This window comes from Thamnophis elegans, chromosome 16 (genome assembly GCF_009769535.1).
Source record: "Thamnophis elegans isolate rThaEle1 chromosome 16, rThaEle1.pri, whole genome shotgun sequence".
Taxonomy (NCBI): Eukaryota; Metazoa; Chordata; class Lepidosauria; order Squamata; family Colubridae; genus Thamnophis; species Thamnophis elegans.
In genome coordinates, this window is record NC_045556.1 from 39,590,262 (window position 1) to 39,730,832 (window position 140,571).

General features: G+C 47.9%; 4 protein-coding genes and 1 non-coding gene across 7 annotated transcripts; 4 read left to right on the forward strand and 1 right to left on the reverse strand.

Annotated features, from left to right (window-relative positions):
• The first annotated feature begins 2,613 nt into the window (after positions 1 to 2,613).
• Positions 2,614 to 45,557, forward strand: NUP214 (nucleoporin 214). 3 transcript variants are annotated; one of them, XM_032232728.1, is made up of 36 exons: positions 2,614 to 2,766; positions 6,789 to 6,984; positions 7,091 to 7,242; positions 7,805 to 7,994; positions 8,614 to 8,684; positions 9,651 to 9,714; positions 9,958 to 10,061; positions 10,347 to 10,453; positions 11,153 to 11,219; positions 11,802 to 11,928; positions 12,588 to 12,749; positions 13,018 to 13,429; positions 14,285 to 14,442; positions 14,795 to 14,886; positions 15,722 to 15,811; positions 16,947 to 17,096; positions 17,886 to 18,044; positions 18,660 to 18,763; positions 19,632 to 19,814; positions 20,475 to 20,560; positions 21,099 to 21,182; positions 21,859 to 22,110; positions 23,448 to 23,603; positions 23,919 to 24,027; positions 26,929 to 26,992; positions 27,480 to 27,579; positions 30,649 to 30,748; positions 31,743 to 31,807; positions 31,910 to 33,634; positions 35,615 to 35,685; positions 36,809 to 36,962; positions 38,093 to 38,242; positions 41,714 to 41,885; positions 42,595 to 42,734; positions 43,342 to 43,366; positions 45,312 to 45,557. In XM_032232728.1, exons 1-36 carry the CDS (start codon positions 2,725 to 2,727, stop codon positions 45,343 to 45,345), a joined length of 6,117 nt encoding a protein of 2,038 aa, XP_032088619.1. In that variant the 5' UTR covers positions 2,614 to 2,724; the 3' UTR covers positions 45,346 to 45,557. The 3 variants fall into 3 exon arrangements, with proteins under 3 accessions (XP_032088619.1, XP_032088620.1, XP_032088621.1); XM_032232729.1 differs by having other exon boundaries at positions 14,798 to 14,886; XM_032232730.1 differs by lacking the exon at positions 38,093 to 38,242.
• Positions 45,558 to 55,078: 9,521 nt separating this feature from the next.
• Positions 55,079 to 65,224, reverse strand: FAM78A (family with sequence similarity 78 member A). The gene is made up of 2 exons (XM_032233694.1): positions 64,737 to 65,224; positions 55,079 to 55,659 (listed from the first exon to the last, which is right to left on the reverse strand). The coding sequence occupies exons 1-2, from the start codon at positions 65,072 to 65,074 to the stop codon at positions 55,131 to 55,133; spliced, it is 867 nt and encodes a 288-aa protein (XP_032089585.1). The 5' UTR covers positions 65,075 to 65,224; the 3' UTR covers positions 55,079 to 55,130.
• A 276-nt stretch (positions 65,225 to 65,500) lies between these two features.
• Positions 65,501 to 79,993, forward strand: PLPP7 (phospholipid phosphatase 7 (inactive)). Its single transcript, XM_032233695.1, has 3 exons — positions 65,501 to 65,607; positions 73,689 to 74,155; positions 77,771 to 79,993. The coding sequence occupies exons 2-3, from the start codon at positions 73,702 to 73,704 to the stop codon at positions 78,133 to 78,135; spliced, it is 819 nt and encodes a 272-aa protein (XP_032089586.1). The 5' UTR covers positions 65,501 to 65,607; positions 73,689 to 73,701; the 3' UTR covers positions 78,136 to 79,993.
• Positions 79,994 to 87,159: 7,166 nt separating this feature from the next.
• PRRC2B (proline rich coiled-coil 2B) lies at positions 87,160 to 130,047 on the forward strand. The gene is given in 34 exon segments (XM_032233256.1): positions 87,160 to 87,506; positions 95,452 to 95,619; positions 96,332 to 96,509; positions 99,348 to 99,450; positions 99,754 to 99,826; positions 100,486 to 100,629; positions 101,950 to 102,191; positions 102,810 to 102,931; positions 104,212 to 104,354; positions 105,493 to 105,583; positions 106,539 to 106,725; positions 107,627 to 107,939; positions 108,839 to 109,023; positions 110,151 to 110,352; positions 110,931 to 111,144; positions 112,134 to 112,584; positions 112,586 to 112,643; positions 112,646 to 114,213; positions 115,114 to 115,261; positions 115,620 to 115,765; positions 116,767 to 116,908; positions 117,902 to 117,984; positions 119,304 to 119,492; positions 120,288 to 120,482; positions 121,356 to 121,442; positions 122,383 to 122,484; positions 122,816 to 123,008; positions 123,834 to 123,931; positions 124,374 to 124,501; positions 124,858 to 125,083; positions 125,417 to 125,599; positions 126,303 to 126,394; positions 127,690 to 127,771; positions 128,315 to 130,047. Coding segments are annotated over 33 exon segments (6,621 nt in total). The 5' UTR covers positions 87,160 to 87,506; positions 95,452 to 95,504; the 3' UTR covers positions 128,453 to 130,047.
• LOC116519726 lies at positions 123,621 to 123,707 on the forward strand. The gene has a single exon (XR_004256676.1). It is a non-coding gene; the product is annotated as a small nucleolar RNA SNORD62 (small nucleolar RNA).
• Positions 130,048 to 140,571: the final 10,524 nt, after the last annotated feature.

Sequence of the window (140,571 nt, forward strand, 5' to 3'; positions counted from 1 at the left end):
ATACAAAATAATTTGCCATTTACTTCTATTGTCTTTCTTTTTAACCTCCCAGTCTAACCATTCAGCCCGGGGGTCTCTTGGTCATCTCCCATTCAAATGCTAACCAGCTTCAGCCCAGCTTAGCTTTCCAAGGTCCCTCCGCAGAAGATGGTTACAGGCGCCCCCTGCTGGCTTTCAACCCGAATGAACTAATACAATTCATAGATTCACAGTAAATAAATCAGATTCTGAGGCATATATCATGGACACCAATGGAAAATACCATAGAATAGAACAGCAGAGTTGGAAGGGACCTTGTAGGTCATCTAGTCCAGCCCCCTCCCACCCAAGCAGGAGACCCTACACCATTTCTGACAGAGAGCAGTCCAGTCTCTTCTTGAAGGCCTCCAGTGGGGGAGCTCCCACAACTTCCGAAGGCAACTTCTCTTCCGTAGGTTAATTGTTCTCAGGAAATTTCTTGTGTGTACGAGGATTTGTGCCACCTGCTAAAATCAGGATGGTGGCTCTATTCACACAACATGGGATTACAGGCAATTTGTGTCCTTCACTTGACACACGCTCTGAAGTCACACATTGTGCAAAGCCACAAAACTATTATTTGGGTTTGGCTTCCTGGTTAGTGTGAACCCAGGAGGCTGCAAACCAAGGCTTAGGAGGGCTCAGTGTGCCAGGTCAATCCACCCAATGGTGGTTTATTCAACCAACAGGGGTTAATCAAATCTTGGCTTAGCAAGACGGGCGAAACTAAGGGACCTGGGCTCTGAGGAACATTTGTCTTCCAGGATGTCTTCAAAGGCAGCTGTTGAGGGGTGCGCAGAATGTGTAAGAAGTTAGCACCCAACCCTCTCTTAGAAAAAATGAAATGTTTTAGGAAATATTAAAAAGGCAGAATATTATATTTCCCTGGATGAGAAAAGAAGAAACGTGTTAAAGACAAAGAAGATCCCTGCCCACCCCCCACCCCCCGCCCTTCAGAAGACGACAGGCTTTAGACTTCTCAGGATACAGGAAAAGTTTATTTGGCAGCCAGGTTCAGAAAGCCAGCGAAAATGGCTTAGCATCGCAAGCTCTGAACCACCTTCATCATCATCATCGAAGCAGGCGTTCTCCTACGTTCTCAAAGGCAGCGTCACACGGAAACACCCTTACTCATTTCCTATTGGTTCCCTTGAGGAGAGAAGCCTCATAAAGGGGACGAGGGCCTGACTTCTCCTTTTGTTACAGGTATGGACCACCTGTCATTAACGAACTTTATCTGACCCTTGTGGTTTGGACTTTTGACATGGGGACGTTGGCTGGAACATCTTGTGGTTAGAGGCTGATGACGTCTCTTTTAAGCAAGCTTCTAACTATCTTTTTTTATGCCAAGTCTTCATTCTTATATTTTTAATCCAAAATATTTTTAATATTTTGTTGTACTTTACCCCCACCTTTGTCAATGGGCCATTAAGGCCTAAGCCAGTCTATTCTACATAACGAACATCTGCCTCCTTCAGGCAGAACCATAAATAGCAACAGCTGAAGCACACTTGGGATTCAAAAGAAAGGCAGCCCCCAAAGTTACTTAGACCCCCCGCCCCCCCCCTCCCGCCCCTTGAACCACCAATCAGAGTGCATTTCTTGCACAGGGACCGGAAGCTCTGGGGTGGGGCCCAGAGAGCGCATAAAAGGCACTCTCGGCATCTCTTCTCTTCCCCCCACCCCCAGCATCTCAAACCACGTGGTTCTGTCCACCATTAAACCATAGGATTCCCATAGCACCTCGCCCCCCCCACCCCCCAATATCACCTCCCATGAGCACATATAGTGGCTGCCTTGCCACAACTACTTTTAAAACCAATTCCAGCAAGACCCTTGGCAGCTATGGATGGAGAAACGCAAGCAGCCACCCGAATTGGGTTGATCCTTGGGGAAGTAACAGATGAACAGAGTTGGAAGGGACCTTGCAGGTCATCTAGTCCAACCCCCCATGGCCAAGCAGGAGACCCTACATCTGCCTCTACCAAGGATCGAACTCGCAACCTCCTGATGGTGAGGCAAGTGCCCCACCTTGAGGCTCTCCTCTGCAGAGATCCCCTTTTATTGTAAAAATCTTTTTTCCCCCATGAGCTACTGTATTTAGATGCTATCTCAAAGGGGTTAATAGCAGTAGACTTATATACCGCTTCATAGGGCTTTCAGGCCTCTCTAAGCGGTTTACAGAGAGTCAGCATATTGCCCCCAACAATCTGGGCCCTCATTTTACCCACCTCGGAAGGATGGAAGGCTGAGTCAACCCTGAGCCGGTGGGATTTGAACAGCTGAACTGCTGATCTAGCAGTAGCCTGCAGTGCTGCATTTAACCACTGCGCCACCTTGGCTCTTATTAACCTTGGGTTAATAAATTATCCCGGAAGTCGGAGAGTCTGCATGACTCTATTTCCCACATCTATGTCCTCATTGCTTTTGTTTTCATCTACTTAGCACCAGCCATAGAGTTGACCGACCGTAAGAGGACCGAAACCGGAAGAGTGTCATTTTTTTCCCTTCCCTCCCTACAGAACCAAGCGTCGGAGACTTCCGGGGGGGGGGTTCCAAGCCGGAAGCCGCTCCTACAGCGTCGCCGGAAAAGGAAGCGCCCGCGAGTCCGTTCGTTTTCTCCTACCCCCGTGGTTGAAAAAGCGGGGAATGTGAGAGCGGGCGGCGCGTGTCCAGGCTGCCGGTGGCGGCGGCGGCGGCGGCGAGATGGGCGACGACATGGACGTGATCCCCGAGCGGGAGATGAAGGTGAGGCCGGGCTTAGGAGGCCGCGGGAGGGGCTGGAGGGGAGGGGCAGGAAGAGACGGAGAAGGATTTTTAGTCCCCCCCCCCTCCAGGGTCCATTACGTCCTTTTGGGGGGGGGGGGCTTTTTTAAGTGAGGAGGGGGAGTCGCCCCTCTCCTCCTCCTCCTCTCCCCCCCCCGCCCCATTATCCCTTTACAGTCTTCCTGCACAACAACCCCGCCAGGTAGGCCAGGCAGGATAAGGATCTCATGTCATTATTATATATGGTACTATTATATTATATATTGCATTGCATCATGTTATATTATGCTATACTATTATATATTATTATATACTATGCAATATATTATATATTATTATGATACATATTATATTATGTTACATTTATTTTATATTATTGTATTATACTGTATTATATTATATTGTGCTATGTTATGTATTATATGTATTATATTATTATGTCATTGAATTACGTTAATATTTTACATATTATATACTGCACATTTTCCTTTTATTTTACTCCATTTTACTTTATTTAATTTTAATGTATTATTTAGTAAATTTGTGTGCTGCTCCTCTCGCTATCTGGAGTGGCTTCGGGAGCTTTCCAAGCTGGGTCCCCAATGGGGGCCTTTGGAGAGAGCCCTCCCCCCAATTAAAGATAAAACAAAGGAATTATCCCGATTCAGGTAACTTAAAAGTTTTCCAAGCCAAGACGTTGGATTTACTGCTGCCCCCATCCCACTGTCAAAAGAATTGTCCTGACTTTGGTTACCTAAAGCAGATAAACCAACAGTTACTTTTTTAACAGTTAGAACATAGAACCATACGGCTGGGAGGGATTCTATTCTCATTCAGCTCAGTCAGTGCAGAATAATAGGGTTGGAAGGGACCTTGGAGGTCTTCTAGTCCAACCCTCTGCTCAGGTAGGAGACCTTATATACCGTATATACTCGAGTATAAGCCGACCCGAATATAAGCCGAGGCACCTAATTTTACCCCAAAAAGCTGGAAAAGTTATTGACTCGAGTATAAGCCTAGGGTGGGAAATGCAGCAGCTACGGTAAATTTCAAAAATAAAAAATCAGTGTTATTTGAAACTCAAAGTTATGTTTATTCAAGGGACCCGCTTAATTAAAGTGTTCTATAATATCAGTATGACTTATAATACTGCAAGTCTGCAATATTAAAATACTTGTATAGGGGATCCCCGGGATCCCCCGAAGAGATCAAATCACAACCAGTATGCCACCTTCTTGGTATATTGTTTTTATTTTCACTGAGTTTTTAAAAATGAGCATTATTTCATCCTTTTTTTCTTTATGTTTGATTGGTATCTGCAATTTGTGTTAATTCTGTTCATACATATAATATAAATGAAAAACCCAGCTCTCTTAAAAAATATTTTAAGTTCTTTCTGGTGCTCCCTTTTAGAATTGGCCAACTAATATTTCTGTTCGCCCAACTAATGTCAGGCAGAGTTAACTGAAAAAGTAATTTTTCATGAAAGGACATTTTCCTAGGATTTTAATTGTTCTTACTGTCAGATTTCTCGTTATTTCCAGCTTGAGTCTCCTTCTGACAAGTTTCCATTGCTTCTTGTCCTGTCCTCAGGTGCTATTGCTGCCGCCGCCTCCTCCTCCTCCAACAGCACCAGCACATTTGCTGCCCAGCGCTACGGATGAGGTGAAGCCGCCAAAGCTCCCGCTGGCGCCCCCGCAGCGTTGGGCGGATATCCGGCAGTGCTGTTGGAGGAGGAGGAGGCGAACCAGCCTGCCATCGCCGGCCACCGCTAGCCCCGCCGCTCTTCCCACCCCCTTCCAAGCCCCACAGTCCAGCGGATGGAGCAGCGAAGCCCCGGGGGTCTGTAGAGATTGTCAGTCATCCAGGTCACGGTTGTCCTAAAGGTGCTTTTTCAGGCAACAACTGGGCTTTCTTGGGTTTTTTTTGGGAAGACGTTTCATCCAAGAAGCTTCTTCAGCTCTGCCACTATCCTACTTCCCCACTATCCTGTCAGAGCTGAATGGTGAGAAACGAAACGTCTCCAAAGAAAAAAACAATAAAGTCCAGTTGCCTCCTGAAAAAGCACCCTTGGGTTGATCAGTGATATTGAGAGACACGCTGCATTTACCTTTAATTTTCTTTCTTCTAGCCTTCTGAAGCGGGCAAACAACTCAAGAGAAACTTTTGCAAATTCATACAAGTCCGAATTTACATCATAAAGCATTGTTCTTCCACGTCGATGAAGTTTAACTCTGGCAATTGCCTTATAATATATTACTTTCTCCGGTCTTATTGTTTTTGCTGGGGGGGACGGGGGACGAGTGTTTAACAACGCCACCCGATAATCATTTTTTATTGTGCCCCACCCCTCCCCTACAAAGCGAGTCTGCGCGGCCGGTGGAGACAGCCGACCTCCTTCCTAATCAGGAAAAGTCAGGCGCGTCGAAACTTCGGTAGCTCTCCGCGCTTCCTGCCATGCTCCGAGCCGCGGCTCCTCTCTTCGCGGCCTCCGACGCACCGAGAGCGGGAGCCCTCCAGCCGCCCAGGCCCAGCCCCTGAGGCGGTCGCCCGCTGCGATAGCGAACAAGTGCAACCTCTTCCTTCGGCTGGACTGGGCTGAAGCCGCCGCCGCCGCCGTCGCGCGCTGCTGCTCTTCCTGCCTCCGCGCTTGCAGCGGTAACGGGCGGCGGGGTTGGTGGAAAAGGCGGAGGCGGCGGCGGAGGCGAAGGGAGGGAGGCGGGGAGAAAAGAATGGCAGCAGCCGAGGAACCCGGAGCGGCACCAGCAACAGGGAGCAGCAAGGCCGGCGAAGGGGAGCCGGCGTCGTCTTTCCAGAGCCGCCTGTGGAGGAGCCTGCAGCTGGGGGGCAAAGGCAAAGGCAGCAGCAAAGCGGGAGCCGAACGCCGCAGTGCGGACACCTCGTCGTCGCTTCCGTGGAGTCGCGCCGCGGAGCAGCCGGCCAAGGCGGACTTGTTAGCAGGGGGCGTCGTCGTCGGTTCCAGGTGGGGCGGCTTGAGGCGTCGAAAACACGTGCTGGACCGCGTCTTCTCGTCCTCTCAGCCCAACTTGTGCTGCTCCTCGGCAGAGCCCCTGGAGGGCGTGAGCGCCGAGGCCGGCTCTGCTCTGCGCCGCCTACGCGAGCATCTCCTTCACCACCCTCAGGGCAAAGGGGGACAGCAGCAACAGCAGCACGGCCGGGGGGCTGACGACCCGCCCGCCTCTCCTTCCTCGACCTCTTCGGCGGCTGCCCCCAAAAAGGAACGGGTAGTAGGCGGAGATGGAGCCCTCAAAGCCAAGGCGCGGGAGAAGCCTCCGCAGCCGCCCCGACTCGGAGCTCACCTGTCCCATCAGAAGAGCTCTTCTCTGCCCGGCAACTGGAATCCCCTCTCCAAGGGATCCCCGTGCAGAAAATGCGGGGAGCAGCAGCGAAGCCCCGGGGCTTCGCTGCTCCATCCGCTGGACTGTGGGGCTTGGAAGGGGTCGGGAAGAGCGGCGGGGCTAGCGGTGGCCGGCGATGGCAGGCTGGTTCGCCTCCTCCTCCTCCAACAGGCAACAGCACTGCCGGATCCAGTTGTAGACTCGAGTATAAGCCGAGGCGGCTTTTTTCAGCCCAAAAAGTGGGCTGAAAAACTCGGCTTATACTCGAGTATATACGGTACTGTTCCGGACAAATGCCTGTCCAATCTTTTAAAGGCCTCCATTGATGGAACACCCACAACATAGGCAGGGAAGCCATTCCACCAATTAAGTCTTCTAACTGTCAGGGAATTCCTCCTCAGTTCTAAGTTGCTTCTCTCCTTGATTCGTTTCCATCCGTTGCTTCTTGTCCTGAGGCCCTCGGGTCCTTTGGACAACCTTCTCTTCTTTGTGGTAGCCCCTCAGACATTGGGAGCCTGCTATCGTCCTCCTAGTCCTTTTCTTCATTAGACAGAGTTAAAAGTTCAGATGTTTTTTTCTTAAGGGGTCTCATGCGGCCCCTTGAATGTTTCTAATAGAGCTTCTAACACGGTGTTTTCCTGACAGGATTTTCAATTCCGGGCCCTGAAGAAAATTCGGATCTTCGAAGCCCCTGAGGATCTGCCCAAAGAACGTGGCAACCTGCTGGTTGTGTCCAACAAATATGGGCTGACCTTCACCGGTTGCGCAGCCGGACTGCAGATCTTTCAGACGAAAAACCTGCTTATGCAGATTCAGGCTGGAGATTCTCCTAATAAAATAGGTTAGTTTGATAGCGGGTTCTCCCTTCTGTTTAGCTGCTTTTTTGGGTTGTTTGACGGAATTGGTGTCATTGAGTGTCAACTTTTCCTTTCATTACGTTTCCCCAGTAGAGAATATCCAGGGTCTTTTTGTCCCGACAAAGTTTTGGGTGCATCACTTGGCGCTCAGCTGTGATAACCTCACTCTGTCAGTTTGCATGGCCTCGAATGAAGTTGGCTCTTTCATTGGCTTTTTCGACGTCCGCACCTTTGTGAATCAGGTGAGCTGATTCCTCTGCATAGTTTGAACAGCAACATTTTATGTATGCTTTGATCTTTTGTGCCTGGCATTAATCTGGTCAACTTCTGGTCTTCTCATTCCTTCTCTCCTTTCGTACGAACTTCTCCTAAAATTGCCAAAGCTTTTGTCAATTTCATATGTCAAGCCTAGATGGGGAGGTCTTTCTATCCATTTATCCATGTCTGTCCATCTCTCTCTTTCTCTCTCTTTCTCTTTCTCTCTCTCCTCTCTCTCCTCTCTCTTTTTCTCTCTCTCCTTTCTCTTTCTCTCCCTCTCCCTCTCCCTCCCCCCATCCATAGAGGGACGTGGTGGCTCAGGGGCTAAGAGAGAGGTCTTCGGACAGCATTGGCTCTTTGGTTTTCAAACAGATATGAGCACTGCCCCCTAGTGTCGGGAACAACTAGCACCTATGTGCGAGGGTAACCTTTACCTTTATCCACGTCTCTCTACCTCCATACATCAATGTGTAGCATCTACCTATTTGTCTGTCTCTGTCCATCCATCCATCCTTATTAAATGCTCGTTTGATCTCTTTCCAACAGGCGAAACAGCAAAAACGACCGTTCGCTTATCAAAAGATGGGAGGCGCTTTGGTCAACGACCTTAAGTGGAATCCAGTGAATGCCACAATGTTAGCTGTCTGTCTGTCCGATGGGAGCGTCTCCGTCCTGCAGGTGATGGAAACCGTAAAGGTGTACGCCACGCTTCCTGCTTCAGTGGCCGTCACATCTGGTGGGTCTCATGGTTTCATCCCCTCATTCAAACCTGGTTTCCTCCTTTTTCGTTTTTAATTTCTTACTTATTGACGTGTGCTTATTTATTCATATATTTATCAATTACTCAAGGCAGTGAACATACCTCCTCTTTCCTCACATTTTCTCTACAACAACTTGGTCAGGTGGGGGGCGCTCAGAGAGAGGAGGGGGGGGATTGGGCCCAAAGTCACCCAGCTGACTTTCATGCCTAAGGCGGGACTAGAACTCACTTTCATGCCTAAGGTGGGCGGGACTAGAACTCACTTTCCTCTATTTCCTCTATTTCCTCTATTTTCTAGCCTGGTGCAACTAAACTGTTGAAGAACAAACTCATGATCCTGGTTTACAAGGCCAGCATGCTAACTACTAAGCCATGTTGGACTATATAGCTTCTATCTTCTCAGTCTGACATGTTGCTAGCTTCATTATCTGACAAACTACACCTCAAGTGTCCTTGATTGGCACAAGGCTGGGGTGCAAAAATTGGCCTGATTACTCTCAACAACTGTTTCTTCTATTGGGGTTTGTAAGCCAGGTTGGTGCAGTAATTAATGTGTCAGTTTTTAAGGCTTGTTTACAAAAATCTTTTTCCCCAGTGTGTTGGAGTCCTAAAGGGAAACAGCTGGCAGTAGGCAAGCAGAATGGCACAGTGGTCCAGTATCTGCCGGTAAGTCTTAATTTTGGCTTATTTCCGGTCCACAATCTTTTTTAAAAAAATATTTTTATTCATAAACATTTTGAATTTGGTGTATTGTCAGGGTATACCATTAAAAAAATAAAAAAAAGAACCAGAGAAAAGACTGTCATAAATATTAACACATGTACTACTACTACTACTACTACTACTACTACTACTACTACTACTACTACTATATTAACACATGTACTAATAACAATAATAATGTAACTAATTTTAACAGAGAATCTTTTTATATTAGCTTATTTTGTTAACTATATGGACATGATTGTAATTGTAAACCTTTATTTTTAATACATACATTCATAGTCTTTCTTCCTCTAATTTCTACCTCTTATCTTTAACCACTCGTAAAATATATTCCATATCAAGTAATATTCTTCTTTATCTTTTATTTTTAATTTTAGTCTGTCTATTTCAGTGCAATCTAAAATTATTTGAATTACATCCTCATCTGGCGGGGTATTCTAATTTTTTGAGTATTTTGCAAATGTAATCCTTGCTGCTGTCTGTATATGCAAAACTAATTATATGGTCCCTTTGTTATAATCCTATTATTATAATGGTATTATGCCCAACTGATATATTTCTGGTTTCAAGTCTATATTCTGTTTAATTATCTTTTCCAACCAGCTACTTATTTTTCCCAATATTTTCTTGCTTTGCTACAAGTCCACCATATATGATAGTAAGTACCTGGGCTCAGATGGCATTTCCAGCATCTCTTCCTAATTTATGAGGACCTGGATGGAGTTTTCCAGCGTAGTTATCTTAGTTTTATGGATTCTTCAAATCACCCAGGTGTGGCTCAAAATCCAGAATAGGGATGAATTTGCAGAATAATTAACTTAGCTCTGTGTGATTTAGAACCTCACTGAAGTGCTGCACCAACAGACAAAAATATGGTCTAACTGTGTTTTTTCTTCAATTTTTCAGAACCTGCAGGAAAAGAAAACAATTCCTTGCCCTCCATTCTACGTGGCAGATAATCCTGTCAAAGGTATGAATTTAGTGATATTTCGGGAGGAACACCTGGTCAGCCTTCTTTCTGGTTTCGCTGCAAGTTTCTAATAGTTAAATTAGGCCAGGTGAACCTGACATGGCTTGGAAAGCACAGCGCTTGGTTTGCAGAAAATGTTAGTGAAGTTTAAAAATCCAAAGAAAAAAGCTGATACAGATAGTCTGTAGCTAATCACCTTCAACGATAAGGAGAGAAATAATCCTTTTTATTGTTCTTTTCCAGTCCTGGATGTGTTGTGGATTGGCACTTACGTCTTCACCATCATTTACGCCGCAGCCGACGGCAACTTAGAAACTTCTCCCGAAGTGGTTATGGCCTTGTTGCCGGTATGTATCCACCAGGGAATATGTGCCACACCGGGGGTGGGGGGTGGGGTGTTCCACACAATTTTACCACCGGTTTCCGCACACCGGAAATGTGAGTGTGCTTGCCCGCGTGTGTGGCTTGCCCGCACCCACACGGCTTAGAAAACGGCTACATAGGATGGCATAGCGCCGGGGCCTACTTGCCACTGCCAGTTCACCGGAACTGGTCCGAATGGCACCACTGGTGCCACACCTTGCTTTAAAAAACAAAAGTTGACAAACGAAGCTGTTCTGTTCTGCATTCAGAAAAAAGAAGAGAAGAGGCCTGAGCTCTTTGTAAACTTTATGGAGCCTTGTTATGGCAGTTGCACCGAGAGGCTCCATCACTACTTCCTTAACTTCGTTGAAGACTGGTAAGTACCAACAGAAGATCCTATTTGTAGCTCAAGGTGGAACTGAGGAAGCCTTGGCACCCTCTCAACCTTTCTTGCAGGCGCTTCATGACCCAGCCAGGTCACATCACCAGTGCTGGTGTGGCTCCCTGGTTATATAGAGTAGCTCTGAGCTGGGTTGTCTTCTTGCAGATCTTGCAGACTAGGGTACATCACCCATGGTTAGAAGCCTCTTGGCACTGATGATGTCGCCTAGTTGGGTCATGAAACGTCTGGCAGAAAACAGCCAAGCTCATAGAGCGCCAATAACCCTACGGACTGATACAGTCGTATAGAATTAACCCCAGGCAGAGATGTTTCTCAGGGGTAATGAACTGGATAAGCAAAGCAAAGCAAGGTTTTGCCATGGGTTTAAACCAAAATGGTTTCTCGTTTTAGTATTTCAACAAGCTGCCTAGGCCCTAGTCAACTGCAGATCACAAATAACAACAAGACACACCCATCGATCCTCAGCCACAATTCCTTGCGAGCCGAATCAACATGATTAGCTCCGTCTCAGTTCCTTTTCGTATTTTTCAACAATGTCCTATGTTCGTGTTGGCTGATCAGATCCCTCAAGGCTGCTCTTTCCCCAGGAAACCTCAGTGGGAACTTAATTTGTTCTTCGCACAAAGATTTTCCTTGAATGTTCACAGCTGTTTTATTTTATTTCCTTCCCAGGGATCTGGTCTTATTAGCTTCTGCCGCTTCCACCGAAGTCAGCATCCTGTCAAGACAAGGGGATCAGGTAATTCTCTTCCCAAACTCGGGCAGAGTAGATCTCTTTGTAAGAAAGGGGGGGGGGGAGGGAGTCACATTTTGGATTCTTATGATAGAAAAATGCCGGGGGCAAAAACCCAGCCATATATGTCCAGCCTTCTAGCACTTCCGGTTTGGTTTGATCCGTGCCTCTTGTTGTGGCCCTCCAGCAGAGGTTGGGGAGGGAGATGGGCCAGTCCTGGAGTCTGGGGAAGGCTCTGAGGAGGGCTCTGTGTCAGAGGCAGAGAAAGGACCAGAGCCATATGCCAGTTATCAGCTGCCTTTGGAGTCGGAGATCAGTGGGGCAGAGGAGCAGCTGGAGCCTGTTCCCAGTGTGCCCATGCGCAGAGTGGCCAGACTAAGGGAAGAGCTACAGAACAGGTGTTGACAGGAAGGCCACAGGTGGATGGTGAATGGCCCCTCCCCAGAGCGAACAAAAGAGGAGCGAAGGGGGAGTGGAGTTTGCAGGAGACAGAATCAGTTCGCCCTGCGTGCCACAGTTCCACCCTCATGGGCTCGGGGGGGCTGTTTGCCAACCACCTTTTGGAAACCGAATTGACTTTCTTTGCAGACCAACTGGGAGCTGTGGGTGTTGGAGGACTCCAGCCGCGCAGAGCTTCCCGTGACAGATAAAAGCGACGATTCCTTGCCTGTCGGAGTCGCCGTTGATTACAGCAACAACACACCCATCACTATTAGTAAGCGTGAGGAATATTCGTTTGATCTGAGAAGGGGCGAAAGTTCCATATGACATCGTCTAATCTGCCAAGACTGTCATTAAATTTGTATGCCGCCCAACTCTACCAAGCAGCTCTGGGTGGTATAAATAACTCAGTAAAACACTAGCAAGGGTACTTAGACTTATATATTGCTTTTCAGCCCTCTCTAAGCGGTTTACAGAGTCATCCTGTTGCCCCCCCCCCAAAAAAAAAAACAACAATCTGGGTCTTCATTTTACCCACCTCAGAAGAATGGAAGGCCAAGTCAACGTTGAGCTGGTCAGGATTCAACCTCTAGCAATTGGCAGTTAGCCTGCAATACGGCATTCTAAGGAAGGGAGAGGAGAGGAGGGAGGGAAAGAAGGAAGGAAGATAGATGAGAGGAGGGATGGAGGAAGAAAGATGGGAGGAAGGAAGGATGATGAGAGGAGGGAGGGAAGGAGGAAGGAATATCCCTTATATACCGCTTTACAGTGCTTTCCAGCCCTCTTGTAAGTGGTTTACAAAGTCAGCCCATTGCCCCCCAACAATCTGGGTCCTCGTTTTACCGGCTGTGCTACTTAAAGTTCCTGGATTTTATGAGAGAGGGTTTTTTTGCCTTAGAGTGAACGTGTTGCATTTCGGTATGATTCTCCCAGGTGAAGATAAAACTTTGGATCCTGCTCCGGTCTTGATGTTGTTATCCACAGACGGGGTTTTATGCCCCTTTTACATGGTCAATCAAAACCCCGGCGTCCGATCTCTCCTGGTGGCCCCCGAACCTCTCTCTGCAGAAGGGGAGAGGGGAGCGAAAACCACAGGTAGGCATTTGGGGCCTGGCCAGGGGATTTCCTTGGGGTTGTGAGTTGTGTTGGTCTCCCTAAGAGGTAGCCGAGGCGTTGAGAAGGGCTTGTGGCTTTCCAAGGGAGCCTCCTTCAAATGAAATACCAGAACTTAAAATCGGTGCGTTTATGATTTGCGTTAAGGACCGCGGCCAAAATAAGTTGCAAAATCAGGCACAGTCGCTGGACTCACTTAGCCGAGCTCTCCTCGTATTACTTGTGCTAATGGCCAATCTCTCTTTCCCAGGCGCCACGGCTCCTTCGGCTGCTCCCAAGAGCGACGCTCCCCCAGCCCCTCCAGCCCCAGGTCCCCCCTTAGTCCCAAGCAGTGGGGCCACCCCCTTCTCTTTTACAAGCCCCCCGCTCAAGGCCCCTGGCCCGGCTCCCAGTCCTTCTCTGCCTTATCCGTTCCCATCGGAGGCCCCAACAGCGGCTCCTGGGCCCAGCACCAGCAAGGCCTCCGAGTTCCCTTCTCCCGCCGCCCCGAAAGCACCGCAAGCTCCCATCGCCCCGTCTGGCCTCGTCCCGGTTTCCGCTCCATCTTTCTCCTTTGGGTCGGTGAGCTTCAAGAGCCGTGTCGACGGACCCGTTCCTCCCACGGCGACTAAGCCCAGCTTTGCGCCAGCGGTATCCTCCGTCAAGGTCAACCTCAACGAAAAGTACGTCTGCTCTTCGTTTTTGTCTGCTCTGGTGGAGGCTTGCTTATTTATTTATTTATTTATTAGACTTATATACCGCTTCATAGGGCTTTCAGCCCTCTCTAAGTGGTTTAGAGATTTTTTAGCAAATTGAGTCAGCATATCGCCCCCACAGTCTGGGTCCTCATTTCACCCACCTCGGAAGGATGGAAGGCTGAGTCGATCTTGAGCCGGTGAGATTTGAACTGCTGAACTGCAGATAACAGTCAGCTGAAGTGGCCTGCAGTACTGCACGCTAACCACTGTGCCACCTCGGCTCCTCCTTGGCTTCCCAAGAGCCTGAAGCCAAGTCCTTCTCCTGGCAAAAATCCCTTTTATTTATTGGCTCTGGATTCTGCTCCCTTCACCTCCCGCAAAGTCTTTCGAGGGGGGATTCACGGTCACAGACCTTAGCTGGCTGGGAGAGCTGCAATGTTTTTTTATCTTTCACTTTGATTTTCACGGCGGATGACATGCCAGGACGGTCACACCGTGTTCAATATACTTATATGTAAATAATAACAATATTTTAAAAGAAAATTTTTTTAAAAAAGAACCCAGTCCACTAACCACTTTAATTGGCACTTTGAGACGGGTTGGCTTTGGATCAGTTGTGGGAACGTAATGATTCTAGGCTGCGTCCCCGCTTGGCTCCACCTCCGACTATGCCAAGACCCAGGCCCTAGTCTGAAGATGTCCCATGCTTGGTTCCTAGCACCTCTTCATTTTATAAGCCAGCCAGGTTGATAAATGCCGAGGGACCGGTCTGTCCTCCTAATTGAGGAATTCTAGGCGGTGTGTCTTTGCCGGTTTTCATTTTGAGTTTTTCCTCTTCAGGTTCGCTGCTGCCGCCGAGTCTGCTGCCCCTTCCGTCAACGCCAGCCAAGTGCCCTTCCTCTTTCCCCTGGCTGCAAAATCTACCCCTGCAGGAGTCCTAGGCCTGGCCACGCCTCCTCCTGCCCCCATCAAGGCTTCTACCCCAGTGACTTCAGCAAGTACGGTTCGGTCTTTCCCTCCCTCCCCTTCCTTCCCTGTGGTGGTTGGGGCATTTGAGTGCAAGCTGTTGCGGTGGGGACCTTCCCTGTGCCCCCCCCCCCCCCGCTCTGTTCCTCTCAAGTGACCCACTGGTGCAGTCGGTCCTCGATATATGACAGTAATTGAGCCCGGAATGACGGACGGACATCATGGCAGCTGTTCAGCTGGCCACCCTAATTTTGCTCTTCTCGGAGTGGGCTTTCCCCTCGTTTGATCTTTTAGGGCTTTTAAGTCGTAACCGACCGTTAGCAGCAGTTGTGCAAGTGTGTTTGTGTCCCCCCCCCCCCCCTCTTTTGGTGTTCTTGCTTCCAGCAGCGCGTCTACCACAAAGCGCTCCCGCAGCTTCGGGCCTTCAGAAAGCGGCCAAGATATCACCAGTGGCTGCAAAATTGAGCCCTTCGCAGGTAAGAAGGAATTCGATCGCTTTTCTGTGAATTGAGCTGTTCTGTATTGCAAATTAATAACCCAAATTTCTATGTAGGAAGAGAGGGTGGATGCCAGTGAAAGGCAACACCTGTGGGTATTTATGGCACTGCCGGACTGACAGCCGATGCGCCCGTCTTTATTTTGGCCGTGGAAGGATGTTAAATTCATGTGGCTTTCATTGCCTTTCCCAGCCGGCATCAGGGCCAACAACGTGCCTACAATGTCTTCCCTCAACCCGTTGAGGGTTTTCTTTTCTTTTTCTTTTTTAAAAATACTTTATTGTTAAAAATAAAAGTTGGACATGGTGCAACCATCCTGGCGTTATCTCCACCATACAAAACTAAAGTATAACATGAGTATATCTTATGCATTCCGCATACGTTACTTTCTGAGGCTCTTTCTCTTATGCAGCTCTGGGCTATGCCGTCTCTTATCTGGCTTTTCTGTAAAGCTACACTAAGAGAATCTTGCCGCTCTGAAAGTACAAATCTCCCACCGTCCCTTTCACAGCCTGAGAAACTAGAGAGGGCCTCTTCTGAGCCTCTTTCTCTACGCATTAGGCAGCTCTGGGCTATGCCTATGTCTCTTATCTGATCATTCCCTAGATAGCATTCCTTCCACCCCTCAAGGCCTTTCCCACACACTATCACACCCCTTGAAGGTGGAACAAGTGTCGGTCATTATCTCTGCACGGGCTCTAAATGGAAGGACACCGTTCCGAAAATCGGATGCGCCTCAGCTCTCTTCATCTCTTCAGTCGTTCGTTCCTCTTGATTCCTTGTCTGATGGCTGATTTCACGTTGCACCTTCCAGGGTCGGCAGCAGCCTTCCGGTGTTGGGGTGGAGAAGCAGCCCTGCCAGTGGAAAGAGACGGATCCTGTCATCGTCGGGATAAGAGAAGAGGTAAATCACCTTTGCACCTGTGGATTCTCCCTGACGTTTTCATAAGAGGCTGTTAGGAAGATAGTTTTGCATGCAAGGTTTGTGCTGGCTGTCGCTGTTTCCTCATTACCTGCCGTGAAGAATTGCAGGTAATCAGGTGCAGAGAGAGGGGGAAACGCCTCAACTGGTGGTCCGCAGAAAAACTATCTGCATTTTTTATATTGGACTAAATCAGGGGTCCTCCAACGGTGGCCCCTGGGACGGATACGTGCAATGGACGCTTGTGTGGCTGCAGAGAGTCTCCCCCTTCGGGGTCTTTTTGTGGAGGTCGGAGGGGGGGGGGCAGAAATTCTGACTTGGGGTCTGCTTCAGCCTCCTGGTGCGGGGCTTTGGGAGGGAAGAGCCGGTGGGCCTCGTTCCAGTGGGACGGCATCATGGCCTGGAACTGGCTGACCATCTCAGCCCGCTAAGCCTCCAGGCGCCAGTGCCTTGCACTCCCGCAGGTCTTCCCTCTGCTTGGAAAGCCTATGCTCCTAGTCCTCAGTGAGGTGCTTCTGCTGAGCCTCCTTCTCGGCCGGATCCAATTTGAACCGAGCTGTTTTGCCAACTCTTTCTCCTGGGGGCTGCTTAGCTCCAGCAACTCCTTCCTCTTGGGGCCCTAAGGAGCCCAGTGGGGAGGGGTGAGTAAAGGCTGGCGAGGCGCCCCTCAACATGAGTGACATTGAGTTCGCCACACCCACCCAGTCACATGACCACCTAGCCACGCCCACCCAGCCGGTCATTAGGCAGATCGTATTAGTGGTCTGCGGGATTTAAAATTATGAATTCAGTGGTCCCTGAAGTCCGAAAGGTTGGGGACCCCTGGATTTATAATATAAGGCACCGGTCCCCAACCCTAGGGGGTCATGCCCCACAACAAGCCGTGCAAGCAACGGGCCGGCAAGGACACACACACAGCTCAACCTGCGCAAGCGAGGAGGAGGAGGAGGAGGAATTCAATGGAGTAGAAAAGCAGATTTTTAACGTGTTACTCCGGGAAAAGTCCTGTTGAGCGTCTCTTTTCACCTCCCTCTTGTCATTCTCTGGAACTATTTATTCTCCAATATCTACCCCCCCCCTCTACCCCCCCCCCCCGGGGCCTGGCTTGATTCCGCAGATCGCCCATTTCCAGAAAGAGTTGGAGGAACTGAAGGCTCGGACGGCCAAGGCCTCGTTTCAGGTGGGCAGTGAGGAGGAGAAGAAGCAGCTACGCATGGAAGCCACCGACCTGCACACTTTCCTGCTGGAAATCAAAGAGACCACAGAGGTGAGGAGGAGGAGGCGGTGGAGTTGCCGGGTGCCAAAAGTGGCACAGATTTGGGGAAAACAATTGGAATAGAGCTGGAAGGGGTCTCGGAGGTCTTCTAGTCCAACCCCTTGCTCAAGCAGGAGGCCCTTTACCATCTGAGACAATTGGCTGTCCAGTCTCTTCTTGAAAGCCTCCAGGGATGAAGCACCTGCAACGTCTGGTGGAAAGTTTCTCCTTAATTCCAGATTGCTTCTCTCTCCTTGGTTACTTTTCCCACCTGTTGCTTCTTGTCCTTCCCTCAGGTGGTTTGGAGAATAGCTTGCCCCCCCCCCCTCCTCTCTGTGTCAGCCCCTGAGATGCTGCTGTCATGTCCTCCCTGATCCTCCTCCTCCTCCTCTCTGGACTAGCCAAATCCAAATCCTGCAGTTAATTAATAATCTAAAATAATTAATAAAACCAAGAGCAGATTATTTGTTAGATTCAGGCATTTATTTATTTTTCCTTTATTATTTTTAATGTATTCTATTTTAATATTGGTATCCTGCCTTTACTATTTGTACAAATAATTCAAGGCAGCGAACTTATACAACACAACACAGCTTCCTCCTATTTTCCCCGCACAACCACCACCCTGTGAGGTGGGGTTGGACTGAGAGAAGGGACTGGGCCAAAGTCACCAAGCCGGCTTTCATGGCCAAGGCGGAACTAGAACTCACCAGCCCCTTGTCACTAAATATATGGTGGTAAGACTAGGACAACCTGTAACGAATTGCCTGTCTGTCTCTTTCTCTCACCTGCCTCTCGCAGTCCCTTCATGGAGACATCAGCCTCCTGAAGACCAACCTGTTGGAAGGCTTTGCAGGGGTGGAGGAAGCCCAGGAGAAGGACGAGCAAGCTCACAACTCAGAGTACTTGCACCTGCTTTACAAGAAGCCCTTGGACCCCAAGAGCGAAGGGCAGCTTCAGGTAGGAGCAGAGAGCATCTCTCGGGTCCAGGGTGCCTTCAGGAAGCTCCCCAAGCAGACCAGGAGAAGTCCTCTTCTGCGGTGGTCGTCATCTGCCCGCTGGACTGTTGAGGGAAGCTGGCTGAGGTTCAGGAAGTGGGATCCAGCGTCAAAAACTAGTTGCTAACCGTAGCCCTGTGTGGAGGAGGAGTTCATTTTGCAGTGTGGGAGAGCGCCAAGGATTGAGCTGGGAAGGGAGGAGGAGAGCAGAGGAAGAGGAGGAGGAAGGAGAAGGAGGAGAGGAAGGGAAGGGTGAGGAAGAGGAAGGCAGAGAAGAGGAAAAGGGAGAGGAGAGAGAAAAAGGAAGAGAGGAGAGAGGGAAGGAGAGAGGGAAAGAAGGAAGGAAAAGGGGAGAGGAGACCCAAAGAAATGCACCACCAGGGTTCAGATCCAGATGGACTGTTGGCTCCAGTGCATCCAGATGAGCGTCTCCCGGAGAGGCCAGGCCCAGCCATCCCAGAGAGCTGAGGGCCCAACCTTCCCTTCGGGTAGCTTGGCATAACCCCCCACCCCACCCCTGGAAGAACGTTCCCCTGTGGACGTTTTGAGCTGAAGGTGGAAACTTTCTCCCGGGCAGGAAATCCGTCGCTTGCATCAGTACGTGAAGTTTGCTGTCCAAGACGTGAACGACGTTCTGGATTTGGAGTGGGATCGGCACCTGGAACAGCAGAAGAAGCAGAAGTGAGGGCGGCTTCAGGCGGGGAAATGAAAAATCTTTGGTCCCCCCCCCCCCCCGTCCGTCCCCCCCAAGATTTCCTGCGGGCTTTTTAAGCACCAAGCACGGCTTCCCTTGCTTTTGCCGATTTAGCTTCAGATACCGATTGCTTTGACAACTCTCTTACAAAAATCATGTTTTTTTACAGTTAAGTTTAGAAGGGTTCACATTGAGTTTAAAGAGGTTGTTTGCATGAATATTATTGCGATTAAAACATGGAAAAATAATTTACAGGTAAAACATGACTATGTACAATTTTGTATGCAATACCTAAGTCTGAGCACAAGGGACGCAGTTCCAGGTTACCCAAACCAAGATTTTTGGGCCTAGTAGCATTCTCCTCCTCCTCCTCCTTCTTTTCCTCCTCCTCCTCCTCCTCCTCCTCCTCCTCCTGCCATATCCGGACGTTGGCAATCCTATTTTTGTCAACAGCCTCACAAAAAAGTGTTGCTCGGTTTTCTCCGAACCTTCGGTTTGCCTTCCCTCTTTCCCTGGGGGATCGTGAAGGATGTTGTATTTTTCCAAGTGTCGCATCCCATATCCGAAATATTCCAACTTTCGCTTTTTCATGGCTTTGGTGATTTCCCTCGGCTTTCCCAGGCGGCTCATCACCTCTTTTTGTTTCTGATGTTGTCAACCCAGCTTCTACGTAGCAGCCGCCTGTGAATCCACATCCGAGTAGCATTGGGGATTCTGTGGTGTACAGAACAGTGCAAAACGTTCCTCGTGAAGTACTTCTGAATTTTAATGCATTGCAAGCACAGCTGCGTTCCCAACCTTTTTTCCTCCTCTCGATGCCTGACCTCGTTCTCCCTCCCTGCTTTTCTGACGTAGGCGTTTAGCTGTCCCTGAGCGAGAGACTCTCTTCAACGCCCTCACGAACAACCGGGAGATCATCAACCAGCAGAGGAAGAGGCTGAAGAAGTTGGTCGACAGCTTGTATGAGCTCCGTTTATACAACCACGTCACTCCGTGGAACGCGTCCGCTCAAGGCTCTTCTCACACCAGCATCCAGAGGTGAGGGCTGCTGGAGGAATTCTCCAGAAAAAACAATATTTCCTTCTTCTCTTGACCTGTTCGAAAAATGTTGGAAGGAAGTGATCTTTCTGGATTTGCATGAGACATCATTTTGTTGAGATAAAGCCTTCTGTTGTGGCCCACCAGTGGATCTGGCAGCAGATTCGGACAGTGAGGAGGTTGGGGAGGAACTTGGGCCAGTCCTGGAGTCTGGGGAGGGCTCTGCGCCTGAGGCAGAGACGGGGCCAAGGCCGTCCGGCAGATCTCAGCTGCCTTCGGAGCTAGACAGCCATGAGGCAGAGGAACAGCTGGAGCCTGTTCCCAGTGTGCACATGCCCAGAGCTGCCAGAAGAAAAGAACAGCTGAGAAATCAGGGTTGAGCCACAGGTGAATGGCCCCTCCCCAGAGGAAACAAAAGAGGAGCGAAAGGGGAGGGGGCTTTTGCAGGAAACAATTCGCTCATTCGGTCATTAGATTCGTTTCAGGAGTGTGAAGATCTGTCCATGAATCTCAGAGACTCTGTGCAAAGTCTTTCCTTGCACAGCACCTCATTGGGAAAATATTTACATGGCAGCTTTCCAGGACAGATAAGGTCTGTGGTCCTAAATATTCCTTTGAAAGGCTGTTTTGAAAAGATTTTTTCCCCCCCTTTTGTGGCAGCTTGGAGAGCGAGCTGGAGAATCTGAGCAACGCCTTAACGAAAGCCACGCTGGAATCTTCCACCAAAGCATCATCTCCCTCAGCTGGTAACTAGTCCCTGCTGTTTCCTTGACCAGGTTCTACCGGAGCAATGTGCCATTGCCTCTTTCCTACGGCTGAGAGAAAACGGCTGGCTCACTAGCAGTAGCACTTAAGTCTTATATACCGCTTTCCAGTGCTTTCCAGCCCTCTCTGAGCATTTTACAGCCTCAGCCTGTAAAAAAGAGTTGGCATCGCCTCTTGCCCCCAACAGTCTGGGTCCTCATTTTACCCCCTAGGAAGGATGGAAGGCCTGAATGAAGGTCATTGGCTGGCCTTGTGTGCCTAAGGCAGGACTGGAACTCACAGCCTCCCGGTTTTTTCACCTGGCGCTTTAACCAGCGACACCAAGCTGTCTCTTCATAGCATCTAGTCCCCCACACAGTGGTTTCTAAAAAGATATCAATTTGGAAAGTAAATAAACAAACCTTCGATCGTAGTCCTCCACTTACGACAGTTCATTTATTGACCTGTTTGAAGTCAAACTGAATGACGAACCGAAGAAGAGCCATAAAACTCTGTTCTTTTGTTCCCTGGTTCTCCCAGCTAAGTTGTCCGTTGTGAAGCAGTCTCAGCTGAGGAATTTCTTGTCTAAGAGAAAACTGCCCCCTGTCCGCTCGACAGCACCAGGTAAATAGATCAGCATCCCCGAAAATGTTTTCCCTTTCAGGACAAAAACAAGTTTCTTCTCTTTTCATCCACTCCCCTTTAGCAACCGGATTTTTCTTGATGATCAGTGTAGTTCTTGCCTCTTTTTTTTTAAAAAAAAAATATTTTAATATAAACAATCCATTAAACACTCATCTGGGTACAAATATTTTGTACTCATGAACTAAATGGCGCTGGAAAAAAGTGACTTGAGGGGACCGTTTTTCACACTTGTGGACCGTTGCAGAATCCCCGGGATCACGTGATCAAAATTTGGACACGGGGCAACTGGCATGTGCTTATGGATGGTTTCCTGGAATCATGCTTTTTTTTTTTTTTCCAATTAGATTATAGAATAAAATACAAAAATACAGAAGCAGATGGGAAGACAGAGCAGGGAGGAAAAGGGAAAAGGGTTCCTGGGATCACGTCACCCCTTTTTGCGACCTTCCGGCAAGCCAAGTCAATGGGGAAGCCAGATTCACTTCACCACCCTGTCACTCACTTAACAACTACAGGGGTTCGCTTAACAACGGTGTCAGGAAAGATCATAGCCTGGGGTGAAACTTGGTTTCACTTCTCGAGAAATTTGGAGCTTAATTGCGGTTGTACCTCTATTAATAATTCTCCTCCCTCCCCTCTGTTTTTTTTTTTGCAGCCACTCTGTCCCAGTCAGCTTTCCTGTCTCTGAGATACGATGAAGACCTGGACGAGATCAGCTCTGCCTCTTCAGTCGCCCAGTCCTTGGAGAACGAGGAGACGGAAGGGGTGGATCAGGAGGAAGTGGAGGTGGTGGTACCAGTCCCAGCACCTCGCCACGCCCCAGTCGTCCGGACACCTTCAATCCAACCCGCCCTGTTGTCGCAGCCCCTGCATCTTGGCAAACCCCACGTCACAATGGGCACTTTAAGTGAGTTGATTGCGGCATTTAGAGAGCTTTCCGTGGGGGAGATTAGAGGTTAAGATCTGTTCTGACTTAGGCTTCCTGAACAAGCAAGAAAGTGAGTCTGGGTCCCTGCAAAACCCCTTTTACTTACACGACTGTGAATTCCTTTCATTCACGGTCAGCAAGGCTTAGTAAAACAGTCTTTTCAAAGGAATGTTTATCCACACGAACCTTATCTCGCTTGGAGAGCTGCCAGGTAACCAGTTTCCAACCACGGGGCAAGGCAAGGCTTGGCCCAGAGTCTCTTACAGTCACAAACAGAACTTTCCACTCTTGAAACGACCAAAAGAACAAATTGTTTCCTGCAAAAGCCCCCTCCCCATTCGCTCCTCTTTTGTTTCCTCTGGGAGGGGCCAATCGCCTCCAAGGTGTGGCTTTACTCCCAAGTCGACCCTGCTTTCTTAGTTATCTTCTGGCAGCTCTGTGCATGCGCACACTGGGAACAGGCTCCAGCTGTTCCTCTGCCTCACTGCTGTCTGGCTCCCTCTCTGCCTCCCTTGTCTGAGCTTTCCTAACCCCAACCCCCCCAGGACTGGCCCATCTTCCTCCCCAACCTCCGACTCTGCTGCCAGCTCTGTGGGCCTCAACAAGACCTGCAAAAAATGAATGAAAGGAGGACTGTGGTCTCCTTGGTGCGCTCTGAGCTGGCTTGCTTTCTTGCAGACATTTCATGACCCAGCTTGGTAACATCATCACTGCCAGTAAGGAATGGGGTTTGCTGTCCATTTATATTGTAGTGGCTTTTTATCTCTGTGTATGTGGGGTTTTTCCTCGGTTGAGTTGTTTGCTGTTAGAAACTTGCATTAAAATTAGAATAAAAGTTAGTAAAACGTGGCAGAACTCCCTTAAGAAATGTCTCTTTTAAGGACCGAAATTTGGGCCTCCATTGTCATCGTAAGTGAGGCTACCTGTATTTCATCCCAGAAAGACCTTTCATGACGTGGTTTTCAAACCCTTTTCTGGAACGGCAAAAACAAATTATCCTGAGCCGTGACAGCCGTTCCTCCGGTTCATATATTAGAATAATTAGCGTCATCGGCCTCTGAGGAACGCTTAACGTTCCATTTGGGAGGGTAGAATTGCAGTCATAAAACAGACGCTGAATAATGGTGGCCTGGATCCAGCTGAAGAGGGAACTGTGATCTTAAAGGACCGTGGCTCTGCCTTCTTGAGGAAGCAGAAATCCCTCCTAGGGATCTTAATTAACGTTGGCAAGGAAATTCATCCCTTTTGACTTTTGAGATTACCTCAGCAAATGTCCTCCGTCTCTCTCCCTCTCCGCCCCCCCTCCTCTCTCCTAGTGTCTACCCCTAAACCCATCCTCCCCGGGGCAGAGAACACAATGTTAGCAACGAAGACGGTGAAGCATCGAGCCCTCATTCCTTCCGTCACTCTCCCAGCCCCCCAGGCTGCTGCAGAAGCTGCCTTGAGAAGACAGGTGGCGAACCAAAATCCAGGTATTCTATTCTGCCTTCTTTTTCTATTCTGTTCTGTTCCATTGCATTCATTCTAATGCTGAATTCTATTATTCTGTTCATTCTAATTTTAAATTCTATTCATTCCATTCTATTCCCTATTCTACTCTACTCTACTCCTTATTCTATTCTATTCATTCCATATTCTCTAGTATACTCACTATTCACTATTCTATTCTACTGTACTCTACCCCCTATTCTCTATTCTACTCCACTCCACTTTATTCCTTATTCTGTCCTGTTCCATTCCACTCCGTTCCATTCTAAATTATCTTGCTCTTTATTCTTACTCGACAGCGGTGAACACCTCCCTGACCGAATCGACTCTGAAGAACGTCCCTCAGGTGGTCAACGTCCGAGAGATGAAAAGCAGTGGGTCTCCCCCAACAGTCTCTGCAGCAGTGGGGTAGGTAACTTCGGCCTTTGTCAAATAAAGGAGAGACTCTTCAAGCCGGACAGTTAATGAATAAGTAAGAATTTTAATTCCGTTGAAAGAGATTCTTTGCCGAATCCCCTAAAGCAAAGATATTGGGAGTGGATCGAGTTCATTCATTGTTAATGTTGACTTTTTGGCTGCAGCCTTTGTTTATAATGTGTGTGTTTTTGTGTGTGTGTGTGTGTGTGTGTTGGCTTTCCACAGTTCTGTTTTATCCAGTTTTCCAGCCATAACAAATAGCTTTTTCCCACTCAAATGTCCTTGAATCTCTCCTGAGCAGTTATTAGGCAAGCCAAGAACACACCAGTGTTGCTTAGCGGAGCAAAACTTTGCTGATAGCTGGACATTTTGCCTTGGAGAAGCTGGACAGTTATTTTTGTTTCAAGGTTTTTATTTTTTATTACAAATTTTTACATATTTTATGAACAAAGTATTGTCTGGATCTTTTCTTTTACATCCTCTCATATGCATAATGTCAGGTTTCCCACAGATGCCCTAATTTTACATCATATCTCTATTTCCAATTTCAGACATATCAGTTTCAGCCTCTTTCCATATTTTTTATCTTAAACCTATTTTCTTCTTCATACATAAACAGTATCACTAATCGCCTTAATTTCTAATCTCTTGCAATAACATCAACTCCATTGCTAAATATGTTTCTCCAATTCCCCATCCCACTCTTTTAACATTTCATCTTCCTCTCTTAATTTAAATTATCTTCAAAGTTAAACCAAATTGCCATTTCACCTTTCATCTGTTGGTCTGTTTTGCTCTAAGCCACAAACATCATCAAAATCCATTTTTTACATACATAACATTTAACTTAATGTATTATCCATAATTGATAATGTTGATATAATTCCCTTACGTCTTAATTAACTATCCACCATTAATAATATTAGTACAATTCCCTTTAACATACTAATAATATGTACCTTATTTCCCTTCTTTCCCCTCTAACCATTTTCTCTTGGTCTCTCAAAGACTAGCTGGACATTTATTTTTAAAAAGCCCCCATTGATGGAGTGCCCACAATTTCCAGTGGCCAGCCGTTCCACTGACTAATCGTTCTCACCGTGAGAAATTTCTTTTTAGTTCTAGGTTGAATCTTTAATGCTCTTCCACCCATTGCTTCTTGTCCTACACAAGTGGCCCAGGGTGGGATTGTGTGTATACAGTTTCTAGGAATTTAACAAGTCTTAGCCAGCTATCTTGGGCGAAGTCGGCCTTCGTAGGTCTGGCTAGATTTGCCCAACGTAGCTAACTGAAGGTTTGTCGCCGGAGATTTTGCCCCATTTCACAACTTTTCTTGCCACTTTGTGAAGTGAATCACTGCAGTTTGTTAAGTGAGTCACGCGTTGACTTGGCTCGCCAAAGGGGAGATCATGAGACCCGACCCACCCCCAGGCGACACTGCGACCGTCATAAATGGGGTCAGTTGCCAAGCGCCTGAATTTTGGTCCCAGGGGATGTCTGCATTGGTTGTAAGTGTGAAAGGGGACTCTCATCTGTCCGTTGTTTTCAGTGCCGTTGTAACTCCGAACGGTCACTAAACGAATGGTTGTAAATCAATGAAACCATCCGATGCTCCGGTGTCAGAGTTGCAGAAAGAGCTGGAAGTGAAATGCTCAGCTCCCTCCAGAGAGATCTTTTTCTAAATCCTGTGAGAGAGTTTGTACAAGGTGTATCTGCTAAGCTGCTGATGATGATAAGACTATAAATCTTCCTCTTTGTACTCCCACTGGGGGGGGGGGGAAGGGAGGGAATCCATGAGTCTTTTGTTTTATGCTGACCCTGAAAATTTTGGCAGGAGTTTGTAAATCTTGAGCCAGAGAAACTTCGTTTTTTCCTCTCCCTCCAATTTCTCTGCTGAGAGTCTGGCCCGAAGCCATTTCACCTCTTAGCGGAAGATTCTTGGTCAAAAGGCTGCCGTTCTCTCTATAAATATTGGATTTTCTTGGCTTGGCCAGGACTTTGCACCGGCTGCTTAGTGTCAACCCAGCCTACCTCTCTGGGTTGTTGTTATGGGAATATAAACGGGGGAAATCTGCCTTGAATTTTCTGAGGATGCAGAGATGGATGGATGGATGGATGGATGACGTAGACAGACAGACAGCAAAGAGACCTAGGTAGGGGGAGGGAGGCGAGGGAAGAAGGAAGGAAAAACTGTTGAATGAATGGAGAGATGACATGGATGGGCAGAAGGCGGGAGGGAGGGAGGGAAGGTTTGTATGCCAACACAAGAAGATGCTTCTGAGTAACTCACACCCAAGGATGCAGCAGGCAGCATCGGATTTGCCACCTTTAACAGCTCTGATAAATGGGAAGATTTGATTTGTTCTCCTTGCCAATTAGCCCAGCCTTTTCCAGATGGGTATTATCCAGAGGCTTTAGGGTTACAGCCGTTTCCCCCACTTGCCTCTGAACTCCTGGAGTCATCATCTCAACCCCCTTCAGAGGGTACCTGCTTGGCAAAGTCTGTCTTACCAATAGGAAGAGAGAACATTTGCAGCTCAGGGTTGAATTGTGGATTCCCTCCTGACCTTGGGGGTTTTCTTGCAGACATTTCATGACTCCAACTAACCAGCATCCTCAGTGACAGAAGGGAATGGAGTTCACTCTTTGTCTTACTCTTCTAGCACAGATGATGTTACCTAGTTGGGTCATGAAACATCTGCAAGAAAACCACCAAGCTCAGAGGGCACCGAGGACTCCAAAAGTCCAGCTGGTGCTTAAAAAGAAAGCGCAGATTAGTGACCACAGACACTGGTCGGTTTCTGGCCTGTTTATGGAAGAGAAGATTGGTTTATTTTGGGTTCTGAATTGTTTGGTTAGGCTCTGTCATCTTCTTCTCACTTCCTCTTCCAGGTCATCAGTTCCTCAAGGCGTTCATCAAGCTTTACCTCCCGTGGCAACAAATCAAGTTAACCAGGTACGGCTGGTCTCTGGAAAGGTCAGCCCTTCCCTTCAAGGACGAGCGGCTGGGTCGAAAGGAAGGGGAAGCCAGAGGAGGCTGCGGTTGAAGCTGAAGCTGAGAGCAACAACGCTTAGATTTATATGCCGCTTCACGGTGCTTTATAGACCCCTCTAAGCAGTTTACAGAGTCAGCCTATTGCCCCCTCCCCCCCCCCCCCCAACCACCTGGGTCCTCATTATACCTAACTCGGAAGGACGAGTCAACCGTGTGAGCATGAGTCAGAAAGAAATAGGATGGGAAGGGAAGGGGAAGATGAAAGGGGAAGGGAAGAACCGGTGAAAGAACAGGGGAAGGGAAAGAAATAGGATGGAAGGAGAAGGGGAAAGAAGGAAAGGAAGGGGCAGATGAAAGGGGAAGGGAAGGAAAGAGTGGAAACTGCTTTCTGGATAGTTTGTGACCTGCCCCTGTTTCCTAACCAAGACTTTTTTGCTTCACACTTTAGGGGGGCCCGTCAAGCACCCTGAAGATGCAGCCTCCGCCCAGCTCGGCCGCGGTGACCATGGCGTCCATCACCCAGGCCTCGGTTGGGAAAAAGAATTCAGGTCAGTTTACATTTAGCCTGACAGGAGGGGAAGCCAACTGGGCAGCATCTTTGGCCTTGCTGAAGTGGGCAACATCCGGAGAGGAGGGGACCACTCACACACACCCTCCCCAAATTAAAAAAAAAGAACAAAAATCTCATCCATTAAAGTCCAGATTTTCAAGCGTCGTTAAGCGAATCTGGCTTCCTTCATTGGCCCGGCTTGTCAGGAGGTCACAAAAGAGGACCCTGCAGCCGTGACCACGGGGACGCTCCAACCCTCATTAAGTGTCAAATAATGATCACAAGTCTTTTTCCCCTTAGCGCCGTTGTAACAAATGGTGCCGCACAACAAATAGTCGTAAGTCAAGGACCACTTCTGTCCATATATTTCAAAGGTCCAGCCGGGAGGCACTAATAACATTAATCTCCAAAGACAAGACTGAAGAACCAAAGATCCAAAATTATAGGCCAATCTCGCTGCTAAATGCCGATTATAAAATATTTATGACAATAATGGCGGAAAGAATTAAAGATATGATAAAGGAAATCATACACCCAGACCAAAATGTATTTCTCCCAATAGACACATTAGAAAACAATATAGGAACGATAATGAACATATTAGAATATTATGAGATACATTCCGAAAAACAAGAAGCATTGATATTTAATGATGCACAAAAGGCGTTTGATAACCTGAATTGGTATTTTCTTATAAATCAATTAGCAGTAATGGACTTCAGAAAGACATTTATTGGAATGATCAAAGCAATATATTCTATCCAGATGGCAAAAATTATACTAAATGGAGAAGCAACAGAAGGTTTCAGCATAACCGCAATAAAATTGCAAAAACCGAAATTAAAAATGCAGCACCTCCATCGCCCACCTAAGAATACCCCGACAGTCCTCCGCGGCAGGGTCTCTCCTCATTTGACCCCAATGCCTGAGTAAAGGACAAACCTTCCTAGTTTTCCAGAAGGCTAAAGGGGGGGGGGGTGGGTGGGCTAGCCAGATGTGGGGCATTATCCCACGTTTTCAATTACACACCATTTGGGGAGATTAAGCATAATCCCGTCTTACAAATGCCGAAACCGGGAGCTGAATTTCTGAGAGCGTGACGGCATTTCTGCAGCCAAGCTCAAAGGCCCCTTAAAACTCATTTTTTGGGTAGAGTGTTTGAACCTTGTAGAAGAAGATCTGCCTGCTTACAGCTGAAGAGAGGCAGGATAGGCAGGCTGCCCATAAAAACAGATAAATAAACCTCGTTTCCAAGGTAGCAGAATAACAAGCGTTGGAAGGGACCATCCGTGGCTAACTAGCAGAAACAGAAGTTAGACGTTGAAAAGCATCAGAGAATGATGAATTGCATAAGGAAGGTTCACGAAAATGGATAAGCAAATACTGTGATGATGATGATGATGATGATGATGATGATGATGATGATGATGATGTAATTGTTATTGTGGGTTGTTATTATTTCTCAAAATTAACCGTACCCAAACAACACACTATTTATGCAGACATGGAATTTTTTTATGTTTAATTGGGGGGGGGGGGAAGAGTTGGAAGGGATCTTGGAGGTCTTCTAGTCCAACCCTCTGCTCAGGCAGGTGCCTCTATACCAGTGACGGTGAACCTATTCCACACTGAGTGCCCAAACTGGGAGGTGCATGGATGTCTCTGCAAGTGCATGCGATGGAGCACCACAAACCCGGAGACCAGCTGGCGGTTCACATGTGTGTGCTGGCCATCTGGTCTTCAGGTTTTGGCACACACATGCACACCGGCCAGCTGGTCTTCATGCGCCCCGGAGCGCTGGAAACCCAAAGAGCAGCTGGCTGGCGCACACATGCCTGTTTTTGGGTCATTTTCGGGCTGGATTCTGGCTATTTTCTGGCACCCACAAAGACCAGCTGGACGGGGACAAGAACAGCTGGCCAGAGGGCTCTGCGTGCCACGGGTTCCCCATCATGGCTCTATGCCATTCCAGACAAATTGCCATCCAACCTCATCTTAAAAACCTCAAGTGATGGAGCTCCCACGTGGCTTCCGGAGACGAGCTCTTCCAGTGAAGCAACTTAGTAGAGTTAGCTTTTGTCGCAGCTCAGAACAGGCCGAGGGTGTGAGAAGCCCTCCTCCCTGAGCATTGTGGCACACTCAGCAAAAATGCAGGTGCGCCAGAGACAGCCACACCAAGAGTGCCGAAGCTTGGGGCCCGATGAGCTCATTGACGCAGGAAGGTCGAAGAGGAAGAAAAATGGGATCACACAATGTTGATGAGTTTGGAGAACTGAAATGTTGCTGCTTTTCAGCTCCCTGTTCCCAAGAATAAGGTGTGGTGGCCCTCCAGGAGAGCTGGCGGCAGAGTCGCAGAGTGAGGAGGTTGGGGAGGAAGATGGGCCAGTCCTGGAGCCTGGGGAAGGCTCTGATGAGGCAGAGGGGGGGCCAGGGCCATCTGACAGTTATCAGCTGCCTTCAGAGTCAGACATCAGTGAGGCAGAGGAACAGCTGGAGCCTGTTCCCAGAGTGCGCATGTGCAGAGTGGCCAGACGAAGGGAAGAGCTAAGGAACAGGGGCCCACTTGGGAGGAAGGCCACAGGTGGATGATGAATGGCCCCTCCCAGAGGAAATAAAAGAGGAGCGAAAGGGGAGTGGAGTTTGCAGGAGACAATCAGTTCCCTTCATTGGTTCTTGACCCTCCGAGGCTCCTGGCCAAGTTCTGCAGATCTCGGCCTGGCAGCTCTCCAAGCCAGAGAAGGTCTGTGACTGTAAATCCTCCCTTGAAAGACTTTGCTGGAGGCGAATGAACAGAATTCACAGTCAATTAATAAAAGGGGTTTTTGCCGGGACAAGGAGTCTCCTTCAGGCTCTTGGGAAGCCTCGGTCAGAACATTGTTGCCTCTTAATAAGGGGGAAATCACACCTTGCAAAGCTATCAAAATTTGTTCCTTGGAAGGAAGAAGGTGGGATGCTGAAGAGAAATATGGTAGCTCAGTGTCTTCTGCGAATGTCAGGACGAGGGCAGGATTTTATTTTTTAAGCTTTGATTATCTGCTAACTTTCGTGATTCTTTTCCACGATGCAGGCGCCACAAAGACTGTCCCACCTGTCACCACACTGGCAGCGACGTCCATCTCAGCTGCTGCTTCCCAGTTCAACAAAGACTTCACCTTTGCCCCATCGGGGTCAGTATGGTCCAACATCCCATCCCCCTCCTCCCCTTCCAAACGCCGGGGTGGCGCTTTAAGGGGGGGGGGCATTATAGCGGATGTAGCACCAAGGAGTGATCTAGGAGAGGTAGATTTCAGCTTTTGCCAGGAGATTTGGCCCCCAAAGAGAAGAGCCCAGCTGCTCTTTTAGTGACATTGTGAGCAAGGTAAGAGTTAAGGCATGACGTTGTTGTCGCCTGCCAGTGGCCGGCGGAGCTGGCAACAGAGTCGCAGAGTGAGGAGGAACCTGGGCCAGTCCTGGAGTCTGGGGAAGGCTCTGATGATGAGGGCTCTGTGTCGGAGGCAGAGAGGGGGCCAGGGCCGTATGCCAGTTATCAGCTGCCTTCGGAGTCAGACATCAGTGGGGCAGAGGAACAGCTGGAGCCTGTTCCCAGTGTGCGCACGCGCAGAGTGGTCAGACGAAGGGAAGAGCTAAACAACAGGGCTCAACTTCGGAGTAAGGCCACAGGGGGACGATGAACGGCCCCTCCCAGAGGAAATAAAAGAGGAGCAAAAGGGAAGTGGAGTTTGCAGGAGTTCCCTTAATTGGTTCGTCACTCTCTGAGTCTCCTTGCCAAGTTCTGCAGATCTCGGCCTGGCAGCCCTCCAAGCCAGAGAAGGTCTGTGACTGTAAATCCTCCCTTGAAAGACTTTGCTGGAGGCGAAGGAGCAGAATTCACAGTCAACAAAGGAAAGGTTTTTTTTGTTGGGACCTGGAGTTCTCGGGAAGAGAACTTCCCTGGCTCTCGGGGAAGCCTCAGTCAGAACACTGATAATGATTTGAATCCCCAGAATTTGACTGACTCCTCGGTTGTCCGCAGGAGAGAGAACAAAGGGGTAGCCCCAAAATCAGACAACGTGGGGAAAAAACATACATGACTGCATAGAAGAAGCAACCGGTAAACTTTGCTGCCGTTTATAAGGCAATTCTTACAAATGCGATGTTGGTTTGTTTTATTTTCACACTTAGGGCTGGGTTTAACTTCGCTGCGGTGACTGCTTCTGCTGCAGCGCCGGCCTCTTCTGTTTTGGAAGGTAGGTTTTGGGGTGCAAGGTCTTTTGCTTGAGTATAGGGGGTCAGAGTAGAAGACCTCCAAGGTCCCTTCCAACTCAGTCATTTTGTTCTTCTTTTGGCAGCCACGCCAGCAAAGGAGCCGAACCATCCCGAAGCCTTTTCCCTCGGAGTAGGAACGAAATTTGCCTCCGTCCCGGAGTCCCCCTTCACTTTTGGGGGTGCCAAGACCCCCAGTCTTTCTGCCTTTGGGAGAGCCAGCCCCGGAGACCCCACTGGCCTTAGCAGCAATGGACAAGTGGCTGAGGCTTCCCTTCCCTTCGCAAACGCCCCCAAGCTGGAGACCCTTCCCCTCAAAGCAGGTGACCCGGCCATCCAGGCCTCGGCAGCCGGAGAGACATTGGGCAGCTTCTCCGGTCTGAGGGTCGGCCAAGCCGACGAGAACGCCAAGACCGCTCCGGCTAAGGGTCCCTCCGTTGACACAGCCACCGCACCGCAGCCGCCTGGATTCTCGGCCGGAAACACTCCGTCGGCGACCAGGCCCGCAGAGGCCATCCCCACCACCTTGGCAACGACAACGGCCGGTCCGGCAACCGGTGGAATCTTCGGCAATGTCCATTTGGTCAATCCTGGTCCTCCCGGCATCTTCGGCCTCGCAGCGCCAGCGGGCGTTGCCGCCAAGAGTCCCTTTGCCTTCGGGGGCCCTCCGACTAGCACCCCTCAAGCCTCTTCTGCCTCCGTCCTTCCGCCATCCGCCCCGAGCCTCTCGTTCGGCAGCCTCTTGACCGCTGCGGCCACGCCGGCTGCCCTTGCGAGTAAAGGAGAAGAAGAGGCCAGAACGGCTCCTGCTGAGAAGCCGCCGTCGCCCGAAGGGGCCATGCTTCCCACGGCACAGGTTGAGCCCCAGGCGTCCGTCCTGGTCCCTGAGCAGCGTCCGGCAGAAGTGCCCCACTTAGCCGGCCCCCCTGCAGAGGCAGAAGGAGGAGGGCAGCCGACAGCTCCTCCGGAAGCAGCGCCCAGCCAAGAGCTGACTCCGGCCTCGGCACCTGGCGAGCCCAAGGGGCCTGAGGGGCCCCTTCCTCCTCAGGGTCCTGCGGAAGGGCAGACCGCAGCCTCCTCGACTCCACCGGCCATCGGTTCACCGCTCCCGGAAGCCACGGCCTCCCCACCGGCCACCGCGGCGTCTGCGCCAGCCACAGCCAACACCACCTCTGCCCTTACCGAGGCAGTCCCAACCTCGTCTGGCTTCGCACAACCCCCCGGACTGCCTGCGTCTTCCTCGCCTTCCACCGGCTCGGCTTTCAGCCAGCCCACCACCGCGGCCTTGACCCACCCTGCTGCTCCCCCCGTCTTTGGTCAGGTCTCCGCAGCAGCCCCCCCGGCCCCTACGCCCTTCGGCCAACCTCCAGCAGCAGCCACCTCTCCGTCGTCCTCGGCCGCGGCCACTGGGTTCAACCCCTCGGTTTTCGGGACTGTGGCCACCTCGGGCTTCGGCCAGTCGGGCTTCGGCCAGGCCCCTGTTTTCGGCCAGTCGGCCAACCCGTCCAGCGGCTTCACGTTCAACCAGGCCGGCTTTGGAGCCTCCCCGGCGTTCGGGCAAGCGGCTTCTTCTGCCCCCGCAGCCTCCAGCAGCGGCAGCGTCTTCGGGGCAGCGTCCAGCACCAGCACGGCCAGCTCCTTCTCCTTCGGGCAGCCTTCGACCGCCAGCGGGCTCTTCGTCCCAAGCAGCGCTCCCGTCTTCGGGCAGAGTTCCAGCTTCGGGCAGAGCGGTGCCATCTTTGCCAGTCCGGCTTCCATGACGACCACCACCCCGACGTCCTCCGCCGGCTTCAGCTTCTGTCAAGCCTCCGGTAAGGTCCCCAGAGCCTGACACCCACCCCCCACCCCCCACCCCCCACCCCCCGTGTCGCGCAACTGTCACAAATCGGAGTCGGTTGTCCAAATTTGTTGAGGCGACATTGGCGACCTCGACGGTCGTGTGAGAAATGGTCATCACAAACCCCCCCCCCTCTTTTTTCCCTGCCCTGCCCTTGTAACTTTGAACAGTCACTAAATCAACTGTCGTAAGTCGAGGACAGCCTGTAGGACGGCTAAAAAAATTTTCACGGTCACCCCGGAGAGATTCAAGCGTCCCTGGGTGGCAGCCGGAATGAATGCGCTTCTCCCCAAAGCGGAGAGGAGATTAAAAACCACAGAGGACGGATTTTACAGATTTAGGTTTTCTGATCCTGACCTCGGCCGACCCGTTTCCTGCCTGGAATCCCAGCGGAGGCGGCTTTCCTTGTGGGAGCAAAGGCTGCGTGAGACTCCCTGCTTTTGGAATTGGCTGCTGGTGGTGGCTGTGCTTAAGAGGAGAAGGCCGCCCGGAGCCTGATTTTGCAATCTTTGTCTGTGTGTGTGCGTGTGCGTGTGGTGTGTGGTGTGCGTGTCCGTGTCCGTGCATGTGAGTGCCATGGCTGTGAAAGGGAATCAGTGCAGTTAAGCGAATCAGGTGGCCATTGAAAATCAGGAAGAAATCAAGTTGTCTCTTCTCTTTCTTCCTTTCATTCCTCCTTCCCTTTTCCTTCCTTACCTCCCTACCTCTCCTTCCCCTTTTTTTCTCCTTCTCTTTCCCTTCCCTTCATTCTTCCCTTTTCCTTCCCGTTCCTCCTTCCCTTCCTCTTCCACTACTCTTCTGTTCCCCCTTTCCTTCCCTTCTACCTTCCTTTTCCCCTTCTGTTCCTCCTTCCACCTTCCCTTCTTCCTTCTCTTCGCTTCCTCCTTCCCTTCCTCTTCCACTACTCTTCTGTTCCCCCTTTCCTTCCCTTCCACCTTCCCTTCCTTTTCCCCTTCTGTTCCTCCTTCCACCTTCCCTTCTTCCTTCTCTTCCTCCTTCCCTTCCTCTTCCACTACTCTTCTGTTCCCCCTTTCCTTCCCTTCCACCTTCTTTTTCCCCTTCTGTTCCTCCTTCCACCTTCCCTTCTTCCTTCTCTTCTCTTCCTCCTTCCCTTCCTCTTCCACTACTCTTCTGTTCCCCCTTTCCTTCCCTTCCACCTTCTTTTTCCCCTTCTGTTCCTCCTTCCACCTTCCCTTCTTCCTTCTCTTCTCTTCCTCCTTCCCTTCCTCTTCCACTACTCTTCTGTTCCCCCTTTCCTTCCCTTCTACCTTCTTTTTCCCCTTCTGTTCCTCCTTCCACCTTCCCTTCTTCCTTCTCTTCTCTTCCTCCTTCCCTTACAGCAGAGGTGGGTCCCTACCAGTTCGCACCTATTCGGTAGAACCGGTTCGTCAAATCTACCGAACCGGTTAGAAGAGGTTCCACCAGTGGACCCGGAAAGCGGGCCACACCTCCTACAGAAGAGGTCCCAAACTTTTTTGAAACCCACCACTGCCTTCCACCCTCCCTTCTCTTCCTCTTCCACCTTTTCCTTCCCTACCTCCCTATCTCCTTCCCCTTCCTCCTCTCCTTCCTTTTCCCCTTCTCTTCCTCCCTTCCCTTCCACCATTCTTCCTTTTCCCCCTTCCCTTTTATGCTCAACTCAGACCTCATGTCACATCAGGCATTCAACAGTTAACCACCGTCTTCACTGCCCAGATTATGCAGAAGGTGGGTTTAATGTATTGGTGGGCCCCGTCTCGCACATTTGAATACGATGGTGCTGGGGAAAACAATAATTTACAACCAGTCCTCTCACATCGAGCAGCCCTTGCAGTGTCCGTGCAGCCTTCACCGTTTGCCTCTTGAATGGTCACTAAATGAATTGTTGTAAGTCAGGGATTACTTGTGTGGGTCAAAATGCCAGCATTTGGTTTTCACAAGGTGTTCAACTCCCTCCTTCCTTGTTTACTTTCAGCGTTTGGCTCCAGCAGCCCAAGCACCGTGTTCGGCCAAGCCACCAACACCAGTGGGAGCCTCTTCGGCCAGGTAATTCTTCCAAGCCACTTGCCTTCCTTCCTAGGGGCAAAAATACGCGCTGGGTCTGATCGGAAGGAAAAATTACTACGGGGTTTTGTTTATAATGGTAATCAACAAACCATCTAAACATGAGCCGGTTGGCTGGTGCGGCGGCAGCCAAAGAAGCCAACAGGCTGCATTAACAGAAGGATACAGCCAAGATCACTCAAAGTGTTAGTACCGCTTTGTACAGACGTGGTGGCTCGGTGGCTGAGACGCTGAGCTTGCCGATCAGAAAGGCCGGTGGTTCGAATCCCTAGCGCCACGCCGTGAGCTCCCATTCCTTGTCCCACCTTCTGCCAGCCTAGCAGTTGGAAAGCACGTAAAAAATGCAAGTAGAAAGAACAGGAACCACCTTTGGTGGGTGGCAGATGGAAAACACGTGGGGGTTGCTTTTCTGAGCAAACGCGGACCTCCCACCGCCTGTGGCCCAGGTCAGATGGGCAGCGTGATGCCCACGTTCAACATTTTTTTTTAAAAAAAAAAGAGTTAAAATCGATATACTCTGGCTAATGCCGCCAATCTGAACAATTTGGAATCCACCAATTAAAATCCCAGTTCTGGAGACACTCGACCAAGTTTTATAACCCCTTTTGGGGGGCGATCAATATTTCCTCCCAGGGGCCCCCAAAGCTCCGTGAATGCCGTTTCTCTGTTGCTGCTGTCGGATTTTGAACACACGCCAATAAATCTGTCTCCCGTTTCATTTTGATCGAATGTCTGAATAGCCTCTGCCCTTCCTACTTTTGAGATTACAAAAGTCGGGACACGCCTTTGTCCGGCATGGTGTCGTAGGGTCTCCTGCCTGAGCAGAGGTTGGACTAGAAGACCTCCGAGGTCCCTTCCAATTCTATTATCCTGTTGCGACTATTCTGTGCTAGAATATCTAGCAAGGCTACAACCCCGGGAGCTTATAAGAAGATGTTGGACAGCCGTTTGTCTGAAGTGGTGTCGGGCTTCCTGCCTGAACGGGGGTGGGTGGGGTGGGGGGTTGGACTAGAAGACCTCCGAAGGTCTCTTCTGTTATTCTATTCTAAGGCTTTGTTTGAATCGGGCAGAGCCGGCTTAACATCCTTCCTTTGGTCTTTCACAGCCGTCCTCTTCCGGCGGGGGTCTCTTTGGAGCCGGCGGCGGTGGGAGAACGGGGGGCTTTTTCAGCGGCCTGGGCGGGAAACCGAGTCACGAGGCGGCCAACAAGAACCCTTTCGGCTGCCCCACCGGCGGTTTTGGCTCATCGGCCAATCCAAGTAAGTAGAATTGGGGGCTCAGCCACTACGGCCATCCAGTTGGACAGCGGCCTCTTTGCAGGCTGCAGATCTCCAGGGCAGGCTCGCATAGCATTTATTGTCATTATGCATCATGTATCCAACGCAATTGCACGGGTAGTCCTGGACTTACGACCATCCATTTAGTGACTGTTTCAAGGTTGCAACAGCACTGGTAACAGTGACGTACGGCCGTTTTTCACCACTGTTGCAGCCTGCCCAGGGTGACGTGGTGAAAATTCAGACGCCTGGCCGCCAACTCATACTTACGACGGTTGCAGTATCCCTGAGGTCACGTGATCCCCTTTTGCGGCGATCTGACAAGCCATGTCAACGGGGGAAGCCCGATTCACTTAACAACCACATTACTGAGCTAACAACGGCAGTGATCCACTTAGCAATTTGCGGCGAGAGAGTTCGTAGAGCAGGGCAGAGCTCACTTAGCGCCTGTCTTGCACAGTGGCACAAATTTGGCCCTCTGTTGTGGTAAGTCAAGGGTCACTTCCACTTCCACGGAGCAGATTTCTGCAGCTGACCAGCGACGCACAACCAGCCAACATAAAAGACCTTTTAATCTAAACCTAAATTGCGTGTAGGGATGTGGTGGCTCAGTGGCTAACACGCCGAGCTTGTGGATCAGAAAGGTTGGCAGGTCAGCGGTTCGAATCCCTAGCACTGCTTAACGGAGTGAGCTCCCAGCCTTCTGCCAACCTGGCAGTTGGAAAGCAGGTAAAAAAATGCAAGTAGAAAAACAGGAACCACCTTTGGTGGGAAGGGAACAGCGTTCCATGCGCCTTCGGCATTGAGTCATGCCGGCCACATGGCCACCGAGACGTCTTCGGACAGCGCTGGATCTTCAGCTTTGAATCGGAGATGAGCACCATCGCCCCCTAGAGTTGGGAACGATGAATAGCACATATGTGCGAGGGGAACCTTTACCTAAATCGTGTGCAAAAGACGGTGGCGATCCCTTCCCTCTCCCCCGCCATCGTAACTTCGAACAGTCACTAAATGAACTGTCGTAAGTCGAGGACCGCCTTGTGGTTTTTATCCTGGCAGGGAAGGAAGAGCCATTTTTTAAATTTTTCACTCCCTTCCCTTCCCCATCGCAGACACATCGACTCTTTTTGGAAACAGCGGGGCCAAAAGTTTTGGCTTTGGCACCGCTTCCTTTGAGGAACAGAAGCCGATGGGCACCTTTAGCTCCGGTGGAGGGAGTGTGGCATCCCAAGGCTTTGGATTCTCCAGCCCCACCAAAACAGGTACTAAATTCCCACAAGGCCCCACCTTAAATTAAAGGATTTAGATCACGATCTATTACGGACGATCTATTACTCCTAGGTTAGCACCACCCTCCCAAATCACAGCTGCGTCAAGGCTCCTGATAGCATCCAAAAGTAAATCAGAGTCCAAGGCAAAGGATTCCTCCAAGTTCCAATTGATTGAGAGCCACGTTGGCACATCTGGGGGAACCCCCAATCTGACGGCTTCTTGGTCCCACCCCCACCCACCCCCAGTTGAAAGTTCAAGATCTTTCCCTCACACCCACAAGTCCACCCCATGGTCCAATCTCCCACTGCCATGCTGGCAGCTTCCACCCATCCAGTTCCGGTCAGGTGCAGAGGTGCAAAGAGAAAGGATGACCTTTGCTTTCTGGAAAGAATGTTGTTATGGCTGCATAGCGTCTCACTCCGTGCAAATCCCCCCCCCTCCCGTTTCCCCACCATAGAAAAAATGCCTAGGAGAATAAATAGAAAGCGTGGCAGGCCAAAGACCCCAAAGGAAAAGAGGGCTGCAGGTGTGACACGCTGCCTAATTTGGGGGGGCTGGGGGGGGATCAGTGGGCAGATTTACAGCTAGTTCCTCGGCTTATGACTGTCACGGAGCCCGGAATTTCCGTGGCTAAAGTTCTCCGGCGAGTTTTGCCCTGTTTTTAATGGCCTTTTAACATGCCGTCATCGTGAAGCAGATGGCTGCAGATGGTTGAGGTGGTTGCGCGGCTGTGAAGTGAATCCATTTTCCTCCGTTGCTGGTCACACCTTCACAAACACACACACCGGGGACACTGCGGCTGTCATAAATACGAGTCGGTTGCCCAAGCATCTGGATTTTGATCACGTGACCGCGGGGAAGCCACAACGGTCATTAAGTGTGAAAAACAATCCAAAGTCTCTTTCTTTCATTGCCGTGGTGACTTCAACGAATGGTTGAAAGACAAGCACTGCCTGTCATTTTAAGGGGACGTGGTGGCTCAGCGGCTAAAACGCTGAGCTTGTCGATCAGAAAGGTTGGCCGTTTGGCAGTTCGAATCCCCACGTAACAGAGTGAGCTCCCGTGACTCGTCTCAGCTTCTGCCAACTTAGCAGTTAGAAAGCAGGACAAAAATGCAAGTAGGAAAATAGGGACCACCTTTGGTGGGAAAGGAACAGCGCTCCATGCACCTTCGGCGTTGAGTCATGCCGGCCACATGACCACCGAGACGTCTTTGGACAGCGCTGGCTCTTTGGCCTTTGAAACGGAGATGAGCACCACTGCCCCCTAGAGTTGGGAACGACTGGCACATCTGTCCGAGGGGAACCTTTACCTGTAATTTACAATATCCAGGAAATTCCACAGAATCTGAGAGCTGCTTGACAAAAATCCACCAAGGTTCCTTTCAGTAATTCAACCAGGGTTCTTTTTTTTATTTTTTCTCACCTCCCTTCTCTCTTTCTCCTTCCTTTGTTTTTTATTGCTTTTTTCCAGATCGTTGGTGTTTACAGCCGGGGGGGGGGGGGGGGGGGGGGGGGTGGTTATCTTGTGACATTGGCTTAGACTGAAATTCCACCCGGGGGTATTAAAAGCACCCGTAGTCCAAAAGGAGAAGAGAAATGGTCTTGTTGGCTCTGGAACCGGCCCACGGCTTGGCTTAAAAATTAAAAATATGTAAACGCTCGGAGGAGAACGCCAATTTCAAACGTAATTCTGGGCAATTCCTTATTTTTTTCCCCTCAGGAAAGCCTTTCCTAACAGGAAAAAATACTTTTTGGGGATTTTACAATAAAAAACGGAGGCAGGTCTTGGTAGAGGCAGCCCTTGACTTACAACAATTAATTTAGTGACCTGTCGAAGTTACAGCCTTAAAAGAAAGCAACTTATGACCATTTTTCACCCTTAACAACCATGGCGGCAGCCTCCCCGTGACGTCTGACCATTTTTCACCCCTCACGACCATCGCGCTGGCGTTCCTCACAGTCACGTGGCCAAAATTCAGAGCCTTGGCAGCTGACTCCTATTTATGACGATGGCAGCCTTTTGCGACCTTCCGACGAGTTAAATCCGTGGGGAAGCCGGTCCCGCTTAACAACCGTGTGACAAATGCAGCGATCCACTTAACAATGTGCGGCAGGAACGGTGTTGAAATGGAATAAAAGTCCGCCGTCTCGCTTAGCAACAGAAATGTGGGAGGCTCCATTGTGGCCATAAGTCGAGGGCTACCAGTACGGGGGGGGGGAGGCGGACGGAGGTTCTTTTTCCTCCCCCCCAGCAGAAGGGAGGGAGGGAAGGAAGGAAGGAAGGAAGAATGAGATGGGAACGAAGAAAGGAGGGAGGGAAAGAAAGAAGAGGGAGCTATAAGGAAGGAAGAAGTTAATATGCTGTACGAAGAGAAGGGGAGAGAAGGAACGGAAGGAGAGAGGAGCGAAAAGAAAAGGAAGGAAGGAAGGAAGGAAGGAAGGAAGGAAGGGGAAAAAGAGAGAGAAGAAATAAGGGAGGGAAAAGATCAGAGGAGAAAAAAAAAATATCACACAGCCCTTCCGTCTTCTGGACCCTGGAGAAACACAAAGCCAGGCTCTGCGAGACCCCCAGAAACCCTCACCTCTCCTCCTCCCTCCCCCTCCCTCCCCCAGCTTCAAGGCTGCCCCTTTCGACAGAAGAGGCTGAGCGGCAAAATTAATTTATTTTTGTTCCTCCAGCCGCCTCCTGGCTGAAATGCTTGCCTGTGGGGGGGGGGGGGTTTCCCCCTGGCGCAATGAGCACGGCTGCCTTAGCAACTGCTCATGGGCGAGAGGTTTCTCTCCCTCCCTCCCTCCCTCCTCTGGGCTGCCAGCTGCAGGCCTCCGCGGCTTCCGCAGCCGCCCTGCCGCCCCTCTCCTCCCCTGCCGGCACCCTCCCCATCCCCCCCTTTCCTGCCCTCTTCCTCAAATCCATGTCCGAAGGATTCCTGGTCCAGACCATGCCTGTTGAATGCCGGCCTTCCTTCGGCAGTAAGTGCCTGGCCCTCGGAGGCTGGAGGTCCCCGCCCCACGGGGAGAGAGAGAGGGGGGGGGCTGGAATAGCACAGTCTGAGGCTCCGGAATAGAAGACACGACGGGCACTGCAGGACTCTTCCCCTGCCCCTCCAACCCTCCAACCCTCCAACCCCGCTCAGGTCCCTCTTGTCCCTGGGGGGTTAGGATTTCCCACGCGTCCGCCGGGAAGAACGTTAGTCGAGAGGGTGGGAATCCTACGGGCAGCCCAGTTTTAGGGATGTCTTTCGATTTGGGGGTTTCAAAATATGCTTTGCTGGGGAGGTGGGGAGGGGGCCCTGGTGGCTGGAAGGTCCCCCAGGCTGAGGTTCAGTTGTAACCTTGTTTACGGTTGACTTTGATGGGTGGTGTTGTCGGTCAGTGTGTGTGTGTCTGTCTACATGACATCTGTCCTCCCTCTCTCCCTCTCTCTCTCTCTCTCTCTCTTTTTGCCTCTGTTTTGCTCAGGTGGCTTCGGAGCTGCTCCCGTGTTCGGCAGCCCTCCCACTTTTGGGGGTTCCCCGGGGTTCGGAGGGGTGCCGGCATTCGGTTCAGCCCCGGCCTTTGCAAGTCCTCTGGGCTCGGCGGGAGGCAAAGTGTTCGGTGAAGGGACCGCGGCGGCCAACACGGGCGGATTCGGGTAAGCTGGCCAAAAAGCCCCCCTCCTGTGTTTCTAGACCTCATGATTTCCCGCCCATCCTTGCATGCCTGTATAATCCGGCTCCCTGCCTTGCCCTTCGGGAGGGAGGAAAGGAAAAGGGGGATTGGGGAAAGGGATGAAGGGAGGGAGGGAGGGAGGAAAGAAAGAGGGGAGGAAGGAAATAAAGAGAGTAGGGGAAAGGAGGAGGGAGGGAGGAAGAATAGAAAGGAAGGTAGGAAGAAAAGGAAGGAAGTAGAGGGGAAGAAAAGGAGGGAAGGAAGAGAAAGAAAGAAAGAAAGAAAGAGAGGGAGGGAGGAAAGGAAAGAGACAGGTAGGAAGAGAGGAAAGGAGGGAAGGAAGGAAGGAAAAAGAGGGAGGGAGGAAGAGATAGGAAGGGAAAGATAGGAGGAAAGGAACTAGAAGGGAAGGGAAAAAGGAAGGAAGGAGAGGGGAAGGAAAGGAAAGGGGCAGCTAGGAAGAGGTAAGAAAGGAAGGAAGGAAAGGGGGAGGAAGAGAGAGAAACCGCTAGGAAGAAAGGAGGAGGAAGAGTAGTAGAGGGGGGAAGGGGAGGGGAGGGAGGGAGGCCTACTTTGTTGGGCGGCCAAGAAGGGGTTGCTCAGAGCCCAGGGACCTCCATTCCCCCAGGCCTTCCTCACCCCACTCTTCTCTCCTTCTCCCCCCCTCCCCGCTTCCCTCCCCTCCCCCTCAGCTTCGGCAACACGGCAAGCACCGTCTCCTTCGGCACTCTGGCGAGTCAGAACACGCCAACCTTCGGCTCCCTCTCTCAGCAGACTCCAGGCTTTGGCACACAGAGCAGCGGCTTCTCCGGCTTTGGCTCCAGCGGAGGAGGTAGGAGGAGATATGGGGTCCAGGGGGAGGGAGGGAAGGAAGGGAAATAGGAAGAGGAAGGAAGGGAAAGAGAAAGAAAGGAAAAGACGAGAGAGGGAGAGGGGGGGAAGGAAGGGAAATAAGAAACAGAAGGAAGGAGAGAGGAATGGGAAGGGAGGGGGGAAAGGAAAAAAAGAAAGGGAGAAGGAAGGAAAGAATTTGAAAGAGGAGGCATTAATGTGAAGGTCCTGCCAGAGAATCCAGGGGCCAGGGAATTCTAGTGCCCCTTAGGCGTGGAAAGCTGGCTGGGTGACTTGGGGCCAGGGAGTTCTAGTCCAGCCTTGGGCACCAGGTCCTTCTCTTTCAGCCCTGCCCACCTCGCAAGGTGGTTGTTGTGAGGACAATGGGAGGGGGGGGAGAGAGTATTAGGTAGGTTCACCACCTTGAGTTTCGTCTAAAGATAATAATGAAGGTTATCAAACCGAAGGAATTATTTCTTATTTGGAAAGAAAAGTGTTTTTGAACCACACACACACACACACCCGTCTTTTTGCAAAGTGTATGATTTCTTCTTTTTGTAACTTCCCCATTAATCCTTTCCCTTTTTCTCCTTCTCCCCCCCGTGTAGGATTTGGCTTCGGAGCGTCCAATGCGTAAGTCCAGAAGTCCCTGTCCTCCCGCCTGTCTTTGTAGCGGCTGCTTCCCATGCCCGGAAGCTTCCTTCTTCCGGCGGTTGGGAGATATTAAAAAGCGCTTAATCCCACTTGCGGGTTTTTGGTTTTAATCAGCCAGGCTGGCTTCCTCGTTGGGTCTCTGCTCCCTCCTTCTAAGAGCATTAACTGAAAAGCCCAGGATCTGGCAGACGGTTCCCCCCCCCCTCCCCCTCTCTCTCTCTCACACACACCCAGGAGTTTTGGGTTTTTTTGTTTTAATGACCCCATATAATCCCTCACTTCGGGGTGGAGTCAAGGCAACTGAATGGGACCAAGTGTTTCCTGGCCAGATGCCCTTCCTGTTGCCGGTGCGGAGTTTCGTTCATCAGATATTTTCTCTTTTTTATTCCCCAAAGTTTTTTATTTTGATACAACTTTACACATATTATAGAAAGAAAGTGTTGACCGGATCCTCCCTTCAACGTCCTCTAAATTACATAATCCATTTTACATCATAACTTGTTTTTCATTGTCAGCCAAATTATTTTCTTCTGTTATTCTCCATTTTTTTAACTTCTTCGTAGTACATAAACACTGTCTTCACTTGCCCCTTCCAAAATTGCACCAAATTATTGTTTCATGGTTCTCTATTGGTCCATTTTACTATAAACAATGTATATCCTCTAGTTACGTCTTGACATAAAGAGCATTTCTTTCATTTTTTTCTACAGTGAACAATGTACTATGCTTTCTTTATTTCTTAATTAGTTGCATCACCAATCATGCTACTATTCCCTTTGATCTACTGTGCAGCAGGAATTTTCTCATTGTGCCCGGAGGGGGGAATGCCGCCCGCTACCTAGGATTGAACTCACAGGTTCCTGATCGGGAGGCCACTGCACCGACTCTTCCCCCCCCTCACGCCCCCCCCCCCCCCGGTCCTTGGGTGCTTTTCCATAAACCGAGACGAGGCCTCGGCTCCTTTCGCGAAAGGGGCATCGGTTCTTGATCCACAGGGGATACAGATAGTCCTCAACTCGCGACCGTTTCTTTAGTGACCACTCAAAGCCATTCAAATCGGGATGCCTCCAATCCAGTTCAGGTGGTCCTCGACTTACAACCGTTCGTTTAACAGCTGTTCGAAGTCGAAACGGCACTGAAAAAAGGGACTCACCGCCGCGTTTCACACTTAACGACCGTCGCAGCACCCTTGCGGCTAGGCGATCAGAATTCAGATGCTTGACAGTTGACTCACATTTATGACGGTCACAGTGTCCCCAGGGGAACACGTGATCCCATTTTGTGACCAATAAGCAATGGGGAAAACCAGATCCACTTAACAACCGTGTTACAACTGCAGTGATTCACTTAACAACGGTGGTCAGAAAGATAACAAAAGTTGCCTAGCAAATGTTTCACTTAGCAATGGAAATGTTGGGCTCTTTTTCTGGTCGTAGGTTGAGGACGGCCCATACTCTGAAACGGGGTGGGTTCAGTCTTAACCAACCGGCTTTCTTCTCCATTTCTCAAGATGATGATGATGATGATGATGATGATGATGATGATTTACTTTATTCATTAAACATGAAACCCGGTCAACGGAACATTAAAAAAAGGCATCACAAATCCCATTGACTGGTGCTAATGGTCGACATGGGTCTTAGGTATCAACCAAGGACCTTCTTAAAATATACGATGCTCCGAGTAGCAGAGTTTTTTCCGTTGCTGTTATTGTAGGAAGCTGCAATTTCTTGATGTGCTTTGCAAAATTCTTGGAGGTGGTGCCAAGAGCCCCGATGGCCTTGGGTGTCCCTGTTACATCTTTCATCCATGATTGGGTAGTTTCAAAGGCCAGGTCGTTGTTCTTGTTGTTGTTGTCGTTACTACTACTACTACTACTACTACTACTACTACTACTACTACTATTATTTCTTCCCCGTTTTAGATCCAATTCAGGATTCAGCGGCTGGAGAAGCTGAACAAGCAATGGCTCTTTTGCTGTTCTGGGACTTTCCTTTTTTTAAACGTCGCTTCTTCCAACTTTTTATACCGAACCAAAACATAAGAAACAAAAGAAAAAAGAAGAAGAAGAAAACCTTTGTGGAATTGCCTCTTTTTTTCCCTTTGTTTCGTTCATGGAAATGTTTCTTGGCCTCGCTAAATAAAGCTATTTTGTCTGCTGGTCTTTGAATTCCGCCTTGGCGAAGCTCAAAAGTCCACACAGCTGTTTTGTGGCTGCGGCTGTTTCGGTTTTAATAGGGATCCGCTGCAGAGGTGGGTTTCTGCCAGATCGGGCAAACCGCGGGTGGTGGCAGCGGCGGCGGCAGCACCAGGCTCCGCCCCACCGCCCGGATGCTCCTGCGCATGCACCATGAACGGCTGTGTTGCTGCAGAGAGTCTCCCCCCCTTCGGGGTCTTTTTGTGGGGGTCTGGAGGGGGGCAGAAATTCCGACTTGGGGGTCTCCTTCAGCCTCCTGGGGGGGGGGGGTGTCTTTGGGCGAAGGCCGGAGGGAAGAGCCGCTGGTGGTGAAGAGCCGGAGGGCCTCGTTCCAGTGGGACGGCATCATGGCCTGGAACTGGCTGACCATCTCAGCCCTCTGAGCCTCCAGGCACCTGGCCTTGAACTCCCGCAGGTCTTCCCTCTGCTTGGAAAGCCCATGCTCCTAGTCCTCAGGGACAACCACCTGGTGTCTCTTCCTGGGCCTGAATCACAGCCCAAAGCGGGGTGAAAGAAGCAGAAATTGGCCCCAAAATGGGAAAACACACTTGGAAATCTTGTTTTGAGTCTAATTTTACAATGCCACAAACTTCCTTTTGAGGACGGTTGATACTGTATATTATTAGGGAATGATGAATGAAGGCAAAGTCAGTGGAAGGAAGGAAGGAAGGAAGGAAGGGAGGGAGGGAGGGAGGGAGGGAGGGAGGGAGGGAGGGAGGGAGGGAGGGATGGAGCAAAGGGTATGGGGAAAGGAAGGAAGTGTTCAGCATCCAGAAGATAGATTTCCATGTTTTCCTAAACCATGAGCGCTAGAATGATGCTCACAATTTTCCTTTTGCGGCAGGGATTCCTTCTTCCTAAAATTAGCTGCCCTGCAAATGAAGAGCTGAGCCGAAGCCCCCTTGGTGGCATATCTGATATTTTTTTCCCCCTGCCTCCTCCGTTGCTAGGCTTCAGGCGGCTCTTCCTCTTGCAGGAGTTTTTCTTTTTTCCCCCTTTGAGCTTCATCACGGAAGACAGCCGCTGTGGCAGCTGGCCTTTTCATCTTCCTAATGGCATCTACTGAGAATCTTCTACATGCGCCCTATTTCAGTCGCTCTCCACCTTCGGCATCTTAAGCCCCCTAATCGGTTTTCAGGGGCCCTCTTGAGATCGAGGCCCCAAACAAAATAATAGTCACTTTTTTCTGACAGCGGCTGGTTGTCTCTTAATATTTATCCACTGCTGGCCCTTTTAGTTGTGATACACAAACTATTCTGCAACCGCAAAAGAATTGTGTGGGGAGGAAGAGGGGGGTAGTGAGGTCCTCAGTGCCCTTTGAGCTTGGTTATTTTCTGGCAGACGTCTCATAACCAAACTGGGCATCGTCATGCGTGTTAGAAGACTGTGGGGTTAGTGTTCTGGCCGAGGCTCCCCAAGAGCGTGAAGGAGACTCCTGGTCCCTACAAAAACCCCTTTTTATTAATTGACTGTGAATTCTGCTCCTTCATCTCCAGCAAAGTCTGTCAAGGGAGGATTTACGGTCACAGACCTTCTCTGGCTTGGAGAGCTGACAGGCCGATCTCTGCAGAACTTGTCCAGGAGCCTCAGAGATCACTAACCAATGAAGCAAACTAATTTTGTCTCCTGCAAACTCCACTCCCCTTTCGCTCCTCTTTTGTTTCCTCTGGGAGGGGCCATTCATTGTCCACCTGTGGCTTTACTCTCACATCAACCCCTGTTCTTTAGCTCCTCCCTTCGTCTGGCCACTCTGCACATGCTCACACTGGGAACAGGCTCCAGCTGTTCCTCTGCCCCACTGATGCCTGACTCTAAAGGCAGCTGATGACTGTCAGATGGCCCTGGGCCCCCCTCTGCCTCCGACACAGAGCCCTCATCATCAGAGCCTTCCCCATACTCCAGGACTGGCCCATCTTCCTCCTCAAACCTCCCCACTGGCCTAATCTGCTGCCAGCTCGCTGACAACTGTTAGTCTCTCCCTTCTAGCACTGATGACATTCCATAGTTGGGTCATGAAAAGTCTGCAAGGAACCCCCCAAGCCTAGGATTCCAGAGTTAAACTGTCCGCTATAAATGTCCTTTCCTTTTTTGTGACTATTGGCTGTGAAGTCTTAAATTTCCTCCTAATCATCTCCTTACAACTTTCTTTCTTCCTCCTCTCCAATAAACTCGTAGCATTGCCCTTTCCTACCTGAACACCAACATAACAAAGGCATGACTGCGTATTTTAACACAACCACACCGGCGGTTGTGTGGCTGAGCCCTGCGTTCCTTTCTCCAATCCTTCCCGATCCAGGAGCTACAAGAGGCATTCCACTTTGGCAGCTGGTTCCCTGGCTGAGCTGGCTGGGATCCAGTTATCGTCGGAGAGTTAATCTCTTCTATGGATCCCTTGGCCCCTCCCGTTAGTATCTCTGGTATGCAAGATGAAATGGCTTTGTCCAACGGAAGAGGATAAATTCGTTTTTTGTTTTTTAAATTTGCAGGCCTTCTGTGGCCAGCTGTCCTCTACAATGACTCCAGGCACGTTGGTACAACGCTCCAGAGTACATATTTCCAAATAGAGATATCGTCAACTTGCCACCAAGGAGACCCGGATGATAAAGAAGCAACAAGACATTCCAAGCATTTGTCAACCATCGGTCTATTTCGACCCTTTGTCCTATTTTTCGATCCTTCCATTCTCTGAAGTCTTAAAGCATCGCAGAGGAGCTGGGCTTATCTGGCAGTTGTCGAACGTCTTGTGTGGGCCTTTGTCATGGTGTCAGGAATAGATTGGGGCTCTAGCCAAGATTGCTGGCCCTCAAAATGCCCGGCATTGTTGGCTCAACCTCCAACAGGTTTCAGCTGCAGAGAAGATCCTGGTTCTAACCCTGCAAAATATCTCCACGCTGAGCTCCTCCAGGTGCCACCCAGACAGATGTGGGCTTAAAGCAGGGGTGGGCAATTTGGAGCCACATGTGGCTCTGGAGCTGCCTGTGGCTCTTTTATCCCTCTGCTGTGACTTCCAGTCGCCAGTCGGCAGTACAATTTTGAAAGGAGCTTCTGGTTTTTTTTGGGGGGGGGAGCAGGGCGTGCTAGGAGGAGACTCTATGGCAAACGGCGCGTTTTCCGGTCGGCTCCAAAATTGAACGGAGGGCCGGGGGGGGGGGGGGGGGGGGCGCTCCGGTTAGGACTTTTGTGGCTCTTTGAGTGTTTAAGGTTGCCAACCCCTGGCTTAAAGCCTTCACTGAGCCACTTCCGATCCGGACATCTGTTTTTCTGATGTCCATTGTCTCGTCGTCGTTCCCCCCCCCCCGAACATCAGATGATGCTTACCTGTCACAGGTAGGACTTGAGTCGAATGTGTACGGGACCAGCCGTTCTCCACGTCCATCCTTTTCCTCCACGATATGCCCGTCAGATACAGGTTGTCTTCAACTTACGACAGTTCGTTTAGTGACTGTTTGAAGTTTCAGAGTCACTGAAAAAAGGGATTTATGACCGTTGTTCACACTTACGACCATTGCAGTTTCTCCAGGGTCACGGAATCAAAATTCAGATGCCTGGCAACTGACTCATATTTACGATGGTCGCAGCGTCCTGGGGTCACGGGATCCCCTATTGCAACCTTCCGACAAGCAACGTCTATGGGGAAGCCAGATTCACTTAATGACCTGGTTGCAACTGCAGGGATTCGCTTAACAACTGTGGCAAAAAAGGTCATAAAATGAGGCAAAACTTGCTTAACAAACGTCTCCCTTAGCCACAGAAATTTTGGACCCGGTTATGGTCGTAATTCGAGGACACCGTATTTGATTCCCCTCCCCCCTCCACACCTTGTTTTTCGCACAAATAAAATCACATCAGTCCGTTCCTCTTTTGAAAAAAAAAATGCTGTTTAATTTCTTTGCTCTTTTTAAACATTCCTCTTTTTTATTTAATTTCCCTAAAAGCAAAAATATTCCTCTTTTCACCTTGATGTCTTTTATTATAATCATTATTATTTCAACACTTCTTATTAAGTGCCCATTCCTGGGACTTAAAAAAACAAAACCCCACACACCCACAGAATAAATTCACAGTATTTTTGCAAAAAACACAGTTCTTATTGCTGAATCAAAACCCAGGCAGAAGGTTGGTTGGGGAAGTGGTTGCATCCTTTTCTCTTTCCTTTCCCGTAAACCCCACCTTCCTTCTGGATTCTTTGGCCCTTCTTTCCCTTCTCCTGTCTGGGTGAACTGGGGCCGAGGAGGGGTTGTCTTGCTCAACAGCTCCACCTCCCCAAATCAAAAACTATCCACAGTGATGCAGCGAGGATCCCTCTTACCCAGGAGAAGGAAGGCGGTTGACCCTTATCTACTGGGGTTCCTCAAACGTGGCAGCTTGACGAGGACTTCAACGCCCAGAATTCCCCAGCCAGCGTGCTTTAAGGGCTAAGGACAGAACCCCTCAGGCCAAGCCAACCATGTCTAAATTTCCAGGATGAGGTCAGCCTCTGCTTCCTGAACTTTGCACTCTTCTGTAGAAGACGGAGAAGGCGGTTGTTGGGTTTTGTAGTGTTCTGAAGGGCCGCCCCCTTTCTGAGGAAGGAAACCATGGTGAGACAGACCCCCACGGTTTCCCTCCAGCTCCCGGCTGTGGCTGGGGGCAGCTGGAGTCTCCTATGAGGAACACTTCAAGATGTCCTACCGCCCATCCGTAGTGGTGGCCGTCACCAATGTTCTACATCATCCTTGCCTGAAACCCAACTACGGACAAGATAGACGGAGCCTGGGAGAATAAACTTAGGAGTATTCAGTGCATTTGAGTAGACAGAATTTGGTAAAGAAACACGGAAGTGGCCTTCAAGTATCTAAGATGGTCAAAAGACGGAGAAGACAATGGTTTGGAATCGTTTCCGAAGACAGAACAAGACATTGTGAGAGTTTAAATCAGAAGGGAAATGTTTGGAGCTGGACATCAGCAAATAAGTCCTATCAGGAGATATTCACTAATGGAACAGAGATCTCCAGAACCGGAAAAATCAGATCATCCCTGAACCCTCCCGAGTTTGATATTTCAATTTAAAGTTGGAAAGAGGGAGAAAATGGAAGAGGAAGGCTTTTTAAATTAGCACAGCCTTGCATGCAACGTTCTTGAAACCGTGGGAACCCTGGTTTCCTCTCTAAACTGGGTTGTTTTCTTACAGACGTTTCATGAACCAGCTAGGGAACAGCATCAGCCCTAGTGGGTGTGACTTGCTTCCTGCTTTTTTTTTTAATGCACGGTAGTTCTGAGCTTGGTTTTTCTTTTTTCTTGCAGATGTTTCATGACCCAACTAGGTAACCTCATCAGCCCTGGCGAGCGGGAATTGCTTCTGGTTTATCTACAATATCCCTGAACTTGGTTTGTTTTCTTGCAGACATATCGTTACCAAATTAAGTAATATTGTCAAGCAATTAATATTATCAGTGCTCGCTGGTCTTTAAACTCCCCTGGTGTTTATTTTCACCAAGAATATGGTCATTTCTGACTGCTACAATATTGTGGGAAACGTCTCTCAGGCATGTTTTGTGCAGAAACAGCATTGCAAAGAACCAACTGAATTATAATATATATATTTTACAAAAAGAATGCACCTACTCTAACTTTACTCTTTTTAAAAAAAACAGTAGAAAACCATAGGATGGAGAACTGGCATCGGGACACGTTCCCTCTTTCTCTTTGAAATCTAGAACAGAATAGACCTTCAAGCCCAGATTCTTTTTGCCTCCAAAATCCGGCCCAGAGGAAAAGCTAATTCGTGGTTTCCCAAGCTTTGCACAGGGAGGCACAGGCAGCTTCCTAAGATTTCCTGGGAAGTTAATCTCCTTTATACCGCCTCGCTGCAATCTCTCCCGGTGTTTTCCGCAGGCGTTGGGCGAGCTGCACCCTCTCTGCGTGTCTCTAGCAACACAAACGCGATTACCGTTAATTAATTTCTGAAATAGCCAGGAGGCATAAAGACTGGTGTGTGCTGAAAATGCAACCGGCCTCTTTAAATTAAACTGTGCCCCTGAAGCTCAAGTCAGCATTCAGTTGCCAAGTTCATTTGGCTGCCCATAATGCCAGGCATAAACCGGGCTCTGTTCTTGCAACTTGCGGCCGCGCGAGTGATTGTGGGCGCACCGCGGTTCGCCCACATAACACCTATCCTCCGCGAGCTGCGCTGGCTACCTGTTGATCTCCGGGTGCGCTTCAAGGTGCTACTTACCACCCATAAAGCCCTCCATGGTAGTGGATCTGCGTACTTGAGAGACCGCCTCCTGCCAATTACCTCCCTACGACCCATCAGATCGCACAGATTAGGCCTCCTCCGAGTTCCATCCGCCAGCCAGTGCCGACTGGCGACTACGCGGAGGAGAGCCTTTTCGGTGGTAGCTCCGACCCTTTGGAACGATCTCCCCGTGGAGATTCGCACCCTCACCACCGTCCAAGCCTTCCGCACAGCCCTCAAGGCCTGGCTAGCCCGTCAGGCCTGGGGATAAAGATTCTAATTCCGTCCCCACCCGAATGATGAATGAATGTTGTGTTCTATTTTTACTTATGTACTGTCTCATGTCTTGTCTTGTATTCCCCTCCCCACAAATTATAAGCCGCCCTGAGTCCCCTCAGGGAAAAGGGTGGCCTATAAATAATAAACAAACAAACAAACAAACAAACTTCTTCCCAAAGAGCCCTGATTGATAGATATAGACAGGTAGTCCTCGGCTTACGGCCACATTTGTCCCATGAGTTTTCTCCCGTTTTTACGACCTTTCTTGCCACAGTTGTTAAGTGAATCTGACTTCTCCGTTGACTCTGACTGTCGGAAAGTCACCAAAGGGGATCACATGACCCCGGGACACCGCCATCGTCATGAGTCAGTTGTAAATCAAGGACTACTTGCAATATCCATTTCCCAGCCCGAGATCTCCTTGTGGTCTCCTAACAAAGAACCTAGATCAGGGATGGCGAACCTTTATGGCACCAAGTGCCCAAACTGGAATGAATGTGCGCGCATGTTTGCCGCAGCCCTGGAAACTTGAAATCCCGAAACCCCAGAAACTGGTTTCCGGCGTGCCGGCTGGTCTTTCTGCATGCATCAGCTCCAGAAACCCAGAGATCAGCTGGCCGGTATACAGGCGCATGCCAGCCAGCCACCTGGTCCTCTGGTTTCTGGCACGTGTAGCCGCGCTGGCCAGGTGGCCTCTGCGTGTGTCGGAACGCTGGAAATGGCCGGCGCGTGCAGAAAACCAGCTGGCGATGGCGTGCCTGCCCACAGAGGGGGCTCTATGCGTGCCATGGCTTCACCACCAGGGACGTAGATATTCGGGGCTCTCCAAGGCCAGCCATTTCCCCCCATGTCTGTCGGCCTTCTGACTTCCAGCTGGAGGCTGTGAACCACACCGTGCAGAGGCGGGGGAGAGGGGGGGCATCATTCTTTCTTTCCTTCTTTTTAAGGGGCAGATATTCTTGTTTTTAGGTCACAGCCCCGTTTATTTCTCTTATCGAGCTAGAAATATTTATCTGCTTCAAAACGTCATCTTCTCAAAATCCCCCAAGGCATCGTTGGCAACAAGCAAACAATAAACCAAGTTTTAAGCTGACGTTTCTGTGTTCACACTGATTTTTTTTACATGCTAAGTTTTCTCCCTGTGCTCTTGTCCTCAGCAAAGCAAAATATTCTGCATATTTCTGTATTCTTCTTGTAACATTTACCCAGAAGGAAGTCCAGCTTATCGTTTATCACTTCCACCATTAATTAATTAGTTAACTCAAAGTTTGTTCTCGCCTGGTCTGCATCCATCACCCATCGCCTTCCTACTTGGGCACAGTGAGCGGTAAACTATCTTTTAATCGTTCTGCACCCCAGATCTTCATTCTGCCAAATGATAAATGGCGGAGAGGCTTCCCACTTGGATTCCCTCCCCTTCTTCTTCTTTTTCCTTTTCAATAAAAAAACAAACAAGGGCTCTTTTGCTCTGTGCAAATCCACAAGATCTCGGCTCTGCTTGGCGTGAAGCTGTAAAACGGGGGGGGGGGGGGATTTTGAAGCCGGAATCTTTTAATTAAAGGGAAAGAAGTACCCCTTAAAGGAAATTGGAAGTGTTGTCGTGGTTTTTAGAGGAAAAACAGTGAACAAAATAAATAGGAAATGAAAAACCACTGGGATATCGAACCCTTTGTCAGCATTTCATAGGACACATTAAATCGACAATGGGATGAGAGACTGTAGAAAAGGGCCTGGGGGCTCAGTGGCTAAGACCCTGAGCCTGTCGATCTGAAAGGTCGGCAGTTCGGCGGTTTGAATCCCTAGTGCAGGTCTCGCCAGATGACTTCCAAGGACCCTTCCAACTCTGTTACTGTTAAATGATGCGGTTTAGGACGAAATGAGCTCAACCGGTAACAGAAACAAGACAGGGTGTTTGGGGGGAGAAGGAAGGAGTGTCTTTCTAGACAACTCCAATCCCCCTTACAGGAAAGCTTCTGCCACACACATTAAACAGAAAAAGAGAACACAATCCCTTCTAGGTTTTTACACACACACACACACACACACACACACACACACACACACACCTCCCTTCTCCCTGCCAGGCTTATGGAGACCCAAATGCAGATTAAGGCAAATGTTTGGCAACGAAAAGCGAAGGTCGACGTAAGGCCGCACAACTTGGCTTTTAGGGGGGAAAAACCAAAAATGGAACAGGCACCACTTTCAACCCTTCATCCCTGCCCTGGTCCACGGAAACCCATGGTCCACGTTTGTGTACCATGAACTCTTCCGCATTCAATCACTCCTTCCTTCCTCCCTCCCTCCCTCTCTTTCCCTTTCCTCCTTTCTTCCTCACTTTCTCTCCTCCCACCCTTCTTTCCATCCATCCATTCTTTTGCTTTTTCCTTTCTTTCCTTTTGTCCTCTTTTCCCTTTTCCTCCCTTCCTCCTCTTCTCTTTCTCTCCCTTCCTTCCCCTTTCCCCCCTCACACCCTTCCTTCCATCCATCCATCCTTTCCTTTTGCTTCCCTCCTTCCCCTCTCCTTCCTTCCCTCCTTTTTCTCTTTCCTTCCTCCCTCCCTCCCTCCCAACCGACGCCTCTCCACCCCTCTCTTCCGTCCCTCCTTCAAATAAAACCCACTTTTTCTTTCTTTCTCTGGAAGCGGCCAGCCTTAAGCCCACCAGACAGAACAGCAGATAAAACCACCAAAGGGAGGAAAAAGCGACTTTTTAAAAACCTGGAAGTCAGAGCGGGACGTCAGGAGTCAGGCAACCCGCTCCCCCTCCCCGCACACGCACCCACACCCCCAGGCTAGAAATCTTGCAGGCAGTCCTTAAAGTTGACCTTGGCGAGCACAGTGAGATCCGTTCTGATGGGACAAGGCAGAATGGCTGCATTTTGTTTTTTTCTGATAAATGAGTTTAAAAGTGCACCTCTGTTTTTGCTGATTTTCTCTCTCTCTCTCTCTCTCTCTCTCTCTCTTAAATACGAAGTGTTTCTTTTCTTTTTTTTTTCACCCCTCTCCGTTGCTCTGTCCACCCCCCCCCCTTGCCACAGGGGGGTTCCGATTACCGATGCTTTGGGGGTATCACCACTAGGGGGCGCCCGTCCTTGGGCCTCCACATGAGGACCTGGGCATCGTTGGCGTTGGGTTTGACCAGGGCACTGGGTGGTATTGGCTCGTTCTTGCTGAGGACTTGGGGCTGCTCCTGAGCAGAGGGCTCCCTCAGCTTGGCCCGGCGCCCGAGAGGATGGCTGGGCTCCACATCGATGCCCAGTTTCATCCGCCACTTGATAGTCTGCAGGATGACCATCTCGTTGGTGGTGGTGTTGGTGGCCACCAGCCAGGTGGTGAAGCTCTGGTCCCGGTGGATGCAAGTCAGCTTGGGCACGTTGCTGTCGCTCACCGGGACCGCCCAGGTGACGCTGGGGTAGAAATTGTCATTCATGCTGATGGTGAACTTGGCTTCCTTCTTGGTGGGACCTACGATGGTGCATGTCTCGGTGGTGTTCCCATACCAGGGGTAGTTGACCCCATCTGAGTCACTGATGGCTTGGATCTTGCCCTCCAGGAGTTCAGGAAGCTCCCAACTTGACCTGGGTGGAAAGTGAGAAAGAAGGAGCAGATTGAAGAAGGTTTTAAAATTTGGAATCATAGAATTCATAGCATTCAATAGAAGAAGGTCAGCATGAAGATGACTGTTCTGACCGAGGCTTTCCGAGAGCACGAAACAAGCTCCTGGTCCCGACAAAAACCCCTTTTCTTAATCGACTGTGAATTCTGCTCCTTCGCCTCCAGCAAAGTCTTTCAAGGGAGGATTTTCAGTCACAGACCTTCTCTGGCTTGGAGAGCTGCCAGGCATAAAATCTGCAGAACTTGGCAAGGAGCCGCGGAGAGTCACGAACCCATTAAGCAAACTAATGGTCTCCACTCCCCTTTCGCTCCTCTTTTATTCCCTCTGGGAGGGGCCATTCACCGTCCACCTGTGGCCTTCCTCCCAAGTTGACCCCTGTCCTTTCGCTCTTCCCTTCTTCGTCTGGCCACTCTGCACATGCGCACACTGGGAACAGGCCCTGCCCCCTCTCTGCCTGCGACACAGAGCCCTCATCAGAGCCTTCCCCGGGCTCCAGGACTGGCCCATCTTCCTCCCCAAACTCCTCACTCTGCTGCCAGCTCCACTGGGGGGCCACAACAACGGCCGAAGAAGGCAGCTCAGTTGGACCCAACAAATCACTGGGATTGTTCCTGGGATTGTTCAATAAGATACAAATCGGTTTGAGTTCCCCAGAAATACAGACAGTCCTCAACTTACAACCATTCATTTAGTGACCCACGTTATAACAGCAGTGCAAAAAGTGACGTAGGACCCTTACGACGACCACTGAAGTATCCCCCCCCCCCATCATCACAGGATCAAAGTTCAGATTGGCAACTGACTCGTGTTTATGACGGTTGCATCGACACCTGGCCCCCTTTGGCGGCCTTTGGACAAGTGAGTGGAGGACCCAAATTCACTTAGCAGCGGTGTTGCCAACTTAACAACTGCAGCGATTCACTTAGCAACTGTGGCAAGAAAGGCCGTAAAATGGTGTGGGGGGGACTCATTTAACTGTCTTGTTCGGCATTGGAAATTTGAGACTCAATAATTTGAAGACTACAAATTGCTTTGAAAGACTTGCTACCTTTGAGCCTGAAGGCGAATAAGGGCCGTCTTGATCAATGTTTGTCAACCTTGGCAACTTTAAGACACATGGACTTCAACCCCCAGAATCCTCCAGCCACCAGAAGAGAATTCTGGGAGTTGGAATCCATGGGTCGTAGGTGAGAAACCCCGACCTTCACTGAACACGCATCGGCTAATATCAGACACTGTCCTAAGCACGTTGTTGGTTCAGTTGTGTCTTGAATGGATGGAGTCAAACCACCAATGGTGGTTTACTCAGCAAACTACAGTCAAACAAACTAGCCTACAGTAACGGAGAGACTCATCTTCTCAACCTCCGTAATCTTCTTTGAGAGCCATCCAGAGGGGTGGCTAAAAGCCAAGCGATGCGCCTTGCAAAGAAGTGGTTCTCCGTTCGTCATCAAAACCTCAAAATAGCTTCCCAGATGACACCAGACGTTTCATTTGTTTCAAAGGACAATGGTTTACAAAAGCTTCAGCCCGTACGTGCCCGTGGGTGCAAACGATACTTGAGTCTGGACAGAAAAAGTAATGCACCGGAAGGCTCCCAATCTGGATCCCCATTCTACATTCAATGTTCTTCTCTCCAGTTTTCAATTTCGATTGAAAAAGTAACAAACTGGAAGACTCGGAATAGCCCAATAACAGAGTTGGAAGGGACCTTGGAGGTCTTCTAGTCCAACCCCCTGCTCAAGCAGGAAAACCCTACTCCCTTCCAGACAAATGGCTGTCCAATCTCTTCTTGTGATGGGAGCACCCACAACTTCTGGAAGGAAGTCGTTCCACTGATTTAATTGTTCTCATAGTCAGGAAATTTCTCCTTTAGTTCTAGGCTGCTTCTCTCATTGATTAGTTCCTAAATGCAGCCAAGAAGCTTCGCTTGTTCAAACACAGCCACTATGTTGGGATTACTTCATAAGTACAGAATCCCTTGACTCACAACTGCAACTGGGACCAGAAACTTTGCAGCTTCCCTCTTAGTTTGCTAGCAAGGTAAAAACAAAAGAAAAGAAATATTCAAGAGTGGGCTTTGCAAATTCAGAGACTCCCCTATTTTCTGCATCTCATGATCCAAACTAATTTCAAAATCAAAGTCCTGTTTTAGTTCCTCCCTGCGATCCGTGGAGATCTCTTTTTTAGATTCCTAGCAGGGCAGAGATGCTGCCCATTTCCCGCAAAACACCAAACAATCCCGAGGCTTATCTGTTTCAGTTCGGAGTTTCTTTCTTTCTTTGTTTGTTTACGTAACCTGCTTGGTGAAGCCAAGCCCGCCCCATGTTTTCAAAAAATGTGGTTTACTGCAGCTTCGTCGGCTTATCAACCCAACCAACCAACTGAGCTTTATTGAATAAGCATTGTTTAACCAAAGCATGAAATTGGAAAGAGCAGGTTAGGAGATGGATCGTAGACAAATCTATCCATGCAGCCGCTAGGAATGAAAACCAGAATTTGATGGCATATAATCAATCAGCCAAAGCAGGGTGTGATGCAATAGGAACGCCAGACCACAATTCAATAATTTTTAGGTGAGTTAAAATAAACCATATGTACACACTGTATACATACTATATATTGTGTAACACACAGAGACAATATAGAGAACCCATGACTTGTTGAGTCATTAAACAGAGAGAGATGGAATGATTATGGCTGGGCCATTAAAAAGCCATGTTTGACTTCCCACCGGCTTCCCCATTAACTTTCCTTGTAGGATGCGGACAGGGAGCAAAAGGACAATCAGGACCGTCAAATTTCAACCCCACAGAAGTCACGGTCCCAAGTTTTGGACTCATTCCTTAAGTTAGTGAAGCTTTGAAAATTGATGTGGTGGGATGCATCCCTTTGCCCAACGGAAGGTTACAAACAAATGAAGAGAAGAGGGTGGATAGATGATAAGAGCGTAGAATGGAAGAGCAGAGTTGGAAGGGACCTTGGAGCGCTTCCTCTCTCGTCCTCTCGTGCTCAGGCAGGGAACCTTAAACCATTCCAGACAGATGGTGGTTCAATCTCTCTCTAAAAACCTCCAGTCATGAGCACCCACAACCTCTGGAGGCAAGTCGCTCGGCTGGTGAACAGTTCTTCTGTCAGGAAATTCCTCCTCAGTTCTAGTTTGCTTCTCTCCTTGACTAGTTTCCATCCGTTGCTTCTTGTCCTGAGGTGCTTTGGGTAGAGGAGGCGGGGGGAGAGAGAGAAAGAAAGGGAGGGAGGGAGAGAATGGAGAGATAGACGGATAGATAGGATAGGTTGGTAGACAGCTGAGCTGGAGAGAGAGGGATGGTGGATGGTTGGATGGAGAAACGGATGGATGCATGGAGAGACAGATAGAGAGATGACATGGATGGATGGATGGATGGATGGATGGATGGATATATTGTTTTTGTTTGTGTCTGTGTGTTCGTGTGAGTGCGTCAAAACCTGAGGGACGTTAAAAAAAATATCTCAGGTGTTATTTGAAAGGCAGAAGCTTCCGTGAGCTTCCGCAAGCAACCTGCTAAATAAATAAAAGAAATGCCAGATAAATAAGAAACTACTTGGAGCATCTGAGGCGGCTGCTCAGGAAAGCCGATGCCTTTCGGGCCAAGCTCTTAGGTCAGGAAAGGTGCGGCCATTGGCTAACCAGCCCTCCTCCTCCTCCTCCTCCTCCTCCTTGCAATTGCTTGCCATGTCCCTTCTCCCCTGCAAGGGGCCTTCCTTGACCTGCAGATAATCCTCGGTTGCTTGCCGCCTGGAAATCAAGTGAACATTAGCGGCCTCCAAGAAGGAGCATCGTGGTTTATTTCACTCAAGGCTGTAGCAACCAAACAGCTGGGCCCACCCCACCGCCTTTCGCGAGCCCACGCAGAGCCTGCCTGATAGGTCTGCGAGTCGGTTTCCCCCCCCCCCCGTGCCTTTTGCCTGCACATCTGCGGAAGTAAAAGCCCTTCGCCTGGTCGCCTATCTGACAAAATCATCTCTTTCTGCAAATTTAAGGAAGTCTGGTTTGCATTCATCAGGAAACGGGGGTCTTTCGGCTGCCAATCAAGCCACGTTTGGGATTCTTGAATGACCCTTTGGAGACCTTAGGCCTTGCCGGGGCTGAGACCGAGGGGCCAGGAAGGATGGCGTGGTTCTTTTGGGTGGTTATTCTGGTATTTCCCCCCAATACGTGCAGCTCCAAACAGGAACCCATAGGCAAAAAGGGGGCCCTTCCGTAGGCCCCGACCGATGGGCGAGCGCAATTCCAAATGCAATTTCCATCTGCTCTCCAACTGGGAATTTATATTCTGTCTTTTCTCCCTCTATTCTGACCGAGGCCTCCCAAGAGCCTGAAGGAGACTCCCTCTCACGACAAAAAACCCTTTTTATTAATTGACTGTGGATTCTGCTCATTCACATCCAGTCTTTCAAGGGAGGATTTACAGTCACAGACCTTCTCTGGCTTGGAGAGCTGCCAGGCCGACATCTGCAGAACTTGGCAAGGAGCCTCGGAGAGTCACGAACCAATTAATTAAACTAACTGTCTCCTGAAAACTCCCCTCCCCTTTTGCTCCTCTTTTATTTCCCCATTCATTGTCCACCTGTGGCCTTACTCCCAAGTCCACCCCTGTTCTTTAGCTCTTCCATTTGGCAACTCAGCACATGCGCACACTGAGAACAGGCTCCAGCTGTTCTTCTGCCTCACTGATGTCTGACTCTGAAGGCAGCTGATAACTGTCAGACGGCCCTGGCCCCCTCTCTGCTTCGGACATACAGCCCTCATCATCAGAGCCTTCCCCAGACTCCAGGACTGGCCTATTTCTTATGATCCAACCTTCACAGCCATTCATTGCAGCTGGGAAAACTTTAGCCTTGACTAGATGCCCTCGTGTTGGCAGGGTGACGTCTCTGCTTTTTAGTAGGCTGCCTAGATTTTCATCGCTTTCCTCCCCAGGAGCAAGTGGATTAATTTCTTGGCTGCAGTCCCCATCTGCGGTGATCTTGGAGCCCAGGAAAATAAAACCTGTCCTCCATTTCTCCCCCCATCTATTTGCCAGGAATTGAGAGAGCTGTATGCTATGATCTTAAGTTTTCTTAATGTTGAGTTTCAAGGCAACTTTTGCCCTCTCCTTCTTCACCCTTCTTCACCCGCACCAAGAGGCTTTCATGCTCTTTCTAGAGTCTCTTTTTTTTTTTAAAGGCCCAATTTGAATAGAAAAAAAAAAAAAAGACCTAATCTGCTTCAGCAGATGGCTGTTTCTTTTTAACGCCTGCTGTTTTCAACTTCCTTTCCTGCTCTTGCGCTGGTAAGGCCGGACTACTCAGAGCAAGCTTCCTCTTTTACTTCCTGTGCTAACAGCCAGCCAGGTGTCCGGGTTCAAGCATTCCTGCCATGCCTCAGCGTGATATAGTAAGCTAATCATCATTTGAGCTCCTAGCTAGGTAAGACTGGAAGAGTGCCCACAGGGGCTTTGAGGGCAATGGTAAGGCATTTCCTGCATCCCAGGGTAACAGAGAACAGAATAACAGAGCTGGAAGGGACCTTGGAGGTCTCCTAGTCCAACCCCCTCTCAGGCAGGAGAAGATATACCAAGTCAGACAAATGGCTGTCTGGTCGCCTGGTGCACCAGTTGCGGCCCTATCTGGACTGGGAGGCACTTAAAATGGTCACTCATGCCCTCGTCACCTCAAGGCTCGATGACTGCAACCCGCTCTACATGGGGCTGCCCTTGAAGAGTGTTCGGACACTGCAGTTGGTGCAGAATGCAGCCGCGCGAGCGATATCGGGTGTACCTCGGTACACCCATGTTACACCCATCCTCCGCGAGCTGCACTGGCTCCCTATTGGTCTCTGGACGCGCTACAAAGTGCTGGTTATTACCTTTAAAGCCCTACATGGCCCTGGACCTGGATATCTGCGAGACCGCCTCCTGCTACATACCTCCCAACGGCCGATAAGAACTCACAGGCTGGGCCTCCTCCGGGTGCCGTCGGCCGGACAATGCCGGCTGGCGACCACTCGGGGGAGAGCCTTTTCTGTAGCTGCGCCGGCTCTGTGGAATGAGCTACCCCCACGGATCTGGACCCTCCCCACTCTCGCGGCCTTCCAAAAAGCCACCAAAACCTGGCTGTTCCGGCAGGCCTGGGGTTGTTGATTTATAAATCAGGTCCAACCCCCAGTTAAGCGAAATGTATGTTGTGTTTTTAAACTGTTTTTGTCTCTTCCCCCTATTTGTTATTTTATTTTTATCTCGTATTTTGTAAGCCGCCCGGAGTCCTCCGGGATTGGGCGGCATATAAGTTCATTAAATTACAAATTATGTACCCAAATGATGCTGAGGTCCTGGAAAGAGTGCAGAGAAGAGCAAGAAAGATGACGAGAGGGATGGAGGCTGTGATGGCAACTATGTGCGTCCGTTCTGACGAAGAGGAAGGGGAGGTGTGGCAAGGTAGCCTCCTTCCAGTGCTTGAGGGTCTGTCAGAAGGACGAGAGGGGCCGACCTCTTCCCCAGAGCATTAGACGGCCGGAGGGGAAGTAACCGATGGAAACATCTCGGAGGAGAATTCTATTCATCTCACAATTCACCAGGGGAACGGCTGGCCTCCAGAGGTTGTGGGGGTTCCCTCATTGACGCTTTACAAGATGACCTTGAATAGCCATTGGCCCAGAACGAGAGAAGGCGGTGGTGGGGGGTGAACCTTTTCAGCACTGACTGCCCAAAGATGTCGTTGACTGTTTTTTGCGAGCATCAGGCAACAGAGAGAGGGCCAGGTCTGTTAAGGAGCAGATGGGCCCATGATGGCAAAGCTATGGCAGGTGGAGCCGTTTCTGACGGCAGGCGAGCGGTCGCCCAGGTCAGCTCCAATGCGCGTGCGCACAGGCCTCCTGCCAGCCAGCTGGTTTTTGGGTCTGTGCCGGGAGACGAGTACAGACTCTGCCGGGGTGGTGGGGGTGGCAGGCATGTGCAAGAGGTGTGGGGCTGCAATGCCCCCCCCCCCGTGTCCCATTATTGGTTCCAGGAGGCTTCAGGGAGGCCTGCTGGCACCAATACAGGGTGGAGGTGTGGCGCCCCACCTCATTTTGATGCTAGCAGGCCTCCCTGAAGCCTCCTGGGGTCAAAAGGGGGTGCCCCCCTGTTTTTCTTGCGGAAACCCGAAGACCAGCTAGCTGGTGCCCACGTGCCCCGTTTTTTGGCTGGTATGGCTGTTTTTTGTGCCCCAAACCCCTGGTTTTCAGCCCTTTTTTGGGTAGTCTTCGGGTGCTCCGGCGCCCGTGAAGATCAGCTGGCCGGCGTGCCTGTGCGTGCTGAAAATGAGGAGAGCAGCTGGTGGCGGCGTCCATGGGCACAGAGAGGGCTCTGTGTGCCGCCTCTGGCACTCGTGGCATAGGTTCACCATCAGGGATGTAAGATCTCCGGCCATCAAATCAAAGTTGGGCTAGACTAGAGGACCTCCAAGGTCCCTTCCAAGCCTATGATCTTCTACTGAGCTTATATTTATGGTGGTTGCCGTGTCCCGGGGTCACGTGATCCCTTTTACGACCTGACAAGCAAAGGTCAATGGGGGAGCCAGACTCACTTAACAACCATGACTCACTGCAGGAAAGGGTTGGGGCATCTATTGTGGCCGTATGTCTAAGACTGCCTGTCATGAATGTTTGGGCATAAAAACCACCATCCTTAAAAGTGTTTGTGTTTCTGTCTGTTCTTTCCCTGACAAGTTAAGAAGGACGAGAGAAATATCTCAAAAGATGTAGCCAGAACCAGCCTCAAAGGAGGCCTCCTACAAAGAACGAACGAAAGAGAGGGTGAGTGATTCAGTTAAAAAACAAAAAACAGAGAAAGCCAGATGAGAATAAGGAACTTAAGTTGTGAAAGTGAGAATGAACTTATGGACTCAGGGAGGGACTGAGGGACTGCATTTTTATGCACAAACCATTTTGGGGCACTTGAAAAGATTTCAGATTCGGCCCTTTGTAAATAAAACCTGACCTTTTTTTTTTAGGAAGATCATGATAAATGGTGATAAATAAAATTATAAAAAAAGATAAAGATAACACGTTGTTCAACACAAAGGCCCAAGGTTTAAAAGCAGTGGGGAAATTCAATTTTTTTTACTAGCCGTTCTGTGGGCGTGGCTTGGTGGGCGTGGCAGGGGAAGGATACTGCGAAATCCCCATTCCCTCCCCACTCCTGGGGCCAGCCAGAGGTGAAATTTGCCGATTCTCCAAACTACTCAAAATTTCCGCTACCGGTTCTCCAGAACCTGTCAGAACCTGCTGGATTTCACCCCTGTTTAAAAGTCTAAACAAAGAGGGTATCTACAAATTTCCAGCCTGGAATGATCCAGTAGGGGGGACTTTGAGATATATTCTCATTTTGCCTGATCTTCTGTTTGCCCTTCCGTGAAATGGGAGGGGGAATCTGGGCCTCTGTTGTAGAGTTGTGAGTTTTCATGGGCTTTGGCAGGGGTGATTCTTGGATTCTCGGTCACTTTGGTTCCTCCGGAGGTTTCTTGTTGTAAACCAAGAGGAAGTTAACACGACAATATGCCGATGGTGCAAAACTCTCTCTGTCTGTGTCCCACCCTCCACACTCTTTTCCACACACTAAACCTAGATTTTCTGGGGTTGCACAATACGCCAAACCAGGGTTTCTCAACAACTGGGCAACTTGAAGAGGGGGTGGACTTTAACTCTTAGAATTCCCCAATCAGCATTAGGCTTTGGGCTGTGTGAACTTCAACTCCCAAAATTCCTAGCATACTGGCTGCGGAATTCTGATAAGCCCATGCATTTTAAAGCATTTTGCCTGGAGAATGCTGGGACCTGAAGTCCACACTTCTTAAAGCATGCTGGCTGGGGAATTCTTAAAGTTGGTCAGGTGGAGAAACACTGCACCACCCTTTAAATAAACCCCAAATTATATCCTGCCAAAAACCCTGCAGAGAGGCAGCCTGGCTTGCAATGGTGCTAGTCCAGCCGACCCTGTTCAACTGCCATCTCTCCCCTCCCCCAAAAGCCCAGCCACTTACATGCCATGATCACCATAATAGTTGTAGAACTCCATGTGGCTGCACGCCTGTATCCACCCTACAATCCAGGTCTCCTTTTTGGGCACCGGAGGCAACAGGACTTGAGCCGAAGCGCGGAAATGCGGGGTGCGGTACCTCAACACCACGCTGGACGACTCGTCGATGTTGGTGGGGACGGGGTCAATGGACGTCTTGATCTCCAGGACGGTGATGCTCTCCCGAAAGCCTTTTGCCTTGCAGCTGATGCTTTGGATGCAGCCCATGGCCCAAAGTACCAGCACGATCGCCAAAAGGCACCAACAATCTTCCTCATCGGTCAATTCAAAACTGATATCCATAGGATAGAAGACGCATTCTCATTAGGAGACCTGAACCTGTTTCTGGCAGGCTGAACAAATCAAACTTTTTTGGTTTTGCCCTGGGGTGTGAGTTTCTTCCTGCCACGGAGTCAGATCAACAACTTTTGCTTCAAAGCCAGAAGGTGAGGAGTCCAGTAATCCAAGTTTCCTTGATTTTTGTGTTGTGTGTGTAAAGACCGTTTCCAGCTGGCTTTGATTCCCTGATCAGTGAGTTACAATCAACTGGCCTTATATTTTGCTTTGATATATTTCTTCTTTCCCCCCCCTTTTTTTCTTTCTGTTCTGTTTTTAATCTTTTAAAACAAGACAAAGGCGAAGAATAAATGCCTCTTTTTCATCTCTAGGTTCTAGCTTCTCGGTGACGGCTTCACGTTTTCGCTTCCTGATGGGAGATTCATTCATAACTTCCCCTTTGGGAGAGCGGAAAAAAAAAGTATAAATTTGGTTTTGTTTTTGGAACGGCCAAAAGGGTTTTTTTTCTCCAAACATCATCCAAGCAAAAGCCCAAATTGGTAAGTTTTGGCATATTTAACCTATTGTCTCTTATGTATCTCTTTCTTCAGCTGTTGAAAAACATTTGCCCAGGTGTAAATGAAAGGGGGGGGGGAGCAGAATTCAAAAATAGCTCAGTAAATAGTCATAGTTCTCTTTCTGGCCCTGCAGATTTATTTATTATGAAATTTATATGCCGTCCATCTCGCCAAGTGGCGACTCTAGGCAGCTCACCGTGAGTAGAAGGAACAGAATAAAAGCTGAAAATGTTACACGGATAAGTATTAGCACTCAAATGAATTAAATGAAAATTAAATAATGAAAGTTTGCCCTTTTGTAATTATAATGGAAAATAAGAGATGAGCTCTTATTTAAGTGGAAATATTAGGAGGGGTGCATGTGTGTGTATCAGCATGCAGTACCTAATTCCTGGTTAAAAGTTGCCTGATGATGAGTGGCAAAAAAATTGATGGATAATGGATGGATGGATGGATAAGATAGCTATAATAAGATAAATGATAGATGATATAAAGAGAAAACAGAGAGACAAAAGATAGATTGATGATGAATGATAGTAGATGAGAAAGAGAAAGAGAGAGGGGGGAAAAAGAAATGGTGGAGTGGGAGGGAGGGAGGGGGGAAGAGGATAGATAGATAGATAGATAGATAGATAGATAGATAGATGATAGATAGATAGATAGATAGATAGATAGATAGATAGATAGATAGATAGATAGATAGATAGATAGATATAGATAGAGGAGAGAGGGAGGAATAAGAGATATAATAAGATATATGATATATAGAGAAAATAGAGATAGACAAAAGATAGATGATTGATGAATGATAGTAGATGAAAGAGAAAGAAAGAAAGAAGAAAAGGAAAAAGAAAAAAAGATGGAGGGGGAGGGAGAGAGATAGATAGATTTGGGCCACAATCAATAAAGGCTGCTAAAACTTACAGGAGTTTTAATGATCCAAAGTCCAGTTTTGACTCTCCAAATCTATCAATACCATCTGTACTAGTTTTCAAGGTGGGTCACAATTTGTGGGTTTGCTGTTTAAGAGTCCAGGTTACGCACAGTCACTGTTTTAGAAACAAGCTGTCTTAGTGAGAGCCCAGTCAAGACCTTCTTGGAGGCCTCCGAAGAGTTCTTACATGAAGACACATCATTTGTCCTCCCTTCCTTCCGTTTGTAGATTTCTTTAGTCACATCCGCAAAATGGTAGGAAGGACCCAAAAAATAATTAGAGAATGGAGGCCACACGTTCCTCTCGGAGCCATTAATTCAGAATTTACCTTCCAAATTATCCAGGATGGTATTGTGCTGGGGGGGTTCCCAAGCCTTTACTCACCTTTGGGCAGGAAAAAGTGTGAAAAATTATAAGGATCTTCTTTTAAAAGTTTCCAGAGATTCTAAAGTATCCAGCATTTCCCCCCACTAATCACCAGTAGACAAATAGACCCCCCCACCTCCTCATCTCCCCCCCCAAAAAAAAAAGCATTTACACGCTCATCGAAATCGGCCACGCATAATTTTCTTTTGCGGCCAGTCTCTTAACCCACCTAATCTCCCAGGCGTTCTTCTCCTCCTCCTCCTCCTCCTCCTCCTCCAAAAGCGAAGTCGGGGTGCTTGGAAGGCCAGGCAGGAAAAGTTTGATTCCAACTTCTCTCTCGTGGGTTGATGTTTTTCGTGTTTTGGACCCTTCTCTCTCCTTCTCTGGCGGGTTCTGGGTTTTCTTTTGGTTTGTGGTTTTTTTTGGTCGCCCCTTCTGTCTACTTTCTCTTTCTTGACCCCCCCCGTCCAAAACCGGGTCTGAGGCTCCTTGCTGGCTCCCCACCGTCGGCTGCTGGGCACCCTCGTTGTGTCCCCGGCGCCGCCACCGGCTTGCGCATCAATCGCGCCTTTGGTGACTGCGCGGCGCACCTCACAATCGCCGCCCGTGGCGTTCTCCCCCCCGCCCCAAGCGGAGGCGCCCCCACCTGAAAGAGGCGCTGGAGTGGGGGTGGGGGGGGAGGCGGCCAGCAGCCCTGCAGGGGCTTCTCCTCGCCGCCCCTTCCCCGGTGGCGCTTCCTTCTTCGCCCTCCGCGTCTCTGCGCGTCTCCGCGTCCTTCGCAGCCGGCCAACGCCGCAGCTGGGCAGCTGCAGCCGCCTTGCTCTTCCTCGCGGGCTCCAGCCTCTGCCTCGCCTGGCTTGCTGATGCCGCCTTGCAGCGTCTGGCCAGCCCCGGCGGCGGCGGCGGGGGAGCCAAGCGCAAGGAATCGAGGACCCGCGCGCCGGTGCGTCTTCTCCTTCTGGCCGCCTTGAGACCGCCTCTGCCGCCGGCAGTTCCCTGGCTTGGCTGGCTCGTCCCTCCGCTGCCCTTCATCCAGCCACGAGCAGCAGCCTCCTCCTCCTCCTCCTCCTCCTCCTCCAGCTCCGGGGATCTCCGGACGGCCTTGCTCTGGAAGGCTTGCGCACCAACCGCGCCACCTTCAGCTGTTTTTCCAAGGCTACTGGAGAGGGGTCCTGACGAGCAGGTCGTCTCAGGGCAGCCCCCACCTTTTGGCCACCCCCCGGCTGGGGGAGAAGAAGGGAGGCCCCCCTCTCTCTCCCTAGGGAGCAGCCCGTGCGCCTGCCTCCGGCTGCCTTGGATCCGCAGTCACCTTCCGCGCAAAGGCGGCGGCGGCGGCGCCCCGTTCTTCCCAGTCGCACGCTAGGCAGGTGCGCGCCGCAATCCAGACGCCCGGTTGCCCTTGCCCTCGCCTCTCCTTGCTTCGGGCACTTGGGGGTTCGGCTCTTTTGCGCAGGGCTTGCACCCCTCGCCAGCTTCCCTGCCCGCCACCCCTAGGCGGGCGGTGGGCAAAGAGGCGAAGGGGGTGATGGTGAAAGGCTGCACCGGCGACCAAACTTTTGCAAAAGAAAAAAACATTATCTATCTATCATCCATCCATCCATCCATCCTTCCTGCAAGGTCCTTTCCAACTCTGTTATTCTGTTCTTATCTCTCCTATCTATCTATCTATCTATCTATCTATCTATCTATCTATCTATCTATCTATCTATCTATCTATCTATCCCCAATTTAATTCTCTGATCAATTTTCTAATTCTCTCTCTCTCTCTCCTCCTCCCTCCCTCCCTCCCTCACTACTTCGGGGCCTCTCACAGTGAGCAGGTTGTTTTATCCTCCTTGGCAACTTGATAGGTGCAGTCCATCCTGAACGCCAACCTGTCACCCCCCCTCTGGGCTGAGCATCCTGACAAGGAGTCCCGAACAGAAGGGCGACCAACCTCCCTCCCTCCCTCCCCCCCATCTTCAAACTGCAGCACTTTTGAAAGCACAAGTTTGAGGAATGCTGGGTATTATAGTTTTAATTCCGCTTTTGTATTCCCTCCATCTCCCTTGTAGAATATATCTTGTTGTATTTTGTGTTGTGTTGTTGTTGTTGTTTTGCCTCCAAGTTGTGACTGCGGATGTGTGCAAATGTGTGCAATCCGAGGAGGCGCCTGGCTGAGTGGTGCCGGTGTGGGATTAAGAGGCGGCTGGGTCCTAGTGCCCCTCGGTTGGCTGCATGACCTTGGCCCAATTCCACCGCTTGATGCACTGTTGGCAGCAAGCAAGGCAAGCTAAAAGGATGGCATTTTTTCTCCCTCACGATTCAGAGTGAGCTGGAATGGCAACTTAAGGTCTCCTGGATCTTGGTGATAAGCTGGTGTGGGGCACAGAAGCCAGAATGGAATGTGGTGGTTGAGATAAAACTCAACAAGGAGAGGGGGGGGGGGCGAGGGAGAAGGGGAGAGGGAGGGAGAGAGGAGAGAGACTTGGTCCCAGGAGGAGAGCTGTGAGTCTGCCTCTGTCAGTGCAGGTGTTGTTACAGAGCATTCCCCAAACCCAAAAGGACAAGTGATCAGCCTCTTCTCCAAAGCACCTGAAGTGGAACGGAAGTTGCCTCCAGAAGTTGTGGGTGCTCCATCACTGGAAGTTTTAAAGAAAAAGACTGGGCCACCATATGTCTGAAATGGCATAGGTACTCCTGCTTGAGATGTGGGTTGGACCAGAAGACCTCCAAGGTCCTTTCCAACTCTATTACTCTATGTTCCCTCTGCACATACAAATGCAGCATGCGCTGTGGTGCGCATCCATCCTTCCCTAGTTGGGCTTATGCCAGGTGGTTTTGCTTTCCAGTCAGAATTACAGAATTGCAGAATTGGAAGGGACCTTGGAGGATATCTGAGAGACCGTCTCCTGCTACACACCTCCCAACGTCCGATTAGAACCCACAGGCTTGGCCTCCTCCGGGTGCCGTCAACCGGACGATGCCGGCTGGCGACCACTCGGGGGAGAGCCTTCTCTGTAGCTGCCCCGGCTCTGTGGAACGAGTTACCAGCAGAGATCCGGACCCTCCCCACTCTCGTGGCCTTCCAAAAAGTCACCAAACCTGGCTGTTCCGACAGGCCTGGGGTTGCTGATTTTAAATCAGGTCCAAACCCCCAGCCAAGCCAAATGTATGTTGTGTTTTTTTAAACTGTTTTTGTTCTTTCCCCCTATGTGTTATTTCATTTCACTTCGTATTTGTAAGCCGCCCGGAGTCCTTTGGGATTGGGCGGCATATAAACTCATTAAATTGCGAATTGCGAACCCTCTGCTCCAGCAGGAGAGCCTGTCCCATTTAATGCAAATGGCTGCCTTGGTCTCTTCTTAAAAACCTCCATTGATGGTGAACCCACAACTTCTGGAGCCAAGGAGTTCCACTGGTTAATTGTTCTCACTGTCCGGAAGATTCTGCTAAGTTCTAGGCTGCTTCTCTCATTGGTTAGTTTCCAAATGCAGCAAAGGAACTTAGCTTGTGCGAATGCAGTCACTATGTTTGGATTATTCCACTCTCTTTATCCATCCATCCATCCATCTATCTATCACCATCATCCATCCATCCATCCACCCATTCTCGTGAGTGTGTGTGTGTGTGTGTGTCTGTCTGTCTGTCTGTCTGTCTGTCTCTCTCTCTATCTATCTATCTATCTATCTATCTATCTATCTATCTATCTATCTATCATCTATCTATCTATATCTCTATTTTAATGCATAGGCTGCTTTAACACTCTAAACCCATAGAAAGATTGTTGTAAAACAGGAAGAAGAACACAGCACAACAGGATTTCCACATATCCTACACCCTGCTCCTGCATATCACACATCTTTGATTTCCCCCCTACATTCCCCAAAGGACATTTTGCAGATTTTCTAAAAGCCTAAAGGGGGATAGAAAAGATTCACATCTTCCTGTGATGTATGTTGAAAATGATTTAAGCCTCTACGGCCAACCTTTGAAACAGTTTGTTCTTCCAAACGCACAGAATTGTATTTTACGTTTTTGTAATACATCAGCCTAGAGATTGCAGCTGTAATCCAAAATACTGAATTATCATCTGGTTTCTTACATTCCCCCCCCCTCCCACCCACCCACCCACCCCTTTTGTTCTCCAACTCCTACCGACTAACTTGGTTTCAGGCGGCTGAAAGGAAAACTGGTTGGGGGATTCTCGACCGCCTGGAATTTTGTATACTGGGAAATATCCAAGGTGCGAAAATAGACTTGGGCCAAGAGATCAGATTGCGGGACCAAAATAGACCTGGGCCGCAGCCGTGACAGCCTGTCTCCTCCACTTTGGAAATCTGAACTGAGAAGAGCGACAGCCAGACAAACCCAGTTTGCGGCCGTCTCTATGTAGAAACGACGAGGAACAAACCACTCTAGAAGAGGCGCACGTTACATCTTCCCTGATAAGACCCTTCCTGTTTCGGAGCCTTGCAGAATTACCTATTATGGGTGACAGGGTAGCGGAATGAGCTTTGTTGCCCCCACCCCCCACTCCCAAGCAAGAAAAAAAAAAGGACACTAAAGTCTCACTCTTGGGTTTTTCCCTCGGGGGAATATCTCGGCTGGACTACTGCCACGAGCTTTCTCTGGGGCTGCCCTTGGAGATGGTTTGGAAATGTCAACTAGGAGGCCTCTGAGTAGTTGGGCCTCTGAGTAAATGTTCAGCAGGCTGTAAATCTCCCAGTTCCTCCACTTTTTTTTTTTTTTTTTTACTATCCATCGTCTTCTGCTTAAGACTCTTCATTTAGTCACTGTGAGAAGTTACGGTGGGCCTGGAAAGAAAGGGACTTGAACCGTCACCAAACGGACGGTTGTTAAGTCGAGGACCACCTGCCTATGGCTAGTGCGGGTGTGGTTGTTTCTTTGAAAAGTTTTTTGTGGGGAGGGGAGGAGGGAGCAGCGAAAATCTTAAGCCTAAAGCCGTCCTAACATTAAAATCCAAGGTCCCTCCCAACTCCTGTTCTACATTCTGTTCTATATTCCACATTCTATTCTATTCTCTCACGGCTTCCCACAATACCTAAAGATCCAAACAGTTTTGAGCACAGAGGTTCATCCTGGAATTGTGTTTCTCTCCCTCTCTCCCTCTCCCTCTCTCTCCCTCTCTCTCTCCCCCTCCCCCTCTCTCCCCCTCCCTCTCCCCCCTCTCCCTCTCTCCCCATCCCTCTCTCTCTCCCCCTCTCTCCCCCTCCCTCTCCCCCCTCTCCCTCTCTCCCCATCCCTCTCTCTCTCCCTCTCTCCCTCTCCCTCTCTCTCTCCCTCTCTCTCTCCCTCCCCTTGAGTGTCAGGAAAAAATCCAGGGTAGGGGGCATTTGATGTGCAGGATGAAAAATCAACAGGCAAGTCCATAAAGGAAAACCTCTCATCTGTATCCATCCACCAGCCTACTGAAAAAGGGCTTTTCCTGGGTTGAGGCAAAGCACCAGACCACGAAGCCAATCCAGCAGATTTGGGTTTTCACAGTGCAAACTCAAAATGGAACAAAAGAAAACAAAACACTTTTGCAATATTTGAAAAAATTGTGCAGATGCGGTTTCTCAGCATTGAGCTGAGCTGGTGAATTAGATGTGTAAACATACTCCAAATGGGTCAACAGTTCATAACTGCACCTTGAAATCATAATGCTGTGTGGCAGAGTCCTTTTTTCCTTCCCTCCTTCCTTCCTCCATCCCTCCCTGCCCCCTTTCTTCCTTCTTTCCACTTTTTCTCCCTTCTTTTCCTTCCTTCCTCTTTTCCTTCTTCCATTCCCCCCTTTTCTTCCTTCCCTCTGCTTTTCCTTCTTTCATTCCTCCCTCCCTTCTTCCCCCTCTTTTTTTCCTTCCTTCCTTCCTTCCTTCCTTCCTTCCTTCCTTCCTTCCTTCCCCCATCTCTTTCTCTCTCCATTTTTTTCCCTTTCTTTACTGACAAAACTGCTTTCTGGCAGCAAAAAGCAGCAGATGAGATTCCCCCCCCCCCATCAACCCTCTCCCCTTTCCATTCATATTTAATTTAAAAGCTGCAATGGAAAGGACTCCAAAACAAACAACAACAACAACAATGAAGAGGGGGGGGGGATATAATAAACAGCTGCAAAACCCTCTCTTCCCTTCTCCGGCCCTTCATCAGCTTGCTGGCAGCTGAGAAAAGAATTCCCCTCGCTGCCTCCCCCAGGCAGTTGCTTTCCAAACCCACCCACCCACCAGACTCCAGAACCCATTATTCCAGCCCTGTCAGCCAGGGAGAATGGGATCTGCAGTCCCTGGAGCCCAAGGGAGTTTCAAAGGGGGCGGAGTGGCATCTGCATCCTTTTTTTATCATCCCTTTATCCCGGAGAAGAAACAGCCAAAAAGTGGGAAGCCAGCAACCTAAAAGCAACCAAACCTTTGTGCTGATTGTCCGCCCTCCCCCTACTCCTACCCATTGGATGCCCAGGCCTTTCTCAGGTGCCAGAGTGGTTAATTAAGCTGTCAATTATTCCCTACTCCGCCTCCTCCCTCCCTCCCCCTCCCCCTCTTTTTCCAAGCTTGGTGGGCTTGGAGAGCCAATGTTTATGGCCATCGCTGGGTTTCCCCCTCCAGCAGGGCGTCTATATTTAGAGTTTAGGGCAGCTTCCCAACCTCATGACTTTTGAGGAGGGGGATGCTAAGGCTACCCCGGGCTTAAGTGGCAGAGAAGCAAGGGAGGGAGGGGGGGCTTGTTCTGCCGTCCACCTTCCCTTCCACAGCTGAATTTTTCCTCCCCCCCCCCCCCACTTTAACAGACAACGTGCCACCATGCCAGCCGTTTCCAACCGAGCCAGGTTGGCCCGGGAGCGGAACAACGTCTTGAACCGGACCGAATTCCTCTCCCTCAGCCATCCCTTGAAAAGTGCCCAGGAGCCTCGGAGTCTGCCCCGGAGGTCAAACAGCCAGGGGGGCCCTGCCCCGTCCCAAAGCGAGGGGTCGAAGGAGCAGCGCCCATCTCAGCAGCTGCCGGAGGAAGACTGCATGCAGCTGAACCCCACTTTCAAAGGCATCGCTTACAATTCCTTGCTGGCCATCGACATCTCCCTCTCCAAGCGGCTGGGGGTCTGTGCCAGCAACTCAGCGGCCTGGGGCAATGCCCGCTCCATGGTCAACCTCATTGGCATCACCGGGCACGGTATTCCTTGGATCGGAGGCACCCTCATCTGCTTGGTCAAGAGCAGCACCTTGGCTGGCCAGGAAGTTCTCCTCAATCTCCTTTTAGGTAAGTCCCTTGAGCTCCTCTTTCCTGGACCTTCCCTCCCTTCTCTCCTCCGAGCATCCACAGGAAATCCTCCCCGTTTTCCTATTTGTCCCAATCAATTAATCGTATACAGTGAAATCCCATCATTCTTGTTGTTTTCTCCATTCTGTTCAATTCTATTGGATGGAATTCCGCGATTCTCACGGTTCTCCCGTTTATCCTACTCCATCCTACAGGACGGTGATGGCGAACCTTTTCAGCACCAAGTGCCCAAACCGGAAGGTGCCCCCCAATGTGCCCGCACTGGAGTGCTGGAAATCCAAAGACCAGCTGCCCAGTGTGCTTATTTTTGGGGTGATTTTGGGCCGTTTTCAGGCCATTTTGGGGCTGTTTCTCAGGCAGTTTTGGGGCCATTTTTAGGCCATTTTGGGCAAAAAACGCCCCCCAAACCAGCCTGAAAACGGCCTGAAAAAGGACCCTGGAAAACGGCCATTTTTGGGGCCGTTTTCAGGCTGTGAAGGCCAGCTGGCTGGTGCGTATGAAGAGCAGCTGGCGACGGCACCGGTGCCCACAGAGTGTGCTCTGCGTGCCACCTCTGGCACATGTGTCATAGGTCCGCCATGACAGCTATAGGACGAAATTCCATAATCTTGTGGTTTTCCTATTTATCCTGCACAACTAACACCATGAAATGAGTTTTGATCATCTCGTTTTCCTGTTTCTCCTACACATTGAAATCCTATACAATGAGATTCCGATAAGTCTTGTTGTTGTCCTCCCTGTTTTCCTATTTTCTTACCCCTTCATCTTCCTCATCTTCACCCCTGGCTGCGTTGTTATTTTCAAACTCAATCCATATTTCTGTGAAATGGGTACAGTACTAATCAAACTGAAACCTTGAGAATAGCGGCAGAAATCCCTGGTAAAGCTAGAAGCAAGCAAAAAATTCACATTGTAGTTCAATCCTGCTAGAATTCGGCAAATTCTCAGAGAACACTATTTGATGTTTCTGGAACTAACTGACATTTATCTCTCACAATCCTGTGTCTCCCAAATAAATTCAGCGTAGGGTCTCATTAGCAAGTTGGCCCGGCTGTCAAGGATTGAGGTAAACTTCTAAACCAGATGGGGAAACATTGGTTTCACGGCCACAGGATGCTGAAAATTCATTTTGTTTAAGGAAAAGTTGGTTTTTGATTGGGATAAGTCTGTCAAGCCTCCGTTTTCAAGGGTAGGATACCAGGAAATTTATTTCTTAAAGAAATTTATCTCCAAACAAAAACAGTCTCCTGGTGATTGGCCCAAAATCTCCCAGCTGTTTTTCATGCTGAACACAGGACTAGAACTCACCATCTCCTGGTGATAGGCCCAAAACCATCCAGTTGGCTTCCATGCCTAAGACAGGACTAGAACTCACCGTCTCCTGGTTTCTAGCCTGGTGCCTTAACCCCTAGGCCAAACTGCCTCTCCATTATCTTCCAAGTGTCCATATTTTCTCCTTTACGGACTCGAGGATGAAGAAATGGAGGATGTTTTGTGAGGGAAGGGTTTTGAAAACACCAAGGGGGGAAAGAAAGCAATCTGTTCTGGTGACTTGCCTCTCTAATCTAAACCGACACACGGTCAGGACGATGGGGAAGAGGGGGAGAAAAAGCAAAGCATATTCAAGATGCTTTCCAAAGACAATCCAAGGCCTCGGAAGACGTGGAGAGGGATTTTTGTTGCAAGATCGGAGGTCAGGTTGCTCAAAAAATAAATATTCTTCCATAGCCGAGTGACCACACCTATGAATATTTCAGGACGCAGCCTGCTCCAGCAACGAAGCAGATATATAGGGGGGTGTGTGTGTGTGTATGTGTCTGTGTTTGAGCAATGTGTAAGAGGGCCTTTGGCTCACCCTTCCTATCTTAAAAAAAAAAAAAAAAAAGATAAGAGAGAGATTCGTGAAGGTTAGAGGTTGCAACAGTTTTTGCATGAGGCAAATGAAGTCTTTCTAACTGCACACAATGTTTAAGTCGAGAATTTCCCCAACCAGATCTGCGATGTGGTATACCTCTGGCTTTACACGAGCAGAGCATTTCCTGTTTTGCAAAGAATTCTGCTTCGGTCCCATTTGTATTTATAATAACCTTCTGAGAAAAAGAAGGGGGGGGGGAAACACATCCATTGAAGGCTGTTTTATATATATATATATATATATATATATATATATATATATATATATGATAAGTGCCACAAGATTATCTCTGCAGAAAGATGGAACGATTTGGCAAAACCTACGATGAGAGACAAGAAAACTTGTTGAAACTGCTAAACGGACTGGCCCGATTACTGAAACAGCATGTCCACATTTACCAATGAGTAGCCGATAGCTGATAACTCTGTGTGTGTGTGTGTGTGTGTGTGTGTGTGTGTGTGTGTGTGTGTGTGTGTTCCAGCATAACTCTGGAACGCCTCAAGAAATTTCAACTAAACTTGGTACACAGATGACTTACTCTATGGAAACAAATACTGTGGGGTTAAGGCATCACTAAAACACCTCGGGGGGGGGGTGTTCTATTAAGATACAGCCTGTTGTGGCTCAAAATGGCTTCTATTGTACAGCACAGTGGAGTGGCCATGGTAACAGCTTCACAGTACTCCACAAGGGGGCTCCCTCTGGTAACGGGGGAAATCCAATATTAGAAATTATGTTTGGTCTGGAGATTTCCCCCCTATAAATAAATACCTGGGCAACGCTGGGTTATCAGCTAGTAATAAATAAGGAAGCAAACAAACCAATTTGTGAATTTCTCCAGAGTTAGGTTTGGGCTCCCCCCTTATTCGAGGTGTTCTCTCTCAAATATGATGCAAAGGGAACCATACCGTGAATCCCGAGGAGGCTATTTTGGGTTCCCAGTAATTTCCAAATTGGATTTGAGCTGAGAATGCTCTGCGGGAAACCAACTTATTTGCAACCTGACCTTTTCTTGGCACATGCTTGTCTGGATGAATCTGGGCAGAAGCCACACTAAAGTATCTAGTTCAGAGATAGAAATTGTGTATCCCCCACCCCCCTCCAAGGACATGGCCCGTAGGAGGAAGGGCCAGCTTGTGCCGGAATCCACAATTCCAGTTCTGCATAAGACAGGTTGAATGTCTTCGCTTTGATTTACCCAGAATAATGTTTTCTGGAGAGTCTGCTCTTAAATCACCTTTCTTCTTCTATCACTTTGCCTCCCTGAATCCCAAAATTTTAGTCATTTTTTTTTTTTTTGTGACAATATGGTCTTGTGTTTAAGGCACCAGACTAGAAACTAGGAAATTTTGAGTTCTAGTCCCGCCTTAGGCATGAAAGCCAGCTGCGTGACTTTGAGCCAATCACCAGGAGACAGTGAATTCTAGTCATGTCTTATATGTGAACACTGGCTGGGTGACTTGGAGCCAATCTCCTCATTGCAGTAGGATGTTGCATTTATGTAATTAAAAAAAAAATATATTTATTAAATTGTTTATAATTATTAACGTTGTGTTCATGCCCCTTTTCTCTCTCCCCTTCCATCCCCTTCCTTCCTTCCTTCCTTCCTTCCTTCCTTCCTTCCTTCCTTCCTTCCTTCCTTCCTTCCTTCCTTCCTTCCTTTCTCTCCCATCCCCTAGCTCTGCTCATGGACATCATCATTGTGGCCGGGTTACAGAAAATGGCAAAGCGTAAAGGCCCTTATGATGTCAGCCCGGGCATTTTGGACTATCTGACGATGGATATCTATGCCTTCCCTGCTGGTCACGCCAGCCGGGCTGCTATGGTCTCCAAGTTCTTCCTCAATCACCTGGTTCTAGCAGTCCCTCTCCGTATTCTTCTTATCCTTTGGGCTTCCTTAGTGGGACTCTCCCGAATCATGGTGGGACGCCACCATGTCACTGACGTCCTCTCTGGGTTTTTCTTCGGTTACATCCAGTTCCGAATGGTGGAGATTCTCTGGATGTCCTCCAACACGTGCCAGATGTTGATTTCTATGTGGTGAATTGTAGTGATGTCCTCATCAGCTTCCTTTCATTTTCTATTTGAGGACATAGACAAGGCAAAGGACCTCTCCTAAAGGGACACGTTTTGCAAAAGAACCATGGAGTTTGTTCTTCTAAGAATTCTCCTAGAAGTTCTGCAAAGCTCTTCATAGAAGTTTGTTTTCTAAGTGATGGATCTGAACCTCACGAAGCTGAAGAGACGGTTCAGTCTCACATAGCAACCTCATCTGGGAATCGTTGAGATTGATTTTTGATTGATTGATATTTGGCTGCATCCCCCCCCCCCAATGATTCCAACCAGAAAGCAAGGATCAAGGATAACGTTGCTTTCTCTTGCTATCTGGCTGTTGAGGCATCTGGTAGCCCTTGCTTTTTAATCTGGAGATAACCATAGAATTTAACGGAATTGAGGAATACAGGATGAGTTTCCTTCCCCAAGTTGAGGTGTCCACCAGTTGTGCTGAGAGTCTCGTTCTTGGACATCCCAGCTTCTCTGCCTACTTTCCCAACTTGGACATCATCCAGATGCATGAAAATCAGTTTCCAGAATTCCCTAGTCAGTATAGTCATTTGCTAAGAATTGTAGGAGGTGAAGTGCAACTGTGTGGACTTCAGTTTCCAGAATTCTCTAGTCAGAATGAGAGAATTATGGGAGAGGAAGGATATCTACAACAAGGGTTGACTTCAGCTCCCAGAATTCCCCACCAGCATCTGGTCAACACTGAGAATTTTGGGAACTCAAGGGGCCCCATAAAGGTGGGTTTCAGCATCCAGGTGGTGAATTCTGGAAGTTGAAATTAATGCATTTGGACAATGTACCATGGGAAAAACTACACCATGCCTTATAAATTATTTATAATGACACAAGAGCATTCTGTACCACTTAGACATTTTTCCTTGTTTTATTGCCAATTTCTTAGCCAAGCAAACTTCAGGAGCCATTAAGCGACCCGGGATAAGGTGGTGGACTAAGGTGGAAATCGTATTCTGGTTCAAAGCATCATTAGCTGTCAAGTTTACAACTCAGTAGCCACATTCACAAACAATGGATCCTCCAATGTAAACCTTGATTTGCGAAAGAAAGTGTCTAGATTCACCTATTGGGCAGAAATCAAACGCACTAACGTATGATTTACAGCAATGCTTCCCAATCTTGGCAACTTCAAGGTGGACTTCAGCTCCCAGAATTCTCCCAGATGACTGAGGAACTCTGGGAGATGAAGATCATCTTCCTGGTCATTGGCAAGGTTGAAGGACCTTGATTTAGATAGAAGTCATGAGCTCAGGGTACAAAGTTGATCTCCCACGTTGTGCTTAAAGGTGTTTTTTTTTTTTTTTTTTTGCACCATTGGTGGTCAGGTTCATGGTAAGCCATGAACCAGAACAACAAGGGCTGAGGTGGCACAATCGAAGCCAAGTTAAGTCTTGAAGGGGGTGAAATTGTCAGCTCAACTTTACCATCAGAGAATGAGTCAAATGAATAAGCTGTGGTTTACGTGGTAACATTGGTTGAGAAGGAGCCTTGACATAGGATTCATTTAAGTAAATGAATGTTTTTCTAGTTCATGCAGGACACAATTTATCCAAATGTGGCCTCTCCACTTTGCTTACTCAAACCATAGTTTAGTGCTACAGGGGAAGCCAACTACCCCCAACCTCACGGATAAAGTGTGAGGCTAAAATGGGGGTGAACAAAACGACTTGATTTTTTAAGAAAGTCAATTAGACCAATGAAAGGACAACTTAGAGGTAAATAGGGCTATTTTCCCCATCCACTACATTGGATGATGATTTAGTTTAGTTTACCTTATTGTCATTGCACCACAAAATTAAATGCTGTCTTCAGTGTACATTGCAATTATAAAAATAAAAACACAAACATACACCCTTTACATTCTATATAATTGAAATTGAAAACCCGATATTGCACTATACTGTAGAATTCAGTATGGTTCCTGCCCTGGGATAGGAGCTGTTTTTAGCCTATTTGGCCTTGTTTTTATTATCCTGTACCGTCTGCCAGATGGTAATGGTTCAAAAAAACAAAGGTTGCCCAGGATGGGTTGGATCTTTGAGAATGTTTTGAACTTCCTTAAGGCAGCGGGAGCCATCAAGCTCTTCCAAGGAAGGGAGGGGGGCAACCCATGATCCTCTGGGCGATGACATTGACCCTCTGGGGCGCTCTCCTATCTGCCCCTGTGCAGTTGGCAAACCAGACACGAGGGCAGTTAGTTAGAATACTCTCTCTGGTGCGGCGCTTGAAGGACAACAGCAGTTTTCCATTCAGTTGTTGTTGATCTAGAAGATGAGGGATCTTCTCATGATCTTTGGGAGTCTTTATCACTTGCTGGGGCTGGAATTTAACTTGTAATCAAAGGTCTGATAAGTTTGGCCTTATTCGTTCTTTCCGATATTCAGTCAAAGAGCTTCGATGGAGAATGATGAATGCTTTGGAGGTGACCACTAGCAACTGATCTGACTTGTTGGTGCTCTTTACAAGATTGAAGCCTCGCAGAGAGGCAAAACAAAAACAAAAACAAAACAAACAAACAAGCAGTGGGTCCACACAATTCTGCCTACAAAAGGGAAACATTTTGCTTCCGTCTCCATAGCAACCATTGCAGACGGAAGGATGACTCTCTGTTATAATTCTTTTATCCTCAGAGCTGATGAGTTTCAAAGATCCATCTAAGAGCATCTGAATTTCCTGTAGTCGCTGGTTTTGGGAGAGGGGGGAGAATATTCTGAGCAAATTGAATGAAGGTAATGTAATTGATTTGAATTGCCTTGGGGATTGTATTGCCTCTGCCTAGCCCTCCAGCCAATTAACTGGGAGGGCCCTAAGCTTTCCACATTAAATGTGAACTGGTTATGCTGGTTTATGATCTTAATAAAGCTTTGAGTTGAGTTGACTTTTTGATTTGATTTGAGATTTGACTTGAGTTTTGATTTGAGTTTTGATTTTGAACATTAACTGCTGAAACACACTAAGTTTTCATTAGCCAAATATGTTGGCTAACAATGGGAAGATTACGGTTCCAAAATTTGGAAAAGCTGGCATCTCAAGCAATTGAGGGCAGGGTAAGAAGCAAGAGGTGGAAGCTTGATAAAGAGAGACCCAACTTCGAATTAAGGAAATATTTTCTGTTGGTGAGAATGATTAATGGAGAAACTTGCCTCCTATAGTTGTGGGCGCTCCATCATTGGAGGCTTTCAAGGAAAAAAAATAATGGAGAACTGTTTGTCCGGAATGGTATAAGGTCTCCTTAAGGTTGGATTAGAAGACTTCCAAAATCCCTTCCATGATTCCATGATTCCACAAACTCTAGATCAATGGTTCCCAACATGGGGCCCACAACCCACAGGAGGGCAATCTGATTTTTAATGGGGGAAATTTGAACCTTGCTTAAACCAAGTTAATGGCCTTTTACGTTTCCTCCGCATGAGTAGAGTTCACTTTTTGAGTAAAGTAAGAATTATATGTCACAGGGAGGGGAGGCATCAGGATTTTAAAGATGCTTTGGAGGGGCATGGCCAAAATAAGTTCGGGAACCACTGCTCTAGATGATTTTAATCTGTTTTCTTAATATATTTATGCATGAAGGTCCACTTGATATATTTTTTTTGCAAACTTTTGAAGTCTTGCGTGCTCAGCAAAACATGGGGTTTGTAAATCTGGCCCTTTCCGTAAGATATTTCACAAATTTATATTCTAACAAGCATCTAAAAAGCAAAAGTATCTTTTAAGATGAAGCCAAGGATGGGCAATATGATCTTTTAGATGTTGCTGAAATTCTTTGGACAGGAAAGATGACTAAGAAGTGAGTATTGGAGCCCCTAACACCAGACATGTTACTAGAAGGCAAAATCACAAAACTCTGACTCACTTACCTTGGCCATGCCATGCGTGGGAATTCACTGGAGAAAGCAATTATGTTGGGAAGAGTTAACGGTAAAAGGAAAGAACACTGTTGCAGACATTTCACTTCTCATCACAGATAAACCTCCAAGTGGTCTCAAAGACCCAAGGATGCAAATGACCAGCTGTCTGCAAGGAATATAAATCCTTCCATTCCCAAATATCCGGTCACAATCCCAGAAGCTTCTTGGATGAGAAGTGAAGTGTCTTTGGAGAAGAACCAGAAAGTCCAGTTGTCTCTTGAAAAAGCATCTTTGGGACAACCCAACTCGGAACTAAAAATAAACTTTCTGACCGTGAGAACAATCAATCAGTGAAACAGAAGTTGCCTTCTGAAGTTGTGGGAGCTCCATCACTGGAGGTTTTCAAGAAGACCAGACAGCCATTTGTCTGAAATGGGATAGGGTCTCCTGCCTGAGCAGGGGGTTGGGGTTGAAGACCTCAAAGGTCCCTCCAACTCTGTTGTTCTGTTATCTTCTGTTATCTGACACCATCAAATCTGACACCAGCCAGCCCATAGAGCAACTAAAGACACAGTGTAAGAGCAGAACATATGGAGAGACAAGGCAAAAAGAATTGCTAAAAGTTGGACACAACTGAATGGATAACATCATCATCATTGTCACATTAACATTATCATCAGTGAAATAGGACTCCCCAAACTCTGGGAATTTTAGTCCATTGGCGTTTGAGAAGTTTCCCAACCGTGAGCCCTAAGCAAGAATTTAATCCTAGTTTTTTGAAAACAAGGCAAGATCAACTCAATGTCCAAGGGAGTAGCACCTTGGACAGCGGCTGACCAGTTGAAGCTGGGAATTCTGACTATAGGATTCCATGTTGCTTCGGCAACAGGCTCCCGGCTGAAATCAAAATCTAATCGACGCCGTTCTTTACTTCTTCCTAATGCATTCTCATTCAATGCGTTTGCGCATGGTTGGGTTTTAATGCTTTAATTAGCACTTTATGCGTCTTCTTCCTATCCAGCAATGATGACAACATCCCCTGCATAATTTCATTTAAAACAACCAGCATTCCATTCAAAGACCTGGGGGAAAGTCCTTGGTCTTCCTCTCAAAGGAACCCCTGTAAGAAAATTCAGGCACCAGAGAAAGCAATTGCAGCAGTTTGTTAAAAAAAAAAAAAAAAAAAAAAGGTGTCCGATGCCTTTTAATTTTAGCTGGACGGGCTCCAAAGGAACCGCGAAGCTGCCTTTGCAAAGCTCTTAAAGTTTTTATTTTATTTTAATAGAAACGATCCATCTTCTGTTAAACAGTGTGTTGTCTGGATACAAATATTTAGCGTCAGCAATTAACATTTACAATCATATTCATTATTTAATCTATTCTTAGCTTAATACCAATACCTTAAATGTCTAATGCTACAACAATCCTCTTCATTATTTAAGTCTGTTAATTATATTTACTATCGGTAAATTTTCTGTATTTTACACACCTCCTTTTACTTCTAATTCTTATACTTATTCTCTAACTATCGATAAAATGATTCCCATATAGCTCAGGTTCAGTGTTATTCATCTCCAAGGTACAGATTTTTTTCAGTGCAGCATCACCCCAAATAATCTGGGAAGCCTTTGGGATTACTAAAATAGGAGGTGGAAAGAAAGACCATTCAAAGAGAACAACGGCAGTGAAGAAAGGTGACCTATGACTGGTTTTCACACTTGCGACCATTGCAGCATCCCCTTGGTCGCTTGACAACTGACTCATATTTACGACAGTTGCAGCATCTCGGGGTGAGGTAATCCCCTTTCACGACCTTCTCACAAGGGGGAAGCCAGATTCACTTAACGACCGTGTGACTAACTGAGCAACTGCAGTGATTCTCTTAACAACTGTGGCAAGACAGGTCGTAAAATGGGGGCAAAGCTCACTCAACAACTGTCTCGCTTAGCAACGGACATATGTGGTTTGGTTGTGATCATAAGTTGAGGACTAACATATGGAGGACCAGATAGGAACTGCAAGCAGCAGAAACCGAGGTGCCAGATTCTCCTGCAGTGCTGTCGACCTCCTTGACCGGTGTCCTTTCGGCCAGCACGGATGCCAAGCTGGCCGAAAAAAATAGGTTGGGCGAAGCAGCCTGAGATGGTGGTTTTCTTCAGCTCCCGATTAAGCAGGAAGCAGTTGGCAAAGGGGAGATGTTTTCAGCCAGCTGAGCAAGGGAAATTCTCTGCCTGAATCAGCATAAAACTTGAATTGTATTTTGGAAGCCTCTGAGAAATTACGGTGACGGGAAGTTGCTCGCCAGAGACAACGAAGAAACTTTCCACAGAGAGAATGATACAAAGAGGAATATGGTATAATAGTCTCTGCTACTTGACCAACAAGGTCCTTTCCAATTCTGTTATTCTATATATACCATATTTTGTATTTTTCCAAGTATAAGACGCTCCACAACTCCGAAGTTGTGAATGCTCCAACACTGGAAGCTTAGAAGGGTCAACCTATTCTCCAAAGCCCCTGAAGATAGGACAAGAAGCAATGAAGCTTATTAAGGATGTGGTGTAGGGTTTCCTGCCTAAGCAGGGGGTTGGACTAGAAGACCTCCAAGGTCCCTTCCAACTCCGTTATTCTGTTCTATTCAAATTCTAATTCTATTCTATTGTACACAGATTCTATTCTACTCTACTCTATTGAGAGATTCAATCTAGAATTAAGGAGAAATTTCCTGATTGTGGGAACTCCAGAAGTTGAGGGTGCTCTATGACTAGAGGTCTCTAAGCGACTGGGAAGCCATTTGTCTGGGATGGTTCAGTGTCTCTCACTCAAACGGGGTTGGACTAGAAGACCTCCAAGGTCCCTTCCAACTCCGTTATTCTGTATTCTATATCATTACAACTTCTGACTTGAAGAATTCCTCTCCCTTCCCATGGACGTACTTCTTTGAAAGATGAAGAAAACAAAAAACAAAAAAACAGATCCTTGGGTACAGCTTGCCTCCAGAGGTTGTGGGTGCTCCATCAGTGGAGGTTTTGAAGAAGAGATTGGACAAAAATTTGTCCAAGATGGCATAGCGTGTCCTTCTTGAGCAGGGAGTTGGACTAGAAGACCTTCAAGGTCCCTTCCAACCCTATTATCCTATGATTCTTTCATATAAACTTTGCATCCCAAATCCAGCCCTTGGACATTTGGCCTTAATATTGTCCCTTCAGCTTTCCAAGGACTCCATCTTGTGGACATATCTGATTATCCTACCATTTTCCTTCTGCTGCTTGAAATGGCACAGCTTTAAATGAACACTCATATTAATTGAAATAGACGGTGAAATAATGATGTACACAATCAATATTATTTATGGATTGTTGAAGTATGTTGTACATATGCACTCTTTATATATTTAAATTGCATATTATTAAAGAGCGCATTACAGACTTAACATTTAAACTGTGTATTGTTAAGGTATGTATTAAAGGTAAGGTTACCCTCACACATCTGTGCTAGTCCTTCCCGACTCTAGGGGGCAATGGTGTTCCTCTCCATTTTAAAGCCGAAGAGCCAGCGCTGTCCGAAGACGTCTCTGTGGTCATGTGGCTGCCATGACTAAATGCCAAAGGTGCACGGAATGCTGTTACCTTCCCACCAAAGGTGGTTCCTATTTTTCTACTTGTATTTTTACATGCTATCGAACTGCTAGGTTGGCAGAAGCTGGGACGAGTCACGGGAGCTCCCTCCGTTACGCGGCACTAGGGATTCGAACCACCAAACTGCAGACCTTTTCTGATTGACAAGCTCAGTGTCTTAGCCACTGAGCCACCCTTCCAAAGTATGTGTTATATGCACACTGTTTAAATATTTTTAAAATTCTTATTGTTAAAGTATGTAGTATACTTATTATTTAAATATTTTTAAAATTCAATATTGTTAAAATATGTAATATATACACTATTTAAATATTACTCAAATGCCTTATTGTTAAAGTATTTATTATTTATCAACATTAAATAGCTGCTTATCTCGCAAAGCAAGATCTTCTGTGCAAAGTACAACATACACACCCATATCTACACACACCCCATATAAAAATACATATTTTTAAAAATTGTTTTCTGGCTCGTATCTCCCCTTGTTCACTCTTCTACAAGTTTGCACCAAGTATTAGGTATTATTTGTTCTCCCAATTTTGATGGGTAGCCTTGGAGATCTATAGATCTCTGGAGAATATGGCATTTGTAGTAACGGGGGTGGGAGGGAGAAGGTGCGTAGTGTATAAACTGATTCTGAGTGTCAAGATGAAGGATTCTTGCATCAAGGACAATGTGACAATGTAGAAAAGGAAACCCAGGATGGGATTAACCATAGTTTGTTGGGTAAAGCCCAGTTTGAATGCAGAAAGCTGGAATCATTAGCTTTCTATATCAAGCAATGCTGTAATCAAAAATTCATTTTGCCCATTCTAGTCCATTACGGCTGGTCAATTTCATAATCTGAGTTTCAGGAGAGGAATTATCGCTCCTTCATTCTAAGGACCTGCATCTTCCGTATTTTCCCTCCCTTCTTTTCTTCCTTTTCTTTTTCCTTTCCTTTCTTCCTGTGTTTCCTTCCTCCCCTTTCCTTCCAATCTTTCTATATTTTTCCTTTCATTCTCCCTTTCTTGCCTTCCTTCCTTTCTCATTTTCCTTCCTCTTTTTTCTTTGTCTTCCTTCTTTCCTTTTCTCCTCCCCTACCTTTCTTACCTTCTTTTTTCTTTCTCACCTCTTCTTCTCTCATTTTCTTCCATTCTTCCCTCCCTTCTAATTTTTCCTTTTTCTGTCCTTTCCCGTCCCCTCTTCCCCCCTTCCTCATTTCCCTCCCTTTCTTTCCCTTTCCTCCTTCTTACTTTTTCCTCCCTTCTTTTTCCCCTTCTTTCTCATTTTCATCTTTTTCCCTTATCTTTCTTTCCCCCCTCCCTCCCTCCCTCCCTCCCTCTTCCCTTCGTGACCTTCCTTCCTCCTTTCCCTCCCTCCTTTCTTCCCTTCTCCCCGCTTCCTCCTTTCTTATTTTCATCTTTTTTTTCTTTATCTTCTTTCCTCTCTTCCTTCCTTTTCCCTTCCTGACCTTCCTTCTCTTCTTCTCCTTCCTCCTTTTCCGCCCTCCTTCCCTCCCTTTCCTTCCCTCCCCACCTTCTCCCTTGCTTTCCCCGGCGGGCCCTACAGGTGCCGCTGTCCTCTTCCCCCAGCCCGTCCGCGTCGGGCTGAGCTGCTCACTCCAGCCCGGGGACTGGTAGGCCTTGCTGAGGAGGCGGAGGCGGAGGAAGGGAGGCGGCGGCGGCGAGAGGCGGAGGGCCAGTCGACGAGACGCCGAGAGGCAGCAGCAGCAGCAGCAGCAGCAGCAGCAGAAGCCGCGCCGAGCTCCGCTGCCGCCGCGCAATCCGCCGCAATCCGCCGCCTTCAGGCGTCCCGGCCGCCCGACCCCCGGCTCCCCAGGCGCCCCGGGCTCCCCGCAAGCACCACAGGTGGGCATCGGGGGGCGGCCGCGGAGATGGGGGGCTCTGCCGGGGGACGGAGAGGCGGCCGGGCGTAAGATGGAGACGCAGCAGGCCCGGCCTGGCTCTCGCTGGCCTCCCAGCGCAAAGCAAAGCATCCTCGCCTCCTGCTTTTCCGCCCCCCCCCCCATTGCAAAGAATCAGAGGGGAGCAGCAGAGGGGAGGGGTGCATTTCAAGGGGTTGGGGGGGGGTTGTTGTTTTGCAATGGTTGCAAGGACGCTGCACGGGAGGGGGACGCCCCCCCTCCCTCCCCCCCCCGCGGTTTTCAAATCCTTATTTTGAGTGCTTTTGTAACAGACCCTCCCCCCCCCTCTTTAAATCTGGGGAGGGGGAGCTTTGGGGGTCGTCCTGGGCTGGCAGGGGCCTGTCGAAACCGCCCCCCCCCCTCTTTTTTATTTATTTATATATATATATATATTTCCTGGCTGCGTCTCCCTCCCATCTACCCTCAGCCCCTTCCCTCTTCCCTCTTTTTATGCAAACAACCCGATTTTTGGTAAAACAACAACAACAACAACAACAACACGTTTAATCCTGGCTTTTTGGCATTTTATTTCCCTCTCCCTCTCCTTTTTTTTTTTTTTTTTTTTTTGCTTTTCCCCTCTTCCTGGATCTGAGCCGAACTGGCCTTTTGAGCCCCCCCCCCCCGTTTTGTGTATTTGTGTGTGTGTGTGTGTGTGTGTGTGTGTGTTTGTGTTGCCGTTGCCATTTTGTGCTGCTCTTCAACCAGGGTTAGCTTTTTCCATTGTTTTGGTTGCTGGTGTCGCCTAGCCAGCCAGGCCTTGGGGTGATGCTGACTCCCTCCCCAGATCATCCATGCCACCCAGGGTACCAGAGGCCACCAAAACTGCCCGCTGGGCTCCCTTGCTGGACATCAAGCGATGCCATCCTGGTTTTCCTGCTTGTCTTTTGGCCCAAAAAAGATCCTCAAAAATGCCCCGGGCATCTCTCTCTCTCTCTCTTTCTCTCTCTCTCCATTTTTCACTACGACACACCTGGCGTTTCCCAGCAGAGCGAGCAATGGCTTCCATCTCCTTTTTTTATTTTCATGTGCTGGAGAAAAAATATGTTTTCTTTTTAAAAAAATGATGCTTATTTTGGGGGGAGCGCTGCCAAAATTGGCATTTCTGTGGTGTTTTAGGTTGCATTTTTGGGGGTTGTGGGGGACAGTGTTGATGGAAAGGGGGGGGGCTGGTTTGGAGACATGCCGCAAGTGTGTTGGGTATTGTGGGTGATAAACATGAAAGCGTGTTTCGGTGCGCACCACTCTGTGGGATCCTGTTGGGTGGCTTTGTTTTATTAACTGCTTTAAGCATCTCCTTTTACCTGGATTTTGCACATGGCTTGTGTCTTATTACTTTTTTAAAGGGGGGTGTGTGTGTGTGTGTGTCCCAGCAGGAATCCCAAACTGGTGACACAGTTTAATTCAAAGGTTGCCTTCAAGATATCCTGCTGTCAGCAAAACTGTGTGCAATGTTGTGATGGGGTTTGTGGGATATTTTTTATTATTATACAATTGTATCACAGCAGCCAGTTGTTTCGCCGGATTTGGCATTGGTTATTATACCTTAGAACCTGTCTTCGTGGATCTAGTAGATTAAAAAACCAGGCACAGCTTGACCCTGCGGGGGGAGTTGTGTGGCAAATAGAGATCAATTTTTTTTCCTGCTTTTTCTTCGTTTATTTGTCATTTGAAAGAAGAATTGTAGCAACACAGATTTATGTTTATATTTGCTAAGCGTGGCTCTCCCCTGTTGCAACATGGTTGATCCTTTGTGGTGTCCCCAAAGTTTATGGTTTCATATTTGTAGCAATCTCTTGAGGGCAAAAATCTTGTGGGAGGAGGGTGTGTGCGTGTTTGTGTGTACATTTTTGCACCCTGTTTTTAAATTATCTGGCCCTTCTACAAGGTTTTTTTCCCCTCTGTCCTGCTGATTTTTCCAGCTTGCAGTTTGTAATTTTGCGTTGTCTCCTGATTTTTTTTTAAAAAAAGTTTGAGCATGCAGTTTCTTATTTAGGTTGCCTTTTTATTTTTCATTATTTCCTATTTTGATTTCTCAAACCAGACACTGGTTGTCCTCCCCCCTCCCCCCTCTTTGGTTGCCTAAGCTAAGTTTGCTTGTTTTGGTATCTTGTGGGTTTCTAAAAATCAGGCCCTGCACCACTGTCTTTGTTTTCCCAGCCCTGTAACCCCAAATTAAATAAACTACTTTTAAAAATGGGTTTCTGGATGCATGCTTTTAACATGTTGATGAAAAAAAAGCAGATAATTATACTCCTGCTGCCTCACATCAAGAGGCTGGAATTTGTCATATATTATTTCCCATGTAATATAGATATATTTTGGTAGGTTTGTCTGAATATCTACTTAGTTTTTCTCTCTCATGACAAATATTAGAGATTGCTGTGAGATTCCAGGATGGAAAAAGCGTCATCGATGCTGGTCCATTGTGAGGGGAAAGTAATTTAAAACTGTAATTAGATTCGCCATAAAATGTGCGATAAAATTACACATAAAATTGGTTTCTGAGAAAGAAAAAGTAGAGGTGCTTATCATTTGTGGCTAGGATGGGAGACCACCATGAGAGTCCAGGTTTAAGGAAATCAAGAACAGTAGTGAAATATTTCTATCAATTCTTCCAGAAAAAAAATGTAGTTGGAAAAATCTTCATAGGGAATCCTTGACTTACGACTGAACCCAAAAATGTGACTAAGCAAGACAGTTGTTAAGTGAGTTTTGCCCCATTTTACAACCTTTCTTGCCACAGTGGTTAAATGAATCCCTGCAGTTGTCAAGCTAGTCATCCCGGCTTCCACCATCGACTTCTCTTGTCAGAAGGTTGCAAAAGGGGCTCACGTGACCCCGGAGACACTGCCACCGTCATAAATGTGAGTCAGTTGCCAAGAGGCTGAAGTTTGATCATGTAACCATGGGGATGCCATGACGGTCATAAGTATGAAAAGCGACCTAGGTCAGAACACCAAAATTTCCATGTGAAGCATGGGACTTGGTAAGTAAGTCTTGCCAAATTTTGCCAGTTACTCCCCAATTGACTTTGCTTTTTGGAAGCCAGCGGGGACAGTTACAAATGGTGATCACATGGCAGCGAGACAGTTGTTAAGCAAGTTTTGTGCCATTTTACCATCTTTCTTGCCACGGTGGTTCAGTGAATCACTGCAGAAGTTACATTAGTAACATGGTTGTTAAGTGAATCAAATTTCCTCATTGTGTCAACCCTGAAGCTGACCTCCATATTGGAGCTTCCATGTTGCCACATTGGAGTTGAGGGAAAGGGAGGGGGGATTAGAGATAGAAGGGTTTGTGTAGCCAAAACAAAGTGCTTTCTCTTGAGAACCAAGGACATTCTCACACGTGGGCCGTGGAGGGAGGGAGGGAGGGAGGAGGTCACCGGAAAACAAGATTGGACTGATTGTTTGGGGTTGTGGGAAAACTTTCTCTTTTAACCAAGTGATAACTGTGGGAACCTTTAGAGTTAGTTAGTCAATTTAGTTTAATTTAATTTAACTTATTTTATTGTCATTGCACCTCTACAATGAAATTGAATGCCATTTTCAGTGCATACATCATATATAAGGAAACTATAAAAATAAAACAAAAAGACACACCCACATTCTATACAATTAAATTGAAAACCCCTAATATTGCATTAATAGTGCACTATACAGTAGGGACGCGGTGGCTCAGTGGCTAGCTGAGCTTGTCGATCAGAAAGGTTGGCGGTTCAAATCCCTCGTGCCACGTAACGGAGGGAGCTCCCGTGACTTGTCCCAGCTTCTGGCAAGCTAGCAGTTTGAAAGCATGTGAAAAACGCAGGTAGAAAAATAGGGACCACCTTTGGTGGGAAGGGAACAGCGCTCCGTGCGCCTTCAGCATTGATGCCATCATGCCGGCCACATGGCCACAGAGACGTCTTTGGACAGCTCTGGCTCTTTGGCTTTGAAACGGAGATGAGCATCGCCCCCTAGAGTCGGGAATGACTACCACATTCGTGCGAGGGGAACCTTTACCTTTTATACTCTAGAATTCAATATAGTTACTGCTCTGGGATAGAAGCTGTTTTTCAGCCTATCTGTCTTTCTTTTTATTGTCCTGCTAGATGGAAATAGTTCAAAAAAAGGCTGTCCGGGGTGGGATGAGAAGGATCTTTAAGAATGTTTCGAGCTTCCTTGAGGGAGCGGGAGCCATACAGCCACAGAGTCGGCTTTCACCAGATATGTGCCAACATGATACTTCTAATAAAACTGTTCTTTGAGGAATCTACCTGCCTTGGAATTTTGCTTGCTATGGATCTATTCTTTAAAATCCTGACACATTGATTTTGCTTGTCAGGGTTCCCCTTCCCACATCTCTGCTAGTTGTTCCCGACTCTAGGGGGCGATGGTGCTCATCTCAGTTTTAAAGCCAAAGAGCCAGTGCTGTCCCAAGACGTCCCCGAGGTCTTGTGGCCGGCATGACCGAATGCCGAAGGCGCACAGAACGCTGTTACCTCCCACCAAAGGTGGTCCCCATTTTCCCATCTGCATGTTTATGTGCTTTTGAACTGCTTCCGCTAGGTGGGCAGAAGCTGGGACAAGTCACGGGAGCTCACTCCGTTATGCGGCACAAGGGATTCGAACCTTTCTGATTGACAAGCTCAGGAGAGATTGTGAAAAGGGAGTTTAGTTCTCACCTTGTACTGCGCGTGCTGGAGATAGTGATGGGAGCCGCCAAGGCCACCTGTCCTGCATTCCACCCTGATGATGCTTTTCGAAGATGGGACTCACAGGACCCCTGAGGGATTCGCAGATTGGACAGTGGGATGAGGGTTACCAGGGGAAAAGGGTTGGGTCACGTATTGGTATCTAATGATTTCATGTGCTCAGCTGCTATATTTTCATAGACCAGTAAAAGTTAATTCTTAATTCTGCGAGAGGAGTCAAGTGGTTTCTTTCCCGGTTGCTGAGGGAGGCTGCCTTGACACACTCACCCTTGCAACATTGATATTGAGATATTGTGTCAATCTGTTTGGCTCTGCTTTACTAAAAAAAGCTACTTAAAAACTGGAATTACTGTTAAACAGTAACTCCTGTTCTGCAGACAACACTTTCTGATCCTAATTCAAAGAGTCAAGCCAGCTTTGAACTTGTGTGAATCAAGAAAACCAATATTGGTGCCATTCATCCATTTTTCTCTGCACAAAATCTGAAAAAAATTTACCAGGCTGTAAATTTTGCAATTTACAGCCTGGTCAAATTGTGGTGCTGGAGAAGAAGACTCCTGCATTGAGTCCCTTTGGACTGCAAGGCCATCCAACCGGTCAGTCCTAGAGGAGATCCACCCTGGCTGCTCTTCAGAAGGCCAGATCCTGAAGAGGAAACTCAAAGACTTTGGCCACCTGATGAGAAGGAAGAAGGACTCCCTGGAGAAGAGCCTCATGCTGGGAACGATGGAGGGCAGAAGAAGAAGAAGGGGACGGCAGAGAAGGAGGTGGCTGGATGAAGCAGTTGGCCTGAGCTTAAATAGACCCCATGGGATGCGAGAGGACAGGAAGGCCTGGATGAATGTTGTCCATGGGGTCACGATGGGTCGAACACGACTTCGCAGCTAAGAATAACAAATTTTGCCAAAAAAAAAATAATGGTATTAAAACGAATAGAAAGAGAGCTGAGCGTGCATTAAAACAGATTCAGAGTTGAAAAGCAGATTGAGTGTTACGTGAGACCCATAGAATCATTTCTGGAAATGGAGTTGATTAGCGAAAGATGCCCACCTTGGAAAGGTACTAGATGCTGTCTAGGGTCCCTTTCCAAACAATCTGCTCCATCATTCTCTGAAACGTCAAGCTGGCAAAGGGTAGCCCATGATAGTGCCAGATTAAAATTTATACACATTTTCCTTTTTTTAAAAAACAAATCTCATTACAATTTTTTCCCCCATCATACTCTCTGGACAGAGTGTGGACCAGGTCACATCTTATGCATCCTATTTATAATCATAGTTTCAATATATTCTAATCTTTCCACTCTTATCAATATTCCTCTCTTTTATATAATCCTTTATCTTTTTTGCATTAATTCATTTGAGCTTACATATCATTGATAAACACCCTTTTCTTTTTGTCTTCAACCAATTACTATTAATTTATCTTTATAAATTAATCATTTTTAACCATAGCTTTGCTATTCCAATTTCCACAGTATTATTCTCTTTACAAAGCTCTTTGCCATTATTCAATTTTTACATGTAGTTAACATCACTATATGCCCTTTATTTCACCCACCCACCCCAGTCTTTCCAGTTATTTACCTTATTTTTTTTCTTCCCAGAAAATATCTCACAAATTCCCTTAATTTGTGCATGCTTTCTGATGTTTCCATTGGCCTGTCTAAGAAATGAAAAAGTGGATTTGAGGGGCGGTTTTATTTTTTTCTTCTAGTTCTCATTGCCTCTTCTTTTTCGCAACCAGGAAAATGGACAGTTTGAATTATTTGCAATTTTACAATAGAGAAAAATGATTTTTATTTTTATTTTTAAAAAGCTCCAGCATGTCTGGCGGCAGTATTTCTTTCATTTTTTTTTTTTTTTGGGAGGTCCAGTTGGAAGTTTTCCTTAATTATTCTAGTGGAATTTGCTCTTTGAGACATTAGCCAGCCTTGTAACATTACACAGCGGACTTCACAATCTTTTCTATATTAGTTTCCTTCCTAGAACTCAGTTTTTTTGGGTTCATTTCCTACCGAGCCAGGAAATTCGTTGGTCATAATGGTTTCTATCTTTTGGTGGCCAATAATACCCAGCTACAATCAATTGGAAGGATAAACATGCAAAAGGAATAAATTTCTTTTGTGCCTCTGCTCATCCTTCCCATTTTAGGAACTTAAAGAAGCTTGAAATTTAACCTTAACTATCAAAAATGGTGAACTGAATCCCAATTGCTCCATTTCAGGGTTTTCCTTCATAATTTGCTTCCCCAGCGTTCAGAATTTAAGCCCCACCAAACTGTGTGTGTGTGTGTGTATGTGTGTGTGTGTGTTTTGAAATAGCAAAACAAAACATTTCCGTTTGGGGCTCAAAACATTTCCTGAATCAAATTGAATGATTTTGTACGCCCAACGAGAAAGCTGCTTTTGGGCTTGGAAACAAATCAATTTGAAAAATTGCACACAGCCCTATGAAAATGGATAATTAAAAAAAAACTTGTCGTTTTAGGGGTTTGTTTTAAACCGCCTGGAGTGCACAGAGTTGGTGTGTAGAGTTGTTGTCTGCAGGCGGTCAGGCAGAAGAGCTGTCGTACCTTTATCCAGATGTTATGATGGACTGTTTTGGAAGCAGAAATTCTACTAAAACTGAAATGGGGAAATTCTTTTTGGGAGGCTGTTGGCTGAGATGAAAGTTTGTGTTGTTTGTAAAATTAGAAAAACCCTCCCTCCCTCCCTCCCTCCTTCCCTCTCATTCCGATCTTCTTCCATTATTTCTTCCTCCTCCTCTCCTGCTTGGTCAGGGGGTTGGAATAGAAGTCCTCCAAGGTCCTTTCCGACTCAGTTATCCTGTTGTTGTGGTTAGTTCTAAAGTTGGTCTGTTTTTTATTCCCCCCACCCCCAAGGAATTGTTGTGCCAAGACAAGTAGCTCAGTTGATAGGTAAAAAAAAAATACATTGCATAAACTTAGAAAATGGGTAAATTCAAGAAGCAGGTGGAACGTCTTCAGCACAACCATAAATGGCCAAAGCTACCCCTTATCTTTTCATCCCTTGTGTCTCTCTGCAGCGATAGGATTCTGGCTCCTGGTTTCAAAAATATTTTTTCCCAGGGGCATTTTCAGATCAGACAACCTGGGCCATTGAAGAATTTCACACTGCTGGCTCCTCTTTAATATTTACTTTATCGTTTTTTGCTTTCTGTCTTCCCTGCAGGCAGATCAGGAGCGGTGCAGAGAAATTTCCTTACTCGATGACCTTTCATCGCGATGTCCGATCGTTCGGGGCAAATAACCAAGGGAAAGGATGGGAAAACCAAGTACAGCACTCTCAGCCTGTTTGATAAATATAAAGGAAAGTCAGTAGAAACAGTTAGAAGTACAGGTGAGCCGTGTTGGGAAGGAGTGGCAACAAGGGATGTGTGTGTGTGTGTGTGTTTAAATCAGCCTTCTTTCGATAACATTTGCACCTGCCCATCTGGGTTTGGAAGGGAAGCTGGTTATGAGATGGGTGGGGTACCACCAGGTGATCCCACATTCCCCCCCACCCCCATGCTTTTGGGTGCAACGGATCTGATTGGGTTGTGCTTGGGATGAAACGTTTATGCATTTGTGAGGTGGACATATTCCTTCACTTATCAATGCAGGTAGTCTTCGACTTATGACCACAATCGATCATCCCCAAATTGCTGTGGCTAAGTGGGACATCTGTTAAGTGAGCTTTGCCCCATTTTGCAACCTTTCTTGCCACGGTCGCTAAGTGAATCACCTCAGCTCTTAAAATTAGATAGCGAATCTGCCACAAAAGGGGATCATGCGATACACACACACCGGGATGCTGCAGCCGTCATAAATATGAGTCAGTTGCCAAGTGTCTGAAAAGTGAAAAACAGTTTCAAATCATTTTTTTTTTAGTGCCGAACGGCCATGAAACAAATGGCCGTCGGTTGAGGAGTACCTGCAACTGAAAACGGCGTAACTGGGACGGAGGTGTCTCACTCGGATGTCCGTTTATGGCCTAGATAGCAGTTGCTTGTTGCAATCCGTGCTGAGGATAATGGGTCTGGGTGGATTATTCCCTCTCTTTCTCTTGCTAGTTATTCCTAGACATGGCTTGCAGAGTCTCGGGAAAGTTGCTTCCGCGCGGCGCATGCCCCCTCCTGCCAACTTGCCAAGTTTGAAATCGGAGCATAAAGGAAACGACCCCAACATCATCATCGTGCCGAAGGACGGAACAGGATGGGCAAACAAGCAGGACCCTCCAGAGCAAAAGAGGTGAGCCGGCCGGCCGTTTTCACCTTCCTTCTTTGGAAGGACCAACCTGTTGTGGCCGGTCAGCAGAGCTGGCAGCAGATTCGGTCAGTGGGGAGGGTTGGGGAGGAAGATGGGCCAGTCCTGGAGTCTGGGGGAGGCTCTGATGATGAGGGCTCTGTGTTGGAGGCAGAGAGGGGGCCAGGGCCGTCTGACAGTTGTCAGCTGCCTTCAGAGTCAGACATCAGAGAGGCAGAAGAGCAGCTGGAGCCTGTTCCCAGTGTGCGCATGCACACAGTTGCCAGACAAAGGGAAGAGCTAAAGAACAGGAAATATAAGCGGAGCGGAAGGGGAGTGGAGTTTGCAGGAGACAATTAGTTCACTTCATTGGTTCGTGACTCTCTGAGGCTCCTTGCCAAGTTCTGCAGATCTCGGCCTGGCAGCTCTCCAAGTCAGAGAAGGTCTGTGACTGTAAATCCTTCCTCGAAAGACTTTCCTGGAGGTGAATGAGCAGAATTCACAGGCAATTAATAAAAGGGGTTTGTCAACACCTCTCCATTAATTAATTAGGAAATAAAGACCACGAGACTCCATGTGTGGAAATCAAGTGTACTTTTACTAATTAAGAATGATTAAAGGCATAGCGAAGTGAAGTCTGGTTATTTAGGCGTGAAAGCAATTGATATATAGAATAGCCCATTCCCCACCCCTTGGCATCACAGTTTCAGTCCAATCATAATTCTTCCAAGTGTCAGGTGTGAGATAACTTCAAAAGGCATCACAAAGATGGAATGTCGGTGCCGTTAGTCCTGGCGGGAAACACCCACGCATGCGTAGTCCGATCAGTCGGTGAACTCCAGAACCTTCCTCCAGCACAATGAGTAACCCCTCCCAAATACCATGCCCTCCCTCCCCGTTTCATGGCAGCCGGAGCGATAGCAAAGCAGAGGCTGACATCCGGCCGTCCCCTGGAAAAAGGCGGTCAGGCCTGGAAAACGAGAAAACATAAACAAACAGACGAACAACAAAACATAGAAGAGAGAAGAGGGGGGGGGGAAAGAAAAATCAAGGTTTGTCAGGATAAGTAGCATAAAACTTCCAAAGCAGTCGGGGAGCGCGAACATGGGATTTGTCAACCCATTCCATATGAGAGGGGGGAAAATGTTTCCAAGCCACTAAGTATTGGATGCGATTATGCCGCCTGCGGGAGTCCAGTATTTCACGAACTTCAAAGTGTCGTTCACCATCAATCAACAAGGGAGCAGGTGGAGGGTCATCAGGCGGACGTAAAGTAGAAACACGAACAGGTTTAATGAGGTTAACGTGGAACACGGGATGAACACGGTTGAGATGCTTAGGCAGCTGCAGTCGAACGGAAACAGGCTTGATGATTTTGATGATGGGAAATGGACCAACATACTTAGGTCCCAACTTTTTGGACTTCTGTGTGGTTTGAAGGAATTTTGTGGACAAGTAAACCAGGTCACCCTCTTTGTACTGATAAGGTTGCGCACGCTTCTTATCAGCTTGCTTTTTATGAGCACGATGTGCAGCATCCAAAGTAGCAAGAGTCAAAGGCCAAACATGGCTCAGACGTTCGCTCCACTCAGCGACGGAAGAAACTTGCGGTTGGTCACGAGGTAACTCTGGAATAGGAACAAAATCTTGACCAAATACAACCCGAAAAGGGGTGAAACCAGTGCTGGTATGGACAGAATTGTTGTAGGCCACCTCAGCATGCGGTAGCAAGTCAACCCAATCATCTTGCTGATAATTGATGAAACAACATAAATATTGTTCCAAAACAGAATTAGTCCTCTCACAAGCCCCATTAGTCTGAGGATGGTGGGCGGAGCTAAGGCCCTGGGCGGAGCCAATGCATTTAAGAAATTCCTTCCAGCCACACAGAAGTCCAAAAAGTTGGGACCCAAGTATGTTGGTCCATTTCCTATCATCAAAACCATCAATGGGGGAATGTCAGGAGAAGGAGTTGGCTTCATGCTCTTGGGAAGGCCTTGGTCGGGATGAGACACTTCAGGGATGACAGCAGCTGAATGTTATTGTGGAAGGTTATGGCCACAGAATCTTTCCCCCATTTTTTTCATTGTTTTATTAATTATTGCAAGTTTTAAGAAACGCATACGCAAGGAGCATAGAAATGCAATACCACAAGTATAGAAAAGGTGTATAAAAGAAAAAAAGAAAGGGGAAAAAAAAGTGACTACTTCCTTCATCCCAGCAAGTAAAGAGCATCTGAATAGTTCTTTGGTCATATTGATTCCACAAGTATAATGTTCAGAAGCGGTTTCCAAGTGGAAACAAAACTAATTGTTATTTCTTCCGTAATCGAAGCAGTCAATGTATAGCTGACTCCCATCTACTTTTGCAGCCATTCATCCATTGTGGGACCCAACTCTTAATATTAAATTCTTAAGTATTAAACTCTTAATAGTAAGTCACAAGAAGAAGAAAAAGACATATACTGCAAGGAGTGTAAAACTGCAAAAAGTATTTAAAAGGTGTATAGAAGACAAGGGAAAGAAAGAAAATAACTTCCTCCTTCATCCCAGCAAGTGAAAACCATCTGAATAGTTTAGTCATATTTTTTCCACAAGCATAAAGTCCAGAAGCGGTTTCCAAGTGGAAACAAAATTATTAATTATATTTCTTTCCTTAATCGAAGCAGTCAATTTATAGCCGTCTCTGTTGACTCCCATCAACTTTTACAGCCATTCGTTTATTGTGGGCATAAATCCAACTTTTACCAAAAAATCTTTGTGAAATCAACCGGGATTTACAAAAACAAAACAAAAACTCACAGCGGGGACTCGGACAGTCACTTTCTCCTCCCTTTTGTCTCAGTTCCAGTTGCACAGCCGCACAGCCGCGGGAGTCGCTGCCGCAGCAGGATTCACAGAAATCTGTCTCCAATTTACAGAAACGGAACCTGTCAATCAGCCAGGAGGTGAGTAGGACGAAGACGGGTGGTCAAGCTCAAAAAGACAGGCATTCGAATTCAAACGCTTGGCAACTGGCATGTACTTAGGACAGTTGCAGCATCCTGGGTTCGTGCGATCTCCTTTGGAGACCACAAGCAACGTCAACGGGGGACGCTGGATTCACGTTACTCACTGGAGAACTGTAGTGATTCACTGAGCAAGAAAGGTTGTAAAATGGGACAACGCTCAGGGGAGCAACTGCTTTGCGATGGAAATTTTGAGGTCGTAAGTCGAGGACTGCCTGTAAACTTTTCTAAATTCTTCTGCAGAATACAAATTCAGCACTCGGTGGTGTAAAATCATGGGCGCAGCTGAATGGAAAGCCAGCCAGAGTAGAAGGTGGTAAGTATCCCCCACACTTGTGGACGGTTTATGCTCAGGCGGGTCCGTCTTTCCCATCCCAAGCGGGAAGGACGAGCTTTGTGGATGGCACCGGGCTGATCCCTGGTCTCAGTAGAGACTTCTGCTACCAAGGGAAATCGTTTAAAGCATCTCTCTATATAAAAGCGAAATGCTACTCACGCTACATCACGAAATCTCCAGAACCGTAAAGCCTACAAATTTGAAACACGTGTTCCTCTTGATTTCCAAGTGCTCACTAAGAAAGTATTTTTCAAAACGATCGCCAGAGCTTGAGTATTTCTTATTATTAACACACTCTGGTGCTACTCCCCACCTGAAAATAACTCTGTTCCAACTGCCACTTGGGCATGGCAAGCACATGACCCATCCAGGTCTGCGGGCTGGGAGTTTGGAGAGGATCAGTGGGGACAGCCTGAGGGAGAGAAGGGGATAGGAGAGGCTTCTGTGGGGACAGCCTGAGGGAGACAAGGGGAGAGGCCGACATTAATTTTCAAGCTGCAAGTGTCGATTTATCCAGCCCCAATCACATAGTTTCATAGCAGAGCATGGGTATACAGTTAGTCTGAAATATATCTGTTTCATGGGGTTTTTTTTCCTAATGTCATTCAAACTTTCCCTCCTCCCCCCCCCCCCCCCAGGTTCAAGGGGCTCAAGCCGACTGTTATCCTTCTCTCCCGAGGATTTTCCAACGTTGAAAGCAGCTGGCGAGCAGGACAGGTCTGGCAAAGAAAAGGGCACCTTAGATCCGTCGTATGGGCCCGGACCAAGCCTCCGCCCCCAGAGTACGTACCTGGGACGCCTCCTCACCTCCTGGCCCACCTGGGAAATGTCGTTTGTACAGAATGGGTTGGGTGGGAAGGAAGGAAGAGGTTGGCACGAGAGAGCCGAGGTGGCACCGTGGTTAGAGTGAAGCACTGCAGGCTACCCTGTTTCCCCGAAAACAAGGCCTCCCCAGATACTTAGCCCAATTGGGCCTTTGAGCACATGCGCTGAAATAAGCCCTCCCCGAAAATATTGCAACACAGCAGCAGCCATGAGGGGACCACGCTCGCCACCTCCTGCACCTCACAAATAATAAGACCTCCCTGAAAATAAGGCCAACTGCTTATTTTTTTTGGGGGGGGGGTCAAAAGAAAACAAGGCCCTGTCTTATTTTGAGGGAAACACGGTCCTTCAGCTGACTGCATTCCACTCATTCTCTTCTCCATCCCTTAAACATTTCTTTCTGGGACCCCGCAAAAAGGGGGGGGGGAAGCAGCATCTTTAATTTTTAGCCTGCTGCTCCTTTTTTCTGTCATGGGACGTCCTCATCTTAATCCTCTTTCTAGTCCGGTGGAAAGGAGAAGAAAAAAGCCCTCCTAGGAGCCCCTTAAACAAAAGCTGATCCAAACCAAAATTCTTTTCTATCTTTAGCTCCCATGTGGGTTTGTTTAGGAATGTTTGGCATATGCCAGTTTTAAAAAAAAAAATGCCTTTGCCCTCCCTCCCTCCCTCTTTTTCCTTCCTTCCTTCCTTTTCCCTTCCTTTCGTCTTTCCTTCTTTTTCCTCTTTCCCATTCACTTCTCCCCTCCCCTCACTTCTTCCTTCCTCCCTCCCCCTCCCTCTTTTTCCTTCCTTCATTTTCCCTTCCTTCCCCTCACTTTTTTTCTCCTTCCTTTCCTTCCTTCTTTCTCCTTTCTTTCTTTCTTTTTCCTTCCTTCTCTTTCCTCCTTTCCCTTTTTTCTCCTCCTTTATCTCCTCCACCACCTCCCTACTCTTCATATACCTTCCCCCTCCTCCTTCTTTTCATCCTAATTTATTTACTCCTTCCCCTTCCCTCTCTCATAAAACCCTGAACCAGGAGATGAAGAGCAAGTAAGTAGAATAGAAATATTCAGAATTTTGAGAGCCCAATAGTCCTTTAATTTTGAAAGAAGTTTAAAAATCTTTTTTTTTTAAAACACACACCACCTCCTAACGTTGCCAAATATTTTGTCTCTCTTTCTCCTTTTCTTTCTTTCTTTTTTCCTTTCTTTTTCTTTCTTTCTTTTTCTTTCCCTTTCTTCTCATTCTTTTTTCTCTTTTTCTTTCTTTCTCTTTTTTTTTTTCTTTCTTTCTCCCAGATGTCACAAGTTGGAGGGAAGGTGGTGGTAGAAACAGTACCTCGGCCACCTCTTTGTCCCCCTTCCCCACCGAACTGGGTACCAAGAGCTCCAGCACGGGCGAGGATGTTCCGACCTCAGCCAATGGGGCTGATCCCAAGGACCTTTCTCTCCGCCCGTCTCTGCCTGCTCGCAAAGGAGCATCACAGTTTATGGCAAACACGTACCAGCCACCCACATATCACGACATGCTTCCTGCCTTCGTAAGTACTTTAACGCCTTCCAAATTTTACCTACTGCATTATAAGAGACTGTAAGCCACTTGTGGGCTTTCTAAATACAGGTAGCCCTCGACTTACTGTTGTGGCCCACCAGTGGCCAGCTGATGTGGCAGCAGATTCGGCCAGTGAGGAGGTTGGGGAGGAACCTGGGCCAGTCCTGGAGTCTGGGGAAGGCTCTGGGGTGGGCTCTGTGTCGGAGGCAGAGGGGGGGCCAGAGCCGTATGCCAATTATCAGCTGCCTTCAGAGTCGGCCATCAGTGAGGCAGAGGAACAGCTGGAGCCTGTTCCCAGTGTGTGCATGCGCAGAGATGCCAGACGAAGGGAAGAGCTAAAGAACAGGGGTCCACTTGGGAGTAAGGCCACAGGTGGACGATGAACAGCCCCTCCCAGAGGAAACAAAAGAGGAACGAAAGGGGAGTGGTTATTCAACTTTCCCATCTTTATTTAACAAAAATACTCTCTTTAAAAAAAAAAAAAAAATCAAAAGTCTGTAAGATTTAACATATTGTGTGCCATCCTCCCAGGAAAGAAAGAAAGAAGAAGAAGATGGAGGGCTTAACCGTTTTCTAACACTTAGTTTTTATATCTGCTGTATCTCAGATGTGTTCAAATCCGCCAGCCGAGACCCCAAGCCTACCTGAACGGGCGTCCTTTCCTCTCCCCTCCTTCTGCCTGGAGCCCCGTGTTCCCTTCAGGCAGCATCAGCCAGTCGACCCAGACGGGTGAGTCAATATCGTTCTGGGAGGTTGTTGTCAATCCGGCTGCTCTGATTGCTGTTGTGTCTGTTTGCAAACACTGTTCCTAACAACTTTTTGCAACAAGTCTTTGAGTGTTGCAAACACTCAATGTGAATGCTTTGAGTGTTTTTGCCGTTGTGAGTTTTGTTAGTGCAGGGGTCAGCAACACCCAAAGAGCCACAAAGGTCCTAACCGGAAGCCCCCCCCCCCTACTTTCCCGGTTCAATTCTGAAGCCAACCAGGCGTCCCATTCTCCCACCATAGCGACTCTTCCTAGCACGGCATCCTTCTTCCCCTGCCGTGTCCTAACCAAAAGCCCTATCAACCGTGAAGCCAACCGGTGACAGGGAGCCGCAGCAGAGGGATGAAAGAGCCGCATGCGGCTCCAGAGCTCAGGTTGCTGATCCCTGTGTTAGTGATTGTAACAAGCGGGAAGAATAACAATGCCACGAAAACTGCAGAAAAAAAAGTACAGGTAGTTCTCAATTTACAAGTTTGTTTAGTGACCATTCAACGTTACAATGCCGCTGGAAAAAAGTGACTTAGGACCGTCTTTCACACTTACGACCGTTGCAACATCCCCATTGGCTCATGTAAATCCCGAGGTCGTGTAAATCACCTTTTGCGACCTTCTGATAAGCAGAGTCATCGGGGGAGCCTGACAGCTGTGTTGTCAATTTAACTGCAGTGAATGACTTAATAACCGTGGCAATAAAGCTCGTAAAACGGAGCAAGACTCACTTTACAGAGTACGCTCACTTTGCTGCTACGGGGAGAACACAATAAAACGAGCTAATCTACATTCAGTTTCCTTGCTTTTCCATATTCAGCTCGTGTTCATCGCTGCTGCACAACCCAATGCAATCCAACAGTCCGGATTTTGCCAAATCTAAAGTTGTGTTTCACAACTTTTAAGACTTCAGTTCCCAGAATTCCCCATTCTGCTTGCTGATTGAAGGTTGAAATCCACACATCTTAAAGCAATGGCTGGGGCCAGTTTGTCCTCCCACTTCTATCATCCCATAATTTGCTAATGTTTCTGTTGAGATGAGTTTGCAATCTGTGAACTCCCAGGTTGAGATCTACTCATCCGTCCCCTCGCTCGGCCCTTGATCTCCAAAGATCTTGAGATCTTTGTTGAAGATGCAGTGAATAACATCAGTCCGGTCTTATCTCGGCCTCTGCTGCTTGTGGTCCCAACCAACATGGGTTTTACACTCTTCCTTTCCCCACCAAAAACTTTTCCCCAACTGTCCCCGTTGCAGAAAAGACAAGCGACTCGGGCCCCCACGTCCAGTTCGTCTGGTCCGACCGCCGGGAGAGCGAGTCCCCAGGCCGACCATCATCAACGCAGAGAACCTGAAAGGTCTGGATGAACTGGACAACGATACAGAGGATGGCTGGGCAGGTGAGCCTCTCCGGGGCCGCAGACTCTCTCACACCTTGGTTTGGGCTTCCTGGTTTAAGGAAAAACCCCCCCCCCCTTTTTTTAGGCTGCATAACAAATTGTGGTTTTTGCTGCTGCTGCTGGGGTTAGAGCAGGGGTAAAATAGATTTACCTTCGCTGCCTGTTCGGTAGCAATGTGGATGCGCGAGGGTGCGCGCATGCCACCTTCCGCACACGCACAGAGCATTAAAAACGGACATGATGACCTCTGGGTAGGTGGGCGGAGCCTGCAAAGGAAAGCGAACACCCGGGGGGGGGGGATCCGCTGTGCCAGGCGATTACGATTAGAAAGCAGGAAATCCTGCTTTCTAGCTAATATAAATCGCGCGTCACAGCTCATTGTCTGCAATACCGGTTCACCTCCGGGTTAGGGTTGGTCTTGCATTCAGGATTAGGTGCTCTGACCCAGCTCCCCAGACGCAGCCAACCCTCTGAAGTGAACTCCAAGAGTGCTTTGTTAGAAGCACCAGCAGCCCTGCCCAAAAAGTTCCCCTCGCAGGCGTGTCCGGTGTGTCCGGCAGGGAGACGAATGGTTGTCTGCCACACCTCTTCATCTCCGCCCCCTGACTTTTATCCCCAGAGCTGGGGTGGGGCTTTGCTAGCAGCGGTGGCTCTTCCGTCCCAAGGACCGGCTCATAGATCTCCACCACTCTCCTCTCCTCCGCCTTCTGCTTTTCAGACTCGACTGTTCCTCCTCCTCCTCATCGGCCACCTCCAGACCTGGAGGCTGTTGACCCTCCATCCGAGGGCTGGCGGATGGCCCAGGCTCCATCACTGCCTCTCTCTGCCATGCCCTCTCCCCCCCTCTGAGATTGCCTTGATGCTGGCTCTGACTCCCAAGCCGCCTCCTCTGATTAGGCTGCTGGACAGGCAACAGCATTAGTATTAGCCAGGCCGAGCTTGGAAACAAATGGCTTTGCAGTGGTTTTGGGCTTAACGCTAGGCTGGACTAGACTTAGGAGCAAATCACTTACGCTTTCAGTTTTTCTGCAAAAGAGTCCAGCAAATGGATTCCCTGCTTGGCGGTGGGTAAGTTCACGCTGAAATCGCAATGGCCGTTGGTTTCATTTCTCCTCATTCGGTTCCTTGCTTTTTCTAGGAATTCACGACGAAGTGGATTATTCCGAAAAACTGAAGTTCAGTGAGGATGAGGAGGAGGAAGACACCCTCAAAGACGGGAGACAGAAATGGTAAACGGAAAGAGATGCACGTGGAGAGGGTTGTTGTGTCTGGTGTTTGTCTCAATCACCACCGTGAGTTCTAGTCCCGCCTTAGGCGTAAAAGCCAGCTGGGTGACTTTGTGCCAATCACCAGGAAACAGTGAATTCTAGTCCCTCCTTTGGCACAAAGTCAGTTGGGTGGCTTTGGGATAATCACCAGGAGATGGAGAGTTCCAGCCCCGCCTTATCTGGGTAACTTTGAAGCAGTCCCTCCCTGTTCTGGCCCAGGCTTCCTAGCAGCCCAAAGCCGAGTCCTCGTCCCGATAAACCTCTTTGATTTAATTGACAGTGAATCCCTCTCCAGCAAAGTCTTTCCTCTCCCACAGTCTTTCAAGATAGTTCACAATTGCTGACCTTTATCAGGCTTGGAGAATGGCCAGGCCGATGTCTTTCAGACGCCGCAATACTTGGCAAGAATGCAGGAATGAATTAATTGTCTCCTGCAAACTGCCCTCCCCTTTTGCTCCTCTTTTATTTCCTCTGGGAGGGGCCGTTCACCGTCCACCCGTGGTCTTACTCCCAGGTCGACCCCTGTTCTTTAGCTCTTCCCTTCGTCTGGCCACTCTGCACATGCGCACACTGGGAACAGGCTCCACTTGTTCCTCTGCCCCACTGAGGTCTGACTCCGAAGGCAGCTGATAACTGTCAGACGGCCCTGGCCCCCTCTCTGCCTCCGACACGAAGCCCTCATCATCAGAGCCTTCCCCAGACTCCAGGACTGGCCCTTCTTCCTCCCCAACCTCCTCTCTGCCCGAATCTGATGCCAGCTCTGCTCGCGGGCCTCCCCCTCAGCCCAACCTACCTTACAGGGTTGTTGTGGGGAAAATGGGAGGAGGAACTCTTAGGTAGGCTCGCCACCTTGAGTTATTTATAAAGGCAGGATATAAATACACAAATAAAAAGGCCTCCATGCCTCTGTTGGCAGGAATGGCTGGGATCCCCGAAGGCCTCCTTTGCTGAGCTCGGCCGAAAGCACCGATGTCCATTACCCCACAGAGGACCCCAAGACTTGGAGCGACTCAGCCAGCCTCCCTCGCACCATCCGCAAAGTGTCGGAAAGTCTGCCAGGCTCCAGGAAGCTCAGCGGCTGGAGTCCTCTGCCGGAATATCAGGTATTTCGAACTGGGCCCCAAGACTGCAGAATTCACCGCTTGTGAAGAAGGGATGCAAAACTGTCTCTGCTTTGGCGAGTCACTTGAAGAGGGGAAAAAAAAAAAGTGGCTAAGACGGTGAGCTTGTCGATCAGGAAGGTCGGCAATTCGGCGGTTCAAATCCCTCGTGCCGCGTAACGGAGTGAGCTCCTATTACTTGTCCCAGCTTCTGCCAACCTAGCAGTTCGAAAGCACGTAAATAAATGCAAGTAGAAAAATAGGAACCACCTTTGGTGGGAACAGCGTTCCGTGAGCCTTTGGCGTTGAGTCATGCCGGCCACATGACCACGGAGACGTCTTCGGACAGCGCTGGCTCTTCGGCTTTGGAACGGAGATGAGCACCATCGCCCCCTAGAGTCAGGAACGACTAGCACATATGTGCGAGGGGAACCTTTACCTTGCCTACTCCCACACTCACCCAATTCTCTACATATACGCACCTGTTGACCACCAGAAGTTTAAAAACCACCCAGGCAAAAGTAGTCCTTGACTTATTACAACAGTTTGTTCAGTGACCATTCCAAGTTACAAGTCAAACGTGACTTGGGACCGTTCCTCACACTTAAAACCGTTGCCGCATCCCCACAATCCCCACAATCAAAATTCAGATGCTTGGCAACCAGCTCTTACTGATTGATTGATTAATTGATCTTAAGTCGCTTGTTTCAATGCCTTTGTAACTTGAAACGGTTGCAGAGACAATCTGCAATCAGTAAATTGGCCCAGTTTGACTTTGTAGGCAAAGAAAAATCCGTTGCTTCTCCCTGTCGCCCTTCTTTCTCGTATGGCGAGGAGGCCGTGTGGATTTCCGCGACCTTCTCTCATGTCTTCTTGTGATGTCGGTTTCTCCATTCTTGGCCAGAAGCCCCCACTGTCATGTTTGCGGCAACAGTGTTCAGAAGAAAAAGAAGAGAAGCCGCCCCTGAGACAGAAGTTTGTCTACTCGGAAATGTCGGAAGCTGTCGAGCGGGCGAGGCGGCGACGGGAAGAGGAAGAGCGCAGAGCGCGGGAAGAGCGCCTGGCGGCCTGCGCAGCAAAACTGAAGCAGCTGGATCAGAAATGCAAGCTGGCACAGAAAGCGGGAGATGGTCCCAAACACGTCGAGAGTGATGAACCTCGATCCTCGACCTCGGAGAAGAGCGCCGTCTCGGACAACAGCCACGCAACTCGGAGAGGTAAGCAGATTGGCACATATCAGACTTCCAGATATGAACCGGATGCCTCAAACCTCCTGTCCAGAAAAGGCCATGTTGAAAAATGGAGTGTAAGTCCTGTTGTGTCAGAACTATTCATTAGTTTCCACTTAAGAAATTGATTTGCTCACCTAGTCAAATATCGCTAAATCGGTGCTAGATATAACAGAATTGAAGAGGGATTGGACTTGGATTGCTTACAGGAACTCCAGGCTGATTACTTGCTTGACTCCACCACCAGGTTCTGCCTCGTCTTCTATGCTTAAGAGGCGAGTTTGTCATTAATCCTATGTTTAGTCTAGCTGATGTAATTGTATGTGGGAAAGATGTGAGATTGGGTGAAGAGAAGCTGGCTAGGGAACTGTCAGATAAGAGGCTGCGTAGCCCTGAGCTGCACAAGGGGCAGAGAAAGAGGCTCAGAAGGGAACCCTCCCTCGTTTCTCAGGCTGTAAAAGAGACGCTGGGAGATTTGTACTTTCAGACCTGGAAAATTCTGTTACTCCAGCTTTACAGTAAAATAAAAATTAGTTCATATAACTGGTCACTTCGCAAGCATTGAAAGATATAACAGACCTTCCCTGAAGCGACTTCCCATCCAGCTAAAGTGTTTGCTTAATGACCATTGTATTCTCTCTATGACCTCTGTAAAACAGCTCATAAATCGGGAGCGATAACACAAATGACTGATTTTGCGACTCTCGTGACTTGCAAGCGTAATGTCAGAACCGCCCACTAATACGAGTGTCACCACTTGCAAGCTTAAAGCAAACATACCTTTTATCCATGGTGTTTGGCTGGAAACTGCTTGGCTGACTTGTAGCTCCCTTGCTTTAGATAGCTTTCGATTTTTGCCTCCTCCTCCTCCTCTTTTTCTCCCTCAGCCATCCCTGAGCCTCATGCCCAGGAGCCCCCTTCCGGTTACGTGGATGAGGAGACCCCAGCGGCTGCCGCCACCGCAGCGCTCCGGAGTAGCAGCGAGGAGGAGCTCCGCGAAAGTGTTTCCCCCATGCAGGAATTTGGCAAACTCCCCAAGCTCCTTCCCCCGCGGTTCCAGAGAAAGCAGCAAGTAAGGGAAAGAAAACGGTTTAGTACCATTTTTCTCATTCATTTGGATTTTTTTTCCTTTTTCTTTTTTGCAAAGCGGGTTGTCAAGGTTCCAAATAGCATCCAAAATTAAATCAAAGTTCAAGGCAAAGTTTAAAGTTCCCATTGATGAAGAGAGCCATGTTGGCACATCTGGGGAAACCTGAATCTGAAAGCTTCCTGGTTTTCCCCACCTAGTTGAAAGCTCAAGATCTTGCCCCACACCACAATCCATCACGTGGTCCCATCTTCCACTGCCACGCTGACAGCTATCACTCGTAGAGTTGCAGTCAAGTGCCGAGGTGCAAAGAGAAAGGATGACCTTGCCTTTCTAGAAAGAATGTTGTTATGGCTACATAGCGTCTCACTCTGTACAGCCCCCCCCCCCCATTTCCCCACCATAGAAAAATGCGTGGTAGAATAAATAGAAAGTGTGGCAGGCCAGAGACCCAAAAGAAACCACGGCTGCAGCCCTGACACGGGTTGAAGTTTGGGCCCCACATATGAAATGTGTGTTCTTTCTTGAGTTGAACTGGCCTGGATTGAGCCAAAGATTGCAACTTTTCAGCACTGTAGGTTTTTTTTGCATTTATTGATTTTTGATTTAGATTTAGACAGAGAGATACAGTCATAGGGCTGGAAGGGATTTCAGAGGCCTTCCAGTGCAAAGCCCTGCTCAGACAGGAGACCCCATGCTATCTCAGTCAAAAGCTTGTCCAGTCTCTTCTTGGAGCATCTTCAACTTCTGGAGGCCAGTTGTTCCACTGAGTCATTGATCTCACTGTCAGGAAATTCCTCCTTAGTTCTAGGTTGCTTCTCTCCTTGATTAGTTTCCACCCATTGCTTCTTGTCCTGCCCTCAGGTGCTTTGGAACAGGGGTCCCCAACCTTCAGGGACCACAAAGAGCGCTGGCTCTTTGGTTTTGAAACGGAGATGAGCACCGCCCCCTAGAGTTGGGAATGACTAGCACATATGTCCAAGGGAAACCGTAACCTTTTTAAGTTTGCTTTTTTTATTTCTTTTGTAAATTTGTTTTCCTTTTCGATGTAGGAGTTCTCTGTGCCGCGACTACCGATGGCACGTTAATTACTTTTTCATATTCCCTTTCAGGACCAGCTCTACAAAATGCAAAACTGGCCACCCTCCCAAGTCTACCCCCCTTCTTCCCACCCTCAGCGGACGTTCTACCCGGCCCACCCACAGATGTTGGGGTTCGATCCACGGTGGTTAATGATGCCTTCTTACATGGACCCTCGAGTCCCCCCGGGACGCCCACCTGTGGATTTCTACCCTTCATCCCTTCATCAATCAGGTAAAAACATATATGAAATATATTAAAAATAATAATAATTTTGTGATGCTTGTAAGTTGCCTGTTCATTCCTTAAATTTTTCTTCCCCCCCCCCTATTTTTTTGTTCATCTATTCTTTTCCTTTTCTCTTTCAATAAGGCCTATCTATTTATTAATCCATTCAGGTCTTCTATTCACAACTTCTAGAGGCAAGTTGTTTCACTGATTAATGGTCCTCATTGTCAGGAAATTTCTCCTCAGTTCTAAGTTGCTTCCGTCCTTGATTAGTTTCCACCCATTGCTTCTTGTCCTGCCCTCAGGTGCTTTGGAGAATAGCTTGACTCCCTCTTCTTTGGGAGCAGACCCTGAGATATTGGAAGACTGCTATCCTGTCTCCCCCTTGTCCTTCTTTTCATTAAAATAGACATACCCTATTGCAGCAACCGTTCTTCCTATGTTTCAGCCTCCAGCCCCCTAATCATCCTGGTTGCTCTTCTCTGCACTCTTTCCAGAGTCTCCACATATTTTTTTCATCGTGCTGACCAAAACTGCAACATTGAGTGTGATCTTACATTATTCTCTCTTTCTAACTCTGCTAGGGATGATGAAGCCTGCCATGCAACCAGATTCCATGAACGGGGTCAGCTGCCCATCGGAGGAGCAGAGCTGCCAATCTGTGGGGCTGCAGGAGAGAAAAGGGGAAGCCACCCCCATCTGGGGCCCAGAAAGTTTTGTCCCCTTGCCGAGCAAAAATTGTTTTGTTTCCCAGCCAAAGCAAACAGAGAGTGAGACAGAGGAAGGATTATATACCAGGTAACTATAAGATGACCTAGATGTAGTTTAAGTCCTCATTTAATGATCATGTTGGGAGATTAACAACTTGGTCATTAAATGAAGCGGTTGTTAAGTGAAACCACCTTGCTTATTATCTTACTTCAGCTTTCGTTTGCTTTAAAGACCTGCGAAGGTTGGAAAAAGGAGGATTGTGCCTGAAGTTACTTTTTCATCCCTGTATTACTGCGTAAGGTTGCCAAACGAGGCATTCGGTAAACGGAGTCTGCCTGGATCGGGGCTGCCATCAATTTGATTCCTTTGGGGCATTTTTTTTAGAAGAGGGAGGTGGTTTGGAGTCCGTCTTGAGTTGCTTCAATGTGCTGAAGGTAGAAAATGAGGCATTACTTTGTCTCACCTACAAATCCTAAGAAGGTTATGCCGTGTTGGCCTTCCTTGCAAATCAAAGCTGCGGAGAGTCTTGCCAAACATTAAAATTGGTTTCATTTATATTTATCTGCCATTCAGCAGAGATGATATGAACCATCTTACCTCTTTAATACAGGTAGTTTTCCACTTACTGCCTTAATTGAGCCCAAAATTTCTTTTGCTAAGCAAGACAGTTCGTAAATGAGTTTTGCCCCTTTTTACAACCTTTCTTGCCATGGTTGTTAAGTGAATCTGCCTTCCTTCCCCATGAACTTTTTTGTTAGAAGGTTCACATGACACACACACACCCCTCGGGGTGGTCATAAATCTGAGTCAGTTGTGCCAAGCGTCAGAATTTGGATCAAACCCTGACCCTGGGGATGCTGCCAGGGTGGCAATTTTGAAAAATGGTCATGTCATTTTTTTCAGTGCTGTTGTAACTTTGCTGTAAGTCAAGGACTACCTGTAGTTTCTCCCCCCTCTTAGTCCACAGCAGCCACTTGGGAGAGTGTTAGCGGTACGGTTAGGTATCCATGCAAAATTACCATTTTTCCTGCTCCTTACATGTAATTCCTCCTTTTTGGGGGTCCCTCTTTTTCCAGGGTTGAGGATTCTTACTCGGCACCTTCAGAGCTAAGCACCCAACATGACTTCTTCGAAGAACTCGGAGAAGACTACTTAACCTCCTTCGAGAAGAAACCCCAGGGGAATTTCGAGCGGTGCGTCAGTCCCACAGAAAGGGCACCCCAAGAACGAATCTTTCAGCCCCCCGAGTGCGGCTCTGACCTTTCCGACCCTTGTGATCGTAGCCTGTTGAATTCTCCTTTGGAGCCCGGTTCCATCCGGATGAAAAGAAGAAGTCCGAGTACAACGGTTGGGACATCAGCCATTTTTCAAAACCCTTGGAAGAGGAACCTTCCACGAAAGAAGAGGTCTTCCAGGACGACTCCTTGTTTGGCTCCGAGATGTGGAAAAAGGAAGGAGCCAGTAGCAGCAAGCCAACCCTGGAACTGGATGGACGACTCCCGAGAACCGAAATGGCAGCGGTTCAACCGCCACACAGCAGCAAGAGCCGACGAGCAGAACCCGCCGATCCGGTCCGATTAAGAAGCCGTCCTGAAAGCTCTGAAAGTGGAGGAGAAGGAAAAAGAACTAGAGAAGGTGAAGGTCGATGGAGAAGAGACGTCCCATCCCTCTAAAGAAAAGGGTCCCCCGCCGAAGGCGTCTGAGGAGATCAGTCCCGGAGGGGTTGTCCACTCCACTCGCTACCGCTCGTTGGACGAGAGATGCTCCCCGCAAACCCCCATCCCGGAGAACGAGAGACGTCACGAAGACCAACGATAAGGACAGCAAAGAAAAGGAGACGGTCACCAAGACTTGGAGGGCAAGAATCCGTCAAGGGAGTTCGCTGAGCTGCCTCCGACCAAAAGAAACAACTGGATCTTCATTGATGAGGAACAGGCCTTTGGTGGACGAGGGCAAGGACGGGGCCGTGGACGCGGCTTCCGAGAATTCACCTTCCGAGGCCGGAGCAACACGGTGGGATGTGGCGGCGTGGCTGTTGCTAGTAGTGGCGGCGGGAATCTCCGAGGCGGTTACAACAGCAGCAGCAGCAATGTCGGAGGTCCCCCGAGAAGCAGCCGAGGGCGAGCCTTGAGAGACTTCAATCAGGGGGAAGAGTTCCCGCGGGGAAAGCCCAGGCGCCGGATCGCGAGCGAGACCCACAGTGAAGGCTCCGAGTACGAGGAGCTGCCGAAGCGTCGTCGTCAAAGGGCCTCTGAGAATAATAACGAAGGTTCCCTGGTGGAAAGGGGAGAGGACGACCTCAAGAAAGGGGATTTCCACGATTCCTGGAGATCCAATAAGATCTATTCAGATGATCAGGACGCCAAGTTGAGGGCCCCACGAGCTTTCGGGCGATCCTTACCCCCACGGTTGAGCAACTCGACTTATGGGCGACGAGGATTCGTTTCTAAGGAGTCTTCCCAATGGCAGAGTCGAAGTGGTGGAAACACTTGGCAAGAATACAGCCACAACGCCCCTCTGGATGCCTTTGGCATCCGCCGCCCATCAGAAAGGGATTACGGCCAAGAGTCTTACAAGGCTTCGGACTCGTTTAGCCGGCGGGCGTTTGAAGAGGACTACGGAGGTGACCCCGAAAACGTGGAGAACCGGCCGTTCCGCCGACGCCGCCCCCCTCGTCAAGACAAACCGCCCCGATTCAGGCGCTTGAGGCAGGAACGTGAGCCTGTGAGTCAGGGGACCCCTGAAGAGGGTGGGGCCGACCTGGCGGCTTCCCAGTGGCCCCGTAGAGCCAAATTGGTCACGACAGATTATAACGGTTCCTCAAACAGAAGGTCTCCAGAACTCTCCTATCAGAATACCTCGGATCCCGCCAACGAAGAGTGGGAGACGGCCTCGGAAAGCAGCGACTTCAGCGAGAGGCGGGAGAGGAGGGGCGGTGGTGGCGGGAACACGGAGAACGAGGCGCTGTTGGACGGTGGGGCGCCCGGGAGCACCTTGGGGGAGAAGAGAGACCTGGCCAAGAGGAGCTTCTCCAGTCAGAGGCCTGTGGTAGATCGGCAGAGCCGGAAATCCGATCCCGTAGGATTTGGGGAGAAAGCTGTCCGAGCTGGTGGGAACCGACCAGCGTCCTACTACGAAACCAGCAGAATGTGCTGCAATTGAGGAGCAAAAGGTAATAATCTTCCCCCTTCTTAAGAAAAGAGAGACAGTATTTGGATACAGAATGACACCCCCCCCCTCCCCTAGTCCAGCTAAATCTTGAGATCGTGCGGACTTCAACTCCCAGAATTCCCTGCCCAGCATGGTCTGTTGGGGGAATTCTAGGAGTTGAAGTCCACAGATATCAGAGTTATTAAGGTGGAGAAACACTGATTCCTCCTTAAGAAAAAGAGAGGCAATATTTGGAAACAAAGAGGACCTCGTAATACTCATATGCCACTTCACGGTGGTTTTACAGCCCTCTCTAAGTGGTTTACAGAGTCAGCCTAATTGCCCCTATCATAATCTGGGCCCTCGTTCTACCCACCTCGGAAGGACAAAGGGCCGAGTCAACCTTGAGCCTGGTGAGATTTAAACTGCCAGACTTCAGGCAACCGGCAGCCAGCAGAAGTAGCCTGCAGTACTGCAATCTAACCACTGTGCCCCCGTGGCTCATAGTCCAACCTTTGAGATTGTGTGGACTTCAACTCCCAGAATTCTCTAGCCCTGCATAGTCTTGACTAGGGAATTCTGGGAGTTGAAGTCCACACATCTTAAAAAATTGAGAAGCACTCCCCCGATCTGCCAATTGGCAGTTGTCACGACTTACAACCCTTACTGGCCAGGCTCCATGACAGTCATAACTCGAGGACTCCCTGTATTACTTTGTAGTTCTGAACTTTTAAGAAAAAAAAAACCTCCAGCCACTTTGGCCTAGGCAATATGTCTGGCCTATTTCTGCCAGGACCCTCTTCCCCGTGTCCTGCAGGAAGTCCGCCCGTGAAATCACATTTGGCACTGAGTCAGAAAGCCCCCTTTCCCTTGCAGATCTCCAGATGAAAACGGCATTCCTGATAACGGCAGTCCTGGGCGAAACCGTTCCACTTACGGCTCTCATTCCAACCTGAATGGTGTCGAAGCCTGGAGAAAAGGCAAGAGAAGGAGCTGCAGCCTGTGGCCAGCGAGATGAGCGAGAACATCAATCCCTTCGAGCTCAGCTACAGAGGTAAGTCCGCTCAAGGGCGCCAGAGGAAAGCCAGGAATAAACTTCAAATTTGCAATGTTTTGTTAGTCCATTGCTAATATTATTACAATATTTCCCTTACTGTTGATTTGTATCCTGCCGTTATTATTTAAATAAACAAGGTGGCGAACGTACCCAGCACACCTTCCCCCTCCGCTTTTCCCAGCTGGCTTCCATGCTAAGTCAGGACTAGAACTCACATCCTCCTGCTTTCTCAGTGCCTTAAGTCACTAGATCAAACCGTCTCCTCAAGGCCTTAAATATTCACTTTCCAGCGAGAACTTTCAAACTTGAGTTAAAAACTAAGCTCTTGCCCAAATGCTTGTGTGCCGTTGCGCAGGTGGTGCGATGGACAGCCGTGGGGCAGGGCCCGGGGCAGGGGCAGAAGTGGGGCCGATGAACAGCGAAGGGTTCATTGAGGTGCTCACGAAGAAACAGCGACGGCTGCTGGAAGAGGAACGCAGGAAGAAAGAGCAAGCGGCACAGGTGAGAGAAACGAGAAACACGGGTGGTCCTCGATTTAAAACCCTTTAGTGCAGGGGTCGGCAGCCTTAAACACTCAAAAGAGCCACAAGGGTCGGAAGCCCCCCGTTCAATTCTGAAGCCGACCGGAAATCCGGTTCCCCCACCATAGGGACTCCTCCTACCGCGGCATCCGTTTTCCTCTGCCTTGTCCTAACCAAATTGCGCAGCCGACTGGCGACAGGGAGCTGCAGCAGAGGGATGAAAGAGGCACATGCGGCTCCAGAGCCATGGGTTGCCGACCACTGGTTTAGCAACTGTTCAAAGTTACAACCGCACGGGTTGTACAACTTGCTTGGAGAGCCTGCCAGATAACCAGTTTCCAACCGCAGGGCAAGGCAACGCTTGGCCGAGAGCCTCTTATAGTCACAAACACAACTTTCCACTCTTGAAATGACTGAAGGAAAACAAATTGTTTCCTGCAAACTCCACTCCGCTTTGGCTCCTCTTTTATTTCCTCTGGGAGGGGGCCTTCATACTCCCAAGTCCCTGCTCTTTAGCTCTTCCCTTCATCTGGCCACTCTGCGCATGCGCACACTGGGAACAGGCTCCAGCTGTTCCTCTGCCCCACTGCTGTCTAGCTCTTCTCGGCCTCTGACGCAGAGCCCTCGTCTGAGCCTTACCCAGCCTCCAGGACTGGCCCAGGTTCCTCCCCACGGTCCAACTCTGCGGCCAGCTTTGCTGGCCACCCACGGGCCACAACAAAAAGGGAATTTCATCAAGAGTCAGTATTTTTGGGTACAGTTAAGGGTACAGGGTTTGGGGAGCCCTCTAGGCCCCTGGAACCCTCCATCCCAAAGAGCGTGAGATGAAGACAGAAGGAGACCATCCCCTAAATCAGCCTCTGCAGATTTAGGGAAAGGTTCCTCCGATCGAAGAGGAACAGCAGCAGTGTTGGAAGAGTCCTTAACTCCGGCATTTCCCCCCCCCCAAAAAAAAAAAAAAAAAAAATCCTTGTTTTACAGGCTCCGGCTAAAGGCCGCGTCCTGCAGTCCCGCATCCCGCCTCGCTTTGCCAAGAAGCAGAACAGCCTGTGCCTGGAACAAGGGGACGTCTCAGTGCCGCGAAACACCTTGGGGACAGAGATATGGGAGACCAACAGCGCAGGTAGACCCCAGTCGGGACTCTTCCGGCCGTTGGACGCTTGAACTCGCGTGCCGCTGTGCAAACTATCGGATCTTTGGGATGGGTTGTGAAACGGCTAAGTTCAAAGAGCAACAAGGACCCCACAATTCTCCTCCTCCTCCTCCTCCTCCTCTTTCTCTGTTTCCTTTTCCTCCTCCTTTTCCTCCTCCTTCCGTTCCCCTCCACACATACTGCTCCCTCCTAGCATTGATGGTGTTGCCTAGTTGGTCAGGAATGTCTGCAAGAAACACCCAGGCTCAGAGAGCAAGAAGGACCCCCCAGTTGTCTTACTTCTCCTCCTCCCCCCCACTTCCACTCCACACACACCCCGCTCCTTCCTAGCATTGATGGTGTTACCTAGTGGGGTCATGAAACAAGAAAGAAAACAACCAAGTTCAGGGAGCTCTGTGTGTGTGTGTCCGTGTGTGTAGCGAAAGCGAGTGCCTATGTATGTATATTTGTGTACATATATATGTATATGGGTATATATGCACGTGCTTGTATTTTGAGAGAATTTCTAACGTATGCCAGTATGTCCACAGAAAAAAAGGGACAATCCAAGTGATATCTTGCCCCCTCAGAGGGAGAGGTAATTAAAAAAAAAAAAAAAAAAACTGCAGGAATGATCAAATTAATGTTGGCAATTAAAGAGAAGGAAGAATCAGAGTATTATAAAATATGGGGAAGTTTTTATCACTGGATAGTAAAATCAGTGTAGACAAAAATAAACAGAAAATTGAATAATTTTGAAAAGAATGCAGAATTAGAGGGGAGGAGTTGAATTAAAAGGCAATTGAAAGGTAAAGGTAAGATAAAATAGATTTAAAATGATGTAATTGTTAATATGATGAGACAAGGTTTGTACCCAGATGACACACTGTAGTAATATTAATGATGTAAGGAGTGGTTATGGGAAAATAAAATTAAAAAAAAAGAAAAAAAAGGTGATTTTTATCTCTCTCCTTTTCCTGACAGCTCTGTCCGTTCAGTCGTCCGGCCCTGATTCCTGGAACAAGCCCATTGGCACCTTTATCGCTAACGAGCCCGGCTCTGCGGAGGTCAGTGGGCCATTCTCTCATGCCAAGGAGAGTTGAGGACTTGTGGGGTCTTTGCTAAGCTGATCCCAGCCGATCAGAGCAGAGTCTTGGAAGCTTCATGCTTTGCTGACTCAAAAATCGCCTTCCCCTTTTTCGCAGCAGCCTCACCCGTCGTCTCGACGCTTAACCCAAATCAGAAATCGGAGACTTTGCTTAGTCCTTGACTTAAAAACCACAATTGTGCCCCAAATTCCTGTTGCTAAACAAAGACGGTCGTTCAGTGAGCTTTGTCCTGTTTTATGACCTTTCCCACCAGAGTTGCCGTTGTTAAGTTAGTCACACGGTCATTAAACAAATCTGCCTTTCCCCCCATTGACTTTGTGGTCGCAAATGGGGAGGGTTACGTGATCCCGGGACGCTGCGGCCGTCATAAACATGAATCAGTTGCTGAGCATCCAGGTTTTGATCACCTGACTACGGGATGCTGCAGCGGTCATAAGTATGAAAAAGGTCATGGTTGCTTCTTTCAGTGCCATTGTAACTTTGAACGGTCACTAAATGAACTGTTATTAGTTGAGGACAACCCGTAGAATTGAATTTGATGGGAAAGAGAGTTATTTTAAGAGCCACGCTGGCGCAGTGGTTAGAGCGCAGTACTGCAGGCTACTTCTGCTGACTGCCGGCTGCCTGCAGTTTGGCAATCCGATTCTCACCAGGGTCAAGGTTGACTCATCCTTCCGTCCTTCCGAGGTGGGTAAAATGAGAGCCTAGATTATTGATAGGGGCAATTAGGCTGACTCTGTAAACCGCTGAGAGAGGGCTGTGAAGCGTTATATAAATCTAAGTGCTAGTGTTATTACTGTTTTAAATTTCAATTTAAATATTTTAATGTTAAACAATTTAAAATTTGTTGCGCGTTAAATTTATCCTATTAAGGCAAATGCAACTTAATGGTATGCGGTGGCTCAGTGGCTGCGCTTATCGATCAGCGGTTTGGCGGTTCGAATCCCTAGTGCTGCATCAAGGAGTGAGCTCCCGTTACTTGTCCCAGCTTCTGCCAACCTAGCAGTTGGAGAGCACGTAAAAAATGCAAGTAGGAAAATTGGAACCACCTTTGGTGGGAAGGGAACAGCGACAGAGGCAACGCCTCAGGGAGAGTCATGCCGGCCACATGACCACGCAGACGTCTTCGGACAGCGCTGGCTCTTCGGCTTTGAAACGGAGATGAGCACCATCGCCCCCTAGACGCCCCCAGGAACGACTGGCACATTTGTGCGAGGGGAACTTTTACCTTTAACTTAATGCTGCTTTAACTCCCCTGGCCTCCCTCTTTCTCGCAGGGGTTCAAAGGCAGCCAGGGAGACAGCGGCATCGATCTGAGCGCAGAGTCGCGGGAATCTTCGGCCAGCTCTTCCCAGCGCAGTTCTCCGTACGGCACTCTCAAACCGGAGGAGCTGAGTGGAGGTGGGCTGGCTGAGGCCAAGGGAGAGGGGCCGAAAGAGCCGGCTTTGAAGCAGTTGGATAAAAAGGTGAGTCGTGTTTCTAATCCTGTGGCTCTCACTGATGGAGGGAGGGAACAGAAGGAAGGCTTCGGTCTTCGGTTCCCCTCGTCCCCCCCCCCCCCCCAGTTAAGACTACTTGGTGGGTGGAATATTGGTAAGCTTTATCTGAATCCAATGGTTTAAAAGCCGGGCTGTTCTTTGAGCATCCAAAAGGCGATTTAAAATTTTTTTGGGGGCGGACGGAAGGTGAGGATGGAAGCAGAGGTAGAGGTGGTGTGGAGGGATAAACCTTTTCATCCGGGATCCTGCTTTGGCCTTTTGGCTGTCTTAACAATGAAGCAAAAAAAAAAAAATACATTCCTTTATCCTTTATTTCCTTTTATTTCTGCCTCTATTCCCTTTCTTCTTTTCTCATTCCTCCCTTCCCTCCTCCCTCCCGGCCCCCTTTATCCCTGCTTCTCTTCCCTTTTCTCCTTCCTTCCCTCCCTCCCTCCCTCCTTTATCCCTGCTTCTCTTCCCTGATTTTCTCTTTCCTTCTTTTCTCCTCTCTCCCTCCCTTCCCTCCCCCTCCCTTCTTTCTCCTATCCCTGCTTCTCTTCCCTTCTTTTCTCCTTCCCTCCCCCTTTATCTTCCTTTCCTTTCTTTTCCCATCCGTCTCTTTCCCTTTTCACATTTTTTTCACTCTTCTTTTTCCTCTCTTCCTTCCTTTTTCTCTTTCTCCCACTCTCTTCCTTGTTTTCCCTCTTTTCCCTTCCCTCCTCTTCCTCCTCCTCCTCTTTTCCCTCCCTCCCTCCATCTCAGCCTCTCTGTCCTCTTGCCCAGGATCCGGATCAAACCCTGACCCCCACCAAGGACCACAAACCGGGGCCCATCGGCAACGAGCGCTCCTTGAAAAACCGAAAAGGCTCGGAAGGGACCGAGCGCCTGGAGGGCAACATCGCCCCCTCCAACGGAGTGGAGATTCACGTCGATTCGGTTCTCCCCGTCCCGCCCATCGAATTCGGAGTGAACCCTAAAGTGAGGACGGTTCGCGCTTTCCTTCTTTCTTTCCTTCGGCATCTCTCTCCGTCTCCCCCCCCCCTTCTTCCGCAAAGAAGGCCCTGGGTCCACGAGTTGAAGGGGGCAGTTCCCTTCTTCGTGGTTTCATTGGGGATCCAGCCCCTTCCCCAATTCTACTTCCCTCGCTAAGAAGTAAGTGGCCGGGTAGAGGAGCAACATATCAAAGGCACACTTGCTCCACACAACTCTCCCTCTAGGACGGGGGTCCGCAACCTGCGGCTCCAGAGCCACGTGTGGCTCTTTGGGCCCTCTGCTGTGGTTCCCTGTTGGGTGATCCCACCACTGGCCGGTCCTGCCTTTCCCTCCAAGTCACAGAGAGAGGGGGGGGAGAGGGAGATAGAGGGGGGGGGAAGATATACAGAGAGAGATACAGAGAGAGGGGACAGAGAGGGGAGGAGAGAGAGATACAGATACAGAGAGGGAAAGGGGGAGATAGAGAGGGAAAGAGAGAGATACAGAGAGAGCGGAGGAAAGAGAGACATAGACAGAAAGAGGGTGGGGAGGGGGAGAGAGAAAAAGAGAGAGAGATGTCCAAAGGGTTTTGTGGCTTCCGGTGTTTTTTAACAACCGGTTCTCTGCCCTAATCACCGGCTGGGTAGGTGTCGCTATGGGTCATTTGACTGGGTGGGAGAGAGTGATGTCGAGTTGGCCACACCCACCCAGATTTGTGGCTCCCGGTGTTTTCTTTTCCGTGGGAAACGGGTCCAAGTGGCTCTTTGAGTGTTTAAGGTTGCAGACCTCCTGCTCCAGGAGGGTTAACCAAGATTGCTTTCCAGTAAACCCAGTTGCAACGTGTAGGATTGATTGATAAAAGAGACCAATTTCTTGCAGGATTCAGACTTCAGTCTGCCCCCTGGCTCCTCACCTGGGACCCCAGCCAACCCGGTGGCGAAATTACAGAACGTGCTAGCCAGCAACGTAAGAATATTTTGTGGTTGTTTTCTGCTTCTCTTCGTCTTCTCTTCTTCCTCCTTTTCCTTTTCCTTCTCTTCTTTCATTTTCCTCTCTTCCTTCTTTCATTTTCTCTTCCATCATCTTTTACTGCTTCCTTTTCCTTTCCCATCTTCCACTACGCCTCCTCTCTCCCCGTCTCCCTTTTTCTTCTCCATCATCTCCTTTCCGTTTTCCTCTTCTCTCCCCCTTCTTTCTTCAGCTTCCCCTCCTCTTTTTTTCCTCTTTTTTCCTTCTCCATTTCCTCCTCCTTCCTCCTTTCCTCCAACTTTTTTCTTCTTTCAGGTTCCTCTCTTTCCCCTCCTTCGTCATTTGCTCCTCCCCTTCGTTATTTCTCCCTTCTCACTTGCTCTTGTTTTATTCTTCATCTGCTCTTTTATTCCCCCCTTTTCCAGCTTCTGCTTCTCTACTTCTTCCTCCACCTTCCTCTTTTCCTCCATCTTTTTCTTCTTTCATGTTCCTCTTTTTTTCCTCCTCCGTTATTTTCTTCTCCTCTTTGTCATTTCCCCCTTCTCACTTGCTCTATGTTTTCTTCTTCATCTGCTCTTGTTTTATTCCTCTCCCCTTTTCCAGCCCCTCGTTCTCTGCTTCCTCCTCCTCCTCCTTTTGTAAATCGGGTGGAGATCTTCCCCGTCGTTTGGGGAAAATTACACTTAAAATGTGATTTGCCCGTGCTTGTGTCTGTGTTGATGTGTGTCCTGCTCCACAATCTCCTTAAGAAATGATCTCCCAACCTGCTCCTTTACTGCTCACTCTTAATGCCTTGTCCAATCCTTCGCTTGACTGTATGTTAGGTTTCCACCAAAATGCTGCTGTCGGTTAACCGAGGTTCTTTTTCTTTCCACGAATTTTACAGAACTCTGCAAACCCAGCAAGGTTTAACTATATCCCATCTATGTTTCAACAGTCTGGATTAACCCAGTCCCTCCCTGTTATTCGAAGAGATCACCAACTTCCCCGTTGCATCAGCTTAAACATATCTTACCCTACAGCAGATCTCAGCCTTAAAGTAAGTTTTTTGGCGGATGGGTAATTCACAAAAAGGCACATCTTTGACGGACAGGTATCACTGCCAATGTATGGGCCACTGTCAACCTCCCTCTCTGAGGAAGATGGGCAGTTAAGAAATTATGAGCTGCAAATAAATAAAATTAAAAACATTCATTTGTCATCCTCAGGGTAACCTTAATCAGGGTAACCAGATAAAGGCAGTCCGCAGCTTACGACCACGATTGAGCAAAAAATGTCTGTTGCAGAGCGAAATATATGTCCTTTCTGACTTTCTTGACCCGTCCTTTGGATGCTGTGTTGCTAATTCCTGTCCCCCTGTCCTCTTGCAGATGGAGTCAGCCCGAAAGGCATGGGAAAACTCTCCCAGCCTTCCCGAACAGAGCTCTCCCGGAGGCGTCAGCTCTGGCATTCAGCCTACATCCAGCATTGGGGCTTCCAGTGGGGTCAGCTACAGCACCTTTGGTGGTGTTTCTGTCCCCCCGATGCCTGTGGCCTCTGTGGCACCATCTGCTTCAATTCCAGGTGTGTCATCCGTTTTTTTAAGACTCGTGTAGGAAGTGGGAAGAACTCAGGACATACCCTGCAAACTGTTGCTCTGCCTAGAAATCGAAAATGAATCAGTCCTGGCTTATGGCTTGTCCAGTTAGTCTTTTGCTGCTACTTAACTTCTATTTTATTGTAGGCTACATGAACAGAATTGTTAGAAATTCTGTTTAGAGATAGCACCACACAGTCACCATGTGGTTTACTGTTCAACTATTTAACTGTAACAGGAAGCAGGAAATTCTACTTAGAACAAAAGAGCATAGAGTATGTACCCTTTATCCAAACTTGTAAATACTGCCATCTACTGGATGAATGCTACTGTAGTTGTTGTATAGAAATATATTCCAACAATGAATTCCAACAAGAATTTTGCAAGTCTGGAAGTATAATTCTCCCACCTTCACCTTTATTGCCTGAGAAACTAGGAGGGGGGTCTGTTCCGAGCCTCTTGTCCTTCCCGCCCACCCCCCACTCTCCAGCTGCAGGTTATGTACCTAGAATAGTGCCTTTGGGCACTATACCACGATGATTTCCACCTAGCATAACAGAAGTGGTCATGCAAGCTACATTGAAAGCTTCCTGTTGTAGTCTCTGTGATGTTTCCAATGGATCCTACTGAACCCCTAACTGTGCAATCAGTCAACGGGTGTTTGAAGAGATTCTACGGCTGAGAGACTCCTGGTTCTGCTGCCTTATTCAGAGTGGGGAGGGGCCTTCGCATCTCTAAGTGGAAGAAAGACCAAGAGAGACATTAGCCTATGGACAAAATTAACCTCTAGCTTCTTTCCCCACCCATTCTAGGTAACCACATCACACCCCTGTATTTAGACGGACATGTGTTTGCTAGCCAGCCGCGACTTGTCCCCCCGACAATACCTCAGCAACAAGGCTACCAACAGGCAAGTCACTGTTTTGTGTGTGTGTGAGAGAGAGAGAGAGAATATGTCCTGTGTAAAGAACTGCACCAGTCAACTTTGGGTTCTGTTTTGAGACATTTTTCAACTTTACTGCAATATTGACTCAAAAATTTAAAGGAATCTTGAATTCTAGGACGTATGTTAAAGTTTGCGGGGAAAGGGACCTTTAAGCCTGTGGCCTTTTGATAGTCTCTAAATGTGGACTTCAGCACCCAGAATCCCTCAACCAGGATGGCCACATCTGGGGATTTTGGGAGTTGAAAGGCCTCTTCTGTGTATACATGGATTTCCATGCCCAGAATTCCTCAACTGGTGTAGACACAGCTGAGGATCCTGGGTCAAAGTCCTTTGATCTAAAGTTGGCCTTGATGATGGGACTTTCCTATTTCAATTCCATCCTTGATGTTTTCTTTCCTCCTTTTAGGCAGCTGCTGCTCAGCAGATTCCACTCTCCCTCCACACTTCATTGCAGGCCCAGGCTCAGCTCGGATTGAGGGGCGGCCTCCCCGTTTCACAGTCCCAGGAGATCTATAGTTCCATCCCTCCCTTCAGGTAACAGGATGAGTCCTTCTCAAGTGGCCTAGCACCACCCGTGAAATCACCATTCCCATTCTCCTCCAGCCTTCTTCGCCTTCTCCTCCTCCACCTCTTTTTCAAATGGAGCAATACGTTTGAAAAAGCCATTTTAAAATATAAGAAAAGCCTTGTTGTTGTTCTTCTTCCTCTATCATCATCATCATCATCATCATCATCATCTTCTTCTTCTTCTTCTTCTTCTTCTTCTTCTTCTTCTTCTTCTTCTTCTATCATCATCTTTATCCTCCTCTTTCCCCTCTATTATCATCTCCTCCTCCTCCTTGTCTCCTGCTGCTCTTCAGCCTTTGACATGATGCTTTCCTCTCCTCAAGGTCTCAGGTCTACATGCACCCCAGCTTATCCCAGCCCAGCACCATGGTCTTGACAGGAGGCACAGCGTTGAAGGCGCCCTACTCCGCCTTTCCAGGGATGCAGCCATTGGAGATGGTGAAGACACAGTCGGGCTCCCCTTACCAGCCTGTAAATGGCAGCCAAGCTCTCGTTTACGAGGGTCAGATCAACCAGGCGTCCCAAATGATGGACTCACAGCTTCAGCAGGTCTGGATGGGCCCCTGGCTGTGGCTGTTTTCCTTGGGGCTTCGATTTAAGCAGTGGTTGGGCAAGGTGTGGAGTAGCACAGTTGTAGCAACTAGTACAGTACTACTCAGCAAATTTGAGATTGTGGACGTCAACTCCCAGAATTCCCCAGTCAGCCTGCTCTAAGATGGGTGGGCTTCGACTCCCAGAATTCCTTTTTTGGACAGTAGGTTGACCCCCCCCCCCCTCTTCATTTTGGCTAATTTTCCTGTTCAGTTTGTCTTTTTTAAAAATTACGGAAAACCCCCCAATTGCTATCCTTCAAGTGACTCCTCCTTGCTTATCTACCCACAGTTGACAATGTCCATTCCGGGCTCCCAGCTTCCGATGGCCCGTTACGGATCTGGCCAGCAGCCCCTCCTGCTCTCCCAGTCCATGCACCTTCCCCAAGGCCAGAACCTGCCCGTTGGTGCCCCACGCAGGATCCTCTCGCCCAACTCCCAACCCTCCTCTGCGGCCCTGGTTACAAACAGGGAGGTAAGTAGTGACTCTTCCTTGTGGGTGGGTGGGTGGGGGGCACTTCTGTGTGAGTGGACACCTTTAAAAAAACTTTTATTTAAAAAAAAAAAGATTTTGAGCCACAAAAAACAAAAAAAACCCAAATGTCTCTAACTTTCCCTTTCCTGCAAGGTCAAATAATTTAGCTGAACAGTGACAGAGTTGGAAGGGACCTTGGGGGTCATCTAGTCCAACCTCTGTACTAGCTGTTTTTTTCCTTCCCCTCATTGTTTATTTTAAACAAAGTTTTTAATTTATTTTTGTTACATATTCTAACTTTTTTTATGAACAAAGTGTTGTCCTGGTTCCCCCCCCCTTTTTTTTTTACATCTTCTATTATGGATATTACATTTACATCATATTTCCATTTTACATTTCAGTCATCTTATTTTTATTCCATATTCTCCCGCTTAATTTAATTTTTTTCTTAATATAGAAACAATATCCTTTTGCCTCTCAAAGTTAATCCATCATTTAACAAATCATTTCCATCTATTATTCTGTTTTACTATTAATAATACATATCCTCAAGTTTAATTTTATATAGTAAACATTTCATTTAATTAGCAAAAAGGATTTACTAGTAGAATAGAATGAACTTAGTAAATAAAGCCAACTGTATGTATTCAGTACAATTTCTGGGATATGGATTAAAGTCCCTCCCCTCATTTTTGCCTTCTAGCCTTCTCACATGGAAATCAAAGGATTCTCCTTTACAGACACTAAACAGAACATTGTGCCTGGGGGACCCATTCCGTCTTCTCATACTTACAGGTGAAAAATGTTGGATTTATTTGACTGGGAATGAAGACGGCGGGTTTCCTGGTTGCCCCATTCTCTCCCCCAAGCTGGCTAGTTCCTCTCTGTGGGGTCCTTGGCGCTCTCTGAGCCTGGTGGTTTCCTTGAGACATTTCATGACCCAACTAGGTAACATCATCAGTGCTACAGTAACATCAGTAGCACTGATTACTGTCAACTCGTAAAGCATTCATGGTCTGCTCTCGAGTTGCCATGGACAAGAGGGGGGGAGAACTGATGGAGCAACTCAGCAGCCACATTCAGAAGCACATTCCATGCATACCTTTCTCAAGGCTGTATTTCAGATTACCAGAGCAGATCGGAGAATGTGATTTATGACACACCCTGGGAGGAGCGAGGAAGCAGGGTCATAGTTGGGCCGTAAATCAGAGCTGACTTCACTCCTGTATCTGCTGACATGTTGCTCCTAATAAATAACTGGATTTCTTTTGAAACTTGGCTCAAGGCTCATGAGTTAATTAGGGCATCCCTTTGAACCCTGGCAGTTATCTAGTTGGGTCATGAAACATCTGTCCAAAAAACCCCCAACAAGCTCAGATCTATCTATCTATCTATCGATCTATACACACACACACACACACACACACACACACACACACACACACACACACACAGCAGAGCAGCATCCATGAATAGCTGGGTGTTATCTTGAGAACTTTATTTAAATTATCTTGTGAAGTAAATACATGGATAATTGAGGATTATTGGAGAGATTTGTTGCTTTCATGCCAAGCTGGTGCTATGGAATCCATTCTTGACTTTGAATGTTGTTGTTGTTAGTTGCAAAGTTGTGTCCGACCCATCGCGACCCCATGGACCACGTTCCTCCAGGCCTTCCTGTCCTCTCCCATCCTCTGGAGTCCATTGGAGCTCAGGCCGGCTGCTTCGGTGACTCCATCCAGCCACCTCCTTCTCTGCTATCCCCTTCTTCTTCTTCTTCTGCCCTCCATCGTTCCCAGCATGAGGCTCTTCTCCAGGGAGTCCTTCTTCCTTCTCATTAGGTGGCCAAAGTATTTTAGTTTCTTCTTCGGGATCCAGCCTTCTGAAGAGCAGCCAGGGTTGATCTCCTCTAGGACTGACCGGTTGGATGGCCTTGCAGTCCAAGGGACTCAATGCAGGATAGCTCATAGCTTCGTTGAGCTACGGAAGCCCCTTTGCCATGACAAAGCAGTAATCCATGAATTTGTGAATGATGGTTTATGTTGCGTTGTTTCTTATCTTCCACCACCATATCCTTCCCCTTGTCCCAGGCCCAGTTCTGCCAGCCCTAATGGGAAGTCCTCCGGATCGGCCGTCGGCATGAGCTCTGTACAAAGGCATTACATTCAACAGGTAAAGTTGGACATGCGTCCTAAGTGGCGGTTACACCAGCTCCCTTCTCAAGAACCGAGCTTGCAATATCAAAGCTGACTTTCCCCATCAGGAGAAGTGAGATGACAACCATAGGAGAAGGCCTCCTGGGGGATTCAGGGACGCAGGGTCCAGGACTTAATCTGTCCTTCTCTGTCAACCCCTTGGAGAACTTTGCAGCTCTACGAAGGATTGTGGAGAGGGCCTTAGGGAAGGAAGGGATTCCCTTGGAGAAGGAAGGAATGGAAAGGGAAATAGAGGAATGGCAACTCAGTTCTGGGAAGAGGGAGAACAGGAGAAGGAAACTCAAGATGATCTTCCCCTGATTGTGTCTTTCCTACTCCTCTCTCCCTCACTTCCTTCCCTTTCTCTTCTCTTTGTTCTCCCTTCTTTACTTACCTGTTCCTTTTTCCTTCCCTTTCTCTTCTCCTTCCTCTCCTCCATACTCTTCCTTCTTTCCTTCCCCTTCTTATTCTTCTTATTCTCCCTTCCTCCTCCTCCTCCTCCTCCTCCTTTGACTGACAGGCAAAACAGCGAGTGGATGAGAACAAAGGACTGGGAGCCGTGAAACTTCAGGATGCTCCTTCCGCTGGTCAGATGAAGCCAGTCCGTACGGGCGCCATCAAGCCTCAAGCTGTCAAAGTGGAGGAGAGCAAGGCCTAAGCTCCCCCCCCCCCTTTCCCTGAAGGTTGCCCACCAGTCCTCCCACTCAAGAGAATGAGAGAGAGAGAGAGAGAGAGATGGAGGGGGGGGGGCTTCATAACCCACATCCTTCTCCTAGATAGCCTCCCGGGGGGGGGAGGGAGGGAGGGAGGGAGGGAGACTGGATGCTCCCAGATGCTTTAAGCCGAGATGTTTTCTTGTAGCGCCATGGCTTTTTCCCTGTCCTTTCCTTTTCGTCCTTGGCCTGCTTGTTTTTTTAAAAGAACAATGACGACGGCTCCATCACAATTCAGCAGCATCCAAAGTCCTCTTTTGAATTTGTGGGTTCTGGAGTGGCTACAGCCATTTTTCCTTTCTTTGTTTTCTCCACCTGCAAGTAGCAGAAAATATTAAGGAGTTAAGCTTTTCCCGTGGCATAGTGGAAATGCTAAATTATCTGTTGTTCACCTCCTGTGTTTTGCTTTTCTTTCCTTTTTCCTTTTCTTTCCTTTTTCCTTTCCTTCCTCCCTTTCCCCCCTCCTCCTCTGCTGTCCTCCCTTTTCCCCCTCCTCCTCCTCCTCCCTAACTTCCTCCTCCATCCTCTAAGCCCTTCAGGGTTTTTTATCTCCAAGCCCCAGGGACTCTGTATCCTTCACTGGTTGCTGAACTTCCCATGTTCTGTTAGACCCCACCCCCCACCCCCACCCCGGTCCGAGTCAATCGGAAGCAACTTCTTCCTGCTTCCGATTGACTCACCTGGAAAGGAAACATTTGCCAAATCCTCCAATCATTTGTGTTTGGATGGATTTCCTCCTTGGGTAGATAATTCCTCCATCCAGCTTGGATCTCCGCTCTGTACCTGAAGGTCCTTTCCAACCATACGTTCTCCCTCCTCCTCCCCTTTTGCAGTAAAGCTTTAGAAATCAACCAAGACAGAACAGCTATTTCCCCATTGCACCATTCCCAAATCTCCAACGTGTGGAAGTCATTTTGAGATCTTCCCAAATTTTCCCCACTCTCCCCAAACCATGTGTTCACGGCCATTTTTTATGCAATTGATTTTCGTGGAGCATGGGAAGGTAAGCTTCTCCAGTGTTCAGCTAAATCAGCTGTTTTTCTGGAGAAGTCATTTTTCAATCTGGAAGAGATGTGTGAACTTCAACTCCCATAGTACTTTTCTCCCATTTTCCAGCATAAATTCTGGGAGTTGAAGTCAGCACCTCTTAAAGCAGGCTGGCTGTGGAATTCTGGGAGTTGAAATCCACACATTTTAACATTGTTGTGTTTGAAAAAACATTTGACTTCCAGGCATACGCTGATTTGATCGTGGTTTTCCTTCTTCCCATTTTCCTTCCACTCTCTCCTGCACCCTCCTCTGTTCATCCTTACTCTGTATTCCTTCCTTTGCTTTAGCTGATTCTGTTTTTTTTTTTCTTTGTAAGCTCTCTCTCACCCCTTCCATCCTATTTCGCATCCAGCAGTCCGTCTGTAGAAACGGAGTAAAAAGTATCTATTGTTAAACAAACCAGGGCAGGTAAAAATAGAGGGTTTTTTTTAAAAAAAAAATCCCTGCAAAGATCATTTAAAAAAAATAAAAAAAAAATAAACAACTTTAACATGCAGGTTTTAACATGACATTTTTCTTCTCTCCCCTTCCAAACCCGATAGCGAAAAATGACATGCATGATCATTGTTTGAAAACTAGATGAGTAGGGGAGTTTTGCATATGGGTGGTGTTGTTTTTTAAGAGGTGGAAAAAATGCAGGAGTCATCTGTAATCTTCCAAATGTCGTCCTGGTAGACAGGTTTGGCCACAACCCTCTTTTAAGTGGCTGAGAGTCCAAGCAATTCTTTTAAAAAAATATATATATATATATATATATATATATATATATATATATATATATGTATGTATGTATGTATGTATGTATGTATGTATGTATGTATGTATGTATGTATGTATGTATGTATGTATGTAGCCTGCTGCTTTAGCTAAGGGGGTTTGGCAGTTCCAAAGAAGAACACATTCTGGAAGAAAAAAAAAAAAAAAAAAACACAATGCAAAAATTCAGAAGCAGACAGGTTTGGACTGGCTTGCTGTCCAAAACAGGCGATTTTGAATTTCAAATTCTGGTAGCCGTCAAAATGGCCTTTTTAGTATTTGTAATTCGGCGAGAGCTTTTTCAGTAACCTGGGCATTGTCAGCGTGCGTTTGAGATCCCAACTATCTCCAGAGGTTTAAAAATTTAGGGGCTTTTCAATAAAATAGAGGGACGCGGTGGATCAGTGGCTAAGATGCAGAGCTTGTCAAGCCGAAAGGTTGGCAGTTCGCCGGTTCGAATCCCTAGCACTGCATAACAGAGTGACTTCTCCCAGCTTCTGCCAACTGAGCAGTTCGGAAGCACATAAAAAATGCAAGTAGAAAAAATAGGAACCACCTTTGGTGGGAAGGTCACAGCATACTGTATACCTTCAGCATCTAGTCATGCCAGCCACAATGACCACGCAGATGTCTTCAGACAGCACTGGCTTTTCAGCTTTGAAACGTATGAGCACCGCCCCCTAGTGTCGGGAACAAGTAGCACTTAGGAGCCAGGGGAACCTTTAACTTCAATAAAATAAAGAATATTGCTGGGGAGAGGGGACATTTTTTAAATTAAAAAAAAAAGTGATTTAAATTTGGCATGGCACAGAACTCTACTGCTTGTAGTCATTTGGAGTTTAGTAATTCTTCGATATTTGCCTTTGGATGTCTGCCAAAATTTTCCTGCATTTTGAACCTTGGTTTTACTCCCTGTAATTCCCCAACCCTCTCTCTTTTTCTTTTTTTTTGCTTCCTTCTATGCTTCCACTTGAAAAAATGTTGAAAGGTGCAGAATTGCTCACACAAAACACCTTGAAAAACATTTGGATTTGTCCTGGCCAAGCTCCGTGCAAAAATTAAACAAATTGCGATCGTGGCATAATTGCTTTGCTTTTCCTTTTAATTTTTCCCTCCCTCTGTGCAAAGATTTAGCAAATTGCAATCCTGTTCTTTTAGTGGCGTAACTACTTTGTGCCCGGGGTGAGTTCTTATTTTTATATTTTTTTCTTTGTCTGGCCGAATTTTTTGGCTGTTTGTCTTTCAATTTGCAAGGCAGCTAGATTGATTGTTAGATGCAAAAGAGCATCATAAACCTGGTGGGAATATAAACAACTCTTAGCATAGAGATTATCAAGGGATTCCTTCGATCTGCCTTTCAGCTGTTTTCTTCCACTCCAGCAAAAATTTAAAACAAAACACTAGAATTTATTTATACATATTTGATGTTGTAGGTAACAAGAATTAAATACTTTTCTGATCTATTTATATAATGTCTGGATTTATTCTACGCAGGTCAGGGCGAGAAAGAGTCCGTAGATTTTTTCTATTTTATCAAAACTCGCTTTCAATTTTAAAGCTTTTTAATTGTAGCCGTTTACATTTTGGCTCAATCTTCTCGCTTTATTTTTGTCTGCTGGAACCCCAAACTCGGCGGCTCGCAATATTGTGATGTCCTTGAAAGAAAACTAAGCCCACCACTGTTTCCTTCACTACAAATTCAACAACAATTTTGGGCGTGTTTTGGGGAAGGACCACATATGAATCTTGAGAGAATCCAAAATATTTCTGGATGCAGCCACTGTGATTTTGGCGTCCGACTGACGTGCCGGTGAGAAAAAGAGGGGAACGATTCTGCACAATTTTCTCCTGCATAAACGCGAAAGGTTGGATATTGGCAAGGACGGTGTTTTGTTTTTTTCTTCCTCCTTCCACCAAAAGGAAAGGAGATTGGATCGCTTCCCAAGAGTGCGCCTGTCAAATTTCAGCTCTGCACTTGATATTCGGAGGGGAAAAAGATCAGAACAAAAGAACAGTCCGTTTATAAACCGGAAACAAATTAATAAGCGCTTCTTTTGATCATTATTTTTTTTAAAGCACCGGTTTTCAGCTGCAGTTGTGTTTTTGTTCAGCTACAGATGTCTGTAAATAGAATTTTAATTCTGTATCTCATCACTTCCTCTCTTGCATTTCGAGGCTGGCTTAATTATTTTTCTTTCCCCTGTAAAAACTCTGAAAATTGTTCCTTAAACTGAAGGTGTGAAAGAGAGAAAAAGGGGGAGACTAAAGTTTTAAAAATAAACTAAGACGTATTTGTAGGTCATAGTTAAGGCAAAAAAGTCCCTCCATATTCCTGGCTCCTCTTATTTTTTTCAGAGAATTATAGATGGAAAAGACCCATCAGCTTAAAAGTTTATTGTCAGCCACGAGATCTTTCTTGCATGCCATTTTAATTACTCCCCCTCCCCTCTTCCTTTTTTGTCCTTTAGCCTTCGGTGTGATGCAGAAATTCTCCTTCCATGTCACATTCAAAATATGGCAGGCAGATTTAATTTTAATTAGCCTTCATCCGATCGGAAGCCGATTCAAAGCGCTTGGCTTTAATTTGTCCTGTGGCTTTTAATGAGCATTTTTCGCCAGAGATGTCGAACTGAAAATTGTGGGTTATCGTAAGCGCTAACACAACGCTCGGACGTCGACACAAGGCTGAACTGCTTAAATTCCGTCGAGGATGATCAAAAGAAGCTGAATAAGATGTTCATAGCAAAATTTTATTCTCTCGTCCTGTATAAATCACATTCTTCTTTTTTATTTTATTTTAAAGATGGTATCGTACCTGTTCATGTTTTAATCTTGCAAACCTGTACAGTAAAACTTTTATTTTTGTTCTTTTGTTTTGTTGGGGGGGGTGTGCTTCTGTGTTTTGTCTTCTCACGTAGAGCAGATATTTTTGAAAGGGCAAATGGTGAAATACATTAGCAGACGCGCAAAAACATTTAAAAATCTTTCGGAGAACTGCCAAAGCTGGTAAGAAGAGAGTTCTCGTTTGCCCTTTTATGGGGGTTGTTTTCCTTTTAGGGGTTTTTGTTTGTTTTTGTTTGATTTATTCCCCCCCCCCCCAGTTGTATTGTTTCACTTTTCAAATATGTGATCGTATTAGATCTTTCCATACGAAAGATTATCCTTATTTAAATAAATAAAAAAATAAAGAAATAAAAGAGAGACCATTTCGTGTTGTGCTTGATTGTCCACTTTTGCAGAGGCAGGAGGGAAGAATGTGGCTTGAAGAGACACAGGTGCAAAATGCCATTTTTGTTGGGAAAAAAGTCACACACAAGATCATGTTGTATAGCTAAAAGTCTGTCGAGATTCTCAGTAATCCAAGCAACTGGACTTTGTTGTTTTTGTCTCCTGAAAAAAGCACTTTCGGGACAACCATAACCTGGATGACAGAGAATCTCTACAGACTTTTAGCTACGTATATATATTTTGGGACGAACACTTTTGCATGGTGCTGGAGCAGGAATTGATTTCCAGAGGGGAAAATTGCAGACTCCAGGAACCAGGAGCATCACTGAGGTGACCCTGAGGATGCAGATAAACCTCCAAGCGCTTCAACAACCCTCTAAAAAGGATGCACACCACGCCAGCTGTCTGCAAGGAATATAAATCCTTCCATTCCCCACCATCCAGTCGGAACCGAAGGAAGCTTCTCAGATGAGAAGAAGTGAAACGTCTTCAAAAGAAAAACAAAGTCCAGTTGCCTCCCGAAAAAGCACCTTTGGGGCATCTATTCAACCGGCCCTCTTAAATTCAGCAATTTGCATTCTGTTTATCCTGTTGCCATACAAGGAACGCAATCAGCATAGCGCAAAGCCAGATTTCACTATGGCGAATGCGATACCTGCAGAAGAGAAAAAAAAAATAATTTTAAAAGAAATTTAACGAGGACCACTTTTATTAGGTGGTCATTTGCTCCGCTGTAAATAACGGCATAAATTGGGTAACGGAAATGGATTTGCAGTGGGAGAACTGTAAAACTAGGAATTCTGGGGACTGTAGTCGCCCAGGAAACTGCGGGGGCGAGAGCCCACGGGCTCCTCTATGGTTTCTTGTTCCTATGGCAACTGTCCGGGTCCACGATGTCACCTCCGGTTCTGCCTTACGGTAGAGAAGTAGAGCGGACTACATGTTCGCCTCCTTTCCCCCCCCCTTTATCATTGGTATATCCCATATCCGCCGCTTGAACACAGGAACGAAGGCGGGCGCATTCTTGGAAAAGGGAGGAGGGCGGGGAGAAATTAAGGCGATTGAACCAAGCAAGGGAACCAGAAGCATAAGGGATCGGGTAAGTTTCTCGAAATAATCGTAAAGAAAGTGAAATCAAACCTCCGGGAATTATTATCGATAAGATTTATAGACAAAAAATTTTTCCAGGCGTGCATAGCCAACCTAGTTACTCTGTATCTGTATCCACGTATCAAGGACCCAGGAAAGGCAGATGTTGTGGTTGGATGGGGTTAAAGGCATTGCATATCTTTCTAATTTGTTATCTTCTCCAGTTTTCTCTCTTCTGCTGTCTCCCAGATACTGCCACTCTCCCCTGTTATTATTCTTACAGCTTGTCACTCAACCAGCCAAATATTTAGATTGCATTTGGCATTTTGGTCCACCTATCCCTGTAGGGTTAAACTGGGCTCCTTGTTCCCCTCTGCACTTGGTTATTTCATTGCAGGCTTTTCATGGCCGTACTAGGTTACATCACCAATGCTAGTGAGTGTGGTGCTTGCTCTCTTGTATATATTACAGTACTGCTTGCCTTGCAGGTGTGGTTTTCTCCTTGGTAATTCCTCAAGGAGAGACTTGGCAGCAGTGGCTCTTGGCCGGAGGGGATCCACGTAGGCGAATGGGCCACAAACTACCTGCCTTTCTTCCTGATGGAGAAGAACCTCTTTCTTTACCATTACCTGCCGGCTGTCACTTTCCAAATTCCTCTGATCCCCGTTGTTCTGCAGCACTCCAGCGACTTCCTTTGCAGGTAGGACAGCCGGTGTCGTGGCCCTCCAGTGTAGCCGGTGGCAGACTCAGACAAAGGCAGAGAGGGGGCCGAGGCCACCCGGCAGCGATCAGGTGCCTTCAAAGTCAGACAGCACTGAGGCGGAAGGACAGACACTGGAGACAGTTTTAATGGTGGACAGGACCACATGGCTTGAGTCCTGAACAGAAAAGGTGATCACACGCTTCAATGTTGTTGGAGAAAAAGAGAAGGGAAGAAAAGCCGAGTCCCTGGTTTTATGCCCTCTCCGGCCTTTGATCTTGAGCTTGCATTCTGATTGGTCGTCAGACTCCCATGGGTCCATGCAGGGGGAATCCTCTAGGCTGCATTTTGAATCCAGGTTTGGTTGAGTTCTCAGATGCCTTGAGTTGGGTAAAGGGCCAATATTATCATGCCTTAATCCCATCACTCTGGAGCTGAAGGGGAAAACTCTTTATTATGTAAAGTGGAGTAGCTCAGGCTTTAATGGCTCATTGACAAAGGGGGATGGGCAGGAAGCTGCAGGGAGCTATTCTGTCTTTTAAAACATGTTTCTTCCTTTTCACATCCAGATATTCACATATTCTGCCTTTTCAATATTTCCTAGGATATTTCATTTTTTTCTGGGAGAGGGCTGGGTGATAACTTCCTACAGGGGTCAGTACTTTTCCTCTTCTGGGTGCAAAAAGCTTGATTTGTAAAAAACAGCAAGAAATACAATACGCAACAGATCCGCACAATTTCTGCTAGTAGAACAAGAAATTTCAACAGCCACAACCCAACGGAAGAGGTTTATCAGTTCGAGGAATTCCAGAGCAGTTTTCCTTTTGCAGGTGAGTTTACAGACAACATCGCCGTCTCGTGGCGAAAGAAGGAACAGCAGCCCTTAAATTTTTTATCTTTCAAGAAGAGCAGGGAATCATTTCGTAGGGCGAAAGGGGATATCGCAGGCTTTTTTTTTGTTTTGTTTTGTTTAAATCGTTGTAATATTTTTATCACTTCAACGTTAGATGTATGTAGATTCATTTGCATAAATTAGCATTATAGGATTCCGGTGGTTGGTTTAGGTGCCACGATCGAAACAGCTGATAAGGAGCGCAATCCTAGGTAGGGAATTATTTTTGGGTGGTCCAAAAATGTTTTGGCTGCAAAGCCCCCAAAAGGTTGATTTTTAAAAAGAGCAAGAATTACAATACGTAACACATCCGTGCTATTTCTGCTAATAGAAGAAGAAAATGCAAAAGCCATAACGAAACGGAAGAGTTTTATTGGTTTTGAGAATTGTAGAGCAGTTTGCCTATGGCAGATGAGTTTACACACAACATCACCATCTTGTGGCGAAAGAAGGAACAGCAGCTCTTAAAATTTTTATCTTTCAACAAGAGCAGGGAATCATTTCGTGGGGCGAAAAGGGATATTGCAGGCGCTGTTTTGTTTAAATCATTGTAATATTTTTATCACTTCAACGTTAGATGTATGTAGATTCATTTGCATAAATTAGCATTATAGGATTCCTGTTCTTGCTTTAGTTACCACGATGGAAACAGCTGATAAGGAGCGCAATTCTACGTAGGGAATCATTTTTTGGGCTCCAAAAACGTTTTGCCTCCAAAGCCACCCTTTTTGTGACCACGGGGTGAGGAGTTTTCTTCCTGTGAGTGATGAAAGCTTGATTTTTTTTAAAAAAGAGCAAGAAATGTAATGCTTAAGCATGAAATCTCCCCCCCCCCCCACCATGAAGTCCCATGATGGGTTATTTCAATTTGGGCTCCAAAAAATTTTGGCCTCCAAAGTCCCTGAAAGCTTCATTTTTAAAAAGAGAAAGAATTGCAACGCGTAACACATCGATGTTTTGTCTGCAAAGCCCCCAAAAGGTTGATTTTTAAAAATAGCAAGAAATACAAAACGTAACACATCTACATGATTTCTGCTAATAGAAGAAGAAATTTCAAAAGCCATAATGCAACGGAAGAGCTTTAGCGGTTTGGAGAATTCCAAAGCAGTTTGCCTATTGCAGGTGAGTTTATAGAGTTTATTATTCATGCTTTTGTTGAAGTTATCATAGTCCTTTCTAACTTGGTTGAAGGCTTTCGAAACAGGATTCTTCAAGGGCCAGGGGTCAAGGGTCAGGAGTCAAGGGTCAGGGTCAAGGGTCAGGAGTCAAGGGTCATGAGTCAAGGGTCAGGGTCAAGGTCAGGAGTCATGGGAAGGGTCAGGATCAATGATCAGAAGTCATGTGAATGGACGCCATTTGAAAACAATTGCTACTTAGTTGTTGGTTGCAAAGTCGTGTCTCCATGGACAACATTCCTCCAGGGCTTCCTGTCCTCTACCATCCCCTGGAGTCCATTTAAGCTCACACCGACTGCTTTGGTGATTTCATCCAGTCACCTCATTCTCTGTCAGCCCCTTCTTCTTTTGCCTTCCGTCCTTCCCAGCATGAGGCTCTTCTCCAGTGAGTCCTTCTTCTTATTAGGTGGCCAAAGGATTTGAGTTTCCTCTTCAGGATCTGGCCTTCTAAAGAGCAGTCAGGGACGATCTCCTCTAGGATTGACCGGTTGGATGGCCTTGCAGTTCAAGGGACTCGCAGGAGTCTTATGCAGCACCAGAGTTCAAAGGCCTCCATTCTTTGGTGCTCAGCCTTTCTGACGGTCCAACTTTCACAGCCATCCATTGCAACTTGGAAAACCATAGCTTTGACATAACACACTTTTGTTGGCAGGGTGATGTCTCTGCTTCGTAGTATGCTGTCTAGATTTGCCATAGCTTTCCTCCCCAGGAGCGTCTTTTAATTTCTTGGCTGCAGTCCCTATCTGTGGTGATCTTGGAGTCCAGGAAAATAAAATCTGTCACTATCCCCATTTCTTCCCCATCTATTTGCCAGAAATTGAGAGGGCCGGATGCCACGATCTTAGTTTTCTTAATGTTGAGTTTCAAGCTAACGTTTGCACTCTCCTCCTTCACCCGCATCAAGAGGCTCTTTAGTTCAATCTCTCCCTACTATTCCTACTAACAAGATTCAAACATTTGCTGTCCTTTGGTTTGATCTTGGGGTGGAATATCCTCGACTTATAACAGTTACGGGACTGGGAAAAGGGACTTCATGACCGTTTTTCACAGTTATGACCATTGTAGCTTCTCCCAGAATCACTTGATCAAAATTCAGACATTTGGCGGCCGGTTCATATTTATGATGGTTGCGGCCAGGGTCACAAGTAAAGTCAATAGAGAATAGATTCATTTAACAACTGTGTGACTAACTTCACCAACAGCAGCAATTCACTTAACAACCTTGCCAAGAAAGGTGGTAAAATGAGACAAAACTCACTTAAAAACTGTCTCGCTTAGCAACAGAAATGTTGGGTTTTGAGGGGTTCTTGGCGCTCTCTGAGCTTGCTTGTTTTCTTGCAGAGGTTTCATTACCCAAACTAGGTAACATCATCAGTGATGATGACAATGATCCGTAGCACGAATGATGTTACCTAGTTTGCTTACGAAACGTCTGCAAGAAAACAAGCAAGCTCAGAGAGCACCAAAGACAACTCATTTCAACCCTGAGCTGCAAATATTCTCCTTTATTTTGGGTTCTATTGTGGTCGTAAGTCGAGCAGTACCAGTAGTCCAGATTCCCAAGAGGGAGGGGATGTATTCCAGAGGACTAAGAGACAGCAAAGTTTAGAGGTTCGGGTAAGCGGAAGAGGGTTAAGATGGCTCTTCCTTAAAAGTTCTTAGAATCTCTCTTTAACTATGTGTGTAGTTTGCTTTAACTTGGCAAGATTTCTGTCTTTGGGTGAGGAATAATAAAGAACACTCTCCAGAAGAGCCTCAGTGTATCTTTCTTGGTTTTTGCAGCTTTACAGAATTACATAATACAGTCATAAAAAGTACAACACCTGCACCCAGGAGAGGTAAAGGTTGCCCCGCACATGCGTGCTAGGGGGCAGTGCTCATCTGTTTCTAAGCCGAGGACCCAGCGCTATCTGAAGACGTCACCATGTGGCCGGCATGAGTCAACGCCAAAGGTGCATGGAACACTGTTACCTTTCCAGCAAAGTGGTCCCTATTTTTCTACTTGCTTTTTTACGTGCTTTTGAACCGCTAGGTTGATAGAAGCTGGGACAAGTAACAGGAGCTCACTCATTACGCGGCACTAGGGATTTAAACTGCCGAACTGCCAACCTTTCTGATTGACAAGCTCAGCGTCTTAGCCACTGAGCCACCGCGTCCCTTTGGTGTAGCAATTAGGGTTATCAGTCTAGAAACCAGGGACAGAGTTCTAGTCCAGCATTAGGTATGAAAGTCAACCGGGTGACTTTGGGCCGATCACCAGGAGACAGTGAGTTCTAGTGCCACCTTAGGCATGAAAGCAGACATAGGGGACTTTGGATCAGCCCCCCTCACAGGGTTGTTTTGTGGTAAACATAGGAGAAAAGTATTATGTACGATTGCCACCTTGACATAAAGTAATAAAGGTGGGATTATTTTTTAAAATAAATATTAGTATGAAAACTTGCAAAGAGAAATAATTGCCGCTTAACAGAGTTTCAAAACACCCGAATGCTGGAGTTTTGGGTTTATGTCTGGAAAGTCTTTTTTTCACCGCTTGGAAAGAGTCAAAAGCAGGCGATATGACCAACATCTCCCTGGAAACCTGGACAGTTAGCTAGGGAATTATTTGCCATCTAACCATTTGAACTGGGATGAGGCAGCTTCACATCACTAAGGAGGTGTCCTTTCCAGCAGGTCTCGATGGGAAACATTATGAGGGGTCCACTACCGTGGCAGTCACAATGAGGGCAGGCACTCATGTTTCTAGTTTCTATGCAACTGCATCATGTTACGATTGGTATGTAGAAGAACTATATAAATAGGCCTGAAAAGTTGGACCGTGGGTCTGGCTCGTCCCTGCAATGTGCTCACAGCGGACACATGGTAATAAAACATGCATTTACTCATAGGAGAATGCCTGCACCTGCCTCCTTACAACTTGTTGAAAGGTGGCTTAGAGAGTGCTTCACATTTGATTTGCCCAGGTCATCAATCTGAAATGGGTTAAGAGCAAGATCAATCAGAACAGAGATGAAAGGGACCCCGGAGGTCTTCTAGTCCAACCCCTTGCTCAAATACAGTTTGAGACAAGGGGCTGTCGGGTGAAGGGTTCCATAGGTGGGGGCGAAGCCTAGAGGAGACAAGGCACTGCGCACTCACAGACACGTGCACAAACCACCTGCCTGTCTCCAATCG

What these genes read in the sequence shown, in the direction of transcription:
- NUP214 (XM_032232728.1), top strand. Translation starts at nt 2,725, where the DNA reads ATGGGCGACGACATGGACGTGATCCCCGAGCGGGAGATGAAG. An exon ending in GCCAACACGGGCGGATTCGG is followed by an intron (nt 41,886 to 42,594) that starts GTAAGCTGGCCA and finishes CCTCCCCCTCAG; the next exon opens with CTTCGGCAACACGGCAAGCA. An exon ending in CTTTGGCTCCAGCGGAGGAG is followed by an intron (nt 42,735 to 43,341) that starts GTAGGAGGAGAT and finishes CCCCCCGTGTAG; the next exon opens with GATTTGGCTTCGGAGCGTCC.
- FAM78A (XM_032233694.1), bottom strand. Translation starts at nt 65,074, where the DNA reads ATGGATATCAGTTTTGAATTGACCGATGAGGAAGATTGTTGGTGCCTT. An exon ending in TATTATGGTGATCATGGCAT is followed by an intron (nt 55,660 to 64,736) that starts GTAAGTGGCTGG and finishes CTTTCCACCCAG; the next exon opens with GTCAAGTTGGGAGCTTCCTG.
- PLPP7 (XM_032233695.1), top strand. Translation starts at nt 73,702, where the DNA reads ATGCCAGCCGTTTCCAACCGAGCCAGGTTGGCCCGGGAGCGGAACAAC. An exon ending in TCTCCTCAATCTCCTTTTAG is followed by an intron (nt 74,156 to 77,770) that starts GTAAGTCCCTTG and finishes CCCATCCCCTAG; the next exon opens with CTCTGCTCATGGACATCATC.